The 144179-nt window shown below is 39.0% G+C and overlaps 1 protein-coding gene, 1 non-coding gene and 1 pseudogene across 2 annotated transcripts; all 3 read right to left on the bottom strand.

Annotated features, from left to right (window-relative positions):
• Window positions 1–2597: 2597 nt before the first annotated feature.
• Window positions 2598–3622, bottom strand: LOC101430584 (THAP domain-containing protein 5 pseudogene; annotated as a pseudogene).
• Window positions 3623–26456: 22834 nt separating this feature from the next.
• On the bottom strand, window positions 26457–96134 carry MCHR2 (melanin concentrating hormone receptor 2). The gene is made up of 9 exons (XM_071218608.1): window positions 96016–96134; window positions 54410–54506; window positions 51357–51564; window positions 44155–44159; window positions 41918–42125; window positions 37536–37730; window positions 35693–35812; window positions 27681–30862; window positions 26457–26553 (listed from the first exon to the last, which is right to left on the bottom strand). Exons 3-8 carry the CDS (start codon window positions 51536–51538, stop codon window positions 30547–30549), a joined length of 1026 nt encoding a protein of 341 aa, XP_071074709.1. The 5' UTR covers window positions 51539–51564; window positions 54410–54506; window positions 96016–96134; the 3' UTR covers window positions 26457–26553; window positions 27681–30546.
• On the bottom strand, window positions 81182–81287 carry LOC111762014 (U6 spliceosomal RNA). Its single transcript, XR_002795231.1, has one exon. It is a non-coding gene; the product is annotated as a U6 spliceosomal RNA (small nuclear RNA).
• Window positions 96135–144179: the final 48045 nt, after the last annotated feature.

Below are 144179 nucleotides of genomic sequence, written 5' to 3' on the forward strand. Positions count from 1 at the left end.
ATTGGATGGACAGGAAGTGGATGGTGTCCAGACTATTCCTTCACCTATCAGTTTGCCATTCCCAGTGCTTCCAAGGCTGTGGAAGGAACCCTGGGCATATCAGGCTCCCAAGTTCCTTGGTTACCCCTCTTGAACCAGGCTAGGAAGACTCCTTGTGGGCTAAAGGAGTGTGAAATTTCTGAACTAAGATGGTGCTATCAGACTAGGCATATGGTCATAAATTTTCCTGGGGTCTGGTTAAAAGCAAGACTCTCAAGACTTTTCCCAGAACTTTTAAACCAGAATCTTCAGGGGAAGGTCTGGAATATCTATCTATCTATCTATATCTATCTATCATCTATCCATCTTATCATCTTTTACCATCCATCTACCTATTTACCTACTATTTTTTGTCTTAAATACTTAAAATTTATTACATTCAAAGAAATACAACTATATACAGTTTAAATTATTCCTGAGTAAACTATAATTTTAAATAGAAAACTACTAAGGTGTACACTACTAAAAATTGAATTTAAACTACTTAGTATTAGCAAAATACACCATAGAAATACTTAAAAATAGTGTATCAACTCTACCAATTATCTGCACGTGATTTATGAAAAACTTTAATAGTTGTTTTTCCCTCTGGTCACCCAATAAGGATACTTCTAAGCAACTTTTTATAATTAGACAATACACATTTATTTAACAGCAATTTTATTAGCCTAACAAAAATAAGTAAAATGTGGCCAAAAATAATCACTATGCATTTACAAAACAAGTAGTATTCTATTCACTGTTCAGAGACAACTAATATTTATTGAGCACCTCCTATTTTCTAGGACCAAAACGTATTACCTTAATGAATTTTCAAACCCATCCTACAAGATAGATAATAGTATCTTTTATTGTACAGATGAGAAAACTAAGACTCACACTAATAGGAACTTGCCCATATGCAAGAGGAAAACCATAGGCTGTCTTATTTAATTATACTGACTGCCAGTTTTAAGAAAACATATCACCCATTTTTCACATTTGTGTTACTCCACTAAGTCTTTGCTTTTACATTCATTTTTCTTAAATTCTTGTGGACGTGGGAAGCAGATGTTGTTCAACTGATAGAGCATCTGCCTACCACAGAGGAAGTCCAGGGTTTGAACCCGGGGCCTCCTGGCCCGTGTGGTGAGCTGGCCCATGCACAGTGCTGCTGCACATAAGGAGTGCCATGGCACAAAGGGGTGTCCCCCACATAGGGGAACCTCATGTGCAAGGAGTGCTCCCCGGAAGAAAAGCTGCCCCCTGTGAAATAAGTGCAGCCTGCCCAGGGGTGGTACTGCACACACAGAGAGCTGACTCAGCAAGATGATGCAACAAAAAGAGACACAGATTCCCGGTGCTGCTGAGAATGCAAGTGGACACAGAAGAATACACAGTGAATGGACACAAGGGAGCAGACAATGGGGGTGGGGGGGAAGGGGGAGGGAAGAGAAATAAAATAAAAATAAATCTTTTAAAAAAATTCTTGTGGACCTAAGCCATAGTTTTATTTATATTGTCACTTCTCTTTCCTACTTATAACCCTAAGGTCATCAAATATCTATAATTTCTTGCTTATAAACTTCACTAAAATATGCAGAAGTAGAAATTTATAGTATTAGGTATTACCGTATCATTCTGTTATTTAAAAATTACAAGCACACTTTTAAAAAGCTACACCTATTAAGAAAAAGATACAAAGTATGACTTCTAAAATATACTTATGTATTTTAACCTCATTTTCATCTTTTTGGTTTATAAATATAATCTTATAAATACAGGATCTAAAAAGCTTAAGTGACTATGTATTAAGATGGAAAATCATATATAAGGTACTGAAATATATATTCTTTAAAGTACCTCTCCTTAGAACTGGCCTAATGAGTGGTTACTTAGTTCAACTAAATAAAACTATAAAAGGAGTGTTTTCCTTTATAGTACAGATGAATAAGTAGCCAAAAGATGAAAGAAGCAACATTCAATAAATATTGAGGATATTCCAATATTTACTGATAACAAATTCTAGGCAATTTCTAGTAATATGTAAGTATAACGTTATAGAAAACCTGTCCTGTTAAAAGTGTCCTCATAGAAAGGTGAAGGACTATAAAGAAACAGACTACATCAGAGATGTAGTAAAGGCCCTCCATTACAGATTAGGGACTGAGATTCAAGCTTGATAAGTAACCTAAGTCCTATGCCAATGGTTATTTCATAATTATTATTTCATAATTCATAAATCTAATTTTTATTCTGGGCTCTTTTTTTTAAAACCATATCACTTGGTTCTCATTTTATGACTTAATCATATTATTTATTGACTATATTCTAACTTTAATTTGGAAAATTAGCAAGGATTAAAACATTTTTCCCCCACAGCTCAATAATTCTCTAGTTTTTTTTTTCAGAAATGAGCACTGCAGGAACAGAATGCAGTTCATAACAGAGCACTTTTATTGCTTCATTAAAATGAGAAGATTATATAGGAAAAAGTTCACTTTACATATAATTTTGGTTTGTGGTTTGGTTGAAGAAAGCTTGTTATAGCTTTGAAACTTCTTCATATCATAGTAACTTCATGTTGTGAAATGGTTTTCTATAATCTTGACATTTTCTTCAGATAGCCAATTTTCCTGTTTTAGCTGCCTTATAAGGGCTTCCAAAGACTTCAATCTTCCTAGAGTTTGTTGCTCTTGTAGCTCAAGAAGTGTTATCTTTGAATGTAGCTTAGAAACCTTCTCTCATAGATGTTCCTTATTTATGTCTTGTCTGCAGTAACAATGTTCAATTTGTAAAACTTCTGTTCACAGTCTTTATCCTTATAAGGAATCTAATGTCTATGCCTTCCATTTCCATAGTTTCTTGGGCAGGAATAAAAGAATTAATTGTAGGTCTAGAATTTTCAGTGGGTACAAAAATAGCAATAACAGTTCCCTTACTTGTGTTTAATTCTTCAAGCGTTTGAGTAATTGTGCTGAATAAGTCTGGATTTTCCTGTGCTGACTTAATTTCCACATAATTATTTGTAAAATTTGAATTAGCAGAATGATTGATAGCTATTTCAAGCACTTCTTGAGTTTTCTAAGACAGCTGAATACTTTCTGAATCTGAAGTTGTCAAAGTAATAGTTGTAGAATTTAGATTGTCAACAGATGTGTGAAATACACCTACATCTATATCTTGGTTAACTGATGTTTCCAGAGTTGATTCTGGTTTTTCAGCATCTTGTTTAACCAGGTTAAGAGTTAACATATTATTTTGTATATATTCTGTTCTTGGAGCTGGTGGCTGTGTCAAGGCAGTTGCATCAAGTAATTTTGCACATTCAGGGTGCACATCCTTGTTAACTGCATTTTTCTTTCCCTCTGATGCAAATGATTCCTCCTTCTTATCCTCCGTTTTTTCTTCTGAGACTTTTTCTTTTGGAAGGGTCTTTTTCCTGATTGTCTTCTGGCAAAGAAAATCTTGTTGGAATTGCAATTTATTTCAAATATCGAATACCCCATCTGATGTCAAGAGAGTCAGGAGTAAAATGGTCGCTACGTAGAAATTGGTATTTACTGGGAATCCATGAATCGCGTTTCATATTCTTTAACCATTTTTCAAGTCTTTCTTTGTCACGTCGAGGAAACAGGTAAAAACTCAGCTTCCGGCCTTTATCGTTTGGTCCCCGGCGGTTCTTACAGTAAACCGCGGCGCAATAGCGAGCCACCACTCAGGCGACGCCTGGGAGAGACCCGGCAAGGGGCGCAGGTGGACCCTGCTCACTGAGGCCGGCCGCGGGCCCAAGCCGCAGAGCCGCAACCTGTCTTCTATTTACTTGTCTACTGTACAGGTGACATTTGATGTTTGGGAAGTTTTGGGATAGTGTAAAAAACAATATTTAGCCTAGTGCTCTATAATCAAGTACAGGGCTGTTAGGCCAGGGAAGGGGAGAGGCTGAACCCTGGGTTGACTGGGGATGAATGTCAAAAGAAGGCAGGGAGGTCAGGCAGGATCTTGGGTGGGGAGCTGTGGATGGCTTGGAGGCAGTAAAGGAGAGTGATTAGTGCTCTGGTGTGATTCTGTGCGTGAACCAGTGAGCTTTCGAAGATTTCTACAGTCTCAGGAACTTCTTTGAGATTTGCTGGAAACTGATGGATGGAACTGACTTTAAAAATGCATTTTGTCGGTACAAGAAATATATTCTTGGGACTAGGAAATGGAAGTTTCTGATGACAGACCTATTTTTTTAATGCTTCAGTTGCCATAAAGTCTACTTGTCATTTTGGGGGGATTAAGAAAATCCAGAAATCATCTAATCTTTTATTTTTCATTTATAAAGTCATTGGCAATAGATCACTTGATCTGCCAATTTCTGAAAGCAAAATAAATTTCCGTTACTGAAAAATCGATGATTTTCTGTGTGCCTTATTGAAATATTATGTAGGTGTTAAGGCCAAGATTTAGAATGTCCTGATTACAACTTGGCACATCAAAGTTAGAACAATTGTCAGGCTATAGTCACATGTTACTTTGCTGTCATAAAAAATAAAAAATAAAAATAAAAATAAAAAAATGCCCATGATAAATGGAAGGACTCAAACAAATGTAGTATGATAACTAAAAATATAAAAATCCTTTCTTTAAAGGTTTCATGGATACTGTAGATAATGTAGATCTTGGTGAATGAAGCCTAAAACGTTCAATATTTTGTTTTGATAGCAATATAATTACAGAATAGTGAAAAAGGACAGAAATAGAGAGATCCAAGCTTTTATTATCATTTATGATGAATCAATAGTGCTGTTTGTAACAATACTTATGGTTATTATAAATATGGTCTAATATAATATCTGGCTGTTATATTTAATATGACATTTTTAAATTTTATAAGAGTTGCTGCTCTTAAGCACTAAGTATATGCCAGTGATTGTACTGGTCACTTTAGTATTTCTCTCCATTTTCCCCAGTGATCTTCAGGGTAGGTGTTAAAACCTCCATTTTACAGAGAAGAACTGTAACTCAGAGGAGTCATGTGAGGTTATACCAAGCCAGCCTGGCTCAAAGCTGATACTTTTCACCAGTTGGCTGCCCAAATCAGCAATAATGATTGCCTACTCTGAGCAGGGCAGAAGGCCAGGTGCAGAGGTATAAAATAAGACCTCTGGGTATATGAATATGAATGATGACAAATAACAACAAAGTGGCATATAAAAGCCACACAAGCCTTAAAGACAATCAATGACAAGAAAAGTCAGTGGAGGGAGTTATCACTGAGGAGTAACAAAAGGTTTCGTTGACCTAAGTCTGGAGAAAAGGCAGGATTTGGACAAGTGAAAAGACAGAGGTTCCAATGGGGTTGTGATGTGGTGTTTGAGGATGAGCCCGGCTTCAGTGAGAATAGATTTCTCCTTTTCAGGGATGGGGAGGTGAGAAGATGGCTGGGAGAGGTTATTCCTACAGTTTCTTTGCTATATCCAGGTAATGGGATGATGAGAACCTGGAACAGTGAGAATACAAAGAAGAGGTTGTGGAAACATAAAACCATCAACCTCATATACTTTACCTCCCCCTTGCTTAGAAAATATTTTAGAGCAGGTACTGCCAGCCTTAGTTAGCAGCTGTAGATGAGGAACCTTGGAAAAATGGGGACTATTGACACAGGTGCTTTGGAAGGAAAGCACATTGCAAGCCATTACCTATTGCTAGATAAGAACAAGATTAGTGGGTATTTGCATACCTGTCACTAAAAAGTTTAAGTTTAATCAATATTTATTTGTATCTCATCGTTATTAAAGTTACCTTTTTCTCAAAGCTTCTTTGCAAATCAGGGTTTTCTTGTAACAATGAAAGTTTTTGGTTTAATAGTTCTCCAAAATGTTGATATATAACTTCTATACTACCGTGCTTGTTGTAAGAATCTACCTTTACTAGAGTGCTGTTGTATGAATTTTGTTCACTTATGACTGTAAGCTGTATTTGGCTTTACTCATTAACTTTGGTATTAATTAATTTACTATAGCATTATTTTTACCTTGATGAACTCAATCTGTGTAAAAGGTCTGTGGAAACTTGGAATAAGGTGGTGTTTGATATGAGTGGGGTCTACAGTGCTGGAGTGTGAGTGGGGTTGGGGGGTGGCTCGGGCTATCCATAGAGCTGGGGGGATGGCTAAAGGAAGGAACAGCTGAACTCTGGGGAGGTTGAGGGCTGTGGTTGAAAACTCAGTTGTGGGAGTGTTCTTTTGGCAACTATGGCAGGGGAGGGTCACTGGTGCAGGGTGTCTGTGGTGGGGGGATGTGTGGGGAAAGGTGCACCTGGGGCATGCCGCTATTATTGATTCTTGCACTCTATTTTCTTGAGTCCAGTGGAATATGTTTGCAGGGTGGCTGTTCGGGGTTAGAGAGGAGCCCACTGCCGGGAAACTGAGTGGAACTAGCTGGTGCTTACAGAGAAAGAGACCATGAGTCTGTTACCATGCTCTGACCAATTATTTTCAAATAAATTCAACAGTTCAGAGAAAGGTAGTAATTGCTTATCAAGACTCTGAGCATAATCTCTGATTCCACAGGCAGCAATATTGTTAGTTGCTAGTGATTTTAACCTCAGGAGGACTAAAGGATGTCTTTAGAAAATGTAGTATTGCCATTTTAGCAAAAAAAACTTTTTCTGGTTTTATGTTTACCAAACTGACGTTTTCATGCTCAACCCAAAACACGTTTAGCCTTGGTTTCAATAGTTTCAGAGTCCACATGTGTCTCAGAAATAACTTAATACTATATTTCATTTACTGTTCACTTACACGATCTGCTTTTGCCACAGTTCCAAGCTAGCATTCTAAATTGATTCAGAAGGATTAATCTCTAAACACTCTTGCCACTTCTGCCAGCTGGTCCCTTTGTAGATTCTTTAGAAGATATTGGATTGGTAACAATAAAGGTCTTACTTTGTTAAGTGGTTATCTTATCATCAGAAGATCAAAACAGGCACTAGTCGATTTTCAGACCAATCAATTGAATCCCCTTGGGTATAAATGGATAATATGAGTTATATGATAGCTATTTGAAAGTTATAAAACTAAGGAATAATTTATTTAGGTAAAGTTTCTTTACTTGTAAAAATAATCATTTCTTATTATGGTATTTAAGAGGTAGGTTATATAAATGGAATGATAATAGATGTGCTGTAAAGATGAAACTTTTCTCTGCTGGAAAAAGAGTCCTTCCAGGTCATCTTGAATAGTAGACCAAGATGCTTAACATTAAGCACTCAGCATGGGTTTTCTTCTCTCCTCTTTTCTCTTTCTTTAATCAGAACTACCATATTAAGTCAAGAGGAACACATATTCAGGCTGTTAATTGTATTCTAAGTGGCCCTTTTGCAAGTAACTCAGGTCACCTCAATTTCAAGGAAGAAAGGCAGCATCAAGAATAATTTATTAACTTGACCCAACAAGTTCTTTTAGTTATAACATTGCATATATAGTGGAAAATATGATCACATTTGTACTCAGATGCCAAATGCTCCTTGGAAAATGTTTCAGGAAATAATATAATAAGGGCAGGGAAAAGGAAATGTCCCTATCTTTGATACTATAAGTCTCATAGAAATCCTATGAATTTAAACTAAACATTTAAGTTCTAAGTGAATAAAATATGAGGAACAAATGGGGGAAGTTGAGCAATGAGGGTAGATATTTTTTGTATTTGTCAAGGACTAATCAGGAATAAAAATCACTCTAGGTATTTCAAACAGAGACGACTTAATACAGGAAATTGGTTGAAAAGTTTCTGGAAAGATAGAGGAGCAAAATAGAATAAAGCATGCTACCCAGAGATCAGGTAACTGCTGTGCCCTTCTCCTCCACCCCCTTCCCCTGCTACTGCCACTGTAGCCACTGCTGTTGGAACTGTGCTGCTGAGTTCCTGTTGATGCTGGAGCTGCCACCAACATTTCTGTTAATGTTGCTGCTGCTGGTTACCATCAGGAAGCAATAGAAAGTGATGTTCTAGCTGACCTGTAAAAGATGCCTAGGTGACACCTGTACTCAGAGGAATGGAAGGGTGAGCCAATGATGATCTGGAGGATGATGGCTCTGTATTTGTTGTCATAAATGAGAAGGATTGAAGGAGATAGATAAATTTTTTACAGAAAGTTGTTGAAAAATGGATGTTGTAGCCCACTCAACAGCATGGGAAATTAATTGCTTTCGATAATATAATCAGCACATTCTATTTCACTTGAATAGGTGGTTATGTCTCCTTTAGTTATAAAAACACAAACTCTTTCATATATCCCATGTGTAACTTTTCCTTGGAGTTTCCCTCTTCATATGATTCAAAGCATAATTTACTGGTCTGTGAGTTAGTCTTCTTGTTTTTCCTCCGCTGCAGGTGTTCAAGAGAAATGGAACTCCAGCACATCCTTGCCGGCTGATCTCCATGTTGATGACTTGTACTGGTTCCTTCTCCTGCCAGTATCCTTTTACTATGAAGATCTCTCCCTCCTGAACTATTCCATTCTTTTTTATTCCATCTACTATTCCTGAAAAACTGGGGTGGACACCACCCATTTCTGCTCAAAGTTAGGTAGAACTGGTCCTGATTCACTGACCTCAGAAACAAATGCTTGCAAATCTAATCTTTGCTTTGTCACTCTTTTAGAGGTGGATGGGAGATGGCTCTATGTAGAACTAAAGAAGCAACCTTTTCAATAGGCTTGACTAATCAGTTAAACCAAATAACTACCTGGCTATTTTCCTGTTCACTAAATTGACCAGATGTTTAACAGACGAGTGATTGATTAAATAAAAATGGTCACTTCAGTGCATAACTCCATTTCTTAATCGTAACCACTGAATTACAGAAAATCAGTTTGCAAAAACTTTGTTTTAGGTGACCAGATAACTACCAGAGCTTAAAATTTTTCTAAAGATTTATCCAAGATAGAGTCCCTGCTTGAAATGCAGATCATTGCTACCACATTTTCCTTATACCTTTTATTCCTTTATTACCTTTTTTATAAAGTCATCTCTTTAAGTTCAGCCATAGCTTTTCCCAGTGTTAATCCCCATAATGTCTTTGTCTTCCTCTTGCTCTTCTGTTTGGCAACTGCAGTGCCTATTTATGAATACCTAGACAGGCATCACTTTTAGTGGTAGGATGCTAGGATTTTGGATCAAAACATAGGTGATATTACATTCCTACGGTCCCTAATTAAGGGGCTCTTTCTTTTGTGCACTCATTGGGGTTGTTGTAGCTTTGAGGGTACGTTATAATTGAGGGAGTTATAGAACAGAGTTGAATGTGTTTAATTCTGTTTCCTAAGCACACCACCAAGCAATTAAATGTCCCCAGGATTTATTGGTGAATGACAGTGTGATATAGGCAAACAGGACAGTCAGGAAGTGAGCACAGGTCTTGGCAGAAAGCTATTTCCTCGGAAAGTATAAGGTAGGGCTGGAAGAGAGCTTGACTGAGATGACAGGTTCCATTGGACAAGTAAATCATGGCTATCAGGAGCTTGATTCCCTGCTGTGGTTTAGTCAAGCCATTGGCACCTGGTGAAAGTTTTAGAAATGTAATGTATAATTCACAACGTAGATAGCTTATTTGTAGAAAACTGAGAGGTGGCTGTACAGAGAAGAAAATTAAGAAGGCCTACTTTGTAGAAGGTGTTTAATGCTTTCTGAGTGTGTGCTTTGACCTGGTCTTAATTGTTATCATCAAAAATAAATTACCACTGACATTTCATTCTTAGTCACAACACTGAAATCTTATTCTGTGTGCTTGAAACATCTTTGGTTTGGCAAATAAAACCTGGCAGCTTCTACCTGTAAAAATCTATGCCCTTGAGATAAAGTTGACAGCACCATTTATTGTAAGTCCAATTCTTCTCCATAGGAGAGTTGTGAAGATTAATGAAGTTGTTTATTTCTTTCTTTCTTTCTTTTTTTTTTTTTTTGAGGTTCAGTGGCTAGAAATTGAACCCAGGACCTTGTATATGGGAAGCCAGCCTGGAACCACTGAGCACCACATTGGCTCTCCTGACGTGATAGCATATGGTAAAAAAAAAAAAAAAAGACTTTTAAGCAAAATAGTATCATGTCTGATTTTTGGTGATACGGTTGTAATCTTTTCTTAAATACGTTAGAAGTCACCTCTCTCTCTCAATCTCTCTATCTCTCTATCTAATCTATCATCATCTTTCTAGCTATCATTTATCATTTTTTACCCCTATCTCCCCAGCCAGCCATCTCTCTGTCATTTTTCTCTCCTATAGAAGAATCCTTTCAAATATGTTTGACTTTGACCTAGAGTAAGAAATACGTTTTTTGGGGAAACGGACTTTGGCCCAGTGGTTAGGGCGTTCGTCTACCACATGGGAGGCCCACAGTTCAAGCCCTGGGCCTCCTTGACCCGTGTGGAGCTGGCCCATGCGCAGTGCTGATGCGCGCAAGGAGTGCCCTGCCACGCAGGGTGTCCCCCGTGTAGGGGAACCCCACGCGCAAGGAGTGCACCCATAAAGAGAGCCGCCCAGTGCGAAGGAGGGAGCAGCCTGCCCAGGAATGGCGCCGCCCACACTTCCCGTGCCGCTGACGACAACAGAAGCGGACAAAGAAACAAGAAACAAGACGCAGCAAAAAGACACAGAAAACAGACAACCGGGGGAGGGGAGGGGAATTAAATTTAAAAAAAAAAAAAAGACATTTAAAAAAAAAAAAGAAATACGTTTTTCATCACACACAAGTGCATGCTTATGCACATACCACACAGACATGCATGCATATGCAGGTTCTGCTATGTTCTGTTAATTAAGGAAAAAAGGAGGAAAGATATTTGAGAACCACTAGATTGTTTTCATGGCACTCTGGTTGCAATGTGTAGGTTGAAAAACATTAGTACCTATTCTACATAAACAGATATGCATTTTGAAAAATCCATATGCTAAAACCCTCTATCAAAATAATTCAAAATAAGAAATTCAAACCCAAGCCATAGAAAAGTATTTAACTAGAGCAGAGTTATTTTCTTTATGACCCAGAGGGAGTGGTGAATCTATAAAAGGTTGCCTCTGAGTTCACCCTAATTGCGCTCTCTCTCCTCCATGGGGTTTCTAATTGAACTTAGCTCTTTTCATTGCTGTGAATGATGTAGATATCAACAGGCTAATTCCCAAACTTTTTTTTTTTTTTTACAAACTGTAAAGGACTGTTACTATTTTTAAGTATAAGTTTAAGAGATTAAAGTTATTTCACATACATTTTTGCATACATATGTACTTTATACTAAATGATAAGTGGCATACTCAGTCCTTGACCCTCTTCCACTGTTCTACAGTAATCTGGACAACAGACTTTTTTATCAGACAGCATCCAGACTTGGACAATCCAAGAGAGCATTTAGACATTTGCCTGTGTTGTGTTGGGACAATTCCTCAAGTCAAAATAGAGAACATCTCTGCTCAGCTGCTTAGCTTTGTCAAAATATCTGACCTGTTTTGTGTACCTAGTCGAACTTCATCCCTTAATGATAACTTATACACAAATGAACCACTATCCCTGTTTCCCCAAGTTAGGATGTTTAAAAACCAGTATAGCTCATTTTTCACCACATGCTTTCGATAACTTACCTTCTGCTTTCATTTTTAAAGAGTACTCTATATTCAGAATCTCACGCTGTTTCATAAACCTTTCAGCAAGAATCTACACAGAACAGTGGCATGCTGTTTTGATTATGTCTCTGCTCATCCATTTAAGAAGGCTGAAAAGTTGTTTCACCAGATTTCCTGCAGGTGTATCTGATTACCTGGGCTCCATTGCTTCAGTAAGATAAATGGAAAACTTAGATCTTCATGAAATAGGACTAGAAGGAGAAATTCTGCAATGAATTGCCTTAAGAAGCAAAGAGTTCCCCGTCTCTGGAAATGTTTAATAATAGACTTGGTGACTGCTTGTTGGAGACATTGTGACTTGGATGGTGAAATAGCATTAGGTGGTTTTAAGATTTCATCGAATCAGGAAATTATGTGAAAATATTGACATATTTGACCTTTGGATACATTGATTTTTCAATGACATGCAAGTAGGCTAGTGCCCATGAAAAGCTGGCTTTCAAAGTTCTAAGTTATTGCTTAGGTTTGGATTCAGCATGAATGCAGTTTCAGAAAAGCTTGTGTTGAATTTGTTATTCAGTGTTAAAACTTTAGCCACAATTCTTCAGCCTCATTCTTTTTCCTTTTTGTGGGATATCAAATTCTGGATGTACAGAATAGTTGTTAAAGTTTAAACATTAGGGAATCTAGATGGTGTCAGGTGTGAAAATTCTTGGAAGAAGCTCTAATATTAGTTCTTAACCATTTTGGGGTCACAGATATATTGAGACCCTACCTAGAAAAGTATACATTGAATTTTATAGGCACAGAGGATTCAACCCAGATTAAGAATCTTTGTAAGAGTCTTACATTCTTACTTCTTAGTAACTGCTTGTACATGGCAATAAATCTTCAAGTTATTCTCATGAAGCACTGAATCTGTGCAAATAAAACACATTAACAGAAGCTATACTCTTCCCTTCCCAACAATAACTGAAATAGTGAAGAGAATTAAAAATAATTTTAGCATGGAAAAGGAGTTTGTAGGCATACAAGGAATAGAAGAAATCACAAAGGAAAAAAAATGTAACAGATCTGACTGCACAAAAATTGTTGGAGAAAATACATCATTTATTGGGACATAGAGACTGAATGACCATAAGCAAAGAATTTATTGAGAAGCTTTCCCAAAGGAGAGGGTTTGAAGAACAGACTTTAGCCCCCCCCACCAGCATGGTGGAGGTTTGAAGAGCGATTTTAGCTCACTCCTGGAAGGGGAGGGCTTGAATTTATACAGAACTTTCCCAGGCAGGGAAATGATAGTTGGTGGGAGGGGGCTGAGGAGTTGAGTGAGGTGCAGTGGCCAATAGGAAGCTCTAGAGGTGAAATTTTTCCCTGATAGTGATTAGAAGATAGTGGGTTAGAGAGTTATAGTTTTTTGGAATGCTGCAGGAGCAGATGTTCTTTTTTGTTCTGTAGGGATTTTGTTTTCCTCTGATATGTGGGTAGGGAAGGTTTCCATTTTTCTTTATTCCTGTTTTTATGTGGTTTCTTTGTTTAACCTGTGGGGAAGTGCCATGCCTTTGGACACGTAGGCTTATGGGGGATGGGGCTAGCCTTTCCCCAGTGCATATCAGGGGAAACTGAGCTACAGCTTGTTAATTATTGCAATCCTCTAACAAAAATGAAAGACTGTTCATCAAAGAACAGCATAAACAAGATTAGAAAGAAAATGAGAACTTGAGGGAAAATAATTGTAAAAACATTTAGTATATAAATGGCTTTTCAAATCAATGAGAAAAACATTAAAAACCAATATAAAAACTGGCCAAACTATATGAAAATATCATTGTTTCCTATAGCAGTTAAATGGTTATCAAGTGACAGACACAGAGGGTCTTGGGATAGATAAATTAAGCCCCTTTCCTCAAGGAGCTTAATTCACAGTAAATGAAACACAATTGTCCAATTAACATCTGAAAAATGCCCAGCTTCACTTCGTAATCAAAGAAATTCACAAAATCCTTGAGAAACAATTTTGGCCTTTCATATTTACAGAGATTAAAAAATAATAATACTGTATATTTTTGAGGGGATGGGAAACAGATGCTCTTATCCATATAGGAGGGGGTTCCATTGGGACATTTTTTCTAGAAAATTTTTCTTGGCAATGTGTATTGAGTCCTTAGATTCAGATTTATGTATTCCTTATCTAGGAATCTGTTCGAAAAGAAGTAAATATTTGGACAAATATTTACATTCAAAAATGCCCATTGAAGAATTATTTATAACCTCAAAAACCTGGGAATAACCTAAATTCTATTTAAGAATATCTATCCTGGTCCAAACTGTGTTAAAATTTCATATATACTTTAAAAAACTAATATAGAAATCATTGTGATTTTTGTTTTATTTTTTGTTTTTGTATTTCTAAATTTTCTTTGTAATTTGTATTACTTTTGCAGTGAAATGTTATTAAAATAAAATATCTAGCAATGATTTTCTCTGGTTGCTGAATTAGGTATGATTTTTATTTTCTTCTAAGGAAAATTATGTGTTTGCTTTTCAAATTTCAGCCAGGAACATCTTCATACCTTTTAGAAGTTAAGAGGAAAAAATTATTTTAAAAACAAATCTTTTTTTTTTTTAATAGGTATTTCTTTTTTTTTTTTTTTTTAAAGATTTATTTTTTTATTTAATTCCCCCCCTTCCCTGGTTGTCTGTTTTCTGTGTCTTTTTGCTGCGTCTTGTTTCTTTGTCCGCTTCTGTTGTCGTCAGTGGCACGGGAAGTGTGGGCGGCGCCATTCCTGGGCAGGCTGCACTCTCTTTCTCACTGGGCGGCTCTCCCTACGGGGCGAACTCCTTGCGAGTGGGGCTCCCCTACGCGGGGGACACCCCTGTGTGGCAGGGCACTCCTTGCGCGCATCAGCACTGTGCATGGGCCAGCTCCACGCGGGTCAAGGAGGCCCGGGGCTTGAACCCCGGGCCTCCCATGTGGTAGACGGACACCCTAACCACTGGGCCAAAGTCCGTTTCCCTAAAAACAAATCTTGACTGTAAGAATATAATTTAAAAATTTTCAGATGCTTGAAAAGTTACAATAATTATATGGAAGCAAGACCATGCTTGTTCATGTAGGAAAGACGAGTAGACAAATGGGTCTTTAGAACCTGTAGTCACTCAGCTTGATAAACTTTATGGGATTTTTGACTCATTGGAAAAAAAACCAGAGCTGAGTATTTTCCACTTGATACCTAATCTAATCATATAATTTTCAAAAGGATAATCTTCAAACTTACAAATATACTTAAAGTGTGCGAGACACTTTTATTTCTTTTATTTTTAGGAGGTACTGGGGATTGAAACTGGGATCTCATACATGCAAAGCAGGTGCTCAACCACTGAGCTACACTTGCTCCCCTGTTTGAAGTTTAAAAATTGGTTTTCAGAGGTGTAGGCTTTAGGCTAAGCACTTGTATCATTTATTAAATATCTTTCTCATAGATATTTGAAATCACATTGTCTTCTTATCTCATTTATTTTTATTTTTTCACATTAAATCTTAAGGAATACAAATCAGTTACCTTTTAGAAAACCCTAGCTAAAATCTAAATAAAGGCAAAATATCTGCAAGGATATTAATATGTGATATGTCAGTACTTTATTACTATGCTCTAAACAAAGAAGTGAACAAAGGAGGTTTAAATAGATTTGTAAGGCTTCTCAAACTCAAAAGTCTTCTTGCATTTTACTTTATATGAGAAATCTTATTTGCTAACACCTAGATATTAGTCAGCCAAAAGGGGTGCTGATGCAAAGTAACAGAAGTCTGTTGAGTTTTATAAAGGGTATTTATTTGGGGAGGAAGTGTACAGCTACAAGGCCCTAGAGTCCAATTCAGAGTTACTTCCTCATCAAACTCTGTTGCCATGTGTTGAAACAAGATGGTGGGCGATGTCTGCAAGGGTTCAGCCTTTCTCTTCCTCTTAAGGCTGTGTGGGCCCAGCTTCTTCAGATCTCAGCTTTAGGCTGGAATACTTGTTTCTTTCTGGGCTTAGCTGCTCTGATCTCTTTACAAGGTCAGCTATAGACTATCAGGCTCATCTCTCTTCCTGGGGCCCCTGCTATGTCTATGGAACTGTCTCTCTTCCTCTTTGTTCTTCTCCATGTATCATCTTCTCTGTTCTTGATGAGTATCTATTTATATAGCCCACGGAGGGGGTGGGGACTCAACTCTGCATGCTCTAACGACATGGTCAAATCAAAGCCCTAATCTTGATTTAATAAAGTAAAAGTGAAACCTCTGAATTTAATACAGTCCAAGGTGTATCATGCCCAGAGAAACAGACCAGTTTACAAACATAAACAATATTTCTTTTTGGAATTCATAAATAATATCAAACTGCCACAATATCCTTCCACACTCATATGTAACCATGAATATAGATATAAATGTGAGTATAAATATATACACAACATATGCGTGCACACACATGTAACAATAACATCCCTTGGAGTATGCTTTGTCTCTCTTCTTTTCTCATCCGTCTGTTCATTTATTCCATCAATTACATTTTTCCTGAGTACTTGCTATGTGATAAATACATAGACACCGCAGATACCAAGATGAGTCAGATATGTTTTGGGTTTGAAGAGTTTGCAATGAAGTAGGTAAAACAGTATACAAATCATCAGACTGGTTATGCTGTAAGAGAAGGAGGTACAAAGTACGATGTAAATGCTAACAAGGAATGACTAACTGGAGTTTACTTGGAGTATCAAAGAAGGAGAAAATAACATTTAAATGGGGTCTAATGAGTAAGAATTTATTAGGTGGAGGGGAAATGGGAACTCCAGGTAACAGGATTGGCACATAAAAAACCATAGATTTGTAAATGTACATTCCTTGTTTAGCAGTGACTAAAATTGTAGGGTGAATAGAAGGGAATAGTTGCTTGGGTGGAGATGTTCAATTGTGAAGGGCGCTACACCAGGCTATATTTAAATCTCAATCCTAGTGGCTTGGGACATGACCTTCACCAAACCCTAGTTATTCCAAGGCCAAGGGTCATTTTGTATCTTTCTGGTCCAATTATTCCCAGAACACTCTACAGAGGGATGCAATTAGACTTTGTCTGTGTAGAAAGCAGCTCTCCATTCTTGCTAAGAAAGGGCTTGGCAGAAAAACAGTTGTCTTTTCAGGTACACTTCTTTCACAATTGAATGGTAAACAACACCTGGAGTCTGCTTTTAGAAGATTTTCTCATTTGCAATAATCTGGGAAACCCAAATTCTGTTAATAAGCAGAGAATACCTCTGCGGATTGGTAACTGGTTCACAATGTTAATTACTCTCCAATGGCCACATTTCCCCCCTCTCTTCATTTGCTCTTTCACTTTTATAGAGACACTAATAGAGTCTGAATTTTCCTTACTGCTAAGACTACTGTGGTGTTAAAAATAAGTTAGCCCTTTGCCTGTCTCCCTGGCACTTATGATCTCAGGCGTCATTGGCTTCTCTCCCTTGCCAAGTTAATTATATTCAGTGTGAGCTGAATTTTCAAATCCATCTGTTTTCCCCATCTCTGAAGGCAATTTATTTATATCTACTCTTTTGAATAGAAAAAGACAGAATAACAGTTTCTTCATACTCTAAACATTTTGAAACCTCTGTAATAGCCACTTCTTTTAGAATAAAATCGTGGGAGAGAACTTGATTTCACACCTGTTCTGTGCCTAGGCACTGATGATAAACGGCTCAGCACAGCTAAGGCAGCTAAGGTGTGTCTCCTCTGTTATTCAGTCCTATAGGACCTGTTATAATTTATAATTATACACTTACTTATGTGATAGCATAATGCTTGATGCTAATTGGGCTTTAAACTCTGTAAGGGCAGGAAAATGTTTTATTCATCAAACTAAATCTGAAACTTAATGTATTGCCTGGAATATGGTAGTTAGTCAATAAATATTTATAGAATAAAGTAAGAAATGAGGGCATCGAGAGTCATAATAGCTGCAATGATTTGTACTTGAGAGACTCAAAACTCTTTTTACCAACAAAGATTATTTTATTAAATTTTACTCTCATGGATGCTATTCCAATTATCTACAAATCAATCCCAAAATAAATGGCTTAAAAAAAACCACCATTTATTATTTTCACGATTCTGTGGATTGGCTGGGTGGGTCCTCTGCTGGCTTCACATGAGTCACTCAAATAGCTGCGTTCAGCTGGATGGTCAGCTGAGCTGTGAGGTTCAAGATAACCTCACTCACATTCCTGGCAGTTGGTGCTCAGACCATCTGGGGTGCGTCAGTTCTCTTTCATGTAGCTTTTCATCTTCCAGAAGGCTAGACAGATTTCTTACATGGTGTCTCAGGACAGAGTTGCGAGAGGGTAAAAGTAGAAGCTACAAGACCTGTCAAGGTCTAGGCTGTGGAACTCACAGTCTCACCACTGCCACAGTCTAATGGTCAAAACAAGTCACAAGACCAGCCTGGATTCAAAGAGGGGGACAGAGACTCCACTTTTCAGTGAAAGGATTTGCAAAATACTGTGGCCATCTCTTTCAATCTGTCAAATATCCTTAAGAAATGATGATGATGGTAATGAGGATGATGATGATACTAAACGTAAGGAGTATTTCCCTATCTGTTGGGGATTGAATGGTGTGCCCCCAGAAAGGCATTTTCAGGTCCCAACTCCTGATGCTGTGGGTATGGACCCATTGCAAATAAAATCTTTTCAAGATATTATTTCAGTTAAAGTGTGGCCCAACTGAATTAGGCTGGGCTTTAATGTGGATTATTGGATTCCCTAATAAACAGAGTGAAAGTCAGATACAGAGAGAAGCCTTGGGGAGCTACCAGCTGGAAGTCAAAAGCACCTGGAATAAAAAAAGATGCTGCCATCTGCACTGCCCTGTGTCAGAAAAGCCAAGGAACCCTAAAGATTGCTGGCTAGCTAGAAGATACCTACTCTGGAAGAAGCAAGTCTTCTAGCCTGTGAAACCATGAGCCAATAAATTCCTGTTGTTAAACAGATGCATAGTATGGTATTTGTTTTTGCAACTAGGAAACTAAAACACTAAATAGTTCTAAACAATTTCGGTGTTCAAATCTGACGACAACAGTATGAAGTGGATAATATCACCCTCAACTTTTAGATGGGGAACTGAGAGTTAGAGCAGGTAAACAACTGCCCAGAGTTATGCAGCTAGTAAGTGGCAATTTAGGAATGAGAATACAGATCGACTGATTTGATAGACAGTGTTTTTCTCTCCATACCACCCCTAATTTCTCTGTAACCCTTATGCAATAATTAATCCCAGCCATCTGTATTATGCTTTTCCCATCTCAACATCAATCCTCACTTTAAATAATGATACAAAACTATAAAGGGTTTATAATCATTTTATGAAAACTGAGAAATGATTGTTGTGACTGAGTAGATAAACAATAGAGTTGAAAAGTAAATAGATATGTAAGCTCTGTTAACTGTCATTCCTAGTTTGGTTTTGATAATTGCTGAAACAGGAGTTCATCTCTTCTTTTTAAAATGGAGACAGAAACTCCATTTAAAGTTCTCCTCCTGGGCTTCCCATCTTCAGTTCCCCGGGCTAGAAACCACACCATTGTTTCCTTCCCTTCCCACTTCCTCACCAGCTTCATTTTTGCAAGGTTTCTCCTATCTCTCTCTCATTCTGCACTTCTATTATAAATAATTCTTTGCTCCTCAAAGTCTGTGTATCGATACCATTGGCATCCATGCTGGGCTTTTTAGAAATGCAGACTCTGAGACTCCACCCCAGTTCTTCTAAATCAAAATATGGATTTTAACAAGAGTCCCAGATAATTTGCAGACACTGTAAAGTTTGAGAAGCCTGGGCATGGTGAATACGACAATCGGACCAGGGTTGGAACCTTAAGTCTGCCACTTACTAGCCGAGTTAACTCAGGCAGGTTTCTTAACCTCTCCAAGCCCCAGATTTCTCATGTTAAAATGAGGACAATAATATGCAGCTCTTGGGGGTGACATGAGGATTATATGGAATTATGCATAATGCCTGGCACATTGTAGTCGCTCAACAAATGGTAGTTAAAATGGTATACAATGTTATTGTCCTTGCCCTGGTTGAAGGCATTATTTCCTCCTGCCTGGATCCTTCTCATAACCTCCTACCTACTTTTCCAGCTCCAGGCTTTTCCCGTTCATTCCATTGTATACTTTAGTGCCAGTTATTTCCATTAGCAGGATTTGATTGTGATACCACCCTTCTCAAAAAGCTTCAGGGCATCTCATTTTATTATAAGCCAAACTTCTGGTCATGACATCTATAGCCCTCTACTCTCCCAGTTCATCCCTATATGAGAGGGAAGCGCATGCGCATGGTGGAAACAAACGGGAAGGACTACGAGTCAGAAGCTTCAAAATCTTGCCCTTGTTTTGACAATAAAAAGCTGTGTACCTTTGGGTCATCACTTTATCCTCTTTGGGCCCCACTTTCCTGTTCCATAAAATCAAGTAATTTGATTAATGGCTTTAAGGAAGGCTCACAGGAGGCCAGTTTTTTGACAGAACTTGGCTAGGGTGCTTTTGAGGGTTTGCCTTTTACTTTCCCTGAGCTCTGAGACCTATATATTGTGTGGAGTTTATAGTTAATTCTCAACAACTTTGTTAGCTCTTGGATGATGGCTGCTACGAAAGCCGGGCCATTGTAGCTCCCTATGGATAAGGGTATTCTGTGCTGGGGAACTGTTTCTCAGTGAAAAGCTTTAGTTACTTTTCTTGCTTTTTTAGTGTGGGTGGAAAAGGCTTCGACCCAGTCTGAGAAGGTGCACATTATTACTAGTATGTACTTATACCCTCAACTTGGTTTTATTTCTGTAAAGTCCATTGTTAAGTTTTCAAAAGGGGCAGTTTTGGTGTGTTGGTTGCTGGTTGGGGCCTGGGGTCCTTGGGAGGGGTTGTTTTTAGGACAAGTCTGGCATCTTCTGTTAACAGTGGTGCAGAGCGAGGCCATCCGGGTAATGTAGTATTTTCTGAGCAGGGCTTTTAAAGCAGTTTTTCCCAGGTGGGTGAGCTGGTGGTGTTGTGGAACAAGGCTGTAGGTGGCCCTCTTTGGGATGAAGACTCAGCCATCCGGGAGTAGCCAGATTCCCTCTGGGGTCTGGTGCTCTTTTGAGATGATGAACTTTAGATACCTAACTTGTAGCTGGCAAATCTCAGCTTTTTTTCCAGGACACTTTATAGCCAGTTTGCGTTAGAAGTTGTAGAAGGGCCTGAGTTTTCCCCCAGCCGTTTTCTTCTGTTTTGCTAGCCAGCAGGAGGTCATTTACATACTGAAGAAGAGTACATTTTAAGTCCTCCCATGGGTAGAAGGTGAGATCTGCTGCCAGGACTTCCCGGAAAAGGGTGGGGGAGTTTTTGAAGCCCTGTGGGAGCAGAGTTCAAGTTAATTGAGTCTTTTGTTGAGTTTTGATATTCTTCCATTCAAAAGCAAATAGGCCACAGTATTTGTTGACGGCGGAAGAGGGAAGTAGAGATGTGATGTGGGGGCATTTTTGGGATTTTGAGTTGTCCTTAATGATATTGCAGGGTCAGATGCTGGACTTTATATAGCCTGCCATAGCCCACTGAATGTACTGAGGGAGAGTGTGAACTACAGGGTAAACTATTATTTATGTAGTGCAGCAGTGCCCCAAAATGGTGTTCACTGAATGCGATGAGTGTGGCACAATGATGGGGGAGATTGTTGGTGTGGGAGGAGTGGGGTGGGGGATTGGGGCGTATACAGGAACCTCTTATATTTTTTAATGTAACATTTTTTCGGTGATGTATATATCTTCAAAAAAACACAATTTATACAAATAATGAGGTGGGGGTGGGAAGTGGGTTATATGAGAACTTCTTATTTTTTTTTTTAATGTTTTTAAATGTAACATTCTTTGTGACCTATTAACATTAATAAAAAAAACATAGAAAAACATAAACAAAAGCAAATAGGGATTGGCTCGGGGAGCCACCCGCAGGCAGAAAAAAGCATCATTAAAGTTCAGACAAGTAAACCAGGTGGCCCCAGGTGGTAATTGCCCCATTAAGGTGCATAGGTTAGGAACTGGGCGCAGGGTGATGGTAGTGTTGTTGGTGGCCCGCAAGTCTTGAACAGGTTGCTATTCCATCAGGTTTTTTACTGGCAGCAGCGGAGTGTCCAGGGTGAAGTGTTACCCCCTTTTCAGGGTGGCCTTTCTCAATTAGTCAGGTCTGGATTTCCTAAGGCTGCTGTTAACAGGGAAACCTGCTGTTTCATTTGCTTTTTTGCTTCTCTTTGAGCAGTTTGCTTGTGTCTTCAAGGAGCTGGGAGATGTTTATCTCTGCGAACCCATCTAGTTTCTGAAGTTTGTTTTTAATGTCTGGCACTGCCTGGGCAATGAAAGTTGCGTTGACCATCCCCCGGCTTTCCAGGGTGTAGATCCTAAAGGCCTCGCAGAGTTGCTTATAGAAATCTCCTGGAGATTCTTTAGGCTTTTGAGTGATGGAGGCCATTTTGGACATGTTTGTGGGCCACTTTGCTCCTTCCTGTACCCTGTCCCTGATCTGTGTTAAATTCCAGGCCAGTTGAGCTTCTGGTGATATCTCTTTGCCCTAAGACACCTGCAGGGGCCTGTTCTTAAAACCACTTTCTGGCTTCCATGAGGATCCGGTGTCTCTCTTCCATATTGCACAGGGTTAGGAGGAGTTGGTGGCAATCATTACGGTGGGTTTGGAAAATGGACTCCATGAGGTGGATAAGAGCCTGAGGCTTTTCTGAATATGAAGGGGTGTGGTGCTTGCAGTTTAAGAGATCTGCAGTTTGAAGGGCTGATAGAACAGGATTGACCTCCCGGGTTGGACAGTCCCATCTGCACCGATCTGGGCTGGACTCTGTGTCTCACAGAGGGGCATCTGAAGCGCAGTCTGCACTGACTGAAGTCTCCTGGCCAAAGGGGTTTCAGGATCCCCTTGGTGCTGACGGGCCCAGGGAGGCTGAAGGTAGAGGAGTCTCTGGGAGATCTGCTTGTGGAGGCTCTGGAGCAAGGAGATGTCCTGGAATGGCTGGAACATATGGCAGGGGTAGTGGGTTTTCTTCTGGAGATTTTTGTAGAATAGTAGGTTTTTGAGGTCTGGCCATTTGAGTTACTAAGACCCTACTCTGACCCTACCTTGCAGTACAGAATTGAATCCAAGGGGGCAGGGTTTGGGTGATTTCTATCTAGGGATTGATGTAGGGAAACTGATTGGGGTGGCTGGGGGTCTCAGTGACTGCCTGCCAAACTGCACGAACCTTGGCCACCTCTAGGGTTCCCTCTAAGGACTAGTTAACATCAAACTTAGGCCACTCTTATTCACACAGAGTCCAGAGAATTCTGGGGGACATACGTATACCATAGTCCCTGGAAAAGCCCTTCTTGAAGTTTTTTAACATACAATCTAAGTCTATGAGTTTGGACTGTGATAATCCCATCCCTGAACTGGTGTCACAGGACAAACAAAGGAGGGATACCTCTCACGAAGCCACTCAGATGCCTGCCTGTCCGCGTCTCTCGCAAGAACTTAGGCACATCTTAGCTAAGGCGTCTGTGTAGAGTCTGGATTAGTAGTTACGCCATATCATATAGCCACAGAGTGCAGGTTGGGGCCCACTCCACTCTGTAGCACAGGCCATGGAGCCACAAACTGGATCAGCAGAGGCAAGCCTCTGTAGTCTCCATTCATTCACTCAATTACTCAAAAGTTACAGTCCTACCCAAGGGACTACCCTATCCTGGAATCTTGAATTTTGAGATTTTGGGAGGTGATCAGTCTCCACTTCCATCTGGAGATGGGCCTGACTGGGACTCAGAATCCCGAGGTCTTACCTTTTCAGCCTCATCTGATGTTGTTCAATCCACCTCTCCACCGACTCAGGCTGGGGTGGAGGATGTGATGCACAGGGATCCTTCTTCCAAAGGAGGCCCCATCAAGAGAAAGGTGGTGTCACCTTGTTCGTGTGGAGATCTCCACCTGCCGCACCTGTCAGTCCCAAACTGAAGACTCAAAGGGCCAGTGTGGTTGGGTTTTACCATCAGGGAACCAAACGTTGCAGCAAAGCCAGGAGTTCTAAGTGGTGGAAAACCCAAATGGCACTCAGAGAGGCGGAGGAACAGATTTATTGTGCATGGACCCAGAGGAGAGTCAATCTTCAAATTCTGAGCCCCATTTCTCAGTTTTCATAGGTTTATATAGGATTTTATGTGGAACTAGCATGGCTCTCACTCCTTGGCTAATGTGTTGCTAGGTGAAATTTTGCAGCAGGGTTACAGAAGCAGAAGGCAGGTGCCAGGTCATGCTCTCATGGGCTGATTTACAGAATCAGGGAGCAGGAATGGTTCGTTTGATAGTCTTCTGCAAGGCCATGTTCTCATGGGCTGATTTACAGAAGTGGGGGGCAAGAGTGGCTCGTTAGATATCTTTCTGCAAGGTTGTGCTTTTTATTTCTCAACAGTGAAACCCAAGATATCTTGTCATCCCCAAGAAGCTCAAAACTTCACTTTCAGAATGTAATGTTAGGTTTTTTCCATTGCTAAGGTAACAAGTTCTTGTGGCTTTGCTGCTTTAGAAACACAATTTATTTAAAAATTATTCACATTTTTTTTCAATACTGTGCCTGAAAAATGAAAACATTTTGTAAGATGTTTAATCAATTTTGATCCTTTTCCAGGATTCATTTTTGTGCTTGGATTTAGACATTTATTAGGAAAGATGCCATCACTTGAAGGAGAATCCTTTCAGAGAATTATAAATCTGAGTACATTTATCTCATAAGAAAATGTATTGGTGAGTTGTAGATATTGTTTTTTCTCATTTATGTGTTGTACATTTTCCCACATATTAGTGCTTCTGAAATTAGGGTACATTTTACTGTTACTGAGTATATTTAATGTAGTGTTTTTGTTTCCCAAAAAATAGTTCTTAACTTAATGGTGCATTTTACAATTAACTGCATCTTGCAAGTGAGAAACACTGCAGATTATTCTGTGGTATGCACCAGTGGGTAGAAGTGACCTTCAGAAAACACAAGAGACTATGGATTTTCCATTCTTAAGATAAGGGTAATGTCTTGGGCATTTTAAAATCCCCAGTGGAGTCCACCACGGCACCTTAAAGGTGAGTACTCTATAAATAGGCATTAAATGATGAATTTACAAACACCAGCGATCAAGACACCAATTAAGCATGGTCTTTTTTGTGTGTGTGATACATTCATTACATTTGATAAATTCATTTTGGAGTACTGCTCCACAGGATGGATTATAGTTTACATTGTAGTTTACACTCTCTCCCATTCATTCAGTTGGTTATGACAAGATATATAAAATCCTGCATCTGTCCCTCCAATATCATTCAGGACAACTCCAAGTCCCAAAAATGCTCCCATATTACACCTCTTTTCCCCTCTCCCTGCCTTTAGCAACTCCTGTGGCCACTGTCTCCACATCAATGATATAATTTCTTCCATTGCTAGAGTCACAATAATTCTAAAGTAAAATATCAGTAAGTCCACTCTAATCCATATTTTATTCCTCCACCCTGAGGACCCTGAGGTGGTGATACCCACTCCACCTCTAAATTGAAAGGGGGCTTAGATCCCACATGACTGATGGATAGGATTCTTCTGCTTACAGTTGTAGACTCTCTTGGTTCCTAGGTGTGGTGGTTGACCATCCTCACCTCCTTGTTACCTGACAGGGTAAGTCGAATGAACTGGAGAGTAGGTGTTGCAACTTTACTGAGGCTCAGGACCCAACTGGCACATGGACAGCCCAGAGATTCAAGTCTCCTGGGCATACACCAACCCCAGCACCAACCATAGGTTCAGTGAAAGGGACAGAAGAGGCATGTGTAGAAAAATCACATCTGACTCCAACTCCATCACATTCAGGAGCACAAACTCCAAAGCAGGGCCCACTGGCAAAGCACTGAATTCCAGAGCCATCTATCACGACCATAGGACCTGGGTGTCTCCATAGCCCTCAGGAGCACCACTACCTGGGACTGTATCTACTTTGGCTATCTTTGAGATCCTGCTGAGACGTGCATAAGTGCAACCCCTTTGATGACCTCCTGACTCATTTTGAAGTCTCTTAGCCATATAAACTCATTCGTCTTTACTAATTCCCCCTTTCATTTAAGGTCTTTTTCTAGTTGCATCACCAGCCAGTAGTAATCATGCCCAGGTGTCATGTCCCATGCTTGGGGGAATGTAATGCATTTATATGCTGAGTTTGACTTAGAGAGTGACCACATTTGAGCAACATGGAGGCTCTCAGACACATTAGTCTGTCCTTCCCCACTGGGAGCCACCCATGCTCTTGAGAGACACCCTCCCCTCTGTTTAAGAACATCAGGTCTTCCCAGGATGGGGGTTACAACACCTTCCCATTCATTGTTTGGTCTCCACCCACTGATATAACACACTATGACAAGATAAGCATTCACACACTCCCTAGAAGCCTGCCCCAGGTGCACCGTGTGCCAGATGTCCCCCATCAAGTACCTTACACCAGTAACCCTTCCTTATTTTATTTTCTCAAGAGTTTTCTTAACATTGTAGTTTCAACCATGTACCTGACAATCTCCTGTGTTTACCTGCTACCCCCAACTCTCCCCTCAATTCCATGGACCATCTGACCCATTCTCCTGACCCTAGTTGGGCTTTGCAGGCTAAGCAAGTCTCTCGAATGGACTAGAGCTGTAGATGAGCTAATTGGTGAAAGGGCAAACAAAATAATTTGACACTGTATTAGTTTCCTAAAACTGTAGTAACAAAATACCAGAAATTTGTTGGCTTAAAACAATGCAAGTTTATTCTCTTACAGATATGGAGGCTCTAGAGAAGAACATGTTTCCTTGCTGTTTTGAGTTTCTGGGAGCTGCCTGCATTCCTTGACTTGAGATCTCTTTCTTTCATGACTTCCACATCTTGCTTCTGTTGTCGCATCTCCTATTTTCATCATATTTCCCTCTGATTCCTTCTTATAAAGATCCTTGTGATTACATTGGGTCTGTTTGTATAATCCAGGATAATCTCTCCATGTCAAGATCTTTAACTTAATCACATCTGCAAAGTCCCTTTTGCCACATAAAGTAACATTCACAGGTTCTGTGGATTAGGAAAAGGATACCTGCGGGGGCCATTTTTCAGTCTATTACAGATACTATCCCTGCTGGACTGAAGTCATAAAAGCGTCATGGCTGTAGGCCTCATCCTAATCTTAGGTGAGGGAGAAAGCTCCCTGAATAATGAACTAAATTCTCAGTGGAGAGAGGGGTCAGCATAAAATTGGGGGCAGTAAAAAGAAGTGTTGTTACTTTCTTTCTTTTGATTTGGGCTGATTGCATAGAACTCTGTGGAATGGAAAATTAATCTCTGCCATCCTGACTGTAACACTTGACAATCTCTAAATTTTCTTTCAGATCTAAAGTTCCATGACGTGGAGAGCCACAAAAAAGCAGAAATTTCTGGGACTTCAAGAGAATACTGCTGCCTAGTTTTCTGAGAATATAGTATGATAATGAATGCCTTCATACTATTGGCTATACTTAGGACACATTTCATGAGTCCTGAAATCTTTTATTCTTTGAGGAGGAGAAGCTATTTCTGAGAAAGAAATCTGAATCCTTTATAAAAGAAAACCGTAAGAGTAGAAGCTATAAGCCAATAAATAAACATACAAGCAATTTCACCCATTGATGTATATTAATTGATGATCAAAGTTTAAATGAGGCATCTAAAATTGAATAAGTATAGAGTATATGCTTATAATATCATATAACATATAATGACAAATACTCAGGTATAAATTAGATACATGAAGCTGAACAATATTCATTTCATTTGAAAATAAACATGTATACAATCATGGACAAAAACAAAATACCTAGAGAATCTCTGTGAAACCACCTCTACATATCTGTGTATAAAGGTGCTTATGCATAGAAAAGTTATATAAAGGCACAAAAATGAACATGTTTCCTTGCTGTTTTGAGTTTCTGGGAGCTGCCTGCATTCCTTGACTTGAGATCTCTTTCTTTCATGACTTCCACATCTTGCTTCTGTTGTCGCATCTCCTATTTTCATCATATTTCCCTCTGATTCCTTCTTATAAAGATCCTTGTGATTACATTGGGTCTGTTTGTATAATCCAGGATAATCTCTCCATGTCAAGATCTTTAACTTAATCACATCTGCAAAGTCCCTTTTGCCACATAAAGTAACATTCACAGGTTCTGTGGATTAGGAAAAGGATACCTGCGGGGGCCATTTTTCAGTCTATTACAGATACTATCCCTGCTGGACTGAAGTCATAAAAGCGTCATGGCTGTAGTCCTCATCAGAACACTATTAGAAAAATGTTTTGGTTTAAAACCATTTAAATATTTAAAATAATAATATTTTCTGTCTTAAAAAAGAAAATGGAAGTAAAAATTGCTCTTCAATTTTCAACTTCTATCATCAGTTTTTGACCCTTTGTGTTTGGTCCTGCTGTCGGGCCTCCTCAAGGAACCCTGACTGATGCACTTTAGAGAATGAAGGCCGACAATGAAGACCCTGGAACTGGAGTCATGACACAGCATTTGATCAAAACTACAAAAGACCATCCAGCCTCTGTGCGATGATCTCCAGACCTCAACTCCAGAACTAAAATATCTCAGATGTGACCTGTCACAGACTGTAGTTCTTATGTGTTTTATGTGGCCATTCATATGCATATTAGATATTACCTTGTACCAAGACAGTGTCTGGAAGATCTAGAAACAACCAAATACATTGGGTTAAAAGTTACATGATTTGTTTTCAAATTTGATTCAAATGCAATTGGGATATACAAAGGATGATCATGTTATTTAAAAAGCTAATCTCCGTGACTCTGGTACAACTATCTGGTACATACATCTAGGAAACTAGAAATTTTATCTATTTATATGAAGGAGATGAGCTTACAGATTTTGTCCACAAACAAATTAACATTTCGTTTTTGAGAACATAGACTTTTAAAAGAATTTTTTTCTTTCCTAATATAAAAATGCATGTTTTATACATGTCAAAAAAGGACAAGATGGCTGTAATGAATACCTATGAATCTGAGGGTTATTTAATGTTGTATTTGCCCTTAAACAAACATACTCTGTATGCTTAACATCTGAAGCAAAAAATTACTATTGTTAAAATGCTGACATTGGTTTCTCCAATCAGCATACATGAGAAAAAAGCTACATCCAAAAGAATATGCCTAAACCATCAACTTGTTTCTTTTGGACTTTACTTCTTTTTGTGTGGGGCTGCAGGAGAAAGCAAAAGAAACCCCAAGTTATTGGCTCTCTCCTGAATGCTAGGTATGGTTTTGCAAGGTGTGACATTGGAAAAAGACAGAATCAGGCAGACCAGAATTTCATCCCCTCTCTTACGTAGTTGCGCAGCATTAAGCCAGTCACTTAACCTTTCTGAGTCTTGGTATACTGATGTACTAGTATTTACCAAACAGATTTGTTACAGGTAAATTTATCCATAGCATGTATTTAATAAATGGTGACTGTTACTCTAAAAAGTGGGACTTGGCTATTGAAGTTATTATATTGGTCCATATGAAATTGCTACTCTTGTAGGTCCAAATGACTGTATATCAGACTTAATCCTAAGGTGGTCCCCTCCCAGGAATCTTGAGGGCACTGTTGTAATCAGGCCACAGTGTGGATAGCAAAAGTCGGTAGTTGCAGTCTCCTTGGTGAGATTTTAGTAGATGATTATGGACAGTCGTTTTTATCAGAGACAAGTCTATAATATGCTCTAGTAGCCTACACAATCATGGAGCTTGGATATCTAAGGTGATCCCATTTCTTATTTCTTTTTAAAAAATAATATATGTATTTTTTTGTTTTTTTAAAAGATACTTAAATTACATAAATGTTACAGAGATAATATAGGGATTCCCATATGCCCCACTCCACACACCTCCCACACCCTCCTACATATACAACATCCTTCATTAGTGTGGCACATTCATTGCAATTGATAAATGTATCCTGGGGCATTACCAGTGAGCATGGAACATAGCTCACATTGCAGTTTACACTCTTTCCCACACAATTCTGCACGTTATGGGAGAATATAAAATGGCCTGTATCTGTTGTTACAGTGTCATTCAGGATGATTTCCAAGTCCTGAAAAAGCCCCTGTATTACACCCATTTTTCCCTCTCCCTGCCCCCAGAACCTCCTGGCCATTGCCTCCACATCAATATTATAATTTTCTTCCATTGCTAGAATCGCAGTAATTCTATAGTAGAATTACTATAGTAAGGTCACTTAGTCCATAGTTCATTCTCCAATCCTGAGGATTCTTGGACGGTGATGTCCACTCCACCTCTAACTGAGAGGGATTTGGATCCCATACAGCCAATGGATGGGACTCTCTTGCTTGCAGTTGTAGCCTCTCTCATTTTCTTGGTATGGTGATTATCCATCCTCATCTCCTTGTTAGTTGTCCTGGGAGAGGAGGTGTTGAAACTTCACTGAGGCTAAGGGCCCAGCTGGCACATGGACAGCTGAAAGATTCCAGTCTTTTTGACATACACCTACAAACTCCAGTGCCAAATATAGGTTTAAATAGAAGGGACAGATAAGCCACATGTAGAGAAGCCATAACTGAGTGATTCCATTTCTTACCCCCAAGACAGATCAACATTTTATATCTTACTCAAATTAACCCATTAAATTCATTGCATTGGAATGGTTATAATTCTGTTACATGCTGCTAAGTGTCACAAGTACACAAGAATAATGGGCATACACATACTGTCATTCCAGCCCTTTTTAATAATACTAATAATATAGATAAGCTTATCTAGACTTCCGGTGATGCACATACTCTTAAAAACTTGATTTCAGAGTGTTTTCCATCCTGTTGATTTCCTTCTCAGTCACCTTCCTTTGGATTTGAGGCAAGCGTTTCCGGAAATTTCCACTCAGCAGGATGTAGAGAAAAGGGTTAATGCTGCTGCTGGCATAGCTGAGACAGATGGAGAGGTAATAGCCCACATAGAAGGCCAGCGTGGGCTGCTCCATCTGCACGTTCACTAGTTGGATCACGGGATAGGGGACAGCACTTAGGATGAAGACTGCCACCAACACCAGCACCATCTTCGTCAGCTTCATCACCCTCTGCCTTGGAACACTGGGATTGTAACTGTGAAGAAAGCATTAGGATAGACATGAACATAAACAACCACAGAAACGATAAAGCACTTTTAGCACAGTTGATAGTGGCTTTGCAGTGAAATATGAAGTTCTTTTTTTTTTTAACCACAATTACTTTTTAAAACTTTTTAAAAAAAACTAAAGTTAATAGATCACAAGGAATGTTACATTAAAAAATATAAAAAAACAAAAAACATAAGAGGCTCCCATATAACCCACTCTCCACCCCCACTACATTTTTGTAAATTGTATTTTTTTGAAGATGTATACATTACAAAAACATGTTACATTAAAAAATATAAGAGGTTCCTGTATACCCCCGCCCCCTCACCCCACTCCTCCCACACAAATAACCTCCCTCATCGTTGCAGCACACTCATCACACTCGGTGAACACATTTCTGGGCACTGCAGCATTACATAGATAATAGTTTACCCTGTAGTTCACACTCTCCTCCAGTACATTCAGTGGGTTATAGCAGGATATATAAAGTTCAGCATCTGACCCTGCAATATCATTAAGGACAACTGAAAGTCCCAAAAATGTCCCTACATTATATATCTTCTTCCCTCTCTCTGCCCTCAGCAACTATTGTGGCCACTTTCTCCACCTCAATGCTACATTTTCTTCTATTAATAATCACAATAGCGTTATAGTAGAATATCAATAAGTCCGCTTTAATCCATATTTTATTCCTTCATTCTGTGGACCCTGGAATGGCGATGTCCACTCCACCTCTACATCGAGAGGGGGCTTAGATTCCACGTGGATGATGGATGAAATTCCTAGCTTACAGTTGTAAGCACTCTTGATTCCCTGGTGTGGTGCTTGACCATCTTCACCTCCCTGTTAGCTGACCTGGGTAAGACCAATGAGCCAGAGAGTAGGAGTCGCCACTCTGCTGAGGCTCAGGGCCCAGCTGGCATGTAGGCAGTTGAGAGATTCAAGTCTCCTGAGTATGGACCATCCCTAGCCAACCACAGGTTCAGTAAAAGTGACAGAAGAGGCATATGTAGAAAAGTCACATCTGAGTTCAGCTCCATCACACTCAGGAGCACAAATTCCAAAGTAGGGCCCTCTGACATAGCACAGAGCTCCAGATATATCTGCCATGACTATATACACTGTGCATCTCCGTAGCCTTCAGGAGAACCAGTACCTAGGGTTGTACCTACTTTGGCTTTTTCTGAGGTCCTGCTGAGTTGTGTGTAAGCACGACCCCTCTGATGACCCCTTGACTCTTTTTGGAAGACTCTTAGCCATATCAGCACATTTGTGTTTGCCATTTCCCCTTTTTATTCAAGTTCAAAGAGCAGTTTTTAACACTTGATCCTACATGTAGGCTGAGACATTCTGCTGGTCTAAGTTGACCCTTTTATTAGAGGTTTCTTTCTAGTTGCTTCTCCATTAGTAATCCTTCAGCACTAGGGAGGCTCATCCCCAGGAATCATGTCCCACATTGTGGGGGGGAAGTAATGCATTTACATACTGAATTTGGCTTAGAAAGTGGCCACAGTTAAGCAACATGGAGGCTTTCAGGAGGTAACTCTTAGGTACCCTACAGCTCTAGACATAGTTCATATTTCAGGTACACAGGCTCCTAAGCATAGTCATCAGTATCAAGGGCTCATTACTGTACCATCCTTCCTTGATCTTTGAAGTTCTTTTTTGTTCCTACTTATTCAAGGCATTGTCACAAGATTCTCTTTTTTCCTATTAAAAATTTCCCAAATTTTCCAAAGCTGGAACATTTTGAGAAACAAAATAACACAGGATTGATTATAACCCAAAATCTAAAATAAACGTACATGAGTCTATACTGATATAAACAAATGATGAATAAAATAGACAAGCCTTCTTTACAGAACAATTCTGAATAAGATACATAGAGGCTCTCCTTTCCAGGAGGTGGAGCTTAATTCTCACTCCCTCCTTCTCCCCCTTGAGGGTGGGCTAGACATAGGGATGTACTTCCAAAGAATAGAGTAGAGAAAGGGATCAATAGTAACTTTACAGTGGAGAAAGTTGGCAAAGTCTACCTTAACCCAGTGAACATCCTGTGATGGCATGTGGTAATCATGTGCACACTGATATGATGTGATGAGGAAAGCTAACTTTTTCCAAAAAACACATAACCACAGTAATTGTGAGAAAAAAATCAGATAGACCTAATGTGCTGGTTTGAGTCTTTTATGGACCCTAGAAAATCTTGTTCTTAAATTGAACCCATTTCTGTGCCTATAAACCCATTGTAGATGGGAACTTTTTTTTTTTAATTGACTTTGTAATAATATTACATTAAAAATATATATGTGAGGTCCCATTCAGCCCCACCCCCCACCCCCCCTCTCCCCCCCCAACAACACTCGTTCCCATGTAGATGGGAACTTTTGATTAGATTCAGTTAAGGGACCTTTCAATTAGATCACTTTTATTTTATTTTATTTTTAAAGCAGCTTTAGATTACATAAATGTTACATAAAAAATATGGGGGATTCTCATATGCCCCACCCACTTCCCCTCCCACACTTTCCCACATTAACAACATCCTTTGTTAGTGTTACAATTGATGAACTCATATTGAAGCATTGCTAGTAATCATGGGATACAATTTACATTATGGTTTACATTCTGCCCCAAACAATTTTGTAGGTTATGACAAGATTGTGGGACTCAGGGTGGGTCTTAATCCTCTTACTGGAGTACTTTATAAATGGAGGACTAAAAAGCCACAGACACAGAGAGAGAAAAGTGGCAGAGGCAGAGAAACTGGGAGAGGCTGAGGGAGGGGGCCTGGAAGCTGGAGGCTGGAATCGGAGCACAGAGGCACAGGAAGAGGCCCTGAAAACCTGAAAGAGATAAGGCCCAGAGAGGAAAGGAGAGATAAGCCATATGCCTGATTTCCCACAGCTGAGCTTGGAGAGAAAGTAAGCCTGGAGGAGAAGGCAGAGCTGCCATAATGTCCTGCCATGTGCCTGATCACCCACAGCTGCAACTTGGTGAGACAGCATGTCTTGGTGATGCCTTGATTTGAATACCTCCTCAGAAAGGTAAGCTTTTAACCTAATAAATTCCCATTATAAGAGCCAACCCATTTCTGATATATCTTTCCCAGCAGGTTTTAGCAAACTAAAACACCCAGACAGGGGGCATTCTGTAGGCTATCTGGCCTGTACTCTTCAAGACTGCCAAAGTCATGGGAAACAAGAAAAGACTGAGAAACTGTCACAGACCAGCAGAAACTGGGGAGATATGACTACTAGATGCAATGTGGTACCCTGGATGGACTCTGGAACAGAAAGAGGACTTTAATGAAAAAACTGGTGAAACTCGATTAAAGCCTGGAGTTTAGTTAATAGCAACATACCAATGTCAGTTCTTTGTTTTGACAAAAGTAATATGGAAATGTAGGATGTTAATAATGGGGGAACTGGGTGAGGAGTGCACGGGCTGTCCTGACAACTTTTGTATAAATTTAAACTTATTCCAAAATTTAAAAAAAATTATTTTAAATATCTCCCAATTTGATCATGTTGTCATATTTAGACATGTAACAAATTTCTCTGTGGTCATGGTTGAGTCAGATGAATAAGACTTGGGAATAATATGAAAAGAAAGTTTGGTAGCTGAAAATCAATCTAACACAATTCTTCTGCAGTTTATGAGAGCAGGCACTATCATTCCACCAACTCCTTGCATTTTGAGGTGTATCTGAACCATGCAAGGTTTGTTTCATAAAATGGTCTTGCATTTCTGGGGAAAATGTTAGGGCCAAAATGATTGATTTGGAGAACTATTTTCAAAGGCCTCAAGCATCCGCTCCAGCTGTCAGTGTCTTTATGTTCCACATGATTCCATTTCAACCTTCTCACAAATTCAGCTCCCTGGGATGCCTTTAGAAGCTGAAAGTTTTTGTCTTTTTCTCTAACTTTGGCTGCTTCCTTTAACTATTCTAAATAGACCACCCTTAAATAACATAACACTTTCAAAGAATTTCAAGAAGCTAAATGCGGAAAATAGTTGTGAGCCAACTGACCACCTAAGTTGTTGGTTTTGCCACAGATTTTGACAAATGGGAGTTATATTGTTAACACATTCTGTTCTGTTTTCACAGTGTTACATACAGTGTGCAGGGAAAACCCTGGCAAACTCACCTTTCCAAAGAAATACAAAAATCTATCCAAAAGACAAATTTCAATTGTATGTAACATGTTACACAATTACTGTATTACTCTTGTGAACGATTTGATATATAAAATGCACATATAATTTCAAGTGAAAATATTTTAGATTTATTTGTGACTTTTTTGAGATATGAATCTTTAAAGTTCCTTCCCAAGTTTATTGCCTTCAGGTAACATTTTGGTTTTATTTACTCCTAGTTATTCTCCTACTAAGTATTCAACAATTAGGTTCTTCTCCTTTAAATAAAAAAAAAATATAACAAAAATTAGAAGGTGGCACATAACATTTGATATATGCCTATGCACAAAAATCTGCAAAATGTCCAATAAAAACATTTAAATGACATTTATTGTTGACAAATATAAAATTATTCTTTAAATAGATCTCAAGTTCTGCTAACATTTTAAAGAAATCATTACATCAGTGATTTCAACATTTATTACTGAGAGATTCTCAAGTAGCTTTTTCAGAACATGTCTCATTTTGAGAAAATGCTTTACTTACATAGGCATATATTTATGTCTTTATGTGGAAGTGTGGCATGTTTTAAGTGATTGTTGCTTAAGTTTCCAGGTGTTTTAGAATATCTGAATTGTTCTGTTAACAAATAAAGCAAAATAAGACAAATGCTTACCATCCAGCATTCTTATTTTGTTGATACATCTCCCAAGTATAGCATAAAATTAAAATATAGCACACCAGAATCAAAGGTAAAGGGGAAAAAAAGGTCATCATCGTCAAATAGAGATTATATCTGCAAAATGAGAGAGAGAGGACATCACTGTTAACCTTCACTCTGCTATGAATTAGCTTTTACAGTTTGAGAGCTATAATTCTCTGATTTTTCAGGGTCCAGGATAAAAGTCCTTGGGTGAAGATAAGGATCTTTGGATGCTTTTGTGTAAAGTCCTGTTCTTCAGCGAGCCCGTGCTACTAAGTGCAGAATAGGTGAGGCTACTTATTGTTGTTATCATTAGTGTCATTGAAAGCAGCAGGAATAATCACAGCAGAAGGCAGCATTTTCTATGCACTAGGCACAGACCTTAGAATTTTATGTATTCTAATCCATTGAATCTAAGCAACCTATGAGGTTGATGTCATTAGGATCTTCATATTACAGAAGAAGAAACAGAGGCACAAAAGGATTAAATGGCTTTCCAAAGTTACCCAGCTGCCAAGTGGCAGAGGTAGGATTTGAACCCAGAATAGCACTAGATGGTCCCTCCATGGGCATGAGTGAGCCTTACTATAAAATCACCCAGTCCATCATCGATGCACCTTTAGAGGGAATTCTGGGGTGCCTTGACTCTATTCCTGCCTAGATTTCAGGTGTCCTCCTTCCTGGCAGAAACTTGGCCTTGGGAAAAGAAGGCCAGCCCTGCTCGGGTAACTGTGGGCAGGACGGCAGGGAGAAAACGTGCACCCAGATGGATCCTGGCATTGCTGTAGAGCATTGATGTTTCCTTCTCGGTTCACTTAAGGGCTTAATCCTAGGAGGAACAACAGAGGCCCTAACCTCAGAATGTCCTTCATGATGACCACCCAAAAAGAGCAGAAGCAGCTGCCAGTACAAACAGTTAACATTTTCCCCTTTCTTTTAATTTTACTGACACCTGCCAAGGTCACATAGTGAAGCTCGGATTGTGTTTTCCTTTTAAATAGGCAGGGGACATATTAGCATATCAGCCACCAGTGATTAAGTGTCATTTCACCATTTGCTTCCTTTCCATTGGCTGATAGATTTCTCTGTGACAGCAGCCAACATTGGTGAGAGAAATAATGAATGAACAATCTTATGTACACTACCCTCATATGAAGATTTTTTCCCCCTGGATTTGTGGCCTTGGAGAGCCTGCACCTCCATCCTTCTTGGGCTGTATCTACGTGGTGAGGAAGTGGTTTATCTACTTGACAAGGTGTGGAGTCAGAAAAGGAATCGATCAGGCTGGCTTGAGGTAATGTATGTAAAAACACCTAGCACAGTACCTGGCTATGGGGCATATGGGTGTTCAAAACCTTTTAGTTGTGGGCCTGCAATGCTATGTTCAAAATTTTCAAACACAAGTTTTCTTTTCAATGTAAAATGTAAGAACCTAAATGGCTATGTGGGTTGCATATTGATAAAATTTGAGTCTTGGTAACTGTTAGGTTCTTTTAGAAAACTCTGCCTCTTGATTGCTGCATTCTTGGCTAGTCTGGCAGCCATGTATCTTTAAAATCCATTTTTAAATATATCTTCAAACATGGAGGTTAAATGCTTAAATTCAAAATCTTTTAATAAAGGTTACAGGAGAGAAGGCACCCTTCTCCTTAAAATCAAACTATCAACTTGATTGTGGAAAGCAAAAACTAGGTGGGAGACTGGCAAAAAGAGGATACCCAAGGACTCTCTATGAGCCTGCTCATGTGTTGACAAGCAGGGTGAAGTACTTCACAACTTAATTCAATTCCATTTTTCTTAAGTTTTAGCAACTTACCTGAGTACATCGTTGGGGGATGTTAAATCAAAAGCACAACTCTCAACGCCATCTTTAAATTTGATGACCTTCGAGTAGACCCAGACAGGCAACGCCAGAATAAAGGAAGCTGCCCAAAGGCCCAAATTGATGCGGATGGTCTTGTACCTCGTTCTCCAACTCATAAGTTGAAATGGTTGGACGAGAGCCAAGTACCTGTAAAGCCAGATAAGAAGGGTTTGGAAACAATCAATAAAAGCACTGAGCTCCAAGGATGAAAGGTTCATGACAAGAGTAAATTATTAGTATTATTATCCTTCCTGAAGCACACATCTATCTGGATAAAAGAAAGTTATATTTTTTAAGAGTTGGCTGGTACCTGTAGAGAAAACAACTCTTGACCCTGAAAGTCTGAATAAACCACTCACTGAAACAGCTGTCACTTCCAAGAATACACTGATAATTTTCAAATTCTCTAGTGCATGCTCTGTCTTTACAAAGGTGCTTCCCTTGTAGATGAGGCTTTGGAAAACTTTATCTCTGAACAGGGATTTCCTCCAGGAGGAAGTGACCCTTTCTCAGAAGGATTTACTGACATACAGGCAGGAATGAGGAAAATGTGGGCGCTGATAGAATTCCCCAGCAGGATGAGGCTTAGGCCCATTGATCAGACATTCTGCCTGGATGGCTTTCCAATAGGGTCCCAGGCTCTGGGAAGTTCAGTTTATAGAAATCACTGGATCGTGACTAGTATAGACAATGCAAATTCGTCAGGGCACTTCGGCTAGAATTGGGAGGGAAGAAATGGGCTAATTTTATGTTTTTTGTTTTTTTAAAAATTCATTTTAGAACCAGAAGAAAGGGTAATCATTAATCAAACTTGATATTATAACATATCTAATATATTTAGTTCTCCAGCAAATCCAAGAACCCAGTCAACTGAAAGTGAAAGGATGAAAAAGAGTTATGATTCAGAAGAAGTTAGTTTTTCTGAGGGTTGGGTACTGCCAGAAATTAGTAGAAATGATAAAAGGTGGTTTCAATGGTCACTTAATTTTCTTCAGGTTTTTGTAGAGGTATTTAATGATGAGTCATAAAAATGAAAAATTCCCTTTCCTCTTGCTGTTCCAATTTTGCAATTTTACATTCAGTCAAGGGACTGCTTGGCATATAGTAGGAGGTTTTTAGCTCAGGACGCCTCAGCTCTTCTTCCATTGCTACCTTATAACTGCATAACCTGTGGCTAAGGAGAGAAGGTCCCTAAGTTGTGATCTGAGGTGCCCCCCGCGGGAAGGGGATGAAATGGTGATGGCACAGCAGCCCAGCCATCATTCTCACTGGGTTAAAGAGCTGATGGAGTCATGGCATCAACTGATTAGGAACCTCTTCTCTGATTGTTTCCCTCCCAAGTGAAAAACATTCAATGGCTTTTCATTGCATTCAGTTAAAGTCAGAGTTCTTATGATGACCTATTAAGTTGCTTTTGATTTTTTGTTTTAGGAGGTACTGGGGATTGAGCCCGGGACGGTGCCTAACCACTGAGCTACACCTGCTCCCACCCACTAAGTTTTTAACCACTTACTCAGCCTGCTGCCTGGGCTGGGGCTGGGGCCAGTCTCCCCTGGCCTCCCTTCAGTCCAAAGCTCATTCCCCCTTCAGGACTGGGCACATGCTGTTCTGCCTGCCTGTTCTCTGCCTCCTCCTATTCTGCCCTTAGGTTCCTTCTCTTTGGAGATGCCTTCCCTGACCTCCCAGTCTTTCCTAGGGCCTATAACTATAAAAGTGGATGGTAGGGGAGCTCTGCTTTCCTTCCAAGTACTTATCACTGTGGGGAATTATGCATTAACCCATGCTTCTCATTTCATGTCTGTCTATACTGCTGGAATGGAGGCTCCATGAGGGCAGGATCCTTGATTATTTAATGCTGCCATATCCCCTGCATCCAGCACAGTCCCTGGCATATGGTCCATGCTCAATGAATATTTAAGTGAATGAATGAATGAAAGAATGGATAGGAATTTTGGCTCCTACTTCCTGACTTAAGATATTCTAGAGAATTATTTATGAAAGTTGCAACTTATCTTGAGACAATTATTATACGTTTAGTATTTTGGATATTTATAAAATTCCTGACATATTGTTATTGAGATAGGAACTACTCCTAAAATATTCCACATGCTTGCAGTTATCACTAATCAGAGAATGAAAAATGAAAGTTATCAGAAATACTTGGAATTTATGGCAATTAGACTTACTTAAATGTATAAACAATGAAGCATACTGATGGCACTGACATTTGGTTATGAGCTTACACAAAAAACTCTATTTCTCCTCTACAAACAATATAAAATATTGCAGATTTTGAATTGAGGAGGGATAGAATTCTCCTAATAAATGCTAGGGAGGATACAGTTCTACCTCAGTTTTACAAAATCATCATTTGTCTCTGGCCACATGACCCTCTGTAGTGAGGGCAGGGAGAAGGAAAGAGCTCAAGTGTCTGACTGTTAAAGTATGATTTTAGCATATTGTGTCCATTCAAGATTTTTAAAAATGTTATGCAGGCATGTAAAAATAAAACAACAAAACACACACACACAGAAGAAAAGGTTGTCAGCATTAAGAATTATATACAGTTGGCCTGTTCCAAGACAGAAAACACCCATTCATTTTCTTTGCAGTAAAAGATTTTCAGGGGGACAAATGCCCTGTTTAAAACAGGCCAGTACTTTCCTGCCTATAAGGTACAGGTAGGAAGAAGCTTTTATTTTCTGGAGAATGGGGTTACTATCAGGAGGGCCTGTACTTTAGGTTGCTCTTCTGAAGTGGGACTGGCCTGTATGAGGTGTCTCCCTGGAGTCTGAACCCTGGCACGCTCACCTGGCTTTATTCAGACGTTGTCAGCACTGGCTGGCATCAGCGGAGCTAACCTGTCTCACACTGTACATTAGTTAAAAAGTATGGCATCGATTATAAGTTGAGACACATGCTCTATATTTTGAGAATTCTTTTGCAAAGCAGCAGCAGGATACACAAATACATAAAACGATACCATCATTATTCATTTCTGCCAGAAGGAATAACTTATATTAACCTTGCCATTCCTTTGTTTATCCCTCTGAAGAGCTGCTCATCATTTCCCTACCCCAAAGGACTACTTGGAAGGGTGAGGGAGGCAGTGCACAGGAAGAAGCTCTGGAGGGACCCAGGGAAATTTAATACAAGACCCATGCTCATTCATTCATCAAACATTTTTCGAGCCTCTATTATGAGCCATGTACTGTCGTTACATAGACACTTGGGACACATCAGTGAACAAAGATCTTGCCTTTGTTCTTTGCCTTTATGTTTCTAGAGTAGGGGGACCTAGAAATAAAAAGTAAGGGGGGAAAAGGAATACAAGTAAATTATGTAATATATTTGAAGCAAGGGATAGAGAAAAATGTATCATGACAAAGGGGTCAGGAGTGCCAGGCTGGGGCTGGGGTGGGAAGTAGAAGGTGAATTAGACTTGAACTGGGTTGTTCCTCCAGACAGCATATTATTATTGTGCATATTATGGCTGCTGTTGGGGTCTATTTCTGGATAGGGATATTGGCTAACACCAGGTGGCATCTGGGTGATGCAGGAATCTTGTGTGATTCCTAGAGAGGCCCAGTAATGAGGCAGTTACAAGTTACCTGCCATCTCTCTAGAGGGGGATGGCCCAGATCTGAACCAGGCTCCCCACTCAGGCTCACTCCGTAAGTGCTGACATCATCATGATCATCATCCCAAATATCAATAGCTTATATGGTTACTGAACATGGCTATGCTGTAAAATGGCCATGTTTACATTAACCAATCATATCGATGAGAGTAAAAGATGTCAAAGATGGCCTTCCTGGCACTGGAAATTTCTTCATAGCTGCAGAGGAACCCATATCTAGCCCACTCATTTCTAGAGAGAGCTGCCAGGTGAAAAAACAGCCCTGACAGGGTGTGAGGAGGCCTAGTTTGGCTCTCAGGTCTGCCACTAACTTTTCATGTCCTTCCAGCAAATCCCTTCCATTCTCTGGGCCTGAGCTTCCTATTGCAATAATCATTGCGGGTGCGGGTGGGGGGGAGGTTCATTAAGGTTTCTAATATTTCATGAGTTTGCAATTTTTCTCTTACAGTGAATCACAAACAAAACTAACTCAGAAAGAATGATTAGAAAATAGATTTTAATGTTTATGTTTTCCATTAAAAAAATAGACCTCTGTAAAAGTTGAAGAAAATATTAAGTAATCAGTCCTATAGTGAAACAAACAAAGGAAGAGGAGTTTGCTGTTTTAAATCAGCAATGATGCTGCTTAGATTGGAATGACCTTGGGGAAGGACAGGGCGCTCTGAATTAATTGAGGTAGTTCAAAGTCTCTTACCTGTCCACACTCATTACAGTCATGATGGCACTACAGGCAAACAGGTTGCAGGTATCCAGGGGTGTGATAATGGTGCACAGAGGGCCCCCCAAACACCCACTCTCCCCGCCCCGGACCCACTGATGAATAAGAAAAGGCATTCCAGAGATATGGACCAGATCAGCCACAGCCAGGTTGCAGATATAAATGTCAGGAATTGTTTTTTTCCCTGGACCTGAAAAGAAAGAGAGAAACTGATTGTTATTAAAAGTATGCACTTTCTTCAATTTATGCCACCTGTTGCAAAATTTCAATTGATGTAATGAGCTTTGAACGTTAATGTAAAATCTATACATATGCACATATGGATGCCTAGTTATATATATTTAAGTATTTTGATCTATTTATCTGATAACTAGCTATGGTGGTTTAAAAATGTGTCCACAGATTCCTTGATACTCCTCCTTTCAAAAGGTGGAATCTTTCTGTAATCTAAAATAAAGGTTAGTATTTTTTAAAAAAGGTAGAATCTCTTCCCTTTGAGTGTGGGTTGGAGTGAACAACTGGCTTCTAGCAGTAGAAAGTGGTGGAAGTGATAGTGTGAGATGTCCGATGCGGCGGCTTGCTCGGTCGGTAGAGGTGGGGTCTGGCTGCGGACGAGGGGTCGGTCCAGCTCTGGACGAGGGGTCCGTCCCGCCTGGGACGAGGGGTCGGTCCGGCAGCAGACGAGGGATCGGTCTCACAAGGGGTTGCGCGGTTCGGCTGACGGGGTCGCCCGGCAAAGCCGGCGACGAAGGGGTCGCCCGGAGAAGGAGGTGACGAACTGGGGACAAGGGAGGCCAGGCCCTTGTCGGGGGCTCTCAGGACTGGAGGGCGCACGGCAGAAGAACTACCGTGGAGACAAGGTAAACACGCAAGTCCACTTTATTGAGGGAGAGGCAACAGTTTTATAGGGGCTGGGGAAGGCTGATTGGTCGAAGCCACACCCTGCTCTGATTGGTTGCCGGAGAAAGGTCAGTGGGAGGTGCTGGACGGGGGAGGGGTGGTGGTTAGGGATTGGCTGTCGCTGTTGCTGGGGGAAGGGGCAGGGTTTAGGGATTGGTGGCTGCTGTTGCTGGGGTGGAGGGCAGACTTGAGTTTCCCGCCCGCCTGGCTGTTGCTGCTGTCTGGGGAAGGGAAAAGGGCAGACTGGATTTTTCCACCCATGCCTGGCTGTTGCTGCTGTCGGGGGAGGGGAAAAGGGCAGACTGGATTTCTCCGCCCACGCCTGGCTGTTGCTGCTGTCGGGGGAGGGGAAAAGGGCAGACTGGAATTTTCCGCCCTGCGCCTGCGCAGGGAGAAGGAAGAAGAAAGGTGCCGCCCCACAGGCATCGTGTGGCGCCATCCGGGAGGAGGGGTGGCCGCGGAAGCATGGCTGCCGAGAAGGGGAGACCCGAGAGCACTCTGCGCCCATGCCGAGCTTCCTTCAGGGGTGGCGGTGAGTCCGACCAGCCACCCTATTATGGGGGCAGCGGCTTGGCCTGCCGCGGCCGCTCCCCCGCCAGGCCAGCAAACCACACTTCAGCCCGAGGGGTGACCGCAGTCCGAAATTAGGACATAGAAGGCACTGTGGGACTTTCGTCATGCTCTCTCTTTTTTTTTTTTTTAATTAATTAATTAATTAATTTATTTTAATATCCCCCCCTCCCCTGGTTGTCTGTTCTTGGTGTCTATTTGCTGCGTCTTGTTTCTTTGTCCGCCTCTGTTGTCGTCAGCGGCACGGGAAGTGTGGGCGGCACCATTCCTGGGCAGGCTGCTCTTTCTTTTCACGCTGGGCGGCTCTCCTTACGGGGTGCACTCCTTGCACGTGGGGCTCCCCCCACACGGGGGACACCCTTGCGTGGCACGGCACTCCTTGCGTGCATCAGCACTGCACATGGCCAGCTCCACATGGGTCAAGGAGGCCCGGGGTTTGAACCGCGGACCTCCCATATGGTAGACGGACGCCCTAACCACTGGGCCAAAGTCTGTTTCCCATCATGCTCTCTCTTGATCACTGGAAGTCAGCTGCCATGTTGTTAGGGTCCTGAAACAACAGCATGGCAAGGCCCATGGGGCGCAGAGCCGAAGGTACCCTGCCAGCCACCAGCACCAGCCTGCCCTGTGTCCGAGTGAGCTACCTTGAGGTAGATCTTCCAGTCCCAGTCAATCTTTTAGATGACTACACAGTTTGACTGCAACTTTATGAGACGTGCTGAGCCAGAATCCCCAAGCTAAACTGCTCCTAGATTCCTGATCCTCAGAAAAACTATGTGAGATAATAATAATGTTTATTGTTTTAAGCCACTAAGCTTTGGGTTAATTTGCTACACAGCAACAGATTACACTAACTCTAAACTCACCCAGGTAAAGGGCTTAGTCTTTGCTCCTTCTAGTAATATGGCCTGTGCATGAATTGAAACTTATCTTATTCTGTATCTAAGTATGCCTATTTCCTGGAAAGCCCATTAAGTGATATAGGCTCTATAGGCTTTGGATATTCAGGGAGGATGCAGACTGAATGTGTATTTGACCTTACTGAATGTGTATTTGACCAGATGGAATGCAGGGGATATGTTAATTCAAGCTTACCTGGAATGTGGGGGATATGTTAATTCAAAGCCTAATTCAAACACTTAAAACTCTAAGAAACTAACAAAGAAAGTCCTTTTGTATAAAAGCACCATTTGTCTCCCCATGCCTACATCCTCTGTATTAAAAGGGACCCAAAAATCCTGTTTCGGCTCAGCTTTTGGACAGGAGTCTGCTGGGCCTAGCCAGTCATAATAAATCTTCCTTCTCAGAGATTTCTTGTGTCCTGGCCTTCAATACTGTGATCACCTGACTTTTCTCTGCCACTACACTAATACCTAAAACAGCAGCTCAACCATGGTAAAAGAGTGGTTTCAGTTGTGCAAAGCAATTTTATCCACTGCAGCTAAAGTTCCAATTCTAGGCCACTATTAAGAAAAATTTTCAACAATTACTTAGAAATATTCTGGTAAAATCTAACCCCCATAGCAAAGCCTGTTAATGAAGACGTTGAAATCCAGCAGTGAGGAGAAATCCTAAACGAATAAACTGGTAGGGTGCACTGAGAATGGGCTCATGTTTCCTGCTGGTAGGAATGAATGCACCACTACCAGATGAGGCATACTCATCTGTTGGTAAAAGGGTCTTCTGGAAGCAGACATTTAAATTAAAATTCAGTTGGTTCTGTCTTCAAGGAGCTGGGACATTCAATAGTAATCAGGTATTATCTTTATCTGGGAGATGCTATTCATTAACTCAACATTTTTATTGAATATCAATTATATGTCAGGTACAATATTGTGCTCTGGGGCTGCAACTCTAAATAATATATAAACACTGTAATCAAGGAGCTTATAGTCTAGACATGTATAAATAAATGATCACATTACAATGTGATGAGAGAAAGCTAGAGACAAGCACAAGGAGCACATAGAAGAGTCTCTTTTCCCCCTGTAGGGGCAGTCAAGGTGGGTTTCTTGACAGAGGAGGCACCTGAGCTGAGGACAAATAAGAATTTGAAGAACAAGTAGGCATTATCCCTGAACTTATGCCATAGTTGTTAGATCCCTCTGGATTCGGGGCTATTGCTCCATTGTTGGAAGCTACCATGTGTATTTTTATTACTCCTTAGCTGCAAATTCTATAGCCTGCGAACTTCATTTCTAAGCCATCAAGTCCTTTTGTGAGACATCAGACTGGGAGAGGATATTTTACCCATGCCTGGGCAATGCACATTCTATGGAGCAGTTATTGAGTCCTTATTCAACAGTAATTCTCTGGGCACTAATAAAAACAGGTTGGTTTCCTGCCCCCTGGAGACTACTGGCTCACGTTAAAATGACCAAGAGAGAAGAACTTTGAGGAAAAGATCAGGTCGCCAAAAATGCAGTCAAGTAATGGTCCTTGGTCTCTCATCCCTTGTCCTCTCCAGGCCACTGGGAGTGGAGGATGGAGAGCAGACAGGGGAGGTGCTATACACTAGAGGTCAGGTAGAAAGAGTTCCACAGTAAAAATAAAAAACAAAAAACAAAAACAGTAAAAAACCCATTAGTCTATAAAGAGATGATTTTGCATTTGAATGGCATATAAACCATTAAGTGGTAGTTCAGGTCTTAATTATCAGTGATTAGATCTGTGGCCTTTGCTCTCTCCTAGACAGACACCCATCATTTACTGATAATGAATTATGGTAATTCCATTGTTGAGGATAATTCATGATGTTAACTGGCAATTAAAAAGAAATAAAGTGTTTCTAGACAATAGATATTCTGTATACTACAAAGAGAATACTGAAGCAAACAGTGTATTTATTTGGGCATAGGTCCTAGGGCAGTGAAAACACACTGTATTTATTATTGCTTTTTTTAACATAAAGTGACAATATATAAATTAAATAGAAAGTATATAATTTCTAACTCTACAACTTGCATTCATGTTTAGGTCTAATTTATGTTCAGATTTCTTGTTGCTAGACTTCATTAGATTTCTCATAACCCAAACACTTTAAATAAAAAATGTAGATTAGTGATGATTCTGGCTAACACGTTTCCATATGGTTATCATGGCTATGTCTAAAGCTCAATAATTTGAGGAATGGTCAAATAAACTATGATAGTCCAGAGTACCATGCAACATATGATATAGTTGTTACAAATCATAGTTTGGAAAAATATCTATCAAATGGGAAAAATACAGTATTAAGCAAAATAAAGAATATTGACCATGTATATAGCATGATTCCAAATTTGTTTAAACATTTGCTTTAAAATATAAAGATAGTGGTTATCAGAGGTTCTGGGGGGATGGGGAGGGAAGAATAGGTGAAACATAGGGCATTTTTAGGACATTGAAATTGTTCTGCATGATATTGCAAAGATGAATACAGGCCATTAGACATTTTGTCAAAACTTATAATATTGTGTGGAGCAAAGTGTAAACCATAAGGTAAACTATAGACCTTGGTTAGTAGCAATGCTTCAATATTTGTTCATCAATTGTAAAAAATGTAACACACCAATGTAAGATGTTATTAATAGGGGGAAATGTGAGGGGGGAGAGGGTGGGGTATATGGGGAACCCCTATACTTTTCATGTAACTTTTCTGTAATCTAAAACATCTTTAAAAATAAAGTTTATTATATGAAAACAATTATGCAGGAGTAATATGTCAAGGTTTCATAGTGATCATCTATTTGCTATTAATAGTAGTATGACTGATCTTTACTTTATTCCTTTGTATTTTTCTATTAAAAATTTTCTATTAAAAACATGTTTACCTTTTGCAATCAGAAAAAAAATTAATTAAATAAAACTAATAAAACATAAAGCCACACATCCAGGCTGTTGAGCCATTCATTTGCCAGCTTGATCTAAAATCCATTTCCCACCCTTCCCCAGGCTTGAAGCCAGACTATTTCTATTCCCATCACTGCTGTTGGTATCTCAGGCTGTGGCTGCATTCTATGTCCCTGGCTTCCTCCTGCAGCACTCAGTCCATGGTACTGGCTCCCAAAAGTCAGCTCCCACTGTGATGACAGCTCCCACCAGGCAGCCTGGACTCATGGGATTTGTAAAACCACCTTCACTCTTGGTCACTCCAGTTTGGGGCATGGATGGGGTTGGAGGGGTAGAGGTGGAGACAGTGAAAGAATGTAGCAGTGCTCTTGTTAATTTGGTTAACTCTGGGTTGCCACAACAATTCCTGTTTGGCATTTAACTTTTGTGAGCCAACTCCAACAGTTTAGTAGTGATTTCCTGAAGCTCAGTGTTGCAGAATTCTGAAGTCTCACACAGGTACTAGAAAAGAGATTTGTGTGATTAGAGATGCCCAGCAAGAGTGGGAGAGTTTAGAGTGGAGTAACATATTTGTTCAACCCTTGTCTAAATACATAGTATGATATAAGGGAAAGTGAACGCAACTGGGGATTCTGTTTTCATTTAAGTGCTTTCACTTATTGCATCCTTGGACAAGTTGTTCAACCCCGTTAGAGTCCAAACTTCACTTTGTGCAATGGCCCGCTGGACCACAGCAGTGAGATCCTCCCATCTGCATTCCAGTGAATTAGAACAGATGTGGCTGTGTGGTGCTCTAGTATCTGAAATGTAGAGCTGACTCAACCCCAACAAGAGCCTGTGTATGACTGACACTCTGGGAACAAGAGAGAGAGAGATTACTAGTTATGATTTAAGCTAGGTGAGAAAAAGGAAGAGACCTCTGCTCTAAAGCATCTCCCCTCTCTGTCTGTCTCAGCAACTGGAACCCCACCATTAGACAATATTCACACTGTCCCTCTTGTAATCTCTGCAGAAGATGTTGATGCCATTGGGAGGGTTAAAAAGTAGGGTGTTTTCATAATTTGTAACTTAGTGCAAATTATGACAGGGAGATGAGGGCAGGGAATGACAGAAAGGGAACTTTTTATTTATCAGAGGATAAGACATTCCTTAGAGAGTCTCTGTCCATTTGAAGAGGCCCCTCAGTAGACAGGAGAAGGATGTCTTCAGGACATGGAGGTGGGGACCTATGAAGAAAAAATGTCATCTCCTTTACCTCCTTTATCGAAGTATTTCCCCAGGGCCCATTTGTGTCTCTCAAAGGTATGGCAGACTAGTAATGATTTGGCCTTACTTCTTTTTAGTCGCCTTCTAAATACCCAATCGCTTCTTGATTTTTAAAAGTGTCACACTGAACAGCTTATTCTTGATGCTCTACTTCCTAAATTTAAATTTTTTACATGTTTCTGGTCTTCATTGAGCAAATTCATCAATTAGTTCACTCACATCACTAATGATCTTACTGTCTTAGTTCTATTGACTATTGATCTTACTTATGGTTCTATTAATCCTCTTCTGATACAAAAGTCTTACCATAGATGAAAAATTCATGAAATCTTATTTGAACAGTATCTATTTTCCCTTGTTTTAGTGTAGTTTTGATTATTTTAATTGTGCCACCCATCTATTAAGAAGGTAACAAAAAATCATGGGAAGGCAAAATAAAAACATAAATAAAAATTACCTCAAAATTTTTGGAGATTTGCTTGCAAAATAAAGTGCCTAGCAATAAAAAGTTAAAATTAAGTTGTTTCCAAATGATTTTTGAAAGGTTAAAATATTCATTTTAAAGAGTCCATTAATGTTCTTTTATCTATTTTCTCACATAACTCTAAAATGGTAATGATACGAAAAAATGATAGATATTTTACAATCATTGCAAACAAATTAGTATAATGCCTCGGGTTTTCTTTGTCCACCTAAGTGACTATTAACTCTATGTTGAGAATCTGTTTCCTTGCATTATTAGCTCAGCATTGACTTTTAGGAGAGTTCATATTCCACATTCCTTCCCTTTTTTCCAACTGTGTCTCCATAGAAGGAAAAGTAGGCAGGTGCACCAGACAAACATGGATGAGGTTGAAACTGCCCTAAGGACTGGCTGGTTTCCAGTGCCCCATAAAACATGCCTTCAGGGCTAGTGAGCTGATCTAACATCTCTTATATATGCCATGGTTTCTCCCTACATTTGTGGCTGCACCATCTCAGAAAGCCAGTTCCCCTTTTCTCAGGTTCTTACCTTTTTACTTAGCACTCCTGTCTCCTTGAGTCTTCTCAGGAATCTTTGATCATGTCCATTTCCTTTCCTGGGACTTACTATTCGAACCTACTCTTGTTTTCCTTTTGGTTGTTTTTAATGACTTGTATTATTTTTCTACTTATTTCCCATGTTTAAATCTTATCTTCTTTAATAGACTATAAGCTTTTTGGAGGCAGACAATGCCATAATATTTCTTTAGTATTTTCATAATCCCTAGGACATAGGACCGTGATGGATATGCAATGGGTATTTAATTATACATATTGAGTTGACATTATTTTTCCCCAACACTGTTTTTAATTATTTTGTTTAAAAGGCTGTAGATTCATAAACCATTTTCCTGGACATATTAAGAAACAACTTGAATTCATTAAAAATAGAATCCATAATTTTTTGTGAAAATATTGTGAAAATATTTTTCAATTATGAATGGTGTAAAAACAATAAGAGCTTTGGCCCTCTGCATTTACCTGTAGATACACTTACCTGAGAGAGTGATAATGAATTTTGTAAAGGGACTGCTAATGAGCAGCCACTGGGGGACAGGGACCACCTTATGAGCTTTCCAAGCAACAATGACAGTAACTGCTAGCCACCAGCAACACCCTGAGAACTACTCTTGCTCCCACTTGGCCTTGGGAGGACTCTTCTAACTACATGGTGAATCCACTTACTACCTTTCTAATTTTCATCATTTCTTTGTTTGAAGGAAATAGCCTGGAATTTGGAATCCCAGGACCTGCATTCAAGTGCTGGGACTACCACTTACTAGCTGGGTGATGCTGGATGAGTTACTTTCCTGACTCTTTTTCTTCAAATAGGGATAATAACAGAACTTCTGTTTTGAGGTGTAAGTGACTTTACAAGTAAGGTTGTAAATGTAATGGGTTCCACAAATGTTTGCTGTAATTATGTGCTAATACTACAAAACACTATTAGATAGTACTCGAGAATAATATCTTTTATAAAATATAAATATGGAAAACATTTTTAAAATGGTGGTTATAAGTATGATTGAAGTATAGGACAAAAAATGGGAATGTCTTGTATTGATTAAAGGCCAGTAAAGCTTACATGTAAAAATAATCAAGATAGCAATGACATCAAGTAGCAATGGAGCCCCTGCACTAATTCTAAGTCCATTTTGCCAAATCCATGGGAAAATGTCATCTGTTCTTATTCTCCAGGCTAAACACTATATTCTGGGTTTGAGAGAACAGAGGAACTTACCTGAGGGAGAAGGGGGACGTGGAGCGAAGGCAGGATGTACTGGGCAGCAGCTGTCTCTCTGCGTGGCCTATAAGGGGATGGTCTTTTTTGAGGGGAAGAGCCACTGTCTAAGAGCCCATGCATCTCCTTATCATCAGGCAGAAGCTGTCTGACCATGTGAGTGATAAAGAGTCTCTTTCATCGCCAAAATAAGCCAGCTTCCTGGGAAAACTCTTATTGCCAGAAAAGAATATGGTTTCATTGCAGTTTTCAACACCTGCCTGGAGTCCACTCCCAGAGGTCCTGAGTTAATTGGTCCGGGGTGCAACTGTACATTAGGATATTTAAAAGTCCTCAGGAGATTATAATATGCAGCTAGGAATCATTGCTCTAAAAATTCACTGACCCAGCAGTAAGCATTGGCCTAAGTTTTACCAATCTGAAATCTGCCAGTTGGATTTCACTTCATATACAATAAAAGTAACTACAAAATCTTCGTTATCAAAACCTGATTTCTTTAAACTAAACAGTACAGGGGAAAAGAATCCATTTAGGGAGTACAGAATGTGGCTCCCTAAATTATGGAACAAAAGAAAAAGCCCTTACCTTATTATAGTGACTACAGTGAGGATGTTGCCAACAAGCCCTGTTGAACAGATAATCCCAAGCATGGAAGGGAGGATGACTGTATCCACGAGGCTGGGTATTTGATAAGCAGACTCTTTGTTCAAGGATTTGTTCAAAGTTTCAGCTGAGGTGTTCCAACAAGATGAGTGAAGTGAACTCATTGTTCATGAACTTCCAGCGGTTAAAGCTTTGAAGTAATAGTGATTTATTTAATGAATATGGTAGTAAAAGCAGTTTACTTTCAAAGGCATACTCTCAAAAAAAGCTTTCCTTTACTTCATTAAAAAACATTTTTTGGGGCCTAATTTGTACCAAGAAACATGCAGCATGAAATTTAAGGATGAATATGGTTGGCCTCTATTTGTAAGGATTTCACAGAGTACTAGAGGAGATACGTAAACAGATTACAAAACATATGAGAAGAATCATGTAGTATGTACATTTTATCATTGTGTATGCTTTGAGCATAGCTGACAGTCACCCAGCACACATCAGTACCAGCTGTGTACTTTTGGCATGTGTTTTTATTGGCTTGTGTATCCATTCTTGTTGGCTAATACTCCCATGGTATTGGCTGTTAAATATATCCTCTATATCTGCTACTGAAGAGCACTGGAAACATCTAACTCTGATTGTTTAGGAATGGAATGGGATAAGGCTTCAAGATTATTCCTGACCTATCTTGAAGGATGAGGAAAACTAAGTTCAACAAGAACAACTGGGGAAAGGGAAAAGTGTTATAGAAATAAACAAAAAATAAAAAATCTAGAAAAAAAATCTAACAAAAGTACGTAAGATACCTGCAGAAAATTATAGAACTTTATTGACAGAGATAAAGAAAACCCAAGTAAATGGAGAAAAATACCATGTTAATGGATTAGAACATTTATTTTTCTATGGATGTCATTTCTTCCCAAATCAATTTATAGATTCAACACAACAAAAATCCCAACAGCTTTTGTGAAACAGGGTGACAAGTTATTTCTGAAATTTAATTAAAATATAAAGGGCTAACAATAGCAAATAAAATAATTTGGTTGGAAAAAAGATAGCTAGATAGGAGGATATCTAGATAGATATGACAGCTAGAAGGATTCAAAATACCCACAAGCAGAAAAGTTAATTTAGGAGGGTTAAAAATTACATCTAAAAGGCAAAACTGCCTAGCTTTTAGGAGAGAATATAGACAAGTATCTTTATGATCTTGGGGTAAAAAGGACTTTTTAAACAAGATGCAAAAAAAATAGGGGTTTAGGACAGTATTGAAAACCATGTTCATCAAAGGACATCATTAAGAAAGAGAAAAGACAAGCCTCAGAATGGAAGAGATATTTCTAAAACATAACACAAGGCTCTTGTTCAGAATATATTTAAAAATCTACAGAAGCCAATAGAAAAGACAATGAAACAGAAAAAAATGGCAAGAGTCTTTAATAGGCATTTACAAAACAGGTATCTAAAAGGTCAATAAACATCTTCAAAAATATTGAAATTTTTGGTGGTAAGAGAAGATAAATTAAAATCACAATAGGACACCTCTACTACTTATCAGATTATATATATCTGATTATATACAGCAGATTGGTAAAAATCTTCAAGTCTGAAAGTTCCAAATGTTGGTAAGGATGTGGAAACACAGAAACTCCCACCCTAGTGGGAAAATAAATTGATACACTACTGTGAAAAACACTGAGGCATTATTTTTAATTACATATTATCATATGACTTTGAAACCCCCCAGGTGGGATATACCTAGAGCTATACCTGTTTATGTACATCAGGAAAAGTGTTCCAGAATGTTCACAGAAATATTGATTTTAAATACCTTAAACCATAAACAATCAAAATGCCCACTGTTCACACAATACTTGGATGAATCTAATAACTAACGTTGGACAAAAAGCAGGAGCTCATTTAGTATAACTCCATTTATACAGAATTTTAAAACTAGTCTCTGTTATTAGGGATACATGTAAAGATAGTAAATGTTTAAAGAAATATATAAAGATTAATACAAAAGTCAAAATAATGGTTAGCTCTGAAGGCAGGTTGTGATTGGTAAAGGATTCATCGGGGACCAAGAGGTGATTTTTAAATTTTTTTGCCCTTGATGGTCAGTATTTTATGCATGATTTTGAAGGTTATATTTACAGTAAAAATATTTTTAAAAAACTGGTCTAACAGCAGACCATACAGTTTCAAGGCAATAATCTAAACCCCTGTTGTGTATTCTTTAATACTGTAATTATCTTCTTTTAAATTTTCTTACTCTGACTCTGTTCTTTTACTTTTCTCTTTAGTTATTTTAAACTTCAAAAATCAGCTAATATAAATATTGACTTTGATTATGTTTCTGTTATGCTGAAAACTGATGCCAAAACGTATGTGAAATTTAGTAAAAGAGGCGTTTTCAGGCAAAACAGCTGTACGCGACTGATTGGGGGAACTCATGGAAGGGTTTCATATGGAGAAACATATTCACAGTCAATCATGTCAAGTTGTTTTGAAAACACCAAATGTGGCTATTCAAAAAAGCCAAGATGATTGATTTTCATTTTCATCTTGCTATTTAGCATCATTGAAAACTAGTGTTTAGGAGAGACTTTGAGGAACACATAAAAATCCAGTGTTTAAGAATTATAATTAAAGACATGGAAATTAACCTTTTGACAAATGGGTTTTAAGCATTTCTGTGAGCTTAAAAAGGAAATATGGATTTTAATATTCAAATTAATAGGTTTGGGGGATACATGCATTTTTGGAAATGATGGTTTCTATTTAAGACATAGATAAGCTTTTCCCAGTGAATTATGTATAGCAGTAACTATTATCTCCCAAATCATTGTGTATTTCTGTATCAATTCTCCAAATCTGCAGGAATTGGGCTCCCCAAGTTTTATCTTACATGTACACTAATAAGTGTGTTTTTAAGACTGTTAATCTCATATGTAAGATTTGGGAGTATAAACTGTTTGGCTACATGTTCATTTTGTTAATATTTAACAAAACAATTGCAAACTCAGAGGGCTTACCTGTTATAGACAGCTTCTAGTCTACAGACCCAAGCTCTTCAGTCTTATCCTTCTATCTCTCTGTGTTTCTTGATTTGTCACTCAGCTCTCAGGTCCTCTGAGGAACATGAGAGATTCAGAGTAGAAAAGGAAGAAATCTCTAAAATAATGCTATGTATGGAAAGAACTCTGAAAGTAAACTGCAATGTTTAACCTATAACCTTTACTGATACCACTAAAAACGGACAGAGTAAAACCCCTGGTACCTTGGCGGCCACTGGTCTTTTTCAGTGTCAAAACTGCACACTGAAAATCCCCTGGAATTAGAAGAAAAGGCAAATGGAAGTATTTTTTTTTTTTTGGTCTTTTTTAATTTTTTTAATGTTATATTAAAAAAATATGAGGTCCCCATATAACCCCCACTCCCCTCACCCCACTCCTCCCACCATAACAACCTCCTCCATCATCATGAGACATTCATTGCACTTGGTGAATACATCTCTGAACACCGCTGCACCTCATGGTCAATGGTCCACACTATAGCCCACACTCTCCCACAGTCCACCCAGTGGGCCATGGGAGGACATACAATGTCCGGTAACTGTCCCTGCAGCACCACCCAGGACAACTCCAACACCCAAAAATGCCCCCACATCACATCTCTTCCTCCCACTCCCTACCCTCAGCAGCCACCATGGACACTTTCTCCACACCAATGCCACATTTTCTTCGATTACTAATCACAATACTTCATGTATAGAATATCAGTAAGTCCACTCTAATCCATACTCTATTCCTCCATCCTGTGGACCTTAGAATGGTTGTGTCCACTCCACATCTATGTCGAGAGGGGGCTTAGATTCCACATGGATGCTGGATGCAATTCTCCTACTTCAGTTGCAGGCAAACTTGGCTCCCTGGTGTGGTGGTTGACCTTCTTCAACTCCATGTTAGCTGAGTGGGGTAAGTCCCATAACCCAGAGTGTAGGAGTTGCAAGTCTGTTGAGGCTCAGGGCCTGGCTATCACATGGTCAGTCCAGAGACTCAGGTCCCCTGGGTATATACTAAACCCCAGCACCAACTACAGATCCAGTAAAAGTAACAGGAGAGGCTTGTGAACAAAGATCACATCTGAGTTCAGCTCCATCACACAGAAACACAAACTCCAAAGTAGGGCCAACTGACATGGCACTGAACTCCATCTGCCATGACCATAGAACCTGTGGGTCTCTGTAGCCCTCCGAAGAACCAATACCCGGGGTTATAACTACTTTATCCATCTCTGGCACTCTGCTGAGGTGTGCATAAGGGCAACCCCTCTGATAACCTCCTGGCTCTTTTTAGAGACTCATAGCCATATAAACTCATTTGTCCTTTCCATTTTTCCCTTTTATTCAGGTAAAAAGCATTTTTAACTACTGGTATTATATGTAGATTGAGATATTCTGCTGGTCCAAGTTGACCCTTTTATTCAAGGTCATTTTCTAGTTACATCATCAGCTGGAACTTGGTAGTAATCCCTCAGCGCCAGGGAGGCTCGTCCCCGGGAGTCATTTCCCACGCTGGGGGGTGGGGGGGGGAAGGCAACACATTTACATGCTGAGTTTGGCTTCGAGACTGGCCACATTTGAGCAACACAGAGGCTCTCAGGAGGTATCTCTTAGGCACCCTGCAGCTCGAAGCCTTGTTCTTACTTCAGGTGAACAGGCTCACAAGCATAGTCATTAGTATCAAGGGCTCATTGTTGGACCTTCCTTCTTTTTTGGTCTTGGCCGTTGCACTTGGGGGGTTGTTGCTCTTCCTTTAGGGACAGTGATAGAGCTCCCCTGGCTAGGAACTCAGCACTCCCTCAGTTTTTGTTTTTAATTGTATCCACTATGAAAATATACAAACATTTTTATGTACCCTGGATATATGCCCTGTAGAACTCCCTGCCAACCATGTGTCCCCTGTCAATAACATCCCACACCAGTATTCCTCTGCTGCCATTGTTGAACCTCTCTGTGATCCAAAACTTCCTGAAAAGTGAAGCCCAATATATTGCCAGGTTCCATTAATAGTAAAATGGAATATAGTGATGAGTTTAAAGGTTAGATATAGAATACATATTAATTTAGAAAAATTGAGGTAAAAATAAATTGGGGTATCAAAAAATTTAAAAATGCAAAAGCTTTATTTTTGATATTTTGCCTTCCATCACTACAATAAGTGTTGCCCTGTATGCAAATTGGCAAGGCAATAACTTCCATCTTTTCCTCAGTGTCTACGTCCTTTCTTATTCTTTCCTTTTTTCCCCTAATTATTAAGCTTATCTTCACAAAAGTTTTAGATCACAGTAATTCATATATACAACATACAGTACTCCCACATATCCAACGTAAAACCCCTTTCCCTTCCACAGCAACAATCTTTTTACATGTTCATACTATATTTACTGAAACTGATGTACAGATATTGAGACAATAGCTTTCAAACAAGGTAACATTTGGGTTTGCATTGTGGTTTATATTTTAGACTATACAATTTTCTAAATTTTTAGTTATCTTATGTTTTAAATTATGATTTGCATTTTAGTCTATCAGCCACTATACATTTTTGGTGTAATTTAACATGTCTTATATCCATTCTTGTGTAATTTTGTGGAACACTTCTATTGCCCACACAGTTACATTGATTCCATCTATTCAATATCTCTTTCCCCCTCCCCTCAGGGCCCAGTGACAGTCAATCTTCATTGCTTGAAGGGCCATGTTCAGAGATACTTGCAACAGTGTTGAGGGCTTGACATGCTCAACTGCCCTAATGCATTGGGAGCCACCATTTCTCTTGAGAGATACAATTCCCTCTATTTGAGAACATCAGTCCTCCCCAGGATGTGGGTATACCTTCACTCTCACTATATGGGTCTCTATCCAAAGATATAACCCACTATGGCAAAATAGCACTCACACACTCCCCAGGAGCCTTTCCTGCCTCAGATTATCCCCTTTAAGCATCTTAAACAAGTAACCTTCCTTATTATATTTTTGAAAAAGTTTTCTCAGCATTATACTCTCAGCCAAATACCTGACAATCTCCTATGTTCGTATGTTGCCCCACCCTCCCCCCAATTTCTTGGGCTATATTCCCCATCCTCCCATCCCTAGCCCCCCTCAAGCCCGCAAAGCCCCACCCAAAGGTAACCCTATGCCCCCATTTTATCCCTTCCTTGTACAAATACTTACCTCCAGCTTATCATAGAATTCACCCATGTAGATGTCAGCTTACATCCTTCCTCTACTCCCCAATTTCCTTTAAGCCTATCATCCACTCTCTAGCTCTCTGAGGCAGCTTGGTTTACTTATTTCATATCATTGAGGTCATGTAGTATTTGTCCTTCAATGCCTGGGTTGCTTCACTCAACATAAGGTTCTCAAGATTCACACATGTTATCACGTGTATTTGTAGTGTATTCGTTCTTAAAGCCGAGTAGTATTCCATTGTATGTATATACCCCATTTTATTTATCCATTCATCTGTTGATGGGCATTTGGGTTGATTCCAACTTTTGGCAATAGAAAACAATGCTGCTATGAACATTGGTGTGCATATATCGGTTTGTGTCCTTGTTTTCAGTTCTACTGTGTATATACCCAGCAGTGGAATTGCTGGGTCATATGGCAAACCTATGGCTAGTTTTTTGAGAAACCGCCAAACTGTCCTCCAGAATGGCCAGATCCTTCCGCATTCCCACCAGCAGTGGATGAGTGTTCCCATTCCTCCACATCCTCTCCAGCATTTGTAGTCTTCTGTTTTTTTCATAGCTGCCAATCTTATGGGAGTAAGATGGTATCTCATTGTAGTTTTGATTTGCTTTTCCCTGATAGCTAGAGATTTGGAGCATTTTTTCATGTGCTTTTTGGCCATTTGTATTTCTTCCTTGGAGAAGTGTCTGTTTAAATCTTTTTCCCATTTTTTTCAATGGGTTGTTTGTCTTTTTATTTTCGAGATACAGGAGTTCTTTATATATGCAGGTTATAAGTCTCCTATCAGATATATGGTTACCAAATATTTTCTCCCATTGTGTAGGCTCTCTTTTCACTTTCTTGACAAACTCCTTTGAGGTGCAGAAGGCTTTAATTTTGAGGAAGTCCCATTTATCTATTTGTTCTTTTGCTGCTCGTGCCTTTGGTGTGAAGTTCATGAAGCCATTTCCTATTACAAGTTCCTGTAGATGCTTCCCTACATTGCTTTCCAAGGTATTTATGGTCTTGGCTCTTACATTGAGGTCTTTGATCCATCTTGAGTTGATTTTTGTATAAGGCATGAGTTGGTAATCCTCTTTCATTCATTTACATACGGATATCCAGTTCTCCAGGCACCATTTGTTGAAGAGGCCATTCTCTCCCAGTTGAGAGGGTTTGGTGGCTTTATTGAATATTATATGACTATATATATGAGGATCTATATCAGAACTCTCAGTTCGGTTCCATTGGTCTGTGTGTTTCTCCTTGTGCCAGTATGAGGCTGTGTTCACTACTGTAGTTTTGTAGTATGTTTTGAAGTCAGGTAGTGTGATTCCTCCAATTTCGTTATTCTTTTTCAATATGTCTTTCGCTATTCGAGGCCTCTTTCCTTTCCAAATAAATTTCATAGCTAGTTTTTCTAGTTCATTAAAGAATGCTGTGTTAATTTTTATTGGGATTGTCTTGAATGTGTAGATCAGTTTTGGTAGGATAGACATCTTAGTAACATTTAGTCTTCCTATCCATGAACAGGGAATATTCTTCCATTTATTTAGGTCTTCTTTGATTTCCTTGAACAGTGTTGTGTAGTTCTCTGTGTATAAGTTTTTACATCTTTAGTTAAACTTATTCCTAGGTATTTGATTTTTTTATTTACGATTGTAAATGCTATTTGTTTCTGCTCTTCAAGAAATACTAAAGGGTGTTCTGCAGGAACTTGCTCATTATTGGTGTACAGAAATGCTACTGATTTTTGCACATTGATCTTATAACCTGAGACTTTACTAAACTCATTTATGAGTTCTAGAAGCTTTGTTGTAACTTCTCAGGGTTTTCTATGTATAGGATCATTATCATCTGCAAATAATGAAATTTTGACTTCTTCCTTTCCAATTTGAATGCCTTTTATATCCGGTTCTTGCCTCAGTACTCAAGCAAGTACTTCTAAGACAATGTTAAATAGAAGAGGTGATAGTGGGCATCCTTGTCTTGTTCCTGATCTTAGAAGGAAAGATTTTAGGATTTCACCATTGTAAAGGATGTTGGCTGTGGGTTTTTCATATATACTCTTTATCATGTTCAGAAAATTTCCTTGTATTCCGATCTTTTGCAGTGTTTTTATCAAGAAAGGGTGCTGTATTTTGTCAAATGCTTTTTCTGCATCTATAGATATAATCATGTTGATTTTTTTCCTTCAATCTGTTTATATAGTGTATTACATTGATTGATATTCTTATGTTGAACCATCCTTGCATACCCAGAATGAATCCCACTTGGTCATGGTGTATAATTCGTTTAATGTGTTGTTGAATATGGTTAGCAAGTATTTTGTTGAGGATTTTTGCGTCTAGGTTCATTAGAGAAATTGGTCTGTAATTTTCCTTTCTTGTGGTGTCTTTGTTTGGCTTCGGTACTAGGGTAATGTTGGCATCATAGAATGAGTTAGGTAATGTTCCTTCTGTTTTGATTTTTTGGAAGAGTTTCAGCAGGATTGGTGTTAGTTCTTTCCGGAATGTTTTGTAGAATTCACCTGTGAAGCCGTATGGCCCGGGGCTCTTCTTAGTTGGGAGGTTTTTAATGACTGATTCTATCTCTTTACTTGTGATTGGTTTGTTGAGATCATCAATTTCTTCTTTCATCAATATAGGCTGCTTATGTGTTTCTAGGAATTTGTCCATTGCCTCTGAATTGTCATTTTCAAAGTATCCTCTTATGATAGTCTTTATTTCTGTGGGGTCAGTGGTGATAGCTCCTTTCTCATTTCTTATTTTGTGTATTTGCATCTTCTCTCTTTTTTTTTTTGGTTAGTCTAGCTAAGGGTTTGTCAATTTTATTGATCTTCTCAAATAACCAGCTCTTGGTTTTGTTTATCTTTTCAAGTGCTTTCTTATTTTCTATTTCATTTAGTTCTGCTCTTATCTTTGTTCTTTCTTTCTTTCTTCTTCCTGTGGGGTTACTTTGTTGTTTTTTTACTAATTCCTCCAAATGTGCAGCTAGTTCTTCAATTTTTGCTCTTTCTTTTTTTATGGTGTATGAATTTATGGCTATAAGTTTTCCTCTCAGTACTGCTTTTGCTGCATCCCATAAGTTTTGGTATGTTGTGTTATCATTTTCACTAGTTTCAAGGTAGTTATTAATTTCTTTTGAGATTTCCTCCATGCCCACTCTTTTTCTAAGAGTGTGCTGTTTAATTTCCATATCTTGGTGTGAAATCTGGCCCTCTGGCCCTTGCAGATTTCCAGTTTCACGCCACTGTGGTCAGAGATATTATTTTGTATGATTTTGATCTTTCTGAATTCATTGAGCCTTTCTCTGTGGCCTAGCATATGGTCTATCTTGGAGAATGATCCATGTGCACTTGAGAAAAATGTATATCCTGCTGTATTCGGGTGTAATGATCTGTATATGTCTATTAGATCCAGCTCCTCTAATATACTGTTCAAAGTTTTTGTTTCTTTATTGATTCTCTTTTGAGATGTTCTGTCCAAAGTTGATAGTGGTGTATTAAAGTCCCCCACTGTAACTGTAGAGGCATCTATTCTTTCACTTAGTTTTTCCAGTGTTTGCCTCACGTATTTGGAGGCGCCCTTGTTAGGTGCATAAATATTTATGATTGTTTGTTCTTCTTGAAAGATTATCCCTTTCACTAATATGTAGTATCTTTCTTTGTCTCTCACAATTGTTTCGCATTTAAAGTCTATTTTGTCTGATATTAATATAGCTACTCCTGCCTTTTTTTGGTTATTGTTTGCTTGTAAGATTGTTTTCCAGCCATTCACTTTCAACCTCCATGAATCCCTGGGTCTAAGATGTGTTTCCTGTAGACAGCATATAGATGTGTCATAATTCCTTATCCAGCCTTCCAGTCTGAATCTTTTGACAGATGAGTTTAATCCACTGACATTCAGTGTTATTACTTTCAAGGAATTATTTATGTGAGCCATATTTTGTTTGTTTTTTTCCTTCTCTTTTTGCCTTTTTTGTTGCTCTTACACTGTCCTCCAACTCTGCCTCTCCTGTTTTTTTTCTTTCTTCCTGCAGAACTCCCTTTAGTATTTCTTGAAGGCAGGGTTCTTGTTGGCATACTCTTTTAATTTCTGTTTATCTGTGAATATTTTGAACTCTCCATCATTTTTGAATGCTAGCTTAGCTGGGTAGAGTATTTTTTCTTTTTTTTAAAGATTTATTTATTCATTTCTCTCCCCTTCTGTTCTCTGTGTCTATTTGTTGTGTCTACTTTGTCCGCTTCTGTTGTTGTCAGCGGCATCTTTATGTTGTGTCATCTTGTTGTGTCAGCTCTCTGTGTGTGTGGCACCATTCCTGGGCAGCCTGCATTTTCTTTCACTCTGGGTGGCTCTCCTTAGAGGGTGCACTCCTTGCACGTGGGTCTCCCCTATACGGGGACACCCTTGCATGGCAGGGCACTCCTTGTATGCATCAGCACTGTGCATGAGCCAGCTCCACATGGGTCAAGGAGGCCCGGGGCTGGAAATTTTTTCTTTTAGTACTTTGACTATATCATACCACTGCCTTCTTGCCTCCATGGTTTAGATCAGAAATCAGCACTTAATCTTATGCAGTCTCCCTTGTGTGTGATGGTTCTCTTTTCTCTTGCTGCTTTTAGAATTTTCTCTTTGTCTTGACCATTGGGTAATTTGACAGGTATATGTCTTGGGGTTGGCCTGTTGGGATTAATGGTGTTTGGGGTGCATTGGGCTTCCTGGACATGTACATCCATCTCTCTCAGTAGATTTGGGAATTTTTCAGCCATTATTTCCTACAACACCCTTCTGTCCCCTTTCCCTTCTCTTCTCCTTCTGGGATGCCTATAATGCATATGTTTGTGCATTTTGCATTGTCATTCAGGTCCCTAAGTCCTAGCTGGATTTTTTCTATCTTTTTATTAATCAGTTCTACTATCTGTTTGATTGCAGATGTACTGTCTTCCACGTCGCTAATTCTCTCCTCTGCCTCTTCTAATCAGCTGCTATTTGCTGAGAGTGTATTTTTGATTTCTTGAACTGTGGTGTTCATCACCATCATATCTGTTATCTTTTTGCATATGTCTGCAATTTCCTCTCCAATGTTTTCTTCATATTATTAATCTCTTTACTTCATAAAGTTGGTCTCTAGTATATGTTTTGAGATCTTTAATTACTTTTCTGATGTTCTGCTCCCCTTCCTCAGTGTTGGTGTTTTTTTTTGTTTGTTTGTTTGTTTTTTTCTGTCTCTCTCTCCTTTAAATTGGAGGAGTATACCAGCTGTCTTGGGGAGAGTCTAGAAGAAAGGAGAGGTGAATCTGCTGAGAAAGCCCAATTTACCTAAATGTCCTGGGATAGGAAACTTGGTCTGGGAGAAGGTGGAGGCAGAAAATCAATTAGACCTCTCCTAACTCACCTAAGGGGGAGGGACTGTAGGAGGTGCTATCCAAGCTTCCAGTAGCATATTTGGGTTTTCTGGTGAGGTGTAGGTGATCTCATGCTGAAAATAAAGAGCCATAGTCTTCTGTGTTGAGTTGGTTCAACAAGGACCTACTTGATTCTCCTACCAGACCTCTCAGGGAGCTTTCCTGCTGCCCTGGGAGAGAGAGAAGTGAGGAAGGGAAAAAGGGGGAAGGTCAGATCCCTAAGTATATTATTTAACTGCAAAGAGGATTCCTAGCTTAAAATATTGGTTCTTTTTTTTATTTTTTTCTTGGTTGCTAATATTGAATTCTTTCCTGGTCTTTTCTCCTGTTTTATCCTCCAAGGTCATTTTTCATTTATTCAGTTTTTTTTCTCTTTTTCTTTTTCTTGCTTCTTCCCCCCTCCTTTTTCTTTGCCCACCCCTTTTCTCTTCTCTTTTTCCTTTCTTTTCTCTCTCTTTCTTCTTATTTTCTTTTCTTTTCTTTATATAATAGGTACTACAGGGGGCGCTTCACACTTGCTGTGTTTCCTCCTCCTCCATTTCCTCTTTACTGTGTGTATTGATTTTGACCACCTACACTACCTCCAATCACCCACATCTTTCTATCCTCCATCATCTACTGTTTCTCTTATATTCCACCTCTCTTTCTTTGGCCCCCAAATTGTCTCACTTTTAATTGCTAATACCTTTGTTTTGTTTTCTGTCTTTTATCCACTCTTGATATTATTGTCTTTCTTTTCTCATTCTCTCTCTCATGAAAACATTGACCTTTTAATTCATCCTATATTCCTCCCCATATTCAGTTGACTGTCTCATTATAGGTACTCTACTTACTGCTATAACTCTACACAACTTACATGAGTCTAATATCCATTCTCCCAGATCTCACATTGTTGCTCTGTTAACATTTATTAACAATACTACTTTATGCATTTTCTTTTCTTACTCATTTTGCTTTCCCTGGCCCTAATATTTTCCTTCCAAGTAAACTTAGCCATAACAAGGAAATAGAGTAAGAAGAACAAAGTGGTAAAGAGAAGACATAACACTTACACACGAACAACAACTAAGCTAAGAAGCTAAGGAACTGATTAAACCTGTTAACATGAAATGATGACCAGACAGCAACAAAAAACTGCAAACCAAACCAATTATCCAATGAACAAACTAAAAACTAGGAAGGGGAACAGAACATCAGAAAAGTAATTAAAGATCTCAAAACATATACTAGAGACCAACTTTATGAAGTAAAGAGATTAATAATATGAAGAAAACATTGGAGAGGAAATTGCAGACATATGCAAAAAGATAACAGATATGATGGTGATGAACACCACAGTTCAAGAAATCAAAAATACACTCTCAGCAAATAGCAGCTGATTAGAAGAGGCAGAGGAGAGAATTAGCGACGTGGAAGACAGTACATCTGCAATCAAACAGATAGTAGAACTGATTAATAAAAAGATAGAAAAAATCCAGCTAGGACTTAGGGACCTGAATGACAATGCAAAATGCACAAACATATGCATTATAGGCATCCCAGAAGGAGAAGAGAAGGGAAAGGGGACAGAAGGGTGTTGTAGGAAATAATGGCTGAAAAATTCCCAAATCTACTGAGAGAGATGGATGTACATGTCCAGGAAGCCCAATGCACCCCAAACACCATTAATCCCAACAGGCCAACCCCAAGACATATACCTGTCAAATTACCCAATGGTCAAGACAAAGAGAAAATTCTAAAAGCAGCAAGAGAAAAGAGAACCATCACACACAAGGGAGACTGCATAAGATTAAGTGCTGATTTCTGATCTAAACCATGGAGGCAAGAAGGCAGTGGTATGATATAGTCAAAGTACTAAAAGAAAAAATTTCCAGCCCCGGGCCTCCTTGACCCATGTGGAGCTGGCTCATGCACAGTGCTGATGCATACAAGGAGTGCCCTGCCATGCAAGGGTGTCCCCGTATAGGGGAGACCCACGTGCAAGGAGTGCACCCTCTAAGGAGAGCCACCCAGAGTGAAAGAAAATGCAGGCTGCCCAGGAATGGTGCCACACACACAGAGAGCTGACACAACAAGATGACACAACATAAAGATGCCGCTGACAACAACAGAAGCGGACAAAGTAGACACAACAAATAGACACAGAGAACAGAAGGGGAGAGAAATGAATAAATAAATCTTTAAAAAAAAGAAAAAATACTCTACCCAGCTAAGCTAGCATTCAAAAATGATGGAGAGTTCAAAATATTCACAGATAAACAGAAATTAAAAGAGTATGCCAACAAGAACCCTGCCTTCAAGAAATACTAAAGGGAGTTCTGCAGGAAGAAAGAAAAAAAACAGGAGAGGCAGAGTTGGAGGACAGTGTAAGAGCAACAAAAAAGGCAAAAAGAGAAGGAAAAAAACAAACAAAATATGGCTCACATAAATAATTCCTTGAAAGTAATAACACTGAATGTCAGTGGATTAAACTCATCTGTCAAAAGATTCAGACTGGAAGGCTGGATAAGGAATTATGACACATCTATATGCTGTCTACAGGAAACACATCTTAGACCCAGGGATTCATGGAGGTTGAAAGTGAATGGCTGGAAAACAATCTTACAAGCAAACAATAACCAAAAAAAGGCAGGAGTAGCTATATTAATATCAGACAAAATAGACTTTAAATGCGAAACAATTGTGAGAGACAAAGAAAGATACTACATATTAGTGAAAGGGATAATCTTTCAAGAAGAACAAACAATCATAAATATTTATGCACCTAACAAGGGCGCCTCCAAATACGTGAGGCAAACACTGGAAAAACTAAGTGAAAGAATAGATGCCTCTACAGTTACAGTGGGGGACTTTAATACACCACTATCAACTTTGGACAGAACATCTCAAAAGAGAATCAATAAAGAAACAAAAACTTTGAACAGTATATTAGAGGAGCTGGATCTAATAGACATATACAGATCATTACACCCGAATACAGCAGGATATACATTTTTCTCAAGTGCACATGGATCATTCTCCAAGATAGACCATATGCTAGGCCACAGAGAAAGGCTCAATGAATTCAGAAAGATCAAAATCATACAAAATAATATCTCTGACCACAGTGGTGTGAAACTGGAAATCTGCAAGGGCCAGAGGGCCAGATTTCACACCAAGATATGGAAATTAAACAGCACACTCTTAGAAAAAGAGTGGGCATGGAGGAAATCTCAAAAGAAATTAATAACTACCTTGAAACTAGTGAAAATGATAACACAACATACCAAAACTTATGGGATGCAGCAAAAGCAGTACTGAGAGGAAAACTTATAGCCATAAATTCATACACCATAAAAAAAGAAAGAGCAAAAATTGAAGAACTAGCTGCACATTTGGAGGAATTAGTAAAAAAACAACAAAGTAACCCCACAGGAAGAAGAAAGAAAGAAAGAACAAAGATAAGAGCAGAACTAAATGAAATAGAAAATAAGAAAGCACTTGAAAAGATAAACAAAACCAAGAGCTGGTTATTTGAGAAGATCAATAAAATTGACAAACCCTTAGCTAGACTAACCAAAAAAAAAAAAAAAAAAAAAAGAGAGAAGATGCAAATACACAAAATAAGAAATGAGAAAGGAGCTATCACCACTGACCCCACAGAAATAAAGACTATCATAAGAGGATACTTTGAAAATGACAATTCAGAGGCAATGGACAAATTCCTAGAAACACATAAGCAGCCTATATTGATGAAAGAAGAAATTGATGATCTCAACAAACCAATCACAAGTAAAGAGATAGAATCAGTCATTAAAAACCTCCCAACTAAGAAGAGCCCCGGGCCATACGGCTTCACAGGTGAATTCTACAAAACATTCCGGAAAGAACTAACACCAATCCTGCTGAAACTCTTCCAAAAAATCAAAACAGAAGGAACATTACCTAACTCATTCTATGATGCCAACATTACCCTAGTACCGAAGCCAAACAAAGACACCACAAGAAAGGAAAATTACAGACCAATTTCTCTAATGAACCTAGACGCAAAAATCCTCAACAAAATACTTGCTAACCATATTCAACAACACATTAAACGAATTATACACCATGACCAAGTGGGATTCATTCTGGGTATGCAAGGATGGTTCAACATAAGAATATCAATCAATGTAATACACTATATAAACAGATTGAAGGAAAAAAATCAACATGATTATATCTATAGATGCAGAAAAAGCATTTGACAAAATACAGCACCCTTTCTTGATAAAAACACTGCAAAAGATCGGAATACAAGGAAATTTTCTGAACATGATAAAGAGTATATATGAAAAACCCACAGCCAACATCCTTTACAATGGTGAAATCCTAAAATCTTTCCTTCTAAGATCAGGAACAAGACAAGGATGCCCACTATCACCTCTTCTATTTAACATTGTCTTAGAAGTACTTGCTTGAGTACTGAGGCAAGAACCGGATATAAAAGGCATTCAAATTGGAAAGGAAGAAGTCAAAATTTCATTATTTGCAGATGATAATGATCCTATACATAGAAAACCCTGAGAAGTTACAACAAAGCTTCTAGAACTCATAAATGAGTTTAGTAAAGTCTCAGGTTATAAGATCAATGTGCAAAAATCAGTAGCATTTCTGTACACCAATAATGAGCAAGTTCCTGCAGAACACCCTTTAGTATTTCTTGAAGAGCAGAAACAAATAGCATTTACAATCGTAAATAAAAAAATCAAATACCTAGGAATAAGTTTAACTAAAGATGTAAAAACTTATACACAGAGAACTACACAACACTGTTCAAGGAAATCAAAGAAGACCTAAATAAATGGAAGAATATTCCCTGTTCATGGATAGGAAGACTAAATGTTACTAAGATGTCTATCCTACCAAAACTGATCTACACATTCAAGACAATCCCAATAAAAATTAACACAGCATTCTTTAATGAACTAGAAAAACTAGCTATGAAATTTATTTGGAAAGGAAAGAGGCCTCGAATAGCGAAAGACATATTGAAAAAGAATAACGAAATTGGAGGAATCACACTACCTGACTTCAAAACATACTACAAAACTACAGTAGTGAACACAGCCTCATACTGGCACAAGGAGAAACACACAGACCAATGGAACCGAACTGAGAGTTCTGATATAGATCCTCATATATATAGTCATATAATATTCAATAAAGCCACCAAACCCTCTCAACTGGGAGAGAATGGCCTCTTCAACAAATGGTGCCTGGAGAACTGGATATCCGTATGTAAATGAATGAAAGAGGATTACCAACTCATGCCTTATACAAAAATCAACTCAAGATGGATCAAAGACCTCAATGTAAGAGCCAAGACCATAAATACCTTGGAAAGCAATGTAGGGAAGCATCTACAGGAACTTGTAATAGGAAATGGCTTCATGAACTTCACACCAAAGGCACGAGCAGCAAAAGAACAAATAGATAAATGGGACGTCCTCAAAATTAAAGCCTTCTGCACCTCAAAGGAGTTTGTCAAGAAAGTGAAAAGAGAGCCTACACAATGGGAGAAAATATTTGGTAACCATATATCTGATAGGAGACTTATAACCTGCATATATAAAGAACTCCTGTATCTCGAAAATAAAAAGACAAACAACCCATTGAAAAAAATGGGAAAAAGATTTAAACAGACACTTCTCCAAGGAAGAAATACAAATGGCCAAAAAGCACATGAAAAAATGCTCCAAATCTCTAGCTATCAGGGAAAAGCAAATCAAAACTACAATGAGATACCATCTTACTCCCATAAGATTGGCAGCTATGAAAAAAACAGAAGACTACAAATGCTGGAGAGGATGTGGAGGAATGGGAACACTCATCCACTGCTGGTGGGAATGCGGAAGGATCTGGCCATTCTGGAGGACAGTTTGGCGGTTTCTCAAAAAACTAGCCATAGGTTTGCCATATGACCCAGCAATTCCACTGCTGGGTATATACACAGTAGAACTGAAAACAAGGACACAAACCGATATATGCACACCAATGTTCATAGCAGCATTGTTTTCTATTGCCAAAAGTTGGAATCAACCCAAATGCCCATCAACAGATGAATGGATAAATAAAATGGGGTATATACATACAATGGAATACTACTCGGCTTTAAGAACGAATACACTACAAATACACGTGATAACATGTGTGAATCTTGAGAACCTTATGTTGAGTGAAGCAACCCAGGCATTGAAGGACAAATACTACATGACCTCAATGATATGAAATAAGTAAACCAAGCTGCCTCAGAGAGCTAGAGAGTGGATGATAGGCTTAAAGGAAATTGGGGAGTAGAGGAAGGATGTAAGCTGACATCTACATGGGTGAATTCTATGATAAGCTGGAGGTAAGTATTTGTACAAGGAAGGGATAAAATGGGGGCATAGGGTTACCTTTGGGTGGGGCTTTGCGGGCTTGAGGGGGGCTAGGGATGGGAGGATGGGGAATATAGCCCAAGAAATTGGGGGGAGGGTGGGGCAACATACGAACATAGGAGATTGTCAGGTATTTGGCTGAGAGTATAATGCTGAGAAAACTTTTTCAAAAATATAATAAGGAAGGTTACCTGTTTAAGATGCTTAAAGGGGATAATCTGAGGCAGGAAAGGCTCCTGGGGAGTGTGTGAGTGCTATTTTGCCATAGTGGGTTATATCTTTGGATAGAGACCCATATAGTGAGAGTGAAGGTATACCCACATCCTGGGGAGGACTGATGTTCTCAAATAGAGGGAATTGTATCTCTCAAGAGAAATGGTGGCTCCCAATGCATTAGGGCAGTTGAGCATGTCAAGCCCTCAACACTGTTGCAAGTATCTCTGAACATGGCCCTTCAAGCAATGAAGATTGACTGTCACTGGGCCCTGAGGGGAGGGGGAAAGAGATATTGAATAGATGGAATCAATGTAACTGTGTGGGCAATAGAAGTGTTCCACAAAATTACACAAGAATGGATATAAGACATGTTAAATTACACCAAAAATGTATAGTGGCTGATAGACTAAAATGCAAATCATAATTTAAAACATAAGATAACTAAAAATTTAGAAAATTGTATAGTCTAAAATATAAACCACAATGCAAACCCAAATGTTACCTTGTTTGAAAGCTATTGTCTCAATATCTGTACATCAGTTTCAGTAAATATAGTATGAACATGTAAAAAGATTGTTGCTGTGGAAGGGAAAGGGGTTTTACGTTGGATATGTGGGAGTACTGTATGTTGTATATATGAATTACTGTGATCTAAAACTTTTGTGAAGATAAGCTTAATAATTAGGGGAAAAAAGGAAAGAATAAGAAAGGACGTAGACACTGAGGAAAAGATGGAAGTTATTGCCTTGCCAATTTGCATACAGGGCAACACTTATTGTAGTGATGGAAGGCAAAATATCAAAAATAAAGCTTTTGCATTTTTAAATTTTTTGATACCCCAATTTATTTTTACCTCAATTTTTCTAAATTAATATGTATTCTATATCTAACCTTTAAACTCATCACTATATTCCATTTTACTATTAATGGAACCTGGCAATATATTGGGCTTCACTTTTCAGGAAGTTTTGGATCACAGAGAGGTTCAACAATGGCAGCAGAGGAATACTGGTGTGGGATGTTATTGACAGGGGACACATGGTTGGCAGGGAGTTCTACAGGGCATATATCCAGGGTACATAAAAATGTTTGTATATTTTCATAGTGGATACAATTAAAAACAAAAACTGAGGGAGTGCTGAGTTCCTAGCCAGGGGAGCTCTATCACTGTCCCTAAAGGAAGAGCAACAACCCCCCAAGTGCAACGGCCAAGACCAAAAAAGAAGGAAGGTCCAACAATGAGCCCTTGATACTAATGACTATGCTTGTGAGCCTGTTCACCTGAAGTAAGAACAAGGCTTCGAGCTGCAGGGTGCCTAAGAGATACCTCCTGAGAGCCTCTGTGTTGCTCAAATGTGGCCAGTCTCGAAGCCAAACTCAGCATGTAAATGTGTTGCCTTCCCCCCCCCCACCCCCCAGCGTGGGAAATGACTCCCGGGGACGAGCCTCCCTGGCGCTGAGGGATTACTACCAAGTTCCAGCTGATGATGTAACTAGAAAATGACCTTGAATAAAAGGGTCAACTTGGACCAGCAGAATATCTCAATCTACATATAATACCAGTAGTTAAAAATGCTTTTTACCTGAATAAAAGGGAAAAATGGAAAGGACAAATGAGTTTATATGGCTATGAGTCTCTAAAAAGAGCCAGGAGGTTATCAGAGGGGTTGCCCTTATGCACACCTCAGCAGAGTGCCAGAGATGGATAAAGTAGTTATAACCCCGGGTATTGGTTCTTCGGAGGGCTACAGAGACCCACAGGTTCTATGGTCATGGCAGATGGAGTTCAGTGCCATGTCAGTTGGCCCTACTTTGGAGTTTGTGTTTCTGTGTGATGGAGCTGAACTCAGATGTGATCTTTGTTCACAAGCCTCTCCTGTTACTTTTACTGGATCTGTAGTTGGTGCTGGGGTTTAGTATATACCCAGGGGACCTGAGTCTCTGGACTGACCATGTGATAGCCAGGCCCTGAGCCTCAACAGACTTGCAACTCCTACACTCTGGGTTATGGGACTTACCCCACTCAGCTAACATGGAGTTGAAGAAGGTCAACCACCACACCAGGGAGCCAAGTTTGCCTGCAACTGAAGTAGGAGAATTGCATCCAGCATCCATGTGGAATCTAAGCCCCCTCTCGACATAGATGTGGAGTGGACACAACCATTCTAAGGTCCACAGGATGGAGGAATAGAGTATGGATTAGAGTGGACTTACTGATATTCTATACATGAAGTATTGTGATTAGTAATCGAAGAAAATGTGGCATTGGTGTGGAGAAAGTGTCCATGGTGGCTGCTGAGGGTAGGGAGTGGGAGGAAGAGATGTGATGTGGGGGCATTTTTGGGTGTTGGAGTTGTCCTGGGTGGTGCTGCAGGGACAGTTACCGGACATTGTATGTCCTCCCATGGCCCACTAGGTGGAACCTGGGAGAGTGTGGGCTAGGGTGAGGACCATTGACCATGAGGTGCAGAGGTACTCAAGGATGTATTCAGCAAATGCAATGAATGTCTCATGATGATGGAGGAGATTGTTGTTATTGGTGGAGGAGTGGGGTGAGGGGGGTGGGGGGTATATGGGGACCTCATATTTTTTAATGTAATATTAAAATTAAATACAAAGAAAGTAAATAAAATAAAAAAGAAGAAAAAGAGAGAAAAGGAAAAAAAAAGAAGACAAAAGTGGGGGCAAAGAAAAGGGGGGAAACATGCAAGAAAAAGAAAAAGAGAAAAAAACTAAATAAATCAGAAAGGACCTTGGGGGATAAAATGGGAGGAAAGACCAGGAGACAATGTCATATTTGCAATAACGACAAATAACAATAAAGAAAGAAAAAGAAAAAGAAAAAGAAAAAAAAAGAAAAAAAGAAAAGAACCAATGTTTCAAGCTAGGAATCATCTTTGCAGTTAAATAAAACACTTAGGGATCTGACCTTCCCCCTTTCTCCCTTCCTCACTTCTCTCTCTCCCAGTGCAGCGAAAAAGCTGCCTGAGAGGTCCAGTAGGAGATTCAAGTGGTTCCTTGTTGAACCAACTCAACACAGAAGACTATGACTCTTTATTTCCACCATGAGAGCACCTATACCTTACCAGAAACCCCAAATATGCTGTTGGGAGCTTGGATAGCATGTCCTACAGTCTCTCCCCCTTAGGTGTGCTAGGGTAGGTCTAATTGATTTTGTGCCTCCACCTTCTCCCAGACCAAGTTTCCTATCCCAGGACTTTTTGGTAAATTGGGCTTCCTCAGCAGATTCGCCTGTTCTTTCTTCCCAAACTCCCCCCAGGTCATGTTCAAGGAGAAAACAAAACAAAAGAACACAAAATGCAGAGGGCTAAGGTAATCAAGGATCTCAGATGGACTTCAGGGAGGGGTGGATTTGGGAATGGGAAGTCCATGATATTGCAGACTCAAGGTGTGTGAGTCTCTGGACCGTGGGCTACCAGGGTTTAGGGGATACAGACCTGGGAAGCATGCATCCGGTTAACACTGGGTTTGGGAACACTGCAGCACAACAAAGATTTCAGGGATCACTGCAGCTGGGCCACCAGCACTAGGGGGAAGGGTCCCATTCACAACCTCTGACCTCTGTGTCAGAAACTGAAATTTCCACCTCTTGCAAGAATCTCTTTTGTCACTGTCTCACCAAATCGACATCCAGACACCTTCTGCCCTGCAAGCACCCGAAACAGCCCGGTCCAGCAAGACTCCAACCCTACTCAGCTGCTTCTTTGCAGGAGAGATTATGATGTGCACTCACTCAGATGCCATCTTGCCCCCTTTCCAAATGGAAGTATTGATAAAGATTCTATATAGGTAAAATTTTGTGATCCTTGTGAGATACTTATAAGGAATTCCTTGTTTTACCAATTCACTTAAGTAAATTCAAATTTGGGAAATTTATCCATCAAAAAACACATTCACTTCAAGGACTCTCCCTTTACCCCACCCGTCCTTTATCTTGTCCTGTTAGCAGTGGCGTGTGGTAGCTTGATTTCCCTTCAGGTATTTGACTGCTAAACTCTAAGAAGTAATGCCCAACAATCTTTGGGGCTTCATAAGACTCAACAAGTACCATAATCTTCTCTCTCTGTCCTTAATAAAGACTACTCATTAACTAAATACACAGAAACAAAATCATATATCATTGACCGTTGTTAAATATTAGCTTGAAAAAAGCTTAAGCATTAGTCGTTAATTGTGTTCATATTTTAAACATTGTAAATATTTACTCAGTTTTTTAAAAAATTATTTATCTCGAGTTAGTCAATTCTTAAGTATGATTTCACTAAATTGAAGGACTATTCTTTCCCAGGACAGCTCTCAGTTTTATCATGGAAGCCGATGCTAAACAAGACTAACTTCATATAAACTCTTTTACAGAAACCCCCTGCACCACTTCTATGGTTTTACATTTGTGTGGTACCTTTTGATTGAATCCATTCACTCTTCCTGTTAAAGGACTTTTCCCATGAAACTTTTCTAAGTATAAAACTCTTTCTCATTCCATAAATTGCAAGTGTTGACACTTATTTGTAATATGACCCTAGAAAACTGGTCTTAAGTAGTGAGCATGCTTTTCTTTCCTTGTAAGGAGATTTTTTTCATTAAAATAAGGTGATTTATGCTGGTAAGGTTGGTGTTGAGAGAAGACTGACAGTGTCAGTTTAATATATTCTGATTCACATCATTCATCTATATACACTGACATCTTCATACATACAAAATTTATTCATGATGACTAGGACAAGGAAAAGGAGGAATGAATTTAGAGGAAATCAGACATTTTTTTAAGAAAAAAAGAAGAGTGTTAAGAGGGCTGACAAGTGATAAGACAATGTATATGGCCAAGAACAGCATAGTGTAGAGAATAAATCAAAAGAACTAACAGATGATGGGTTTACTTACATCACAGTGATAATTTCACACAGTTTTAATTATTTTTAAAAATAAACTCAAATAATAATCTTCAACTCTTTTTCTGTAAATATATTCATGATGAAAGGATAAAATGAATTTGATGAGCCACCTTTAAGGATGCTTGTCTTCTTAACTATTTTCAAGTTAAATATCAGGGAAAAACAATCACCTTAGAAAAAAATCTGCTGCTGCTAACTAGTAAAGTAATCAAAGACATTTCAATACCCACAAAACACAAAATATAGCAATTACATTTACCTGCCTACAATCTCCCTGCATGCCTATCATCCAAATTATATAGATTTGCTCTCCAAGTTATGACCCACCTAACTGTGGATTTCACTATTGTCAGCTCACTTCATCCCCCCAGCTCATTCTATCTTGCTGAGCTTCTCTACTGCAGAAGGTATATTTTAATGGCCTACAAGCATGCTCTATTTTATATAATTCACCTGTTCAATACACATTATAGTGTCTAGAGCAAACAACAAGACCTCCACGGCATGGAGCTTATATTTAACTATATAATAGTTTAGGTTATAAAGTGTACGTGCTCTGCCACTTGCAACCTATAGCTTTGGTTAATTAATCATCTCAGTCTCAGTTTCCCTTTGGTAGAACAGTAATAATAATAACCATATCACTATATTGTTGTGATGATTGATGCGATAATAAAGAAGGTGCTGAGAATCTAATAGTTGTTCAATTAATATCAACCATTATCATCATCATCCTCTAAATCACTATCATCACCCTCATCCTCATCACATCAGCATGCACTTGAGTTTTTCTCCTGGGGTATGGAACCTTGGGATGGGGTGGGGAGAGTTGTAGGAATAAGAGTTGTGACCAGAGGCAGGGCTGAGGCTAAGGCTCTCATTTTGTAGTCTTTAATCTACAGTGAGTGGGTTTAGATACACAGCACCTGCTTTTAGCTCAAAACACTTCAGAGAGTGAAGAGAACCAGAGGAAAGGAGATCATGCCCATGACCTCACATTATCTCTGATTGTTGTCCAGACAAGCAGCTATGTGGCCAGGTCTAGATATGGGGAAACCAGGCCTGGTTACCTCACTACAAGAAAGAAAACCTTCTAGGGATCACCTCACCTCTCTCACTTTCCTACACATTTCTAGGTGGTGAGGAGAAGCTGGCAAAGATAGACTAATGGCAAATACACCCTGAGTTGTTGATGTTGATGCAAAAATATGGTCGAGTCGGCTGGAAGTATATTTCAAACATATCCACCATTTCATTTCTGCCTTTCACCAATCTCCTTAGGTTAAGTAGTGGCTAAACACTGTAATCAATATAGCCATATAGCCTAAACAACTTAACTTTATGATCATTCTTGATTGATACAAAGACATTTGAATTCTTTTTCTAAGAGAAGAGAGAGGAGTGTTCTCAACTCAATGATGCAGGAATTGGAACTTACAATTGGGAGCGGGTATATAGATAGGAGAAGCAGGATTTGTGGGCCTGTAAGTATATACAATTGGGGGAGGGAACCCTCAAAAAAATACACAATTATGAATACAAATTTAAGTGCAAATTTTTATTTAGAATGAGAAAAGAAATGGCAACACATTACAAATTTAAAAAGCTAGAAAAACCCAGAAAAATAACATATTCTTATTAATTGTCTGAAAGGTCTCTTTAATACCTTTTCTCTTCATGTTTTGGCTGCATAATCTTTTCTCCTCTATTCAAATGACAATGTGTAATGTCTACTTGACAATACAGAACTGATGCTTGCAAAATTATGAGATTTTGCACAAATCCCAACTTTTATATGTCAGTATTTTCAATCTATTAAAAAAACAGTTATATCTTGTTATAATGTGTTATCCCAATGGGTGGATACCTGTACAATAAACCAGAAAATATTAAACTCCCATCCTGGGGAGTCTTGCTATGTTCTCAGTTAGAAGGGCAAGAATCTCTTGAGAACATAGGCAGTGCCTAATAAAAGAAAACAGACCAATATGTCAAGCCCTCAGTATCACTGCATGTAACTTTAAAAACTGAAACTTCCAAGGGGAGTGGAGGTGGAGGGAAAAATAGAATACATGGAACACAGGACATTTTTAGGGCACTGGAATTGTTCTGCATGATCTTGCAATAATGGGTAAAGGCAATTTTAAATTTCATCAAAACCTATAAAAGTATACAGTGTAAAATGTAAACCGTAATATAAACCACTGACCATGGTTTGTAGTAATGTTTCAACATGGGAATTCTCTATATTTTCTATAATTTAAAGATTCTTTGAAGTTAAGGCAAAAAAAAAAAAGATACTGTGGGAACATATGGAAGAATTTGTCACTGTACATAAAAGACAAAAGATCTTACAGTGATGAAAGACACAAGAAAAGTTTTTCATTTATTTTTTATTTTTCTATTTTATTTTTTATTAATATTATTTTATTTTCTTTGTTATTTGGTGTTTGTTTTGTTTTTTTTTTTGCTTTGTTTTGGGAGGGTTTGGATCACAGAAGGATCAAAACTGTGGCAGGGCAGGATCATTGGTGCAGGGTGTCTGGGATGGAGGGATGTATACAGAGGGGTGCACCTGGTGCATACCTCTAAGGCAGATGAATATGTCCAAGTGTTCATGGGACATTGTCTCAGTGGGTGGAGACCTACACAATAACCGAAAAAATACTGAATTCCCATCCTGGGGAATCCCTACTACCTTCTCTAATAGAGTGGCAAGAATCCCCTGAGAACATAGGCAGTACCTAGAGAAGGAGGATAGACCAATATGCTAGGCCCTTGATATTGATGATCATACTCATGAATATTTTCTTGTGAAATTGAAACTTAGCCTAGCATTATATATTGCCTAAGCATTGCCTCCTTAAGACCTCCTTGGGCTCAAATGTGGCCTCTCTCTAAGCCAACCTCAGCATATAAATGCACTACCTTCCCTCTGGTGTGGGACATGACACCTGGAGATGAGCCTCCCCGGCACTGAGGAATTATTACTGGCACTGAGGAATCAGTACAACTAGCAATGCATCCGGAAAAAGACCTTGACCAAAAAGGGGAAATATTAAAAACAAATGATTTTTTAAGGCCAAGAGATTTAAAAGTGAGTCAGAAAGTCATTCCAGAGATTTTATGCACGTTTCAGGAGGATCTCACTGACTGTTACAGTAAAATGTTCCTCAAACAGTGGAACTCCTGAGGGCTCCAGAAATATCTAGACACCGTAAGCAGGGAAGACAATTTCAGGAATTTGGCAACCTGTCAGTGGGCCTTACTTTGGAATATATGCTCCCCAATATATCAGAGTTAGACTCATTTATAATTTCCCTAGACATGGCTCTTTTAGTTGAGCCTATAATTAGTACTTTGTTAATTGCATGTCCCAAAGACTTAAATCTTCAGTCTGTTCATATTTCAGTTGAACCTGAATCTCAGCAGAGTTGCAGCCAACACCAACTCTCTAGTCCATTAGACTTGCCCAGGATAACTAATAAAATGATGATGTTGGAGAACACTCATCCCCCAAAACAGTGTATCCACAAGCAAGCAAGACAGTTCCATCCATCTGCCGCATAGGATCTAAGTCCCTTCTCAATCAGACTAGGCATCATCATCCCCAAATCCTCAAGATTGGGGAATTAACAATGGACTAAAGTAGACTAATTATTATTCTATAATAATGTATTATTATTCTAGCAATGGAGGAACTTGTATCATTGATATAAAGGAAGTGGCCACCAGAGATTTGAGGAGTGGGAGAGAAAAGAATAGGTGTAACATGGAGGCATTTTTGAGATATTGTAATTGTCCTGCATGATATTGTGAAGACATATCTGGACCATCACATATTTTGTCAAAACCTATAAAATTGTGTGGGGCAAAGTGTAAATTATAATGTAAACTAGAGTCCATGGTTAGTAGCAATGTTTTAATATGTATTAATCAATAGTAACAAATGTACCACAATAATGAAAGATGCTGTTAATGTGGGAAAGTGTGGGAGGGGGAGGAGGTAGGATATATGGGAATCTCCTAGATTTTTTATTTAAGATTTATATAACCTATCATCATCTCAATGTTAGTTGTCCTGGATGAGTCCAATGAACTGAGAGTAGGTGTTGCAACTCTGCTGAGATTCAGGACTCAGCTGGCACATGAATGAATCAAAGATATGTCTCTGGGACATATATTTTAACAAGTATAGTGCTAGTTATAGGTTCAAATAAAAGGAGGCAGAAGAGCCATGTGTAGGGAAGCTATAAATGAGTCTAACTCATTTAACATTGGGGAGCATAAATTCCAAAGTAAGGCCCACCGACAGGGTGCCAAATCCTGAGCTTGTCTGCCATGCTTATAGTGTCTAGATGTCTCTAGAGCCCTCAGGAACCCTGCTGTTTGAGGCACATTTTACTGTGACAGTCAATGAGATCCTGCTGAGTCATGCATAAAGGTAACCCTCTCAACCAACTTTTAAATCTCTTAGCCATAAAAACTTCTTTGTGTTTAACATTTCCCTCTCTGGGTCAAGGTCTTTTTCCAGATGCATTGTTAGTTGGCCTTTGGTAATAATTCCTTGGTGCCAGAGAAGCTCATCCCTGGGAGTCCTGTTGAATGCCAGGGGGAAGGTAGTGCATTTGTATGCTGAGTTTGGCTTAGAGAGAGGCCACATTTGAGCAACAAGGATGTTTTCAGGAGGTAACTCTTAGGCAATATATAATACTAGGCTAAGTTTCAATATCAAGTCATCAATATCAAGGGCCTGGTATAATGGTCAGTCCTCCTATGCTAGGCACTGCCCAAGTATATAAAAAATTTTTTGACATTGTGTCTTTCATCACTGTAAGATCTGTTGTTTGAACGTACAGTGAAAATTTCTTCCATACATTCCCACAGTATCTTACTTTTTTCATTTTATCTTCAAAGATGCTTTAGGTTACAGAAAAGTCAAATAGAAAATATAGGGATTCCTATATACCCAATGCCCTCTCCCTTTTCCACTATCCCTATTAATAGCATTTTATATGTGGGTGGTACACTTGTTACAGTTGATGTACAAATATTGAAGGATTGCTGCTAATCATGGTCAATGGTTTATGTTATGGTTTACATTTTACACTGTATACTTTTATAGGTTTTGATGAAATTTAAAATGACTTGTATCCATTATTGAGAGATCATGCAGAACAATTCTATTGCCCTAAAAAGGCCCTGTGTTACATCAATTCTATGCTTCCATTCCCCTCCCCTACAGCCTATGGTAACTGCTAATTTTAAATTTTTGAAGAATAAGATTTATAGTTACATGCGTTAATATCGAGAGCTTGATAGATTGGCGTTTTCTTTTATTAGGCACTGCCTATGTTCTCAAAGGATTCTTGTCCCTGTAATTGAGAATACAGCAGGACTCCCCAGGATGGGAGTCCAGTATTTTCTTTTTTATTGTGTGGGTTCCCATCCACTGAGATAACACACTATGACAAGATGAACACTTTCATAGTGCAGAGGAATGCCCCATGTGTGCTCTATCCTACACATCCCCCTGCCCTACAGCAATAACTCTCTTCTGCCATATTTGCCAAAAGAATATTCCAACCATTGTGGTTTTAACCACAGACCTGCAAATCCCTAGAGTTCACCTGCTCCTTGCTCCAACCCTCTCCCAGTTCTATGGATAGTCCAACCCAACTCCCCCATCCTTTTCCCCCTCACAGACCAGCACCGATGAACTCAATCACATCACTGCACCACTCTCATACCCATCCACTGCCCAACCATACCCTTCCACCTTATCACAGATTTTGCCCTTTGGGGCATCGGCTCAGCACACTTTACTCCCTTTCTGTCTAAAGATAAAAAATAAAACTTTAAAAACAAAATCTCTAAAAAGTACCAGCTATAACCTGGTGGGTACCAACTCTGCACAAAGGCCTTGGCTTTGGGACCTGTGCAGATGCATTAGCGCCCTAGGAGACACTGAAACCACTCATGGTGATTTATGGTGGAAAGGGACACGGCTGCTGTGGGTTCTATTTGTATAGCCGCAGCTGCTCCACAACTCAGGCCCTCAAACCATCACCTTTCCATGCCTTTGCTCAAAATAAGCTAGCCAGATGTGGCTGCTGCTAATTAGCTAAGTCTGTCAAATTTCATGAAGCATCACCTATGGCATTTGGACAGTGCTCCCCAGCTACCTCATTTTGCTGATGCACCCATCTGACCTCCAGTTGTCTTCAAGCCCCTGAGTCCTATTTCAGCTCATCACTGGCTATGTTTTTCACAACAAGTCCTTCCAGGCCCAGGTAAGGTGAGGTGAGGTGAGGTGAGGTAAGGTAAGGTGTGTTGGCTTGGATCCAGGGCATGTTGCCCAAATTCCAGTTTGCCTGTAATTTAAGGGATTTTCCTCCTTCACTAGTGGTCTTGCCTCCATACTCTTCCTGGCCCCCTGCCACATACATTTCTTTGCTGGCAACTCACATATTCCACAACCATAATGTTAGTACTTACCTGACCTGTTGATTTTCTTTTAGCCTTGCCTTTGCTTTTATTATGAAGTTATGTTTTAGTGAATTTAAGTAATTTAGTGAATGTATCTAAATGCTTATTTTTTTGGTACTAAACCATATATTTTATTCTATATCAATAAAAATATAGAACGTTTCAGGAATTTATGTGTCATCTTGCATAGGGACCAAGCTAATCTTTTCTGGATTGTTCCAATTTTGGTATATGTTCTGCCAAAGTGAGCACAGTAAAGGTTTAACTTTCAATAAGTGATTAGGGTCTGGGATACATATCCCACTCATTCATGAATCATTCACAAAATGTGTGAATAAAAATTATTTTTCTTGTGCTGAAGCAGTAGCTAATGTTTTAATTAGCACGTTTAAAATTGCCTTTGACTCTGAGCTGTATTTTCTGGAAGGAATTGTTCTTTGTGGATTAGGAATCAGTTTAGAGAAATGAGCCTCTTATTTCCAGGACTTCTTTTGAGGGTTTTAGGAAAAGTCTAGTTCATTGCTTTGCTACAAAGGGTTTTTATAAAACTTTAACTTTCAAGTAATTTCGAAGGAAATTTACTTTTTGCTTAGGAAGAACAGAGCATCTGTGTGACTGCTCAATCGGCCAAAGTAATAAGAAAACTGTGATATTATCCCCAAGCAGAGCTGTATTATGAATTCCATGGGCCCTAGACACTTTTGCCTTAGTGAGACCTTTCCTCCATAAAAAGTATTAAAAATTATGTTTTACAACTGGTTGGTATATAAAGACAAATATAATCTAGGCTGGATCACATGTAATTGCTTTCCTTCTGATTTTAAAAGGAATTCAAACATTTCTGTGGGCCCTGAAGAAACATGGGCCCTGAGAGTAACATGATCGGCCCTTATAGCAGTTTGATATGGTTCATGAATTCCAAAAGTAGATATCAGATTATGTTTGTAAACAGGTCTGTACCTGGGCATGATTTAATTATGATTAGGGCTTTGATTGGGCCATGTCAGTAGGGTGTTGAGTGCCACCCTTTAGTGGGTGGGGACTCAGATAAAAGACATGGCAAAGGACAGAGCTGAGGTTTTGATGTTGGAGTTTGATGCTAGAGTCTTGAGCTGGAGCCTTAGGAAGTAAGGACACAGAGGAGCTTGGTTGTTAGGAAAGAGAAGCAAGCCCTGGGAAGAGAGGAAACCTGAGTCTGGAGAGACGCAAGACCTGGGAAGAGAGGAACCCAGGAAACCTGAACCCTGGCAGACTTGGCAGTTATCTTGCTCTAACATGTGGAAATAGACTTTGGTGAGGGAGGTAACTTATGCTTTATGGCCTGGTAACTGTAAGCTTCTACCACAATTAAATACTCTTTATAAAAGCCAACAGACTTCTTGTATTTTGCATCAGCACCCCTTTGGCTGACTGATACAGCCCTGTTCCGCTTACCTATATCTACAGCTATAGCTATAGCTATCACTATCTCTATCATCTGTATATCTATGGTCTCTATCATCTATTTTAATGTAGCAAAGTATTGAAGTAGAAATGAAAAATGCAATGCAATTTCCTCAGCTTTAGAGTGAAAAAGACTCACTTCAAAACTAGACTATTACAAGTTAATTTAAGCACAATGAAGTTTATTAGAAGATACATATGATTTATCATGTTAACATTTAGTCTTGGGCCATATCATTGCTTTCCTGGAAATTAATATAATCTGAATGTAAATAATTGACTGTCTGGTAAACCCAAGAATTACACCCGCATATTGAAAGACAGGAAATATTAAACCTAAGAATCAACTTAAGCAGAGATTCCATCACTATGTGGAGGAATGTGAAGGAAGAAATTGCAACTGAAGGGCCTGTCTGAGGGCATGGCCAAATGCCAGTTAAGGTTCCACTTAGCCGCATTTCAGCAGCGCCAGTTGGATGCCCCTCCTCGTACTTACTTGCTGCTGCTTGAAATTAATTTAACTGAGAATGCAGACTTTCATCTCCATATTATAAATAATGCTTATAACATGAAAACTCCTGAGAAAGATGAAGTATCATATTATGTGCAGAATTAAGGATGACCATCTGCTCCTTTCCTGAAAGCTGGTTGTGTTAAGGGGGAAATGTCCTGGTCTTGACCAGCTTTTAGAGTTTGGAAGAGGTGATGAGAAATCATGACAGTTCTTTAGAAGTACAGACCATCCACTCACCCTCCTGATGGAGGAAGATGGCATACATGAGAAAGGACACAGAAAAGGAGGTTGCTGGCACCTAGCATTTGGGCTGCAATCAGAGTAAGAAGGCCAGTGGACATTATGAAGTGGGATGTTAAATTTGAGGGACTTGTTATTCTGAGTTAGTTGGGCCATGGGCAGGGAAGGAATTGGGAAGAGGAGAAGGTACAACAGTCAAGACTAGGCCAAGGAAACCAGCAGGGCTCCTGGTACAATTGGGGAGGTTGTGCACTGCTCAAAGGTGTCACGTCTAAAAACGGTATTTAGCTCTTGAAATGTGGCTAATTTGAATTGTGATATAAAAAACACACAATACTTTGAAAACTAAATATGAAAAAAAGTATAAAATAACTCATTGACAATATGTTTCTATTGACTACATGTGGAAATGATAATTTTTGATATAGTGAGTTAAATAAAGAATATTATTAAAATTAATTTCATGTATTTCTTTTTACTTTTTTAATGTGGCTACTAAAATATTTAAAATTACATATGCACATTGTTGTGGTTTTTTTTGACTCATTATATTCTTTTTGGGCAGAGCTGCCTTGGAAGGCTGACTAGAGAAAATGTCCTTGACAACAACTTCATACAACGATTATATTGTTATTAATTTAATAGCCTTTAATTGATATAATCCTGATCTACCTCATATCCTATTTTAGAATTACATGAGGGAATAATTCCCAGGTAGAGTTAAGGCAAAAAATTTTTGAAAAATTTATGTATCTTCTTGGTAGAGATAGATTAAAGAGAAAAATAATAAAATTGGTTTTATTGCTTGGTACTTTGCCCAGCTCACCTACAGGCTTTCATCTGGAGAAGGAGGTTTGTACTAAAAATACACTAGCATTATTTAAGAAGTCTCATTATGAACATGGTGACTCATGTTTTCTACAGATTTTCATTTCATTTGCTGTTTTCAATTTACATACTAATCATTCTGCTTTGCAGCTTATCTATAAATTAATGAGAAAATGAACATTCTAAAAGCACACTAGCAGGCTTTACTCAACAAAATATAGATTCCTGTTAAGTACTAGTTTTCAGGTATATGGATTTTCCTCAGCACCAAAGACTCACCCATGAGGACACATGAGACTGCAGCTACTCTTATTAATACCCTAGCCAGCTCCAGCTTGAGAGAATGGGGGTGGCTGGAGGAGTTCTATAGAACTACAGGTCATCATTGGCCTTTTAAAAGATGCTAAGAGGAGTTGCCCAGGTATTCAATGAAATGCATCTGAAAATCTTGTATGGAAGTTTGGATGTGTATGTGTGTGTATGTCTGTGTATATGTGGAGAAAGAGAAAAAAAAGGAAAGGAGGAAACGAGAGAGGGAAAGAGAAAGGCAGAAAGACAAAGAGACAGAGGGAGACCAAAAGAGATCCAGAATTTTCTGAACATAACCTTTCCAAGCACTGGACAATACTGCTAATATAAAATACCATCTACATTGGAATTTTCAGGGCTGAATCAAACATCCCAATATTGTAAAAATTGGGACTGAGGTATACAATATCAATGAGAAGGGAAAAGAATCATTTTTCTGTCAATATTCATTGTTTCACTGACAGATGCCGATTACATACAATTAATTTCAAAGACATCAAGAATAGATAACCATGTAGATGATACAATCCCAGAAGGGTTGCATGAAAAATTTAGTATTCATTTTTGCTGCAGGTATTACAATAAAAGTTATTATGTATTTCAGTGGATGTCAAGATAGATTTGTGAATTTAACAAAGGAAACAAACACTCAGATAATCTGCACTTCTTTCAAATAGGTCAAAGGCTCCTAAAGTATGGGACACTTAGTTTAACAATGAAAAATCTACGGCGTTAAAAACAAGAGTCTGCGGGTTTTCTTAGCAGTGAATCCTTAACTTGTACATCAAACATAGTACTTCATTTGCTGGTTATTATGATTATTATTTGTTTGTTTTTGCAAGGCCAGGTTAGATTTAATATAATCAATTGTAATGGTATAGCAACAAACATTTATAAATGTAAATAATAATCTAATATAATAGAATTCTCATATAATAGAAATTATTATATCCTCTGTGTCTCTGATAAGGACAATTGTCATTGGATTTAGGGCCCATCATAGAATCCAGGATGATCTCATCTTGACAGCCTCAATTTAATTACATCTGCAAAGACTCTTTTTCAAATACGGTCACATTCACACATTCCAAGGGTTAGGATTCAAACTACTACAATGACTACAAGGAAGGAAGTTACATTTCTGGGCATTGGCTTACTGTCAGCACTGTTTTCCTCAAACCCAGGCCCTGGCCTCTGGGAAAGCCTCCTTACTCTCATGGGGATAAGGCCAGTGGGTGTGTGGGTGAGGCTGGGGATGCTGGGACTCAGGCCAGCTTCTGCCCTGTCATAAGTAAGAGTCTTGGTAGGGCAAATGACATCATTGCCTCGTTACTGAGGACTGAATCACATGCATAAAGACATGTTCAAGTTTTAATCTGTATTCCAGTGGGCATGAACCCATTTGTTAAATAGGACCTTTGATGATGTTATTACTAGTTAGGGTAAATAACACCATTTGTGAATGAGACCTTTGAAGATTTTAATTAGATGAAGCCACACTGAACCAGGGTGGGCCTTAATCCAAATGGCTAGAGTCTATAAGATACAGGAAATTCAGATGCAGTCAGCCAGAAGAAGGCAGAAGTCAACAGAAGCCAGAAGTCAGTGGAAATTAGAGGAGCAGATACATAGAGAGAGGGAGACTGCCATGTGATAGAGGATTGTTGGAATGCTACATAATCTGGTAGAAAGCAAGCCCTGACAATACCTTGATATTGGACTTCTAGCCCCTTAAACTATGAGACTACACATTTCTATCATTTATGTCAACCTGTTGTGTGGCATTTCTTACAGCAACCCTGGCAAACTAAGGCACTCAGTTTGCTACCTGTTTAATGAGGTAGGATTGTTGTGAGAAAAAGAGGCGGTGTAGGTAAAGCACCTGGAACACAATAACCAGGCAATTGCTTATTGGTTGTTTATTACTACAGTTACTATTAATTTTAGATCTGTGCCTTTGCTCATGTTTTCTCTGTATCAAGGTCTTTTTCCTTCTTCTTTCCAGAAGTGGCTCACCTTCTCAGAAATAGTTCCTAAATCTTTGTACACTGTGAATCTCTCCTTTCTCTATCCTCTCAGGCTTTGTACATACCTCATGATTTTAAATTCTATGTTTAGGTGCCCCCTCCCACCAAACTGTAAGTTACTGGTAAGCACATGGCCTAAGCTCAATACATGCTTGTTGATTGAATTAATGGACATATTTTCCCTCCAACTCTTTTTTTTTTTTTTAAGATTTATTTATTTATTTAATTCCCCTCTCCCCTGGTTGTCTGTTCTTGGTGTCTATTTGCTGCGTCTTGTTTCTTTGTTCGCTTCTGTTGTCGTCAGCGGCACGGGAAGTGTGGGCGGCGCCATTCCTGGGCAGGCTGCTCTTTCTTTTCACACCGGACGGCTTTCCTCACGGGCGTACTCCTTGCGCGTGGGGCTCCCCCACGCGGGGGACACCCTTGCGTGGCACGGCACTCCTTGCGCGCATCAGCACTGCGCATGGCCAGCTCCACACGGGTCAAGGAGGCCCGGGGTTTGAACCGCGGACCTCCCATATGGTAGACGGACGCCCTAACCACTGGGCCAAAGTCCGTTTCCCTCCAACTCTTAATCCTCCTGAAACTTTCCATATATCTTGCATCTATTCCATATTCTAGATGCTGTATTTATGCCCCCTTGACACCTTGCTCCCCACCTGGCCATGTGTTCTATTCAGATGAACCTCTTTGGTTCTCCTCCTTCCAGCTCCACTTCTTTCTTCAGGCTTTCTTCCCTAAATGTAACCCTAAATGTACGGAGCCTTCTCTCCCACCTCAACACAATTTATTCTCAGTGTATACATTTGAAAGCTACCTCCTAAACTAAGCCTTAGTTGATAATGCTTATCAACCTAGCTTCCCCAATATCACTCAAGATGAGTATTGAGATATGTAACATCTATGACTTAACAACAGTCTCAACTGAGGTGCCATTAATGGTGACATCTGGGTTGTACGGATGAAGTCTTGAGAAGGAAGTGGCTGTTTCCAGTCCGATATAGACCCCAGATGCGGACTGATGAAATTGTGCACTGGCACACTAGATGCTAGGGCAAGAAGCTTACTTACTAGTAGCTGGGCCAAGAGTAGCACCTCGATACTCAAGGCAAGGCACTCTCACAGGCAGACTGGTCTCCCTCAAGGTTTATGTGGCTCGTGCCAGCCATGATGTCAGTGACTCCTCCTGGAAAGGATTTGGCTTCCTCCTCCTGGTAGGATGTTTGTTCATCAAGGATGTCCTGAGTAGAATTATGTTTCAAAGCCTCACCTTAACTAGCAGAATATGCATGACAGCCATCTTTCCTGTGATTAGGGCCCTATCTTATTTTACTACAAAGCCCTGTCCCCAACTCTGAACTTTCAGAAGCAAGTTTACCCTAATTGTTCCAAAAGAAAAAATTTAGGTGACCACAGTCTATCTTTTGCCTCATCACTTCAGTGAAACTCTTCTTGTCAAGGTTACATAATCTCATTGTTGGCAAATGCAACAAACTCTTCCCCTCCTTATTCTAACTGATTTCCTGGCAACATATATATCATCAGCCAATGTCCTCCTTAAAATACTCTTTTCTCTTGACTTCTTTGGCATCACACTCTCCTGGTTTTCTTCTTACTCTCTGACTGTTCCTGCTCAGTTTCCTTTGATGACTCTCCCTTTTAAAATATTTTATCTTTTTAAAAAGATACATAGATCACAACAAATGTTACATTAAAAAATATAAGAGGTTCCACCCCTCACCCTACCCCCACTACTCCCACATCAACAACCTCTTTCATCATTGTGGCACATTCATTGCATTTGGTGAATGCATTTTGGAACACAGCTGCACCACATGGATTAATAGTCTACATCATCGTTTACACTCTCCCCCAGTACATTCAGTGGGTTATGGCAGGATATATAATGTCATGCATCTATCTGTGCAATATCATTCAGGATAACTCCAATCCCGAAAATGCCCCTATATCACACCTCTTCTTCCCTCTCCCTGCCCTCAGCCATTGCCTACATATCAATGATACAATTTCTTCCATTGTTAGAGTCACAATAGTTCTATAGTGGAATACCAGTAAGTCCACTCTAATCTATATTTTATTCCTCCATCCTGCAGACCCTGGGATGGTGATGTCCACTCCACCTCTAAATTGAGAGGGGGCTTAGCTCCCACATAGCTGATGGATGTGATTCTCCTGCTTGCAGTTCTTGCAGGGAACTCTTGGTTCCCTGGTGTGGTGGTTGACCATCCTTACTGTTAGCTGACCTGGGTAAGTCCAACAAACCAGAGAGTAGGTGTTGCAACACTCCTGAGGCTCAGGGCCCAGATGGCATAAGGACAGTCCAGAGATTCAAATCTCCTGAGCATACACCAACCCCAGTGCCAACCACAGGTTCAGTTAAAGTAACAGAAGAGGCATGTGTAAAGGTCACATCTGAGTCCAACTCCAGCACACTCAGGAGCACAAATTCCAAAGTAGAGCCCACTGGCAAGGCACTGAACTCCAGAGCCATCTGCCATGACCATAGAACGTGCATGTCTCCATAGCCCTCAGGAGCACCAGTACCTAGGGTTATATCTACTTTGGCTGGATAACTCTTTTTTCTCCCTGCCAATCCTAAATGTGGAAACTCAGTGTTCTGTCCTAAACCACTACCACTTCCTCCCATCCCCATACTCTCCACTCCATGATATCAGTGAAAACTGCGTATGTACAACAAGTAATATTCTTAAATGCTTGGCATATCAATACACATCATCAGCAGCATAAATATCATTTTAGCAGCTGTATATATATTATATTTGGGCTTTATTTTTGTTTATATTTATCTGATATATCTTTGACAATACTTTTATTTTTCAACCTTTCTGCATCACTTTAAATAATGTCTCTTGTCTACAGTACTAGAGTTGAATATTGCTTTTAAGCCCATATGAAAGTTTACTCTTCTAATAGAAGTGAGTTTAGGCCTTTTACATGTATTGTTATGACAGGTATGTTTGGTTTTAGCTCTAGAAGGAGGGTTGGGTTCCTTGCAGAGAGTTTCGGGTAAGGTATTCTTTAGCTGGTAAGTGAATCTTTTGGCATGCTTTTGACTGCTATTTCCAGAAGACCCAACCCAAATGGCTTAAAAACAAAAGGATTTTATTATCTCACAAAACAAAGAAGTCCAGAAACTTTTCATATTATGCCTTCAGTTCCACACATACACACATATATATGAAAGATGAAAGAAATCTATCATCTATCTATCTTCTATCATTTATCTATATTTTTTACTCTTCATCCTTTTTTTTTTTTGTACATTTAGGAAGATGTGCATTTTTGTTTTATAGGTTACCTTTGTTTAATTTTATATACCATGCTTAGAATCTAGTTCTTTAGACATCATCTCTTAGTTTTCTAAAACTGGCAATGGTAGCATTGTGTATTTCCTCTTCCTTGCTCTTTTCCTTCTGGCCCTCTACACCAAAAGTTTGGCCAAAAATATTATACTTAGAGTTTTCAAAAATCTTTTTCTTTTGTTTTCAATAGGGTTCATTGTGTTGTACAGTCCTATACATACATATAGGTTTTAGTTTTAGTTTTGTGCTTTTTAATGTTCTTATATGTATAATACTTGGTTTGTCAACTTGAATAAAAAATCATTTTACTAAGAGTTATTATACAAGATAATAAGTGAATCTACTTTACCTCCCATCTTCTTTCTCTCTTCCTTTTTCAAGTTTTGATAAGTATGTAATTAATAAAATAAAAGGAAATAAGAGATTAATAAAAGCTTATGGAGAGTTAATCTTTTTTTAATATGGCATTAAAATAGCAGGTCAAGTTAAAACTCATTAGAGATGATCTGTATCCCTTGAACATTGGAAGTTGAAGGCTCCATCAGAATATTTATCCCATTTGATCTCCCAAGGGATGGGTTTCTTGCAAGAGATTTCTGTTTTGATTTTCTTTGGTTGGTATATAAATCCTTTGACCGCCAGTTTCACAAGACCCTCCCTAAATAGCTTAAACATAACAGAGAAGTCCAGAGATAGGATGGAAGTTTCAAGATTGTTTATTTTAGTGGCCTAAAGGTGATATCAAAATTCCAGGTCCTTTTTGCCTTTCTGTGGTACAGCTATCTTCATTGCATAAGCTTTTTACCCCAGCCTGGTCCCCTCAGGGATACAATATGCCTGCTACAGCTTCAAACACTTCTTCCCAGAACCAGAATAAAGTGTAGAAAACAGAACATCTCCTCCTTGTGAACATTTTAGAGCAAGTGCAATCCTTCCTCAGTGGCCTCCCCTGCAGAACTCCCCCCAAGTATAAATGTGCCACAAGGTCATTCTAAACAAATCGTTGGTAGAAGTGTAATTACAAACAAGAGTTTAAATGATCTAGACCTTCCCTAGGGCTAGTGATGGATACAGGATGGATACAGACAGACTTGCCTGAAGCACAAAAATACCCAAACTTAATGTAAGGAAGACGGTAATAATCACCAACAGCATTTGTCTTAGGTGGGGACTGAGAATAGAAAGAGCTCACCCTGCATCTTCTACCACTCTGCCTCTCAGTTTTGACCACTCAGATAAAGAGGGTGAGGGGGAGATTGGTGGGGGAAGACACATCACTCCATCTTTTGTACATGCAGCTTGTAATGGCTGATGTTTTGGGGAGGCACGAGTTGCTGCCATTAGGCATATAGCTTTTTCCATATAATTAATGACACACTGGATTTCTCTTCAGGAGTAGCCATAATGAAATATTTATTATTTATTTAATATAAATTACCATGACTAATGTTAAATTCTCCAAGTATTTAAGAGTCAATGAACAGACCAGGCTTAATGATTCATGAGCTAGCTTGATATTTATACACACACACACACACACACAGAGTCCTATCAACAATCACATAACACGCCTATAACTTCAATAATTAAAATAAACATAAGCATGTGGGTTCAAGCATATGTTAAAAGCAAGTGTTTCCAAGAGCTGAAGAGGATCCAAGATCTTGTTTAAAGAACTACATGCCAAATTTAAAATTACTTAGATTCTCATGACAAAAAAGAGGTACACAAAACCAATACAGAGAAGTATTGATTATAATAAGTAAAATTTATTGAGTGCTCGCTATGTGCCAGATACCATACCAAGCCTCTCATATGTATTATGCTATTTAATTCTCACAATAACATTCAAAGATAGACGAAGATACAAAGGCTGAGAGGAGGACATTGCTTGGGTCACCTGCCAATGAGTGGCAGGGCCAAAAGTTGAACCCAGGTGTGTCTGCCTCCAGAGTTCTGTGATTGATCTTTGACCTCTACCCTGAAAAGTTGGTGGCAACAACGGTCTACCCTGAAAAGTCTCTTTAGGGGCGCAAACTGCATCCAAAGAGCTGCTCAGACATCACATTAGTAGGTTATCACTTCTGCTTGAAAGAATCAAGAAATATTTTGAGAAAATTACATGTGTCTCTGATATAGATGCTTTCCACAAAGGACAGACAGTATAAACTCCCAATCTCTCAAAAATATAAAACATTTTAGACAGAAATCATGCAGTAAAATGTTTTAAGAATATGCAATTTTATACCTTTTCTATTTGAAAAGATGTTTTCCAGGTGTGCTATGAAATAAAACCTTTAAAAACAGTGGTACTTCTCAGTAAAACTGCCTTATAAAAAATAATGGTACTACAATGATTTTTTTTTAAATTTCAAGATTAGAAAACATTTCTCATTTAAGGATATCTGCCTGGTCATAAGCTTTAAAAAATAATTTTAAAAAACCCAATTAATTCATCCACCTTAATGAGACTGAGTGACCAGCACTTTGTAAAATGATAGTCCAATTATTTAGAAGGTTCAAGACATAAGATATATTCAGGATGGGCTGAAACCCAGTTGATGAGACTTCAGTGTTTCCAGAGCTTTGGATCCACTGGTAATTAGGTTACACAAATCAAAATTGGGGTTAAAAGCTACTAAATATATGAGACTCAAGTTGAGTGTGACAAAAGTTTTGCCAATAATTTCCAAGCTTCATATAAACCCTCCCAAAATAAGAACTTCTAGTCATGAAACATGAATTCCAGCTAGGTCTCACAGAATGTTAAAGTCACAGGATAGACACTATCTACTGCGTGTGTGTGTGCATTTCATTCATTCATTCATTCACTCATTCATTGTAATAGGTAATCTGATAACCATACCAAATGCTGAGATCCATGAGCAACTCAGTTAGGCTGAAGTATATAGGAAGAGCTACGAATTTTATTATTTTAATCAAATAAAATATATCACAAAGTTATTCTGATAGGTATTAATGAAATACCTAATTGTTACTATGCTGGCATGGTAATTAGCTGTAAGGGGTAAGGAGTTTACAAAAGACTGGCATTTCATTAGCATTAATTTTACATAGTCGACTAGTTTTTAAAAAACGTCTCTATAATCAAAGTTTTCTCTGGATTCTAAGAACCATTTAATTCTCTCACCCTCTCTCTTTCCACTGCTTTTTTCCTGCCCTTTCCCAGGATAGAGGGGCCCTGAGTCTGCTCCAGCATTCCCACTTGCCCGCCCTCTCACCTGTCCTGCCCTGACCTGGGGATGCACCAGCTCCGGTAGCACCAGGCCCTGCCTTCTGCAGACCTTCAAGCCCCTAGTTTGGGATCTTAGATATGCGTCTCCTGCTTTATTTGGAGGGATCCTTTTGAACTTTAGCATGTGGGGGTGGGAGAGAAAGGAGAAACCAAACATGAGGTGAAAGGGTGGGTATCCCAGGGTGGAGAAAAGGCACGTGTCACAGGTTTTGGAATCCCAGCATTTGGCCATTTGAGGCCAGGGGAATGAGAGGGGGAAGGGATGGAGATGAGGCAGGGAGGAGGGGCAGAGCAGCCTGTGGGTGCAGTGGTTCTGTAAGAGCCCTCAAGGTGTTTGTACATGCCTTTGGGGCATAGCTGCTGGCAGATTTAACCAAGCTCATTTTTTGTGGGGGAGCCTAGAGGCAGTGGGAAAAGGAGGACAGAGTACAGCCCTTGCCCAACAGCCCTCAAAAATACAGCACACTCACCTGGGAGGAATTAAACAGATTAGGCCTAACCTTAGGCCTGTCACGTTCTAGCTGTGTGACTGGAGGCTTTCACCAATCTCTCTCAGTCTCGAATCCCCCATCAGTGAAGTGGGAATAATACTCTCTACCTTAGGGAGTTATTGGAAGGATTTAATAAAACAAAGCATCCAAACATTGCCTAAAACAACAGGCTCTTGACAGAAGTTCTTTGTTTTCTTTGCTTCAGCCCTGAGAAAAAGGGAGATGCCCCCAATTTCCTCCTCCATCTGGAGCTTCCCCAATTTCCCCCACCTACATTTATTTATTTTCACTCCTGAGAATCAGAATGTTAAAAACAAATGCACAAGGGATTGGGAAGTTAAATGATAGCATTTGGTTCCTTCAGTTGGAGGGAGAGGGGGGTGGCAGAAGCATCCCCACTCTCTTTAGGGCACAGAAGCACTTCCTGTCCTTTGTGAAGGAACCGCTGCTCCTGTGTAGAAACTGTTACTGTCCCTCACAATGCATTTATGGCCTCTGACCAGACACAGACCCAAACAGCCCCCTCTCCCTGCACTCAGGGACAAAACTAGTGAAACAGGGAGTTTGGAGAACTTGGTGGGACAATTGCTACACCTGACACATTCAGCCCATCACTTGTGTTATAGGCTGCCTCTCAGAAGAGATGGACTTACCATTGAGTGGGGCCTACACAGCAATAGACACCACCATCCCACCTCCCCCTCCCCCACCCCAATCCATTTTTGGTATTTGAGGCGATCCAGTGTGACACTAAAAATGAGATTGGTTCTCTCACAGCATCTTGGACCCATAGGACTATTCTTTGACCCTCTTCAAAATGCCTGGTGATTTTTCCTTCCGTACTCAATTTCTGTTTACCAATCTACATTAATATTTCAGAAACATTAGGGGACCTGCACATCGATGGTTCTTTATTCCCCAGGCTAGAAAAAACACTTTTCTTGGAATTGGATTGCTTTGTGCAGCTTAACAACCTGTCCGGGACTAAGAGTCAAATAACATTGCTCTTGTAATTATCTTGCCATAGCCACGAGATGATAGATGAGGGCACGTCTGCTCTGCAAAAGGCCAATCCCATGCGACATTAAATAGATGTCAGGAGACAAACAGAACACAAATAACGGGCTATGCAACAAACCCAGTCCTAACCAGCCAGTCAGCTCCCCACAACATCCCCACCCACTAAATTACACTGACAAATAGGTTGTTAGTTAAGTAGAAAATGCAATATTAAAAAAGTTGGAACACATAAGGACAACGTCTCCCCGCAACACACCTCCCCTCCCAATTTGCAGTGAACTAAGGAGAAATATCACTGCATGATGCCTCAAATGGAAACAATTTCATGCTTATATCTGATTCTTAAAGAGTAGTTCCAGGGGCATTTTAATAAGAAGATTCCACTTTAAATAAAGATATAGGTTTGGGGCCATAACCCCATTAAGAAGTGCAGGAAAGCATATTTGTCTCTCCTTGCTAAATAAAGAATTTTACAAAAAGTTCTCAAAGGCTCGAAGCCCCGGGCTGATGTGGGAAATCCCAGGCTCCTTCCTCCCCAGTCTCCCCAGTTTCCTGACAGCCTCTAATTTCCTAAGGGTATCTGAGGAGTTCAGATGACCTTGCACCTTGCACTGATCAAGTGACATATGAAGTATCGAAGTTAACCAAGGCAGCTTCAGAGAGGGCAGCTCAAAGGCGGGGGCACGGGGGTACCCGGAAGTATCGGGAGGAACTGTATTTGACTTTTCTAGTTCAGAAAAGGCATTCTGGAACGCCCAGGAAACACAAACCAGTGATCACGGCCTTGCCTTCCCCATTGTAATCCTATTTACTCGCGTAAGACCAGGGATGCTCGGGCCCGGCCTCGCCGAATCCACGCGCCGCCCCCCGCTAGCCCCAGCTTTCTGGGTTGAGCCGCGACTTTCCCGCAAAGACATTCTCCCTTTCTTTTCCCACCTTTGTTTCCATTTTCTTGACTGAGTATGAAACCGGCGGCAACCTGCCCCGCTACGTCCCGCCAACTGCTCCACTGAACCGAACTTTGCCCCTTGCGGGGGCGGAGGAAGAGCTTTGCCAACGTCAGGCCCTGCGGGTGAAACCGGCGAGGCGGCCCGGCGGCCCCACTCCCGCGCCGCGGCACCCCGCGCCCGCCCCCGCGCCCGCCCCCGCGCCCGCCCCCGCGCCCGCCCCCGCGCCCGCCCCCGCGCCCGCCCCCGCGCCCGCCCCCGCGCCCGCCCCCGCGCCCGCCCCCGCGCCCGCCCCCGCGCCCCGCGGAGTCGTCCCCTGCGGGCTCACCCTCCTCCCTGGGCGCAGCGACGCGGCGGCCCACGCGCCGAGCGCCTCTCTCCGCGGCGGGCCTGGAGACCTCCCCGAACCCTGGTCGCAGCAGCCTCGCAACTGGTTGCAGCTGCTGGAAGGTGGAGGGAGCAGTGGGAGGGTCTGGACCCCGGGCCGCAGCCCACCCTCTCCCTGCTTTCTTCCGGAGTGTCAGGAGAGGAATGGCTGCACGCCACAAACATTGGGGTTACCTTGCCATTTAAAGCACGCTTTGTCCAGTCAGCAGATCTTCACTGGGCGCCTGTTGTGTGCCTGGAGCTCTTCGCGGAGCTTGGGATGTCTTAACGAATGAACTGATGGAATATCTATGCTTGTGCCCCCTCTCCCCCCTTTGCCAAGAGCTTCTCTAGACTCTAATAGTCACATGAGTTCCTTTCAACATTTCTACGTATTTTCAACTGAAGAGTTAAGGAATAGTAATCCGACCTTTTCATTTTAACGAATATGTACTCAAGTCCCAAAGACTTAAGGAAGGATAGGAACGACATAGAAGGAAGAAAACCTTTAGTAAGTTTTGTTCCTCAAACTTTGACTATAGCCTCATTAAATCTCTTTGGTAGCCCAAAAACTATTAATTCAACTTAGTGGAACGCCTTAATAGTGACCTTAATTGCATCTTTGCTCCTTGATCAAATCTGTTGGCCCAAGTGTATTTTTCTTCAAGTGCCACTCAGCAAAAAAGGTGACGCATTTATAAAAGAGGAACTGGATTAATTCTCCCCAAAAGGAGCCTCGTGGGGTTTTGGAGACAACCAGCTATGGATTCCATCCCAGCTTCAGCCTTTGCTATTAGGCATATGGCCCCGGAGAGAGTATTTAATGTCCCTAAGCCTCGATTGCTCCTTCTGCCGATTGAGGATTGTAATACTGATCTCCCAGGGACGCTGGAAAGCTTCACTGGGAGGGCATATGCAAAAGCATTTAAACTAGAACCTCATAGGTAGGAAGCAGTTGATAAAAGGTCTCTCTGATACTATGTTCAACATGGCAACTTTCAGTATCATTCCTACTCTGCAATCTGAGATCAGAATGGCATGGGGAAATGCCACATATTACATATTGAATTAGAAAAATCAGAAGAACTCCCAAAGATTGAAGAAATTGGTTCTAAATTTCAATAGATCAGAATTTTTTGAGCAAGTGGAGAGTTATTGATTATACATTTTAGAAATGGAAGGTAGCTTCAAGTTAGTTTTCAGGCAAAAAGATATCATCTCTAAATGACTATGTGTTCTAAAATCTCTCACAGAGAAATCAAGGGGTAGAGTATGGAACACAGACTTTAAAAAAGAATTTGCAGTTCAACATGGGAGATTTAGGAGTCAAGATGGGTGGGACTGTTAGTAAGTGTGGCAAGTGAGAGTTCATGACTTCCTCTCTGAGGAAAGGTGAAAACCCCTCTGATCCATCACTAAAGATAATTCCTATTTGTTGTCTACACCTCCTCTTCAATACTTCTTGCTGAAAAGCATTTTCTATTTCTCTGGTAAAACAAAAATGCAGTCCACTATGAGTTCGTAGTTTTTAAAATTTCCCCAGCTTAAATTCTTGATGTTTGTTTCTCTATTCAATTTTTCTATCCCTGACCAGATTTTGAGTCTCTTCCCTGTAAACTCAAGGATGACTTGTCTAGCAGATCTGGCTTGTAGGCATTTCATCTTAAAAAGGCAGAGGTATCTGCAATTTTAACTTTTTCCACTTCAGTCCTTTGGTCCAGTGATTGATGATGATGATGACTTGTCCTGGTTTGAGTCTTTCGTGGACCTCAGAAAATTATATTGGTAAGCTAACCCAGTTTTGTGCACATAAACCTATTGCATGTGGTGGGACCTTTTAACTAGATTACTTTTGATCAGATCACTTCAGTTAAGGACTTTTGATTAGACTGTGGAGTGTGGGGCCCTTTCCTTGGTTTGAATTCAGGTGGGAACCTTTGATTGGAGTATTTCAGTGAGGCATGACACAGGGTGGGTCTTGGCCCTCTTGCTGGAGTCTTTTATAGACTGGGAGAAACATTCAGAGACACACAGAGACACAGAACTGCCATTTTTACCCTGCCATTAGAGAGAGAGGGCTCCAGGATTACCTACACTTGCAGAAAGACAGAGAAACTTGGAGAGGCTGAGGGAGACACTGGGGGCTAAAATCAGCAGAGAAGCTGAAGCAATGAGGCTTCCAAGTGGCTAGGCCCATGGAGCAGCTTGAAGCTGTAAGAAAAGGTGAGCCTGGAGAGAAGGCAGAGAGTGATTGGCAGACCCACCATTTTGCCTTGCCACATGGCAGGAGTCCAGGATTGCCCTCAGTTGCAATTCGGTGAGACAGTATCTCTGATGATGTCTTGATTTGGACATTTCATAGCCTCAGAACTGTAAGAGTTCCCCCTAATAGAATCCTACTATAAAAGTCAACCCATTTCTGGTAATTTTCTCCCAGAAGCTTTAGCAAACTGAAATAATGACAATCAAGCTGTATATACTCCATGTAATCTAAATGAAGGCTAAATGTCACTCTTTTTTTTTTTTTTTTCCCATGTTGTAAAAGTGGAAAGGCCATTTTTTTGTTTTTTTCCTAGCCCAACACATTGCATTGTGTTTTACTAGGCATTGGTAGCTAAAAGGCCTGTGCTATAAACTACCATACAGGAAAATATTTTCATAAGAGATTTAAATATATCCTTATTTATGTTTGACAATTTCTGGAGATGTCAGTAGAAGATATGTGTCCTCATCTTACATTTTGGTGTCGGCTTTTATATATACTTTTTAAAGTATCATTACATGTACTATTTATTTTTATAATAACTCTGGAAGTCCCACAGTATGGAACTAATCCCATTTTATAAATAAATAAATTGAAGTAAAAGGTAAAAGAATAAACCATAGACAGTGAAGTAGAGGCAGAACCAGGATAAGAATCCCATGCACTTCTCACCCTGAGCCTTGAGCTTCTTCATGAAGGGAGCGCTGAAGTGCTGAGTTAAAACCCTGCTTCTGCCCTGTTACATCTGGGCCTCCTTTCTCTCAGTTGGAAAATGGTCAGGGGGATTGGAAACAAACCACTCTATGTTACCTGGTGATTTGTGGGGGTAGGTGCTGCTGCCCTGGTTTTGTCCCGTTCTGGGAATAGACATCTGAATGATTGTCAGATTAACTTTCATCTGATTCAAGAATTTATGGTGGCACCCATTAATTCTGGTCCTATAAAAGTAAGGTGAGGAACTGGGGAGATGACCGGCCCCACACACTGATGAAAACGTAGTCATTGTTTTCCACACACACATAGGAATGCCATTGACTACAGAGGGCTCACCGTGGCCCTGGGGCCCACTCTTTCTCATCAGGGACCTGTTGAGGGACATCTTTGTGCTGCCCTGATCTGGCTCTCTTCTGAGGATCCATGCTGTTCTTGAGCTGCCAGCGTGGCCTGGGCTGGCGTGCCACTTTTCAACACTATCTACCAGCTGCTGAGCTTGATCTTTAGCTCTGAGCTTGCTCATTGCACAGCCTCTTTTAAAGTAGGATTTGTCTCCTTCCAAAATGTTTTACAGAATTCTGCCGGGACTATCTAGATGTGCTCTCTCTCTGACCTGGATACACTGTTTCCACATTCATTCTAGGCACAGAATTCTCAGTGAGTTATGACAACAAGAGGAATTTTTAAACTGCCATTATCAGGAAGAATCTCTACTGGTAATGTAGCAGTGAATGCCCATTTAGACAATAATACTTTTAAACAGGCTGCAGCATCTTAGGATGTTACTTTTTTGTGTTATTTTGTGTTCACTAGCATGAGCACTGTATAAACACCAATGAGATATTGCAGTGTTGCTGGAAGTATAGTCTTATGAAAGATCTATATACAGATATTTTTTAAAAAAGATTTATTTATTCATTTATTTTATTCTCCTCATCCTGCACCCCACCCTGCTATTTTTGCTGTCTGTATCCATTTGCTGAGTGAGCTTCTGTATCTATTTCTTTTTTCGGTCTTCTCAGTTTTTCTCCTCTAGGATTCACCAGGATTTGATCCTGCAGACCTCTGATGTGGAGAGAGTTTCCCTGTTAGCTACGCCACCTCAGTTCCTGGTTTCTGCTATGCTTCACCTTGACTCTCCCCTACGTCTCTCGTTTGTTGTGTCATCATCTTGCTGCATGACTCACTTGCACCAGCACTGGCTTACCATTCAGGCACTGGCTTGCCACACAAGCAAACTTTCTCTTCTTCTTTTTCACCAGGAAGCATAGGGATCAAACCCGTATCCCCCCAAATGGTAGGCAGAAGCCCTATCAATTGATCCACATCTGCTTCCCTATATACAAATTATTTTATGATTGTGGTAGACTAACCTATTGGTCTCAGCTCTTTCAGCCCTATGTGGATCACTTCTTTGCAATGGCCTCATCATGGACAGAGAGTAGTTCATCGCTTTGACTTTGGGCATGGCCATATAACTTGCTTTGTCCAATTGACTGCAGATTAGAAAGATAGTATGACAATTCCAGTACTAGGATTTAAGAGACATCACACATTTTCACTGCCTCTTTTGCACGATTGCCATTGCCTGAGAAGCTAGCCTGCTGGGCTGAGGAGGATGACAGAGGGACAAAACACCCAGATGCACAGACCTGAAGGGTGAGGAAGAGTTGCCTGAGTCAAACTGCAGATCTGTCAGAAAGCCTATGATGGTTTTAACACACCGAGTTTTGGTGTGACTTGTCATCCAGAATTACTGTGGTAATAAATAGTCAATACCATGGTCAGAAGAGTATGGGACACGTTGGACACTATATTATCCCATCTTTGAGATTATAACTCACATTGCTGTATAAAGGCTCTGTGAAGGACTTTATTACTATATCCCTTCCCAAACTTATTTCACGCCTGTTCTTTTTATCTTGCTCAATGTCCTATAGAACATACACTTTGGAAATTTATTTTTTAAATTAAAGGCAGCTTGTCTAGACATGCTATTAAGAAGCCTGAGATGAACTCTAAGACACAGTTAACAATGCTTTTCAAACCTTACCAATCAGTTACATTCTATAAAATGTTTGGTTATTAGTGAGCCCCCACTTACTATCTCATGTCATATCAACTCATTTCAGTAACTTGTCCCGTATGGCTTCAAATTTTTAAAGGATTAAGAATTATTTTTTCACTCCTGATGCCAGTCATAGTTCAGACCGATTTTGTAACCACCATAAGAACATTTGTTTTTAAATAAGTGACAAAATTGATGAATTTTATTCAAATTCATTTTTTTAAAAATCACATACCTAGTATCAGCTATTAAAGTAATTCAGAAGCATGCAGTTGCCAATGATGGAAATGAAAAGCCTGAAACAGTGCTTGGTTAGTCTCTATTTCTTCTCATTTTTAGAAATGTGGAGCACATTCAAGCATAGTCACAATTCCAAGGCTTGGGGCTGCTTCCTAAGCACCAAAAAAAAAATACAGGCATTTCAGGAAACATGTAAGAAACTGCCCCCTTTTTGTTTAATCAGGTAAATATGAGTTATTTACATTCTGTAAGGGGCCTTAACACATACCATTTCAAACTTGCAGAGGTGTTTATGTTCAAAACTTGCCATTGGCAATGAGATCTGTGCAACAATTTATACTTTCTTTCTAGCTTTTTGAAGAATTGTCATAAATTATTATGTAAGCTGCCTCAGTAACCATAAATACTTATGAAGACTGGGAAGCCTAAACCCAAGTGCAAATCCATTGACCTTTTATGTCTTTTCCTTCTCTTAGCTAAATGTCTTTCTTCACACTATATTTGCCCCTAGCTGGTAAGGTGCTATCTGTTAACTAAGATGTTAGTACAGCTTTATTATTGCTTTTTGTATTTAAGTGGTGCTTTTTTTCAGGCACACTTATTAGGAACATCTATCTCCAATAAATTACTCAAACATTTGATGAAAGTAGTCTATGAGGGTAGAAATACAAGTGATAAAATTGACAATATTGACAATATTCTGCTCAATAATCTCTCAAGCATATCATGTGTGTAGTTGGCAAGCCTTGGTAAATACTCTTGGGGAAAGGCCTATACTAAAATTAGGATTTCATACCTTGAAGGGGTTATACTTTGCTATTAAAAGTGGTTATCTACTTATACTTAATTTGCATTTCTTAGAACCTTGTGTTTTAATAAAGGTATGCCAATATAAACTTTGGAAATCTTTAGAATGGACAACTGCAAATTTTCAGCCATTTAGGAATTGAACATATTATACTAAAGAAGAAATTTGATTTAATTGGAATTTTACCCATACTATTAAAAAAATTGCCTAGGATAATTCATCTAGAGCAGGGGATCTTAACTAGGGGTCCAAAGATCCCCAAGGGGCCCATGGAAAGATTTAAGGGAATGCGTGAGCTTGAATTGAAAAAAAAAAATCAACTTATTATCTTTATTTTCTCTGACCACTAACTAAAATCTAGCATTTCCTTCACTTATGAATGTATGCAATAAATAAATTACATTAGTATTCATTTCACCTGACTGGCAAAGGGGTCCACTGAACAAAAAAGGTTAAGAACCCCTGATCTAGAGAGTAATGGGTTGAATAGTTTCAATTTACTCTGAAGACTTTCATTCTCCTTCAGAGCTAATTCATTCATTCATTTGATCAAACAACCAGTCAGCCAACTAGCCAGCTAGCTAGCCAGCCAGCCAACCAACCAACCAACCAGCCAATCAGCCACTCAGCCAACCTATCCAGCAATCAGCCTGCCAGCCAAGTAGTCAAATATTTAACCAATCAACTAACAGCTTGTCAACCAAGCAGTCAACGTAGCCAACCAGCATATATTGAAAATATATGCACACCAGTAAATATTTCATGAACTAGGGTTACAAAATGAACAAGGTATCATCCCTGCCAATCTTGTAGTGAAGATGGATAAATAATTAAAGTACAATAGGAAATGGAGGTATGGTATATGTTTCCAGATAGAAATAAACATGTTAACTCAGCATTCTCTAATGGAGTCTAATGGGATTTCCCCATTCTGAGCACCTGAATTTTGACTTCAATAGTGACGTATGGTCCATCCAGCCTGGCTTTTATTCTTTGGAAAAACATGGAGAGGTGTTTTAACTTGGATCTTAGGAAAAACAACCACAAAGATTCATTGTGAACCACTGCATTCAATTTTTGGAATGAGTACTATATACTATATATAAAATAGTTATTTAAGCACAGTTATTTGTAAGAAACCATATAAAATACAGAAAGAGAAAGTGAATGTTGATATCCAACTCCCTCACTAAGAACTTGTGAAAAACCTTGACCAAATAAATTTATGACAACTCTCTCTAGTTTAATTCAGTCTTGTCTTCTGTTGCATCAGGTTCAGTGACCTGCAATGCCTACAGGGCTCTCTGCGCTGAGTGAGAAATAATACTAGGGTCTTGTTCTCAGTCTTATCAAATTCACTTTCGCAAGTTTCATATTGAGTTCAGAGTTTGTAGGGTGAATTATCTTCCAAAATGCTTTGAGAAGTGCATGCTACTTATTGCGAGGGTGATCATATACCAAGCTTACTTTGTACAATCCCAGTTTATGTCTGTTGTCCCAACGTGATTATTAGCAGTGTCTGATGTCAGCATTGCGAGCTCCTGGGATAGCCACCTACATGTCCTGCTCATCTTGTGGGGAAAGGACAGGTGTGTCATAGTTCACTCTCTATGCATTTGCAATTAGGTCTGAGATGGAAATAGAGCAGAAATGTGGGTGCCATACTTCCTGTGGGGTGATGCACGCAAGGAGTGCCGTGCCACGCAGGGGTGTCCCCGACGTAGAGGAGCCCCACACACAAGAAGTGCACCCCGTGAGGAAAGCCCAGCGCGAAAGAAAGCCCAAACTGCCCAGAAATGGTGCTGCACACATGGAGAGCTGACACATCAAGATGATGCAACAAAAAGAAACACAGATTCCCGTGCCACTGACAACAACAGGAGTGGACAAAGAAGAACAAATGGACACAGGGAACAGACAACTTGGGGGGTGGAGAGAAATAAATTTTAAAAATCTTTTTAAAAAAACCATACTCCCTGGTGGTGGTAGCTCCTAATTCTAAGGTTGTATCATTTCATGTCCCCACAAAGTGAACTTCATTAAAGCATGTTCACACACATACACTCATTCATTCTCTGGGAATACAGAGGAAGGTATAACTACGGTTGGAGGGATCCAATGGGACTCACAAAGGCAGTGGTATTTTAAGCTGGATTTTGGAGGATGAATGGAGAAGAGGAAAGAAAAAACATGTCATCCCATAGTACTAAAGTGTCCACAGGCAACCATTTAGCCATGTCTCCTTAGTGAAAGTCTGACCATATTGTTACCTCCTATGAATCAAATGTAGCAAACTTACAACCAATTGTAAAGAAATATGCTCACAGACATGCTCAAATGTAGAGTTAGCTTGGATACCAAAAGAAATTTCTGCAAAGGGACCCATCCCACTAAGTCTATCCTCAGAAGTAACAGCTTCACTCCTTCCAGGCTTTAGGTAGACAGCAGGAACAGTGAATTTGCAAGTGTCCCATTGAGAGCTATCTCTTCAGTCTTTGGTTTTTCACAATTCGGTTTTTAGAAAGGGTCAGTTCTTATTTCCACATAATTGCAGTAAGTTGTATTGAACTAATTTTTAAGAGAAATTAGCAAATTTTTAAATGCTCACATTTTAATATTTATGGCATTACATTTTTGAGGTATTATTTTAGTAATTTATAACCATTCCAGTATACTGGCATAGATACTCAGAAAATTGATTAATTTATTATAGTTTTAGTGAAAAGACATGATAAAACCAAGGAGAGACTAAAAAGAAACTATTGGTTTATTACGTATTGCTCAATCCTTACCAATTTATTTCAGAGGTACACTGTGTTCTTGTGCATTAAGCAAAAATAACTCCACTATGTAGGAAAAAGACATCAGGTCTATGATTATTTCCAGATTACAAAACATGTTTATAGCAGAATTGATATTAAGATTCAGGGCAGCAGCATGGTAAGGAAGACAGGTCTCAATGTGGGTCTAGGAATAAGTTGAATTCGAGTGTTTTATAAGTTGTATGCTTTGGGACAAGTCATTTAAGTCTTTGAGCCTCAACTTCATTATGGATAAAATGGGAAAAATTAAAACTGTCCTACATACATCACAAGGTAAACAAGTGAGATTAAATACAGGAAATAGCTTTACCAACTGCAAAGCATCATGTGAAGATGAGTGGTAGAAGAAGGGTTTGTCCTTCAGTCACTTTTGAGCAGGAGTTCTTACATTTTTGTTCCACAGACCCTTTTGCCAGTCAAGTGAAAACCACTGACTCCTTACTAAGTTCACACTATACTGTGTATTATTTAATAAATATATCACATCTGCACCAACATGTACTCACAAGAATAATTTTTTAAAAATTTCAATTCAAGCTCACAGATCCCTTGTTAAGAACCCCTGTTTCAGATGTATTGCACCCATGGAATAAAAATACCTATTTGCAAGTTTGGACTTCCTTCATGCCTCTCTTCCTCTATTGACCATTCTACTCCTCCTTTGGAGACTAAAGTAAAAAAGTTCAGAAAGAATTTACTGAGAATCTTTGGGGGGGGGCGGTGTGGAGTGCGCAGAGCGGGATATATGACCCAGGTGCCAATCAATGGAGGTAATTCAAAGATGCCAGCCTTTGAAATTCTATACCTCTGGTTCCTTCTCTTGCTAGTGTTTGAACTTAGTGTTGGATCAAAGAAGACATATTCCTGCCTATGGAGCTCACTATCTAGAGGGGAAGGCAGACACAAACACAGATTAATTTCAATGTAATGCAATGAATAGTGTAATAAAAAAGATATGGGCGGAGAATGTGGCTCAAGCAATTGGGTTCCCGTCTACTATATGGGGGGTCCCAGGTTTGGTTCCTGGGACCTCCTGGTGAAGGTGAAGCTGGCCCGTGCCACAAACTGATCCAACAAAATGACACAACAAAAAAGAGGCACAGAGGAAAGATAATGAGGGACACAACAAACCAGGGAGCTGAGGTGGCTCAAGCAACTAGGTGACTCTCTCCCATATCAGAGATCCCAGGATCAGTTCCCAGGGCCTCCTGAAGAAAATATGAGAGGAGAAGGCAAGCAGATACAGAAGAACATGCAGTGAATGGACACAGAGAGCAAACAGTGAGCACAGGTGGGGGTGGGGGGATAGTGGAATAAATAGAATTTTAAAAAATTAAAAAAAATAGGCACAGGTGAATGTGAAGACACATAGCTACACCTGATTCTCATTAGGTAAATTAAAACAAATCTTTGAGGTGCCAAGGATATCACATGTGTCCAAATGACTTCTGCGAAGACTCCTGTAGTAGAATTCACAGGACTTGCAAATTACATGGAGGCTACACCTCCTTGCTTGTAGTGTAAATATAACAAGCACTGGTTTTTGCAGTAAGACAGACCTGTGCCTGAAACCTCATTCTGTTAATTACTTGCTATATTTCTGAGTTTCAGCTTCCTTATCTGTAAAACAGGAATGACAATAACTACCCCAGTTCACAGGGACATAAGCTCCATGAGGGCAGGGACGTTTGTCATTTTTTCTCATTGATGTACCTCCAGGAGCATCCAGAACAGTGCCTGGCCCATAGGAAATGCTCGATAAATAATTGTTTAATTTGTTGAATGAATGAAGGTAGCTGTTTAACTTCCAGTCTTAATCTCATCTCCCCTGCCCCAGTTTTAGTGAAAAATCACAATAAATTCGAGCGGAGATTGGAGAGGATGTACAAGTTTACTGTTTGCTTCTCAATCCTGATCAGTTTCATCACTTTATCTTCCAAATGGGTATTTCAAAACCCCACGGTGTCTTTGTGTATTGAACAAACATAGCTCCATTATAGAGGAAAAAGACAAAAGGAATGTAAGTAGGTCATGCTCCCGATGTTTCTCCTTTGTATATCCCTGCCATCCATCATGTTGCATTGTCCATCCACTTAGAGAAATTTGCAAGGATCTGAAGACTCAGGTCTGTCTATAGCCATGGTGTCTTCGAACATTCTTCCTTTCTCTATTTTTCAATGTTTGGGAGTTTCTTTTATCAGAAGTGCACAATTATTCTAAAAACAATATTTTTTTCCGAATAGTCAAAGAGAAAAGTGTAGATGTGCATAGATCATCCATCAGAACGAATCTTTTGTGCAATTTGTCATTTAACGGATTGACAGATTGCACATTCCACTGGGAAGACATCTCACAAATATTACCCTGCAAAGTCAGTAAAACCTTTGCAGCTTAAGAATTGAGTCTTGGGTGGCCTTCAGAGGCTTAAATGCTTCATTAATTACATCTAGTAACGAATGCAATTCTCACCATTGGCCACTTGGTGGCAGTAACAACTCAAGAGGTCGGGGTACACAAATGTGTGGTCCCCAACTCCTCTTGATCCATTCAATTTTTAGGAACTACAAGAAGTTTTAGCCAAACACATGGGTTGGAGTGGATGTTGTTAATTCAAAGAGAGGCTATTTTAAAATTTTAAAATAAATATCTTGCTGTAGTTTATGATGTTACAGCAGGCCCATAGGTAACACCTAGAAAGGAGAACAATGAAAATTTCCACAGTGCCTGTTAATAATCCTTACCCCAACGCCACATCAGTCACACACTTTCCTGGCCACATCTGGAACCAGTTATCACTCTGAACTTCTCCACCTCTGAAATTTTAAACTATTCTCTGACAGTAAACACTAGCTTTCTCTTCACTGCCACTCCAAATGTTGTGTTCTCTCAAGGACCACCAATCAGTCTCTTGAGCCTTTTATTTACTCCTTAATTCTGTACACTCTCCATTGTCCATTCTGCACCCAATTCCTCCATTAAACCCTTGTCTTTCTTTGGTAACTGTTTTGAATTTGTTGGCTGCTCAAGCAAATACCCATGCAATGGTTTGGCTTAAACAATGGGGATTTATTAGCATACGGTTTTGAGGCTAATAGAAAATCCAAATCAAGGTGTCGTCAAGGCACTGTTTTCTTCCTGAAGACTGGCATGCTGGAGCTGGCTGCCTGTGATCCTCCATCCTTAACTTGTCACATAACACGGCACACACTAGCATCTGGTCTCTCCTTTCTCTTCTGGGATCAGTGGAGGTTGATACTGATGTTCGGCTTCTGGCTGCTTCCTCTGTGGCTTTCTTTTTTGCCTGAGTTTCATTCTGCTTATGAAGGATTCTCATCCTGATTGAGGTGGGCCACACCTTAACTGAGGTAACGTCATCAAAACGTCCTACATACAATGGGTTCACAGCCACAGGAATGGATTATGTTTAAGAACATGTTTTTCTGGGGCACATACAGCTCCAAACCACTATAGTACCCATGTAAAATTGCAGGTACCAATCCCTCCCTTACTTCAGAATTTCTCAACCTCCCTTAGTGAGGGGTGGCCATGTGACCAATGGGACATAAGTGGAATGATGCCTGCAAATCCCACCTCTCCCGTTTAAAAGAAAACTGCTTGCTTTGGGCTTTGTTTTCCCTCTTGGCCATGAGTTGGAACATAGATGAACCAACAAACCAACTTTGACCAACCAGATGAGGAAAAGATGGTCCTTGAATAAACTCATAGAGCTGAGCCTCCTGGCCAACCTGGAATTTTCATCTTGGGACTAACATGTGATAGAAAAGTAAACTTCTATTTACTATTTACCACTTTATGGTAGTTTGGGATCTTTCATAATCACAGTACCTCAACCATTACCCTAAATAATACAGCACCCATCTGGGAGAACCCCATCCCTAGATCAACTCAACTCTGTCTCCTCCATGTTGGCAGACTGAGAGCCGCCTGAGATAAACAACATACATTGCACAGCTCCATTACATAGCATCACTGGTTTCTTCTTAAGAGCGACCCTCACATTGCCTATAGTAATCTTTTTTTTTTCACACCCCTAGTTGGCTCTCCTACTCTTCCTAGCAGCTTTTTCAACTATTTCCTAAAACCACTTCTTAGCCCCCCACTTCCTATTCCACAGAGAAAATTTAAAAAGGGTCAGAAAATAATCCTTCAACTTCCTGCCTCCTGAACAATATAATTACTTGGAGCTTTTCTATTCTAACCTTTTAACTTTCTGTCATAAAGGAATTACTTCCCTTCTTTTATCCACATCTCATCCTTCCACTTGCCCTGGGCCTTGGATCTTCAACTTCAATGGGACTTAACTCCATCAAATTTGCTTTGGTTTCCCTGAAACATCAAATGCCCCCTCTCCATCCACTCTTTCTTTCTTTTTTCAAGATTTATTTATTTATTTACTCCCGCCCCCCACCGTCGTCTTTTCTCTGTGTCTATTTGCTGCGTCTTCCTTGTCCGCTTCTGTTGTTGCCAGCAGCAGGGGAATCTGTATTTCTTTTTGTTGCATCATCTTGTTGTGTCAGCTCTCCGTGTGGGCGGCGCCTTTCTTAGGCAGGCTGCACTTTCTTTCGCACTGGGCCGCTTCTTATGGGGCGCACTCCTTGTGTGTATGGCTCCCTTACGTGGGGGACACCCCTGCATGGCAGGGCACTCCTTGCGTGTATCAGCACTGCATGTGGGCCAGCTCCACATGGGTCAAGGAGGCCCAGGGTTTGAACTGCGGACCTCCCATGTGGTAGACGGACGCCCTAACCACTGGGCAAAGCCCGCTTCCCCATCACTCTTTCTAATCAAAATATAATCATGCTGATTTCCTGTTTCAGAATAACAACAGCACAAAACTGCTTTGACCCTATCAAACTACTGCCTGATCTTCTTTTTCCTTTCACAATCATGCTCCTTGAAATTCTTGTCTACATTGACTTATATACATGTGCTCACTTTCCATTCATGACTTCTCAAATCCCTGCACTTTTGCCCCCAACATCCCACAGAATCTGCTGCAGCCAGCACCAATCATAGCCTCGAGGTGACCACAGCTAATGGGCTCCTTTGGTCTTCATCTTCTTTGACATCTTTTCTGCATTTGGTACTGTCACTTCCTCCTTTTTGAAAAGTTTACTCACCTTGAATTTAGTGACTTTTTTTCTTTTGGTTTTTCTCTTTATATCTTGGCCCACACTTTCCCAGACTCCTTTCAAGATCCTTTAAATATTTCTTCCTTTCTTTGCCTTTTCTTTTCTCTCTCTACAACCACACAGGGCTGCTTCTATGCCTTTAGTTAATAATGATATGTTGATGGAGTATATACTCCTAAGTCAGTGTCTAGACACATGCTCCTTAAACTCAGACTGTCTGAATCTGAACTCATTTCCTCTTCCCTCAAGTCTTCTTATCCTTTACTTTACATCCCAATAGTGGTGCCATTAACCACTTAGTTACCAGTCAGAAACCTGTTAGTCATAGTTGACTTCTTCTTTCTCACTTCCTACATCTTCGCAAATACTATATTTGTTTGAACGTAATACCTTAACATCTATTGACATTTCCCACTTCTCCATCTCTATTGCCACAGAGTTAATTCAGGATCTCATCTCTTTTCTCACCTAGGTCACTGAAATACTTCTCCTAAGATCATTTTTGTGCGCTCAACGTACCCATTCTTCATACTACTACAAGAAGGAATTGAAAAATGAAAATTTGATTTACTTAACATCTTTTATGGATCATCATAGTATTTGACATAACCACCTAGGCATTATTATCTCATTAAATAAAAAACACACATAAAGAGCTTGGCATAGTTCCTGCCATAGAGAAAATGCTCATTAAGTGTTCCATTCAAGAACTATCTCCTGCTGACCTCTTAAACATTCTCCCTTTGTACCTTACCATCTCCCACAGAGAGCTGCTTTCATTTTCTCAAATTCCCCTGCTCTTACACACGTTTAGATCCTCTAATTTTTGCCAAAATCACACCTATTGGCTCTTCAGGACACAGCTGTGGTGAGTTGCTCCTCCCTGGTGTTACCAAATTATCCTTTGTATAGCTCTATCACAGCACCTGCTCCATTCTTTTGTAACTGTGGTGTTTATTTATGTGTAGTATGACTATACATTTTTGTTTGCTCAAGACAGTACTGGTTTCCACTCCTTATACTAGTATCTCTTCTATGTCAGCCAGAGCTGCTATGACTAATACTACACAGTGGGTTTTCTTAAATAGCAAGCATTTATTGTCATTGTTTTAAAGTCCAAAATCAAGATGTCAGCAAGGTCATGCTTTCTTTCTCCCAGTGTTGGCTAAATAAAGCATTCACCAGAATGCTACCAGCTCTGGGAGTCCCTTGGCACAGGGAGATATCCTTGGTTTCTTCCTGTGGCCTTCTTTGACTTCAGGCTTCTACTTCTGGTGTATAGCTTCCACTATCATCTGCATCCAACTTCTCTCTCTTTGTACGGCCTCAGGAAACACAGATTAAAGCCCACCCCCATTAAATCTGGCCTCACCTAAATAGGATCTTTAAAGATTCTATTCACAAATGAGTCTACAACCTGATTCACCTTAACATATTCAAAGACACTATTTACAAATGGGTTCACAACCACAGGTAAGTGGATTAAGATTAAGAACAATTTTAATACAATTTTAATTGTATTAAAATAAGCTATGTTGGGTTTGGTAGACCTCCCCTGTGTATTTTTTTTCTGCTAGTATATGGGACATGTGAAGTTAACACAGTTCTCACTTTTATACAGGTTAAATATGAAAGACAACCAATGAAAATCCTTTTCAACTCAGTATAATTAATTCCTTTCTTTCAAGGACACCATGCATATCCCTCACCGATAAAAAACCAAAAAGTGTGTTGTTAGCAATGAAAATCTAACTCCTTCTGTTTCTGGTGGCACTGAGGTAATTATTCAGCATGGATCCCCTTCCAGCCATTTGATAGACCAGTCAGATGTAGGCTGCAAGATACGCAAAGCTGCTGAGTTGCTAGTTGGACTGTTAGTGAAAACATGGGAGACTAAAGGTCAGATGTACATGAAATACGTGTGAGGAATAATGGCTGAGCAGCCTGGTGACAAAGTATACAAAATAATTTGAGGTTCTTTCTATATTGTTTTTGCCATTTATTATTTGGTGTGAGTCAACCACTATTTATTTTATTGTTTGGTTGTTTTTTAATTTGCAGTAAGCCTGTTCAGTAGCAATGAGTTAAAAAATGAAGGTTCGTGTTAAATGAAAAATTAGGTACTAAACTGGCATTTCTCAATAAGTTGATGATGAAGGTGCACACTGTGACATTTATTATGGGGTCCATATGATTTTTGTTCTCGTGAAAACCAGCAGACACCCATCTGCTGAAGAAGCATAAGCATTTTAAAGCATCTGGTTTAAGAAGACTGAACACAGCTGCAGAAGGTACATTTTCATGTCACTCTGTGAAGCATAACTTTTCATTTAGATCAAAGAGCTATTTTTCTAATTTTTCTCATTTTGATTCCAAGTTTTCTTGTGCATGTAAAAAAATTTAAAGAACACTCTAAAGGTATCAGAAGAGAAGAACCTCACAAAGGGGTTAGCTATTGAAAGATTTATATCAGTGTTATTAGGCATTTCAAACAAAATCAGTAAGCCATTAAGTTAATTCCTTTAATGGTTTATTTTTTTCTAAAAAAATTCATGGACTCAAAGTAAAGCTTTTGGAAATCCATTCTGACAAAAGTTAAACGTATGATAACTTTCTAATGCTATTGTAAACTTAGATAAAATGTTTAACATTAGAGAGAAAAATATTTGTTTTGTGGTAAAAAAAAATCGAATACAAAAACCACCAAAATAAAACATTCAAGAAGATTAAAATTTAATGAACAAATTATAAAAATAATAAGATTATATTAAAAATACCTTCCTCAGGAAATTACTAGTGACATGACACTAGAAAGAGATCCAACTAAGAAACTGATAGAAGCAGATGAACATACCACAAGTTCTTGCTCTGTTTAATTTTTTAGTATTCAAATAAAATAACATTTTTAAAAAATTCTTTAAGGTGTATGGTATGTTATTTTTATTTTTAGAAGTGATTTTATTTAAAAAAAAAACAATTTGAATAGAACTACTAATATAATTTAAAAAAGAACCACCAGTATAGTAAAAACAATGTGTTTTTCAATAAATATTTCAAAATTTATGTAATTATATCTACTGATAACATAGCTGCTTTCACTCTCAAACGTATTCTGGTATGGATTATAAATTCTCCAGTCACTCAGTGTACGCATCTCCCCAAGCAGCCTGTGTGGAGGCACCAGTTCTTTATTCATCATTGTATCCCAGCATCTAGCTCGTGGCCTGCCACTTGGCAGGCATTTAGTGAATGTTTTTGGGGGGGATCAATGACTGATGGTATATTCTAGACTGTGATGTAGTCAATGGCGCCACCCCTAATGGAAAGGTAAGAGGAAGCAAAGCCTGACATCAACCCTTTTCCTGATGGCAGGATGTGGACATTCAGCACCTGGGTAAATTAACTCTACCCTGGTGCAGTTGTGCAGAGAACCGCCCCCTTCCCCGCAGACTGGAGGGCCTCCTCTCTCACTGTGTTACTCACCCCTTCTCAACTTATGTTAAAGTTTTAAAAATCTAAATATTTAAATTTAAAATTAAAATTTAAATATTGGAAAGAAAAGTCAGAAAAGTTATTCCCTTTTCCCAAAATAATGAATACCCATATTCTTTTCACCTAATAAAATTAGTAATAATTCCCTACCATGGAACATGCCCTTAAATATCCCCAATTGTCCCCCAAATGTCTTATTTTAGGGCTTTTTTCAATCCCATAACTAGTGAGGTTTTGTGCATTGCATTTGCCCATGTCTCTTTTAAGTTCTGTAACCTGGAACAGTCCACTGTCTCCTTTTATTCACTCTTCATGTCATTGACTTATTTGAAGGTCTTAGAGAATGCACACATTCTGGATTCATCTACTCTTCAGCTTATAAAATGTTGTAAAATGAATTAAGAACATGTGGCCAAGGTCCCTTTTATTTGACAAGGATGTATTAGGGAACCTGGCTTTCTGACACATATGCCAGTCATAGAGAGATGAGGAGCAATTTCATCAGACACACAGGACAGAGGGCCTCCTTCCATATGGTCACGAAAAAAACAGCTATTTCAATAAAAAACTAATCATCTAGAATTTGTTGATATCTTCTTTTCAAAATTACTAGGTGAAATTTCCATTAAAACTATTTCTGAAATATAATAACTACAATTAAAAAATATGTTTTCTATATTTAAATCATGACATTTTTAGTTTAGGCTTTCAACAAACATTACACGTGAACACATTTGGAATAAGATGACCACGCCTACATGCTAATAATTACTTATGCTAATAATAGTCAAAAAGTATGATAAAGAAGCATTTTGAATCTTATTCACTTTTCCTATACAATATCATCTTTTTGACATGATGGACAGGCAATTAACATGCATTTTTGTGGGGTGTTTTTTTGGGGGGCAGGGAATAAAACAGACATCAATGTAAACCAATTCTCTTTTCATTTAAACAGACTGATATGCTGCATTGAATCAGTGAATGGCATTTATTTGGTTTTACTGCACTAGGTGCTGAGAAAAGATGAAGAAAATATGGCAGGTATGGTCACTGCTTTGGAAATTTTGCTTTCTAAGAGTATAAATAAGAGAAACACACTGATCTATGTTTTTTACTTTCCACTTTTTGCAGTATATATATTAACTTTTGTGGATATTACCTTTTATTTTAAATGCTTCATTAACTATGGCCTTAAAATAGACATCATTTATCATCTTGTGCAAAATATGATAGGCATTCTATAAATGCTTTTTGCACGAATGAACTCAAATTTGTTCTGTGCATATTGCTATTTTCAAATTGCTGTCACACACGGCCTGGGTGAATTTCATCTGCATAGAAATTTGGAGGAAGCCCTTGACAGATGACAGTATGGGACCCTGCAGGGTGAGAAGAGGAGCTGTGCCAGCCTGGTGGAGAATAATGTGACCTTAAGGCTGCCCTTGAATGACAGCAGGAGTGTGAGGCTCACACAGCCCCCCCCAACACCACCACACAGGGGGAAGTTGTTCCCAGGATGTACATGGGACTAGAAAACAATAACTGCATTAGCATTCAGAGCCAGCTGCTTCAAAGCGCTGCCTCCTCCAGTGCTGTCTGCAGATGGGAAATCTGAGGCTCTTTAGAGAGTTTTTATGATAATTATACTGCCACTTATATGCTCATCCTTTTCTAAAACTCACTCATGAAGTAACTGCCTAACCCATTATGCTTTTGTTAGAGACGAAAAGATTAAAATTACCCATTTTTTTTGTTTACATGGAGGTCTCATGTTGCAACATACTTTTACACACATTTAGAAAAAATGTATCCCTTCTGACACCAAACAGTATTGGATTGTCCCTTCACCTCTCTGAGATTTAGTTTTCTCATTCATAAAATGTTTTCCTCATAGAGTTTAGTTTTCCTCGTAAATGGAAAAGGAACTAATATAGTCAACTCTTTCAGAGTTGCTCAAAGATCAAATGAGAGAATGTGTATGAAAGTGCCAGGAAATTTATTCTGACTCCCTGCCCACTATCTGTATTGATATAGATATATAGATATATCCCACATAATATGTCATCAAGAGTGTCAACATTTGGATTGCACATAATAGACTGGTGGAGGTGATAAAGGACAAATGTCTATTAATTGGGGTCAGAAAGTGCCCCAGGTGGGCCTGGGACATTTCTTTAAAGTCAGAAAAGAGATCCACTTCTTAGAAGAACTTCCTCACTCTCCCTATACTCACCAAAGCCAGCTCAGATTTCCCTGTCTGACTCTGTCAAGGGAAACCCTACCTGGGAAGCCATAGTGGAGTGGAAAGACTATGACTCTAGAAAGACAAAGCTGGAATCCTGACTCTACCACTTTTTTGGTATATGGCCCTGTACACAATACTGAATCTCTCAAAGTCTCATTTTACTTATTCTTATAACTTAGCATTGTTAGGATAGTATGAAATACAGAATGTGTGAAACAGCACATAGTGGAAATTGCAGATTCCTTCGCTTCAAATCTCTACGCCATGTGACATTAGTTTCTTCACTTTTGGAATGGGGGTCGTGAATTATCTTAAAGACAGAGGAGTTATTCAAATTAATGAGGCAACATTAATGGCACATATTAATATTATTAATTAATAGAATATACTTAATTCATCCAGCTCCAACCTTACTATAATAAAACAGTGAGAAAGTTCTGGGGAGGAAAATGGGAGGAATTTGTGCCTCAGACAGAGACCCAGATCATTAGGAAAATAATCTGAGTTGTGCAAAAGAGGGTTAAACGAAGGTTGGATGTAGAGAACCTGTGGGTATAACACATACATTTTGTTTCTGTCTTGGTTTGAAAATGGCATCAGGTGCCAGTAATCAAGTATTTTCACATCCAACTTCGATGGTGACATTGTTGCCTAGAAGGGACTTGGATTGAAAAGCAGAGAGGTCTATTCCCTTGTGTAAATTGTCTGGGAACTGCGCCTGCCTCTGATATTGCTCTCCTTCTTGGCCTGGAGGAGGAACTGGGAGTAGAAGTGGGAGAGACACAATGTTTTCTATTATCTTTATACTTCACATCCCACTGCCTATTTTGCTGCAAACCCTCTTGACCCCCTCTTCAAAATGTACTGAGTCAAATCATTTCATTCTACCTCCATGGCCACCATCCCAGTCCAAGCCATTCTCATCTTCTGATTGGACAATGGGGTCAAATGTGCCCTATCTGGTTCTTTTCTTTTCTCTCTTTCTCCCTATAGTGGACATGGGGATTGTCTTGACAATCTCTAGTGCACCTCTCTCTACTGTGGTAGCTGTGTGGTTTGTGTGAAATTGACCCCACCCTGATCTAAATGACAGGCTTTGAAAACTGATAGCCCATCAGGAAAATCCAAACCCTATTTTAATAGTAACTGGTTCAGGTAACCCAGGACTGACACAACCAACCTTTGACATTCATCTAGCTAAAGAATAGGTTCAAGGTGGTCCAATTAGTACAAAGCTGGGAACGTTTGTCAAATGGTTGAAGGAAGCCATCCTACTCTGCACTCCTGGAAGAGAACAAGCAAGCATGAGGTGGCATATGGGTTGGTGACCATTGTGCACAGCCACCTGAGGATGAAGCCAGAGCAAAGGGTAGAGCCAGAGGAATATCAGACAAATGGAGCAAAATCCTAATCCAACCATGCCAATAACATGAGCCAATAAATTCCCTCTAAGCCAGTTTGTGTTAGGTTTTGGGTTTTGTACAAAGATTCCTAATGTATACATTCTCTATACTGCAAGCTAGAGTCATCTTTTTAAAACCTAAAGTAGATCAGGTTGTACTCTTGCTTAAAATTTTCCAGTATGTATTCAGAATAAAGGACAAACTCCAGACCATATTGGCCCTACTTGAGATATGTACACTTCCTTGACCTCACTGGGTACCACTCACATCCTTTCTCACAATGATTCAGCTAAACTGGAATTATTTCTATCCCTCGAATTGACCAAGTCCGTAACAACTGCAGATTTACTCTTGCGGGTCCCTCTGCCTGGAATGGGCTTCCCTGACTGACATCTTCCAATGACAGAATCCCTCTTCTCATTCAGGTCTCAGCTCAAGTATAGCCTCCTCAAAGAGGTCTTCCTTGACCTCCATCTAATTTGCCTTTAGAAATGTCAATCTCTATCCTATTAACCTGTTTTGTTTTGTTCATCATACTTACAGCTATCTGAAATCACTGTTTTTTTCTTTTTTTGTGCCACCCCATAAAAATACAGGCTTCAGTTAAACAATGACCTTACCCATCTTCTTCCAGTATCCCATGTCTAGATCAGTTTCTGGAAACATAGTAGGTGCTACATAATAGGTGTTGAATTAAGATGTGGTCTGCTCTGCCCAGCAGGTAGGATTAGTGGATGCTTGTATACTCTTGAACAGACTTAGAAATAACCTTTGAGATTTTAATCTGTTCATAGATACCTGGTAGTTCATTCTTGTCTCAGGGTCACATAATACAAATCTATCTAAATTGGACCAAGACCACATAAAAATGGTGTGGAGCTAAGGACATGCCCATGGGATCTTTATTGTCATGATAATATAATCTTTTACATTTTAATTAGTCTCAAGAAAAAAGCAGATTCTCATATCACTTTGGTGTGAAAAAAAAATTAGTTGGTAATATATCACAAAGGTGATTTAAAATATTTTGTAAACCTATTTTTACCTAATAGACAATAGAATATTCAACAAAGAGAATGTGTAAAATGTTCATGCTTATAATGAGGATTCTGAAATTGAGTAGAATTTAAAAAACAGTCCATAATTAATTAATTTCATTTGGGAAAACATGAGGCAAGTGAGGAATGCAAAAGAACGGGTGGAAATGGGTCAAGGGAATAGGGGGAGGGGATGAAAGAGGGAGAACTCACAAGGTTCTACTGTGCTGAGCCGAAACAATATGAAATGAGGAAAGTCTCTGCTTTAGATAATCTAAGTATGTCAATAAATATTTCTTGGGAACTTTTCATATCAGAGATAGACATGTTGATTTGGTCACTCCAGTAATAACCTGTATCCACCTAGGAAGGGCCTCCTTCCTAGTAATACGAGTAATACGAGGGACTGGCAGAAGAGAAAGAGCCAATATGGGAGTAGATGGAAGACTAATGAGCTGAGTAGGAGGTTGGAGGACATTCCCGGCATTGGGAGAAAGAACCAGAGGAAGAGAACAGAATGTCAAATGTCAGTGTGTTCCCATGGCCGGTAACCACCTGCTGGTCAGGTGCTTACCAGTTGCTGCAGTTATGGGGCCACCTAGTCTATTCTCGTGGTGTGCACAGCCTGACCAGTAGAACCCGTTATAATCAGATTTACAGTTTTAATTTTATAAACCCAAGTTAATTATTTATGGTAGAGACCATTAACATCAATTATAATTATTTTCACTGACATTTAAAATATGAAATTTTTATAACATATAAATATATAAATAGTTTAAGGGAAAGCAAGGTGTATATAAAAACATTATAACATTTAAACCATTTAAGCAGAGCTGGGTACATTTAAAGATCCTTCATAAATACTAAGACCATAACCCTTTTATTCACAGAATAGTCCTTATAGATGCATCACAAGTTCAGGAAAGCATAGTAAGAAGCTCAATATTGATTATCTTTATGTATTTCTTTTTCCATAAATCTTCAACTTAAACACCATCATAATAGAAATTATTTCTCCACTCCCCCTTTTTTTTTTTTTTAAAGATTTATTTATTTATTTAATTCCCCCACTCCCCCAGTTGTCTGTTCTCTGTGTCTATTTGCTGCGTCTTGTTTCTTTGTCCGCTTCTGTTGTCGTCAGCAGCGGCACGGGAAGTGTAGGCGGCGCCATTCCTGGGCAGGCTGCACTTTCTTTCGCGCTGGGCGGCTCTCCTTACGGGCACACTCCTTGCGCGTGGGGCTCCCCTACGCGGGGGACACCCCTGTGTAGCAGGGCACTCCTTGCGCGCATCAGCACTGTGCATGGGCCAGCTCCACACGGGTCAAGGAGGTCCAGGGTTTGAACCGGGGACCTCCCATTCCACTCCCCTTTCTTAACAATAAGACAGTATTCCTTGGTATCCTGAAAAAAATGAACACATTGCACATTTTCGCAGATTGCTTTGATAAATTTCTGCATATTGCATAAGTTTGCATATTGTTTTATGAGAGAAATTTCATGTCTTCTTACAATCCAATCATCATTGATTAACACATAGAAAATGCAAAGTACTGAATCAGTTATAGATGGGGGTACTTGGGCATGGAAACTGAGTCCTGGTTGACCTGAAACAATCTTAGCTCCGTTTAGGGAGCATTTACAAACTAAGAGATGAATAAGGCTGGAGGGAGGTGTGTGCTGGTATAAGATGTATCCTTGAGAATCAAGACACACATGCAGTACTGTGACTTTTATGAAAAGTTTAATGAGAAATTAATGGTTACCACAATATATAAAAGCAATATAGGATTGATTTAAAATTGGAATTGGTATGTTTAAGCTAGATTAAAAGAGAATATTAATTCTGATGAATGCAAAAAATGTGTTACTATAAAAACTAAATAAATATATTATACACTATAGAATCTAATTAATAGTTTGTTGAATATAGTCACTACACCCTAAAAGTACCAAGAAATTAAAGGCCAAAGAGCTTAATTAGAAGAGATTCATACCTTAAAAAAAATATGTTTTCCAAGTTATTTGAAAAAAGACCATATTTAAAAACTAAAAATTAGACTTTGGCCTAATCACAGACTTAAACAGTGATGTTTTAAAGTTATTGCATCTAATGCAGAGATATCTTTGGAGATTTTGAAACATATCAAACTTTAATTAAATGAAGCTATTTTAGGTATTACATTTTAACTAGAATTTTATACAATTTCTTTTGTAGCATTAATCTACATGTCTATATGACACTGATAACCAGATTAATAATGAAAACACTAAGTTATTGGCATTAATTGCATAATCCAGCTGATATTATTGAGCACCTACATCTGTCCCCAAAAGCCCTGCAGTCTGATGAACTCTGTTCCACAAATCAGTGTTTCCCCAGCGCTCGAGGGCTGGTCTCACTTGTGTGCTTTTGAATTTGTTACAATCCCAATGGTGGAATTCTGAAGGTAGGATTTACATATATTACGGAAAACCGAGCAAGAAGAAACCTGTTGGAAAGCTTGACTGCTCCTGGACAACACTTGACACCAGAAGTGGGTGACAGGCTTATGGAAAGTTTGCGGGGGAGGAGTGTGGTCTAGGATTTTGGAAATCCTTCTTTGCCAACACTGTTAAAGAGAAAGTTAAAAAAAGGAGAATGGAAAGAAGAGGCACCAGCCCAGTCGGCCAAGCGCTGGGGGTGTGCCAGCTCAGATCTCTTGAGACTGGAAAGTCCGCTGAGGCTCTGCGTGTAGAATGAGGAGCCTGGGATGCGGTGGGGGTGGCGCAGAGTCTGGCAGGGCAAGGGGCAGGACGTTTATCTTGTGTCGGAAAGGTCTAGTGTGCTCCAGCAGGAGGAATCTTTGACAGAAATTCACCAGATGAGAGGCCCTGGTTGATACTTTCCAATCCATTCTTTCTTCAGAAAAAGAATTCATTTCTCCATGACTTATTTAACAGCATTGGGCAAATGTGACATATGAATTTCAAACTAATTTTCATCTTGCCTTCTCATTTATTTTATTAGTTTTGTGACCTTGTAACTTATTCACCCCAAAGGTAAAATACATATTTTATTATCTATAAAACATTAAGTCTAGAGTGTAAGTGGATAAGAAATTGTCTCTGTTTTAAAGAATCAGGGTTGTTCATTCTTTCAGTAGTTACCAAGGGAAAGATGCAGTCAACTTTTAGCCAGTATTTATTGCAGCACTGAATATTTTTTCAATGTGTATGATTCTACAAATATAAAAACCAGAAATGAAGGAGAAAACTGGAATGCAAAATATATTTTTAATCATCTTTAATTGTTTAATCCTAATGCCACGTGTTGGTTAACAAATGAATTTTCCTACCAAAATCCCAATTACCTTTGAACTTGCAAGTAAGACACCAAGTTCTTAAGGTTATAATAGAGAAATCTAAAGAATTTTGATTGTGGACAAAGTCCTGATATTCGTGCAGAACATCTTGTGTTAACTGACAAGAGTAGGTAGTTAAATATTATTAAGGATCAGTGTTTGTGTAAGAATTTCTTATTCTCAAATATCATGTTATCATTACACACTTCTGGCATTTTCCAGGGACAGAACCCATCTCCATTTTCTAAGTTCCAGCATACTCTGGAATTTGAGAGAAGAGGGGATGTATGGAATGTTTGAATTGTTGGCAAATTCATAATTTTATTAGTTGACATTGCTTTGATCTAAGTTTACTGTTGTAACTAGTTCAACCTAGTAGTCTTCAAAAGACTAGGGGAGCTCTAATATACTGGTTGTGGAAGCAGGCATAAAGAACAAATGCTTATCTTCAAGGTAAATGAAAGTGGTGTTGCTATGGTGGAGGCCGTAGTCAAAGACCTGTTGCAAAATTCTGAAACTACTCGTTATTTTCTCCATTCGGTTTGGGAAAACTATTTCAATGGAACGTTAAAAAATATTGGAAATGGAATAAGCATGATTTTTCCTGTACTTATTCAAATGAAAATTAGTGTCCTCAGATTAACATTTAAAATAAAAGTGATTTGAAATCAAATGGTAATGACTGTTGGTACTTATTTTGATAGGTAATTTTTTGAGTTATCAGATGAGAGGTAATTTGCATTATATTTCAAAGATCATGAGTCTGAAGGAAAGTTGGTAATTATTTTTAAAATATTAGTTAAAACATAAAATTTGCTTTAACAATAGTGCTTAAAAGTGGCAAAGACTTGCACCTCTGACAAGATGGAGTAACAGGGACTGAATTTGCTCTAACACCTGAAACAACTGAAAACTGGGAAAATATGAAACAATAGTTTTCAAGACATTAGACATCACAGAATGAAGAATAGTAATCACAAAGAGGACACAAAGCAAGCCTGATTGCCCTACCTTACTTCTGGGAGAGCATTTTCAGGCCATGGCACAGGAGAAGGATGGCCCAGGGAAAGTCTGGAGGTAACCTTGAGTTGAGGAGCTGGAGCTGGGAGTCCAGGGAGACCAGATGGCTAGAGTTTGCAGGGCAGAGCGCCTGAGAAGAATTACATAGACAGAGTTGTGATCTATAGAGGGACTTCTTTGAGTCTTCAGCTGAATACATGCTTGTGAGGAAACTAACCAAGACTGAGAAATGAACCACCTGAAAAGATTAAAGCAGGGGTTCTTAACCAGGGGTCCGTGAGCTTGAACTGAAATTGTTTGATGTTAAATATGTTTGTTTCGCAAGTTCACAACTATTATACACTTATTGTTTATGTATGTTTATGTGTGAGTGATATATTTCAATAAATTTAAAAAAAAACATTATTCTTGGGGGACATATTGGTGCAGGTGTGATATATTTATTAAATAATACACAGTTTAGTGTGGACTTAGTAAGGGTCCGTGGTTTTCACCTGACTGGCAAAGGGCTCCGTGGAACAAAAAAGGTTAAGAACCCCTAGACTAAAGGAAATACTCTTTGGAGATAGCATGTGGCTGGGAAAAATTCTTTTCCCACCAACCTGAGTGGAAAACCTCTTAAATCAGAGGGTATTATGTAGAGCACTCAGAAGGGTTTTTCCTCAGTAGTGGGGCAAAATTAGACCTAAATTAAAGGCTGTGTTGGTCCCACCTAATAGAGCTGAAAGCAAGATCTGAAAGGATCGAAGTAATTCCAAGTAAGTTTGCCATGTCCTAAAACAAAGTGCAAGAATTTTTTAGGGATATAAGAGCATCCAGCATCCTATAAGATAAGCATCACAATTTCTGGCATCTGATAAAAAATCACCAGCATATTAAGAAGTAGGAAATATGATACATATTGAGAATAATAATCAATCAATTTGAAACTAAGCCAGAACTGCCACAGATATTAGAATTAGCCAACAAGCACATTAAAACAATATTACATCTAACTCTAGAGTCAGTGGGCCCACTTTGGAATTTGTGCTCCTGAGTATGATGGAGTTGAACTCAGATGTGGTTTTTCTACATATGCCCCTTCTGGACACTTTAACTGAATCTGTGCTTGGTGCTGGGGTTGGTGTATGCTCAGGAGACTTGAATCTCTGGACTGTCCTTATGCCAGCTGTGCCCTGAGCATCAGCAGAGTTGCAACACCTACTCTCCAGTTCTTTGGACTTACCCAAGTCAGCTAACAGGGTGGTGAGGATGGTCAGCCACCACACCAGGGAACTGAGAGAGTCTATGGCTACAAGCAGGAGAATTATATCCATCAGCCGTGTGGGATCTAAGACCCCTCTCAATTTAGAGGTGGAGTGAACATTGCCATCCCAGGGTCCCAGGATGGAAGAATAAAATATGGATTAGAGTGGACTTGCTGGTATTCTACTATAGAACTGTTGTGACTCTAGCAATAGAAGAAATTGTGTCATTCAGGTGGAGATGTTGGCCATGGGAGTTGCTGAGGGCAGGGAGAGGGAGGAAGAGGTGTGATATGGGGGCATTTTTGGGACTTGGAGTTGTCCTGAATGATATTGCAGAGACAGATGCAGAACATTTTATATCCTACCATAACCCACTGGATGGACTGGGGGAAGAGTGTGAACCACAATGTGAACTATGGTCCATGCAGTGTGGCAGTGCTACAGGGTGTATTTACCTAATGCAATGAATGTGCCACACTCATGAAAGGGGATGTTGATGTGGGAGGAGCGGAGGGTGGGGTGGGGAGTGGGGTATATGGGAACCTTTTATGTTTTTCCTGTAATGTTTTGTGTGATCTATGTATCTTTAAAAAAAGACAATAAAAAATTTGCTAACAAAACCAAAATATTTCAATTGTATTCCATATCTTCAAAAAATTAAGTAGAGACATAGGAGATATAAACAAGACCTAAATCAAACATCTAGAAATGAAAACTACAATGTCTAAGCTGAAAATCTGCTATTGGCTAAGAATTTTAAGAATCTTGTTGTTGATAATCAAAATGGAACTGATCACAAACATTTATAAAAAGCGTTCACCTCATTGCATCAAAAGTGTCAAAACAATGCACACTGGGAAGGCCGTCAGGTTCTTTTCAGATTAGCCCAAAGAGAACTGGATCTTGGCATATTAGAAACACAAGTAGAATAATTGACACCCGTTTTAACCAATATTCTTGTTAGTTTCACGTTTGTGTGGTGGGAGGAAAAATAGTTTTTCTATTAATAGAAGTTTCATGTATGTTTAAAATTTGAGATTTGTTATAGTCATTGAATGTAAAGTACATTTTAACTTATTTAGTTTTTCCCAGTATTTCTGTTACTTATAACTGGATGGCAAAGACAGAGTCACTAAAAATAGGGAAAACTGTTGGATGTTTTGCATTTGCTCCTCCATATCTCTTCACCATTCTAATTCACCTTGCTCTTTGCCACAGAAGGCTGTATGGACTGCATCCATGGGCTCCCTTGTTCTGGCTTCCAATTGAAATCAGACAACTGGCAGCACTGGCAGATGACAAGAAGCCAGGAGGTAAGATTGGGGGTTGTATTAATCAGTCAAAGGGGTGCTGATGCAAAATACCAAAAATTGGTTGGTTTTTATAAAGGATATTTATTTGGGGTAGGAGCTTACAGATACCAGACCATAACGCGTAAGTTACTTCCCTCACCGAAGTCTATTTTCATGTGTTGGAGTAAGATGGCTGCCGACATCTGTGGGGGTTCAGGCTTCCTGAGTTCCTCCCTTCCGGGGTCTTTCTTCTCTCTGGGTTCAGGGTTTCTCACTTCCCAGGGCTTGCTTCTTCCTGGGCTCAGGATTTCTCTCTTCCCAAGGCTCCAGCTTCAGCATCAAACTCCAATATCAAAACTCCAACATTAATAACCCTCCAATTCTGTCTTTTGCCATGCCTTTTATCTGCAAGCCCCCACCCACTAAGGGGCAGGGACTCAATGCCCTACTGACACAATATCATCTCATATGCCCAGAGGAAAAGACCAGTTTACAAACATAATCCAATATTTCTTTTTGGAATTCACCAATAATATCAAACTGCTACAGGGACGTTTCCCTAGGTCCTTCATAATAGGTTGCTACAGGTTGGCTTCATCCCCCCACTGAGTTCTGGAAACCACTCTCTTCTATTGCCCTTGCAGGCCTAGGTGATGGTCCCTGAATGTCTTGATGCCTTGTTGGCCTCGCCAACCCTAATCACAACTTTGCATTTATTCCCTCTCTTAAATTCTTCTGTTACCTAGTTTGAATGTGCCATTTCTTTCCCTGCCTAATTCAGTAGGAAAGGAAATAATCTATGTTTTGTCAGTTATATAAAGACGGGTGTGAAGAAACAAAATTAAGTGGCACTGTCTTTTTAATTTATTCCACTGATGTTTTCGTTTTCGTCACAGACTCATCCATTAATTCAGATCTGACACAAGTATTATTCCTCTAGTCAGAAACAATTTGGGTTTAATTTGGAAATGTGGCAAAGTTTAGCCAAATTTATAGACTTGATCTTTGGAAGAAGTTTGGAAAATAAAGAAAAAGTGAATTTTGACAGTAGATGGGGAAAATGTCTTAATCATAAGTGCAGTCAAAAAGATTGAATTGGGAATTCCCTCATGTTATAACAGGAAGATATTAGAATTTTACAGACTTCATGTTACTCTGAGTGTATCTTGACTATTGAACTAGATTAATAAGGGGAAAATTCTGACACTGATTTCCCAGTAACCTTGTTATGTGACAGTCATAAGCACATTTTTGGCTGCTCAGGCTAAGCATTTTCATTGATAGATATGGAAGAGCAATTGTGTTGAAGTAATGTGGCACGGTGTTGAGGTAGTTTCAATTAAAGTTAATTATAAAATTCCATAAATTAATTAATATTTCATGTCACCCATCTTCTGAGAGATTTGGTTAACATGAAAATCTGTTGAATAGGAATAGTAATGTCATTTAAAATATAAGACTATTAGAAGTCTACTGTGGAAGTGGAGAGTTATTTATAGGTAATAATTCAGCATTGGGAAATAGAGCCTGAAAAATACAATAACAAACTAAAGCATCTCAAAATGCAGAGCACTTCAGTATTCTGCTTAAAATTATCAATTATTTCAAAGGCTACAAAAATGTCACCAAAATTATATATTTTGAATATATTATATTCAATATTATATTGAATTATTATATTCAATAAAATTGTTGGTTTGGGATTTATGCACAATAAATTTTTTTAAATCAGGAATTAGAGGGGTTTTCCTATTGCTTTATGTTTGCTTTTATTTTTAGAAATACATATGATCTTTGTGTTTTTTATATAAAATGTGATAAGCCAAATTATGCTAAGTCAGTATAACTGTGATTTTGGAAAGGAAATGAATGTTAGTTTAGAAGAAAAAATTTGCATTTTCCTTTTCTCTTCCAATGATAATGTAGCAGTTTGGCATTATTTATGAATTCCAAGAATAGATATTGGATTTTATTTGTAAACTGGTCTGTTCCTGGATATTGTTAAATTATGATTAGGGCTTTGATTGGGCCACGTCAGTAGGACATTGAGTCCTCAGGGGGCGGGGACTCGCAGAGAAAACTAGACAGCAGAGAAGAGAGTTGGAGTTTTGATGCTGGAGTTTTGAGCTGGAGCCCAGGAAGGAAGTGCACAGAGGAGCAGAGCAGCTGAGCCTGGAGTAAATCAAGCCCTGGGAAAAGAGACAGAGCTGGGCCGGTCAGCTTATAGTCTACAGCTGGCCTTGTGGAGAGAGGCAAAGCCTAGAAAGCCTCATAGTCTTCATCTGACCTTGCAAAGAAAACAGAGGAGCTGAGCCCAGAGGGAAATGAGCCCTGGGAAGAGAGGAACCCAGGAAGCCTTAACCCTGGCAGACATTGGCAGACATCTTGCTCCAACAGGTGGCAATAGACTTTGATGAAGGAAGTAAATTATGCTTTATGACCTGGTAACTGTAAGCTTCTACCCCAAATAAACACCCTTTATAAAAACTGAAGGAGTGAGCAGCTAACTGAGCCTGGGACTCCTAGGAAGAGGGATCCTGAACTAACCAATAGGGAAAGGGATCCTGAGTCAACCAATAGGGTAAGAGAGTTTTCAACCAATAGAACCCATTGCTTTAATTAATAGTCAGCTAATCAGCACTTTTTGTAGTTAGCCAATCAAATGATTCTCAAGAATCAAAGCAATCTCAGAAATTAATTTCAAAAGGATTAAATTGGGAATTCTGGGTAGTTGAAATAATATCAGCATCATAAATCTGAATCTTCCCACATATTCTCTTTTAAAAATTGCACATTAAAAATAAATAAAACTACACAAAACCCATACCTTCTGCAAAGACAGAGAATGACCAAACTTGAAATTACTTTTAAGTAGAAAAATAAATATTAAATCCCAGTGAGCTATCTCCTCTGTACCTGCTTCAATACTTTGCACAGAGTAAGGGTAGTTTGGAAAAAAAACACAAGAGATAATGGATCTAGTGATAGGCCTAAGATTGATCTAACATCACTATGAAAGGAAGAAAATTCTCCATAAATGTGAAAATACTGAAAAAAAGTACTGTGATTTCAGAGCACATATATTATAGGTAAGGCACTTAAACGTGTGTGCAGGATAGAAGAGACAGTCCTAGAAAGGTAAAACTTGGTGGAGTGGGGGTGCTGAGCAAAAGGCTAAAGGAAGGGAGAAGCACTCTTTGGAAGCCAGGCAGTGAAGAAAAAAAAGCAAGCAGAGTAGGAAATTTAGAACTTGCAAGACAAAAGAAAATAAAAATACCAATGAAACACAAACCCTCTCCCAACCACTTCCCCAAAAGAGTCATCCAATAAATAGGCCATACTTTGCTACACTGGCAGAAAACAGTGCTTAAACCAAGAATTTTATGAACCATACTAAACTGCCAACCTTGTCCAAAGAGGTAAGGTGTACAGTCTTTAGCTCTCTGAAGCTACAGAAAATGAGAATCCAAACAATTCAACTGATGAAAATTCCTAAAAATCAAGCAAACAACAAAGAGTAGAATAAAAAACCCTTGCAACACAATGCTCCAAAATGAAGTAAATATCTTCAATCAAGCACTTTGAGGTATAAAAAAATAAATCTTAAATCAGAAATTGAAAACTAAGGACAGGAATTAAAGAAAACAGAGAAGAAATGAAGGGAACTTGCATTGAACTCAGAAAATAAATAGAAGAAAAAGACAAAATCATATTAGATATGAAGAAATAACTACAAGATAAACATCAAGAAGATGCATATGAAAACTCAGTAAAGGATATTGAAGAAAAGAAGAAAAACAATGAAGAGTATGAAAATTAGATAAAGACAAAAGTAAAAATGGTCACAGATAATTTGGGTGAAATGGAAGATAGAAAAAGATACAATTAAAATGTAACTGGAGTTCCTGAAGAAGATAAACAAAATGATGCAACAATCTAATATTTAAAACTGTAACTCAAGAAAGCTTTCTGTAAATGAAATATATCCAGGGAAAATTGACCTGCAGTGATCAATTCTGAGACAAAGTGGAATGAAACAATTAGATATTAAAGGTAAAGAAAAAGTCTCTAGGTCAAAAAAAATCAAGTAACTCACAAAGGCAAGATAATTAGACTGGCTGTTGGACTTCTCAAAAACAAAACAAGGCAGCAATGGAGCAGCATTTTAAAAACACTCAAGAAAAAATTATGAATGTGATTTTATACCCAGCCAAACTCTCCTTCAAGTATCAAGAAAACATTTCCAAGGGTTTGGGGACCACGATAAGGAGCAACTAACTCCCTTACCTTGACAGGTATCATTGAGAAATGCTTCCAAATGGAATATATTTTAGATATACTAATTTATATAATTTAAATGGGCAACTTTCCCACAAATTCATTAATCAACAGAATCTTATAACATCAGTAGCATATGGAATATAAGCAGGAGAAAGTTTTCCTTCATGAATACAAGAGGCGCTGGCACTCTATTGCATTATAGTTAGTGGTCTTTGCTTCCTAACAATCCTTCCTGCTACATGTAGAATGTAAATTTTTAGGTAATGTAGAGAATTGCTATGCCCTGTGATGCATAATAGGGATACATGTATGAATAAGATAGAAATTATCTGGTTGGTTCTACCTCAAAAATATGCTCAGAATTCATTCACTTACTTCTGCACTGCTATCACTCTTGGTCTAAACCACTGTCATCTGCTCCCACCCTTAGCTTACTACAGTCTATTGTTAAAGACATTTTGAAAACATAAGTCAGATCATGCTATTCCTTTGCTCAGACCCCTCCAATGGCTTCTCATCTCATTCAATGTGGAAATCAAATTTCCTTACAATGACTTAAAAGATGCTACACAAATTATCCCATATTTGTAAAGTTTAAAATTTAAGTTTTAACTTGGGCATAATTTATGGATCCATGCAAATATAAGAAAATACAAAATCATAAACTGGAAAGATACATACCAACTTCAGTTTAGTTTTTATTTCTTAGGAGAAGGGAAATGAGATTGAGTAGCTTTTGTGTGTGTGTATGTTTTACTGTCTTTTTTTTTTTTTAAGATAAATAGATCATACAAACATTATGTTAAAAAAAATAAGAGGATCCTATATTGCCCACTCCTTGTCTCCCCCCCCCCCCCCCCCCCCCCCCCCGCTCCTCTCACATCAACATCCCCTTTCATCAGTAAGGCACATTCACTGCATTTGGTGAATACACCCTGGAGCACGGCCACACCACATGGACCTTAGTTTACATTTGTAGTTCACACTCTCCCCAGTCCAGTGGGTTATGGCAGGATATACAGTGTCCTGCATCTTTCTCTGCAATATCATTCAGGACAACTCCAAGTCCTGAAAATGCCCCATACCTGGGTAGATTTAACTGTACCCATAATTTACTTCTTTAAAAAAAAGGACCTATATAAATAAGCAAAATGTTTATTTTTGCTAAATCTGAATGGTGGGTACTGGGATATTCATTATAATGTTCTCTAATTTCCTGTATATTTGAAATATTTTATTTAAAAAATAAAGTAATGCACATATCTAAATATGGGTCTATTCCTAATATTTTTTTTAGCAATAAAGTGAATTATTTCACTTTGTATATTTAGCTAATATTTTCAGTTCCAGGAATTCCATTCTTCAATTATGTCTTTCAATGTTACCTTGTTTCCCCCACCCTAATTTCTTACTTGGGAAAACCTATCTCTTGGAGGCTATACTCAGTTGTCTTCTCTCCTTAATATTATCTTCTCACTTTGCATTTTTAATTCCTTTTAATCTTTCTTTATCTCACTCATATTCCTTTTCATCTTGGCAAATTGTCTTTATAACTTAGTGGGTTGTCATTTTATCTTTGTGTTATCTCTTCATGACTTTCTTCTCCTTTTTCAGAAAAATAATAAAATCTTGCCCTTATTGATGATATTACTCTTCTAAAAAATGTATCTTCTGGTTACTGTGTTAAATTTTTTAAAAGTACGCTTTTACTCTAAACTTTCAGAAGGATCTTCCATTACTCCCAATGCTCCATATTTTCAGGTTCAGGATCTCATCTTATTTTCTCTCCATTTACCCACTCTGGAATGTTATGAGTTCTCTCCAATGTTCATATTTGCCAATAGGCAGGGTAAATGGTTTCCTCTTCTTCTAGCTCCCTGCCTACTTGGTCTTTGGTAAAATCCCCTTCTTAGATCTTCACTTGAAGAACATGATGGTCTTTTATAGCTTCTCTTCAAAATCTCACATCAAGCAGGTATCTCTTCTTTGGATTTGGTGGTATTTTCCCTTGAGAGGGACATTATCTCTCTCCATCTCAGTCTATGCCTTTGCCAGGCTCTTCCTGCTTCTGTAGTTTGTTGTTGTTGCTTTGACTTTAACAAGGAAAATGCCAGATCTCTAAAGTTGCAGTGTATTATTGCTAGCTCTCTTCACCTCCTGTTGCCTGATTTATTTGTTTCCAGAAATTACGGATTCTGAAGAGAGTTAGAAAATGAGGCATTGGGGAAGTAGGATGTTTCCAAAAGTATGATATCCAGAAGGATGACTGGATAGTACTGGGTTTCCTGCTTACTGCATTCTCTTTGTCTCTGTCAGGGAGACAGGAAGTTATGATTGTGTAAACTTCTCCTCTATTTGTTTTCAGACTACTAAGTGTTTTCCATTTATGGCAGCAAAGTATGTATGAGGCACCATGTGGGATCTTGAAGTTAGGGCCATTGACCTCACAGTCCGTTGAAAATCCTCTCATTTCCTTACAATAGAGGGGATTTGAGTCGTGACTTGTAATACATTTTTGTGTGTTTTTAAGGATTTATTAGTTAAATAGCAAGCCATTTCCTATACTTTTGATTTATGAAATTGCCAGGAAAATTCTTGTTGACCTATCTGAATAGATGAAAACTCTGTGATTGGGAAGTACTCAATGACTTACTTGGTCACAAAGCAAAGATAAGAAGAGTGCAATATTCAACTCCAACTCACAGGATAATTTGTAAAGGAAATAACTAAAATAAACTCAATTATCAAGGAGAGCTGGCTGTCATATGGGTCAGCCAGCCCCTCACTTTTTCTTTCCTAATGTCCTGTCAGCCCCTTGTCATATTCCTTTTCATTAACACTTACATCAGTGGGCAGAAAGAGATGACATTTCAATCTGTCAACTTCATTGCTCATTAGCAACTCATGTAAAGGGCAGTAGGGGGGAGGATCAAAGGCTACCTTGAGGTTACAAGCTTTCTGTGGCTCTCACTTACTCCAGTGAGTCATTAGCACAGATAATAGAGAAGGAACTGTAGTAAGGTATTTTGAGTTCAACTGAAAGAATTTATGGTGAAAATCTGAAGAAAGGTTGAGAACCTAGAAGTGGTAATTTATCTGAGTGTGATGGGAGCTCCAGGCATGCAGAGGAGTTAATACCACTCTCTAAAATGTTGAATAGAATTGAGCATGATTAATGATCTGTGTGTGGTTGGGGAAAAAAGGATATACTAGTAATAGGTGACATTTAAAACCCACATCAAATGGCGAGGTGCTGAAAGAGGACAGAGAGGTCAGCTTTAAGTATGTGATTAATTCACCTGTAAAAGGGACTGTGTGCAGATCTGTGCATGGAAAATATTTGATGAAAGTAGGAATATTTACGATAGAATTAATGTCACTTTCAGGTCAGCAGAGTGTACTCTTGATTAATTATCTTTTCTGCTTTTCACTAGTTCTTATAAAATATAAATTCTAAAGGTACAGTGAATAGAATTTAAATTTAGCTTTGGATTGATATTTCCTTTGATACGTTATGCAACTCTTACCAAAAGTTATCTTGTAATTTTTTAAAAAAATGCATGAGAATAAAATCATATGGTCACTGCAATGATCAATTGAATAATTTGAGTAAAAGGGTTAAGTAAATGGTAATGTACTATATAAATAAGAGGAATTGTGTTCTTTGATAATAAATTCCTTATATAAATACCACATATTATTGTTGAGGTTTATATATATAGCACAGACCTTTTTTAGTATTAATATTTTATTTTTAAAGAAGCTTTAGATTACATAAATGTCACATAAAAAATATAGGGGATTCCCATATTATCCACTCCCTCCCCCTTCCACACTTTTGCCCATTAACAACATCCTTCATTAGTGTGGTACATTTGTTACAATTGATGAACACATATTGAAGCATAATAGCACAGACTTTTTTTTAATATCTTCTCTTTTCCTTATCAGAATTTTTAAATAACATTTTCGTTATTTGTAGATTACTTTTAAAATATGATGCCGGTAAAAATCAGTCAATCAATTAACTAATATTTAAAAATACTTATACTTGTAGTCTATTCCTGGAAATTTTGAGGAGACAGATGCAATCTTGATTCCTGTCCTCAAGGATTCACAATGCAGTTGAGGAATGATAAAAATCTATATAATGTAATAGGATTTTAAGTAAGTAGATCTCTAGAGTTGATATGGGCTTTGAAGGATGGGCAGGACTTGAAATTTGACTAGTAAAAGTAGTTTTTCCTTTAACAATCTGAAAGCTGACTGTGTGAAATGATCAGTCATTTTTAGGGTACAATTCATACCTACTTCATGAGATATTATTTGAGGTTAAAAGGGTCCCAGTGAGAGGCAGCAAACACAGTAAAGAGCTCAACTTCTAGAGTCAGTCTGCAGGACAAGCTAATTCTGCTTTCTAAGACTCCATTTCCTTACCTCTAAAACCTCTCCAGCCACTACTGGCTATCACCACCATCATCTCTTCCTGGATTTTTGCAATAGGCTCCTCACGGATCTCTTTCCTTTTATCCTGTCCCCTCTATTCCCAACACAGCAGCCAGAGTGACCCTCTAAAACATAAGACTGATACTGCCCCTCTTCCAAAGTCACCCAATTCACTTAGAATCAAAGTCAGAGTTCTTACACTGGCCCTACAAGGCCAGTCCCCTCCCCTCAGCTACGCCTGGAATCTAATCTACTCTTCACACCTTTGCTTACTCTGCTGCAGACACTCGGGCCTCCTTGCTCTTCCTGGAAGAAGGCAGATAAGCTGCTTCCTTAGAATCTTTTTATAGGCTGTTCTCACTTCCTTATTTGCTTTTACTTTGGATATACACAAGATAAGCTCTTCCCCCAGATAATCACAATTAATTTCCTCACCCACTGTAAAGTTTGCATATATGCCACCTTTTCTATGTGAATTACCTGGACCATCGTATTTAAAATTGCAAAGTTCCTGTTTTAGCTTATCCTGCTCTACTTTTTATTTTTACCACAGAGTTACCTCTAGCATATTCTATAATTTAGTAATTTAATATGCCCACTGTTTATTGTCTATCTCCCTCCAGTAGAATGTAAGTTTTTTTCACTGTTATACTCCAACCACCTAGAATGTTCTGTAATACTCTAGGCAAGGAGGGGGGAGGGAGGGAAGAAAGATCAGTTTAGGGAAGGGTATCCAAATGTGTTTTGTACGTATGTGGTAACATTGAAATAAAATTCAGGTAGGGCATCAAGGATGTAGAAAAGAATTAGAGGCCATCTTCCTAGAGGCAAAATTTGAAGTTCATGGGAAAGAATGAGGAACAAAAAGAAGTGAGTGAATGAATGAGTTAAACATTTCTTGAGGTTTAAAGATGGTTCATCAATGATTCAATAATTGGATATGGGCATATTTCTATATACGGGGCAGGTCATAAAATAAAACCTAATTAGTTTTTTCTTAGAACAGTGCCTTGCACACAATAAGTTCAATAAGTATATGTTGAATGAATATGAATATCGGAAGTAAGCATGAAAGTGGAGGGGGATAAGTTAAAGTCATGAAAAATATAACTATAACCTATTTAAATGCAATGTGGGGAAGCAGATGTGGCTCAAGCAAACGGGCTCCCATCCACCATATAGGATGTCCAGGGTTTGATACCCAAGGCCTCCTGGTGAGGGCAAGCTGGCCCGTGTGGCGAGCTGGCCCATGCAGAGTAATGGCCCACATGGAGTGCTGCCCTGTGCAGGAGTGCTGCCCTGCACAGGAGTGCTGGCCCATGCAGAGAGCTGGCGCAGCAAGATGACGCAATGAAAAGAGACACAGAGGAGAGATAATAAGAAATGCAGCAGACCAGGTTGCTGAGGTGATATAAGAGAATGATTGCCTCCCTCCCACTCCAGAAGATCCCAGGATCAGCTGCTTAATGAGAATACAGGCAGACACAGAAGAACACACAGTGAATGGACACAGAGAGCAGACAATGGAGGGAGGGGGGGGGAAATAAATAAAAATCTTAAAAAAATAAAAGTAATGTGATTTCCCAATGGATGTGTCATGATGATGGGAACGAGTGTTGTTGGGGGGGGAGAGGGGGGGTGGGGGGGTGGGGTTGAATGGGACCTCACATATATATTTTTAATGTAATATTATTACAAAGTCAATTAAAAAAAAAAAAGATCAATAAAAAAAAAAAAAGTAATGTGATTTAGAGTAATAGAAGTATGTTAGACAAAGATAAAATTCCATGAAATCAAAGTTCACAATAACAGTATGAAAAATAATATATCAAAAGTATAAATCCAAATGAATACATTCTTTCAAAAATTATATCATATTGTATCTGGATTACCTCAAAATATGAATGAGTTGGATCTAAATTAAGTATTTATGCTTTGCATGCTTGCATTTCTTTAATGTGTATGTTTTCTATATCACCCATTGAAGATTGCCTTGGGGCAAATATCATGCCTTTTGTTCAATTTTGCATTTTCTCAGAGGGTCTAGAGAGTTAGGACCAATTAGAATAACATGTTGGCAGGAAAGAAAAAGACATTGCCTAATAATTCCCTTCATGAGTATATAGAGTTAGCTTATTTATACTTAACCATTTCATGAATTGATATATTTAGCACAAAATATATGAATTTAATTGTGAATATCTCAATTTATGTTTGATAGTTAAAAAATACTGATAATTGCCTTTATACAAAAGATAAATGTATATTTTTTGTGGCCACTGCAACTCTTTTCTCATTTAATTCTGCTTCAGTAGGTGCCATCCAAACCTATTTTGAGCTTTATGCATAATAAATTCAAGAAGATGATATTTAAAACTTTCACAGGTGGCCTAGACCTCTGAGATGTCAATCACCACCAGAGTGTAGCTGGAGATATGAGTGGTTGATAGGAAGCTAAAGCCAAAGTTGAAATATAATTATTTAAAATCTTTAAAATAAGGGCAACCTTATGCTCATTTTACATTAAACTTTAAAATCATATAGGTTTATACTGAGATTCTAAGAATATTGAAAGGGAGAGCAGGGGTCTCTCAAGTTTTAATCAATCTAAACCAAAAAGACCTGGTTTTTAAGATACTATAAATAGTTATAGCCAATGTCTTTATGTCATAGATTTTGAACATAGATTATCCAACACTTTAAAGAGTTTATTTTCAAAAAAATTTCAATGCTTCACTTGGAAATTACATGTAAATTCATCACGTTTAAAGGAACTTGGCCAAATCACAGCCCTACCACAATTAGCACCCAGTCCCCACCCCGTCCTTTCCAGCATGAGCACATATGTGCTAGATTTAACCTTCCCTCAAGAATGGCCTCTTATAGATTTTCTGAAAAATTCTGTCTCAATGTTTATTGTTATTTTCAAGTAATGCTTTTGTACACAGAGTAAGCTAAGATTACCTTACATTGACACACTGACACATGCACATATTCTCAAAAGAAAAATCAAGAGATGTGTTTTTGTTCAATGACTATGTTGCAGTGTTCTTTAAAAGTTGGGGACTTTGGGATTTTAAAGTTCAGATGTTATCTGAATTTAAGGGGCAAATAAAGTATCTCGTTGACCTTAGACCTCTGATCCTTACAGGATGGTTCCTCCACTGTGAAGTGAACTATCTAGTTCCACCCTGTAGGAACTGGTATTGCCTCATAATGTCATTTTCCCCTTTGTACTCTATAATGTAAACTTTAGGAATGTGGCCATCTAAATGACTATATTTTTCAGACTATCTTTCAACCTCATGTGGCTAGATGTGATCAAGTAAAAGTGGAAAGGGTTAGGAATTTTGGGAAGGACCTTTAAAAGGGGTGAGAGTGGGGAATACTGACTTGGAACATAAGGATAAAAGCCCTAACAAATCTCTTAGTCAATGAGGTGACTTTGAATCTGGAAGCCATGCACAGAAGATGGTGAAGCATAAGATTGTAGCCTGAGCTCCTGATGAATAGTGGAGCCAAACCAGCACTGGACTAATTATTTCAACTCCAAAAAAACTTAATTTTAGTATTGATAATTTGAGGCATAAAGGCAAGTTGTTAGAGGAGAAAGTTTGGATTAGTCCACCTTTTCACTCCATCAAATCATCAGTCTTATATGACTACCAGTTAAAATTAGATTCACTTACATTTAACAGAAAGAAAAAATAACAGTAGACTAAACAAGAGGGAAGGTTTTTCTCATTCTCATATAAATGAAGTCCAGGGATAGCATTTCCAGGGCTGGTTTAGCAGCTCCATTATTCATCAGGAGCTCAGGCTACAATCTTTATGCTTCAAATCATCTTCCATATAGCCTGTTTGTTAATAGTTAATTGTTATGTGGGCAGCTGCTGTGTTAGTCAGTGTTTCCAGAAAAACAGAACCAATGATATATAGCTGATATAGATATAGATATAAAGAGAGTTAATTCATGAGTTGGCTTATGTGACCATGAGAGATTGGTAACTCCAAATTCCACAGAGTAGGTCACAACTTGGAAACTCCAATGAAGATGAAATTGAATTGCCTAGAAGTTGGCTGACTGAAATAGAGGTAGAAATTCTTCTTTCTGACTTCTGAAATCCTCCAAGTGACTGGATGATGAGACTCCCTTCATTGCTGAGGGCAATCTCCTTCATTGATTTTAGATGCAATCAACCATAGCTGCAATCAATCCATTTACAAAATACCTTCACAGTAACAATCAATCCAGTACTTGTTTGGCCAAACAAATGGACATCATAACCTAAATGAGTTGACACATGAAAGCAACTATTACAGCCCACTGCTTGTCAACTTGGCCCTCATACAAATCTCCATAACCATACTTAATCTTCAAATAAAGACAGTAACATAGTCATACTTCTTTCTAACATGACACAACTGCCCTGCATACAACTGAAAATACACTAACTCTTTCCCTAAAAGAAAATGCAAGTTCTTGGGTAATATTTACTCTTATCCTGTAACTTAACTGCTATGACATAAAGTTTATATAACTTATGTTATATAACAAAGGAATAAGAGAGGGAAGAAGGGAAGCGGACTTGGCCCAATGGTTAGGGCATCCATCTACCACGTGGGAGGTCCATGGATCAAACCCCAGGCCTCCTTGATCCATGTAGAGCTGGCCCATGTGAAGTGCTGAAGTGCGCAAGGAGTGCCATGCCACGCAGGGGTGTCCCCATGCAGCGATGTCCCGTGCAGGGGAGCCCCACGCGCAAGGAGTGTGCCCCATAAAGAGAGCCTCTCTGCGCGAAAGAAAGTTCAGCCTGCCCAGGAATGGTGCCGCACACACGGAGAGCTGACACAAGGTAGATATGCCTGGATTGGGTTGTTGCAGTTTTCTACTGACTTTAATCACAAGGCATGGTAGTACTAAGAGACACCTTAGGGGATCTCCTGTATTCCAGGCAAACTCTTCTTTACCTCCATGGTGTAGTCACAATCTTATTTCCCTTTGATAATTAGGATCAATCATTCCAGCCAGTATAGTAATTCCCTTATTTGCCTTTTGATTCAGAGGCATGAGAAGTCCAAAGTGGCCAAATGGCAGTCTTAACTTCCAGACTCAGCAGTTCCCAGCTGTGATTTCCCTCAGCAGGGGTTCTGGTGCAGAGTATAGGAAAGGTATCCAGATCAGGACAATTCAGGGCCCACACTAGGCCTTAAGTCTCTTATCATTAATCACAACAAGCCAAAGACTTACCAACTTTCCTTTTTACTTCCAACTCTATTGATGTAAAGAGCTAACCATGCTTAATTGATTCATTTTTATTGATTAGTCCATTCTTGAAAATGGTGAAAAAGACCCTGCACTAGGTACACGCATCTGGATTCTGGTTATTTCTGCACTCACTGGCTGTATAAACTTGGGCAAATCACCTAGCCTTCTGGACCTCATTCTCTGTAGTATAAGGACTCAATGACCTTTATAGTTTCTTTCAGCTCAAATGTGCTGGGATTCTCAAAATCCACTTCTGTAGACATCTATGTATATAGGCAAATTTGTTCATGCTCATTCATTAAAAAAAATTTAATTCCATTCTATTTTAAAAAAACCCTGAATCCTCAGAGTCTAAATTAGTACACTAGTGTGCTTTATGTTGGGAAACACACAATTCCAAAAAAAATAATTTTGGGACTCTAGATAAAAGCACAAACCCCTGTTCCCACCACACAACATATACACACACAATGTGCATGAAGCAGCACCCGTTATTTCTTCTGCCACTCCCATAAGTAATTGAGATTGAAGACTGAATACTTTGATATATATGATCACCACTCTCAAACATCGCCATTAATCCATAGCCACAGAGCCACATAGCTCATTCTCCAATATTTCCCTTGTGTAAGTTTATTTTCATACTCGCATGTACATACAATGAGAGCCTCCCTTATGTGCTTTTTAAACACGTTTTAAAAAAATAGCTGTCCTTATGATGAATATGATAATCACTGAGTGTACTCTTTGAATAGATTGTATAAAGCATGGGACTGTATAATGCAATGAATCCTGTGGAGGAAGATGGACTGTAGTTAACAGAACAAATATGAGAACATTCTCACATGAACTATTACAAGTATATACCACTAATACAGGGTGTTATATACCACTAATACAGGGAAAAAATACACCAAATGTAAGATATTGGTTATAGTTTATAGTAATGTTTTGATGATGCTCTTTTATAGTTTGTAACAATTGTTTCACAACAATGCAAGGTGTTGGCGGTAGAGTGATGTATGGCCATCCTGTATGATGATATGCATGTTTGTTTCATAAATTCACAACTTTTACTATACACTTATAATTTATGGATGTTCACGTATGAATGATAAACTGCAATTTTAAAAGTTTAAAAAATAGCTGTCCTATCATCATTAAGTTCATTAAATGGAGGTAGAAATAAAGGGACTCAGCCCAAATAATAGCCCTGACTAAAAATTAGCTGTTATATGTTAGATTTGTTATTTTCTAATGGCATAATAAAAATTCCATACATATGCATATACATATACACACAGAGATTGTTTATCACAGCAGTATATAAAATACAAAAAACTAGAGACAACCTAAAGATTCATCAATAAGGGAGAGATTAAAAAATGTTGGTAACATAATAAGTGTACACAAACTATAGTACAATTATGGTAGATAATATGAAATGCTACAAAATTGTTAAAAAGAATGAAAATTTGTATGTACCCACATGGAAGAAAATAATCAAGTAGGAAAAAAAGCTAGTTGCAAAACTATATTTTTATGATAGTGACAGGTATTCATCAGAGGTAATAGCAGTTACCTCTCAAAATTAAGCACGTGGTCTTTGGGATACAGATACAGTGTGTAATTTCATTTTTTAGTGTCTATTCTTCTGTTATGATTAAATTTCTTACAATAAGGAAAAAAAAGAATAAATGAAGTCATAAAACATATGACAACATGGATGAACCTGGAGGACATTAGGTTGGGTAAAGCAAGCCAGACACTAAATGAAAAATACTGTATGATTGCATTTCTTTGAACAAAGTGTGAACACAATATACTGTGTAACATATTGTATGATTCAAAAACATAAAATTCATCTGTATCAATACATTTAATTGAGAAATGTATGTTTTTATTCAACTATTTTCTTTTTATTTTTAAATGATTCCTTATATTTTCAGTTATTAAAAGTACAAAATAAAGTTTAAAAATTTGTAGAAAAAAAATTTCTTACAATAAGCATAGTTTTTTAAGTTAAAATCAAAAGCCCTGGGGAAGCGGGCTTGGCCCAATGGATAAGGCCTCTGCCTACCACATGGGAGGTCTGCTGTTCAATCCCCAGGCCTCATTGACCCGTGTGCAGCTGGCCCATGCACAGTGTTGATGTGTGCAAGGAGTGCCGTGCCACGCAGGGGTGTCCCCTGTGTAGGGGAGCCCCCCGCGCAAGGAGTGCGCCCTGTAAGGAGAGCCGCCCAGCGTGGAAAAAAGTACAGCCTGCCCAGGAATGGCACCGCACGCACGGAGAGCTGATACAACAAGATGACGCAACGAAAAGAAACACAGATTCCCGGTGCTGCTGATAAGGATAGAAGCGATCACAGAAGAACACACAGCAAATGGACACAGAGAGCAGACAACTGGGGCGGGGGGAAGGGGATAGAAATAAATAAAAAACAAATCTTTAAAAAAAAAAATCAAAAGCCCTTGTAGGAACAATTAGTATTACCTTTTAAATATCTGAAATCCAAAAACATTTTGCTGATATTAATGTTTAAAGATGTAGTTATTATTATAATATACTTGTGAAATTGCATCTTCTGTTCAAGAACTAAAAAAGAAAACAGATAGAAATTAAATTAATTTTTCCCAGAGCAAATACTAACCTTTGTGAAAAGGTTTCATACTAAATGTGTCCTCCTTTTTTTCTCAACCAGTCTCTGAAGGCTGAATTCTCATGTCACTTTCCCGCTGTAAACATTATTATATGATACTGCTATATACTGGCTTCAAAAGTGAATTATTAAATTCTTCATTTTATTCCTTGCTTTGTTACTAAAATAATTCAGGGCATCATTAACATGAATTTGTATATTTATCTATAGTCTTCAACTAAATACCCATAGTCTTCATTTTTCCCTTTGCCCACTCCAAAACCCTTACCAGCTCACTTTCCCCCTTTCTCTACAGTCTAAATCTATACTTTCCCTCCAGGAAACCCTGTAGTTAGCCACAACTCAGGTTGGAGGAATGGCTGTTAAAAGCTGTTCAACAGTGTTGGAATCAGTTAAGCAAGAGTCTCTGCTAAAGTTATGAAATGTTTAGATTAGGATCAAACACTGACACTTATCAAACACTCTTCCCACAGTGAGTGATCTTTTCCCGAAAATCTTTTCTTTCAGGAGGGCTTTTTGTTCACACTGTATTAAATAACAGCCCTCCCAGTAAAAACTTGTGTAACCTTTGTTCATTGTCTAAAAAGCACCTCTCAACTGTGGAGAGTTTGTAGCAAAACACGCACGTGAGTCCTTTCTGTATTGTGATTCAATGTTGTTTTTCTTTGACTGTCTGAACTAATCCAGCCTAAGATGATCTTTCATTTAATAGTCCTGTTTAGTGGGATCAGTTTTCCTCCGAGGTGAGGAAAGGGTTAGAGAGTTCTGAGAATAAAGATCATGTGTAATGCCTGAAAGTCCAAAAAGGATTGAACAGGTGTATTTTGGAGGTACCAGTTTTGCAATGAGTATTAACTGCATCTGGAATTTCATATTCTGAGAATTGTATTTCAGTGGTGGTATGGCATCTCCCAGGCCTGGAATCCAGGCTCTGTCTTTAACCGACTATATAATATTCAACAATTTACCTAAACTCTTAGTCTTTGTTTCCTCACTTGCAAAATGAATTAAATAATACCTACTTCAGTGGTTTGCTGGGAGAATTAAACAGAACTTGTAAAAACATCCAGCACAATGCCTAACTGGTAGTAGGCACTCAATATGTTCCTTCCTTCTTTACTTTTCTACCCTCCCTAAAGGAAAATTTAATCAAGTAGGACCCATAGTCTTTATGGGAGGAATAAGGATAGAAATATTCAACACAACTGGCCCTTCCAGATGTTTAGGGTTATAATTCATGAGGAATTGTAGATAATGAGATTATATAAGTTTCACTCATGTAAATCTCAGGCATCATAAGAAAAGTACTGTCATTTTGCCTAAGTAAAACATTTATAGAGATTTTATGAGAAAGAAACAGTTATGATTATTTGCAATAGACCAAATAAAAGGAAGTGGGATTAATTTAGGCAATATTTTGATTGGAAATGACAAAAAATTAGTGAATGGAGAGCAAAGAGGAGTTGTGTCATGCATATACCTTAGAAGTTTCAAAAGGACAGAAAGCTGTGGGTACTTCAGGGTATCAGAGTTTTATGATGAGCTTCTGGATTTGTTAGTGTTTGTATTTTTCATAATACTTAGTAACCATTGATATCAGTGACCACAATATTTAAGGTTAATTAATTTCTTAGTATCTTCTGATCCAGCAGTTCCTCTATTATAGTGCCTTCTTCATCAGGAACAGTGAAATATAAATACAGAGATGCAGAGTATTTTTCATTTGAATTAGGCATTTTAATGAAAGATTAATGAAAGAGGAATTTCTTACCTGCTCCTTCCACACAACAACTGTTGAGATGATAAATGCAGGTGTTATACCACATGCAGCTGTACAGAGGTGATAGGGTATAAAGCAGCACATGCTGTTCACAAAGTGGATTTTGTGATTAATTTCTAAATTCAGATCAAGGCCAGAGTCTTCTGCCACCTCACCATTTGTTGTCATTCTAGGTAACCCTATCTTCTATTTGATTATTCAGGTGTAGGGAAGCTATAAATGCTATTATTGAAACTCAAGATACAATCATGAGGAAATCAATGTGTTTCAAGAAAATGTTGGTTCTGGGATTCTATACTTAAGAATATTTTTGCTTGCTGATAGTGCCTGGATTGGCTTGGTTTGTTACGTGGATTTAATGCATTTCTTTTCTCCACCTGATTTCAACAAATACAAATTTTCAAATTAATTTAGATTTAAAGATGAAGTGAAATTTTAAATATATCTCAGACCAGAGAATCATATTAATTACAAATTGTTAAGTATACACACATACATAAAGCACACCACCAAGTACATATGTCCTTCAGTGATACTGAATATTAAAGGGCGATGTCCCAGTAATATAAGCAAATTCTTTGTTTTTATTATATAAATAATATAGAAATTGATTCTCATGATAACATATTCAAATAATGTAGAAATAGTCAGAAAAATGCAAAAACTCCTTTTCACTTACTCATCTTCTTCACAAATGAAACTAACACTAAAAATTTGTCATATGTTTTCCCAGTCCCATTTCTATGCATTTAAACACATACATAGAAATAT

Source organism: Dasypus novemcinctus, chromosome 11 (assembly GCF_030445035.2).
Source record: "Dasypus novemcinctus isolate mDasNov1 chromosome 11, mDasNov1.1.hap2, whole genome shotgun sequence".
NCBI classification, from domain to species: Eukaryota; Metazoa; Chordata; class Mammalia; order Cingulata; family Dasypodidae; genus Dasypus; species Dasypus novemcinctus.

Coding starts and splice junctions, on each gene's coding strand:
- MCHR2 (XM_071218608.1), bottom strand. CDS start 51,538: ATGAGTTCACTTCACTCATCTTGTTGGAACACCTCAGCTGAAACTTTG. Junction 37,731..41,917: donor ACTGTAATGAGTGTGGACAG/GTAAGAGACTTT, acceptor CTGGCTTTACAG/GTACTTGGCTCTCGTCCAAC. Junction 35,813..37,535: donor TCCCCCAACGATGTACTCAG/GTAAGTTGCTAA, acceptor CTCATTTTGCAG/ATATAATCTCTATTTGACGA.